Source organism: Lissotriton helveticus, chromosome 1_1, assembly GCF_964261635.1.
Source record: "Lissotriton helveticus chromosome 1_1, aLisHel1.1, whole genome shotgun sequence".
NCBI lineage: Eukaryota > Metazoa > Chordata > Amphibia > Caudata > Salamandridae > Lissotriton > Lissotriton helveticus.
This window is the reverse complement of record NC_136057.1, coordinates 247689471-247833649: the sequence shown is the minus strand read 5'-3', so window position 1 is coordinate 247833649 and position 144179 is coordinate 247689471. Positions and strand designations below refer to the sequence as shown.

Here is a 144179-nt window from a genome sequence, read left to right as displayed (position 1 = left end):
CGATGCTAAGCCCCCAACTTCGCCCCTTATCACCTCCCTGTGCCAGGTATAATCACTAACACATAAGCGGTGACGCGGGGGAAAACGGGGAACACAACAAGGAAAGGAGGGGAAGACACTGCAACCAGCAATCGTCTAACGGGACAGGTGTAGGCTTCACCAGGTTTGTATCTACAAGACAAAGCAGATGATTATTACAGTTCTGTTCCAGCTTTCCTGAATGTGTGTTCTTATAGCCCAGAATATATATATATACCTATGGAATGTTGTGTGCTTAGCTTTTTCCCCCCGTATAAAGTCTTTATTCTTATGTATGTATATGTTATCCTATAAACAAGAAAACATGAGATTAGGCTCTGACTCAAGGTTTCTAGACTTCTATACTGTTTCTCTGTACAGGCACTGTACCTCTTGACATCAGAGGATACACCTATAAGTGCTCCAAGCATCCAATCCCCTTGTTAACCGGCACAAGGTACGATAAAACAAAGTCCCAACAAAACTAGGGACTCGACTTGCAACACAACTCAGAGACAACACTTAGTAATCTGACTACCCTTGAGTCAGAACAATAATAATGCACCCGCTGTTACCACAGCGGAGTGAAATCCTTGAAAGCCAGCCGGCTCTAAACCAAAGGTAATAATAAGCAACAAACAATAAATCAAGGAGAAACGCTATCTCAGGAATCTTCCTGAACTCATGAATACCGCCGTAAACGCCGATGGTGGAGAGACGCCAACCGCTGACTCCTCGGACGGCTTCCCCCCGTGACCCGGAACGAACCAATGACACTAGCTAGACGCGAAGCGCTTCCGGAATGGAAAGGCGGTCCTAAATGCACCAGGAACTACCATGCGCATGCGCAATGCGCACGCAATCTTATGGTGAGCTTTTGCCAACCACTTCTTCTTTGCCAATCACGTCTCCAGTTACGAGCGCTGCGCCCGCTCCCTGCAAGCAGGCATGACAGAATACCCCTCCCACAGCACCTCCCACTGGTTTAGGCTTGTGAGGATAGCGCCTATGGAAGGCCCTGAGTAAACGAGGGGCATGCACCTGGCTAGCTGGTTCCCATGACCTCTCCTCGATTCCATAACCTTTCCAATGTACCAGATATTGGAGACGTCTCCGTACCTTTCTGGAATCGATTATAGCCCCTACCTCATATTCCTCGTTGTCGTCAATCAAAACAGGAACATTCAAAGCTGGAATACGCGTACCAGGCACAACAGGTTTTAAAAGGGACACATGAAAGACAGGATGCACTTTCATAGACAAGGGCAAACTCAGTTTTATGGCAAGAGGGTTTATGACCTTAGAAATCACGAAAGGACCTACATATTTTGGTTTGAATTTACAGGCACCTTTTAGATTCAAATGTCTGGTGGAAAGCCATACTTTTTCACCCGTTTGATACCCCGGTTCCACTTTCCTGCGAGCATCCGCCTTCTTCTTATACTCTGTTTTGGCCCTATCAAGATTATCTTGAATCTTGGAATGTACCGATTGAATATGATGGACCAGATCTGATACAGCAGGAGTAATACAGTGTTTGATGGGAGCAAAGGGCAAAATTCTAGGGTGAAAACCATGGGACCCATAGAAAGGTGTATACAAAGTAGAAAAGTGGTGACTGTTGTTATATGATAGTTCAGCAAGCCAAACTAACTCATCCCATTCTTTCTGATCTTGCAGGGACTGACATCTAATAAATTGCTCTAGACTTTGGTTCACCCCCTCAGTTTGCTCATCTGTCTGGGGGTGGTGACTGGATGAAAGGCGTATTTCTATGTGTAAGGCCTCACACAATGATTTCCAAAACTTCGATACGAATTGAGTCCCACTGTCTGTGATCAAAACTGCTGGTAAGCCATGCAACCGGACTATATTATGCAAAAAGACAGATGCCAGATTTTGTGACGTGGGTAATTTTTTCAGTGGGATGAAGTGAGCAAATTTAGTGAACAAGTCAACCACTACGAGAAGTGTGGTGTGGCCTCTCTTCGTGCATGGTAGTTCAACAATAAAATCCATAGACACGGTGTGCCAGGGTTCTGAAGAAGTAGGGATGGGATGGAGCAATCCTACTGACCCTTCATGAGATGTCTTCCCCTGGGCACACACATGACATGCACGAACATATTTCTGCACCTCCCCTGCCATATTAGGCCACCAACAATATCTCCTCACTAACTCCAGTGTCCTTTTATACCCTGGGTGTCCTGCTATTCCTGATGAATGACACAACTCAAGTATCTGCTGTTGCAAGGGGTATGTAGGTATCACTAGTCCACCCTGTACATAATGCAAACCGTCCTTGATAGTGGCGGTTTGATGAGCCAACAAAGGTAGGAAGGAAGGATCTTGTTGAGCACTACGTACTTGTTCTATCAAACGCTCTTCTGAAGTGAGCCCACCTATGATTTTACAAGGAGCAATGATGTTGGGAGGTTCCTCATCGTTAGGAACAGGAACAAACCCCATGAGTGATAAAGCATCAGCTTTTCCATTCTTTCTCCCTGGCCTGAAATGTATGACGAAGTCATACCCACTAAAGAACTGTGTCCACCTCATTTGCCTCATGGATAATGCTTGTGCTGTTTGTAAATACTGCAAGTTTCTATGGTCAGTTATTATTGTGACTGTGTGATGTGTGCCCAGAAGATATTGACACCACTCTTCTAGCACTTTCTTAATTGCAAGAAGCTCTTTCTCCCCCACGGCATAGTTGGATTCTGCAGGCGTGAGTTTGTGGGAGTAGTAGGCCACTGGATGTATTTCTCCCGTAGTAAGATCAGCTTGTGAAAGGACTCCCCCCACTGCTACCTGGGAGGCATCCACCTCCACAATGAATGGGCTATTGAGATCAGGATGTTTCAAAATGGGGGCCTGAGTAAAAGCAGACTTCAGTACCTGAAAGGCATTATCGGCCTCCTTAGACCACTCAAAAGACACCCCTTTACGCAACAACTTAGTAATAGGGGCCACGACGTCAGAAAAGTGATGGATAAAGCGCCTGTAGAAGTTGGCGAACCCTATGAACTGTTGCACTTCTTTGACAGTTCTAGGGGGAGGCCAATTCATCACAGCAGACACTTTATGCGGGTCCATTTGTAAACCGTGTTCCGAAATCAAAAAACCCAAAAAGGCTACTTGGTGTCTGTGAAAAAAGCATTTGTCTAATTTGCAAAACAACTGATTTGTTTGTAGTTTTTGGAGTTCCTCCTGTACATGTTGAATATGTTCACTGTAAGTCTTGGAATAAATTAGTATATCGTCGATGTAAGCTATTACACTGATATCAAGATGTTCTTTCAGTACTTCATTAATGAAGTACTGAAATGCAGAGGGAGCATTACAAAGCCCAAAGGGCATTACTAAATACTCATACAACCCATATTCAGTACAAAAGGCCGTTTTCCATTCATCTCAGTCCTGGACCCTGACGAGATGATATGCACCACGAAGATCTAATTTGGTAAACCATTTGGCGTCCTTTATTTGGTCCAGAAGAACAGATATGAGGGGAAGGGGATATTTATTCTTGATTGTAATAGAATTGAGAGAGCGATAATCAATGCAACAGCGCAATCCACCTTCCCTTTTAGGAATAAAAAAAGAGCTGAGGAAGCAGGGGACCTAGAGACTCGTATAAATCCCAACTCCAGCATATTATCAAGGTATTCTCTGAGGTATATATTCTCCTTTTCTGTGAGAGAATACACTCTACTTGTAGGTATTTTGGCTCCAGGTTGTAACTCTATTCGTTAATCATATACCCTATGCGGGGGCAGTATGGTGGCCTGTTTCTTATCAAACACTGATTGGTATTCTCCATATTCCGCAGGTAATTCTACATCAGATTGTTCCACCGTAAGGAGTGAGTCTGTGAAAGGTGTTATGGAATTGACTTTCTTTTCTGCTTCCTCTTCTTGTGGACTAGGATCTTCTGACCCTGTCCTATTCTCAAGTGTGATAGGAGCAATCTCAGCTTTTTTATGGGAGGTACATCTTAAACTAAAGGTAAGATCTGAATGTTCCCAATCTATCTGGGGATTATGTAAGCGTAGCCAGGGCAACCCCAATACCACTGGAAACTGGGGGGAATCTATCAAGTCAAAAGCAATTTCTTCCCAATGAGTGGAACTGATCGTGAGTTCAATCATAATGGAAGTATGGGTGATGGGTCCGGATTTCAAAGGACTGCCATCAATAGTATACACTTCTTCAATAAGGGTTTTCCTTATTTCTGGAACAGAATGCTCCATTGCCCATTGTGTATCCATAAAATTCCCTGAGGCTCCCGAATCTACCATAATAGGAACATCTAGTTTGTTTCCAATCCATGTAAGCTGAGCAGGGACATAAAAATGACCCTTGTTAACCATGACAGAGGAGACCATATGTTTCATAGGACCCGAGAGAGTAGTCTCGTTCGGTCTCGGGTCTGCTAGTTTTCCGCTCGGCGTGACTGTTTAGGTTTTACAGGACATTCTCTGAGGAAATGCCCCGCTTTACCACAATAGAGACATAATTTATTGTCTCTTCTCCTTTGTTTCTCGGTTTCTGTCAGGGGACCCTTAATGCTACCTATCTGCATAGGTTCTGGTTCTTCAATTTTGGATTCTATCTCTGGTTTCTTTTCCCTCATACATACTCGAGGATATTCATATCTACCCTTATCCTTTCTTCTTTCATTTAACCGATGATCAAGCTTCACAACCAAATCTATTAATTCAGGGCAAGAATCAGGGGGGTCCACAACATGAGATAGAGCGTCTTTTAACTCCTCCCTTAATCCTTTATAAAAAAGTGCACTGCGCTTTTCTGGGGGCCAATCAGCCTCTACAACCAATCTGTTGAATGTTGAGATATACGTTATAAGATCCTTGTTTCCCTGTTTAAGGTGCAAAAGTTCTGTATCTGCTGCATGAGTGAAGGTATGTTTATCAAACATCTTTCTTAATTCTCGTCTGAACAGATCGTAATCTAAGAGGAGGGGATCATCCTTTTCAATTAAAGGAATCGTCCAATTAGCAGCAGAACCTCCTGGATAAGAAAGGACGAATGCGACTTTAGCCTGGTCATTCGGGAAGCAAGCTGCCTTGCACAAAAAATGGAGTTGGCATTGAGTAAGGAACGCGGCACATTTATTAGGGTCTCCATAAAATCGCTCAGGCGGAGCCAAAGGTATGGTATGAGGAGTAACCACTTGTACTACAGGGGTGGAGGAGCTAGCTCTGGTCCCTCCTTCTCTATCTCGTTGTAAGGCTTCTACCTTACTTAAAAGGGCTTGGGTCTCCAACTGGAGATTGCCTATCATGTTGGCTACATCTGCAAGTGAGAGATCCATGGCACTCGGGAGACAAATAGACTATGGGCTTCGCGTTCTGTCGTGCTCGGTTCCAATTGTCGCAGGAGTGCCACGGAGCTCGATGCTAAGCCCCCAACTTCGCCCCTTATCACCTCCCTGTGCCAGGTATAATCACTAACACATAAGTGGTGACGCGGGGAAAAACGGGGGAACACAACAAGGAAAGGAGGGGAAGACACTGCAACCAGCAATCGTCTAACGGGACAGGTGTAGGCTTCACCAGGTTTGTATCTACAAGACAAAGCAGATGATTAATACAGTTCTGTTCCAGCTTTCCTGAATGTGTGTTCTTATAGCCCAGAATATATATATATATATATATATATATATACCTATGGAATGTTGTGTGCTTAACTTTTTTCCCCCGTATAAAGTCTTGATTCTTATGTATGTATATGTTATCCTATAAACAAGAAAACATGAGATTAGGCTCTGACTCAAGGTTTCTAGACTTCTATACTGTTTCTCTGTACAGGCACTGTACCTCTTGACATCAGAGGATACACCTATAAGTGCTCCAAGCATCCAATCCCCTTGTTAACCAGCACAAGGTACGATAAAACAAAGTCCCAACAAAACTAGGGACTCGACTTGCAACACAACTCAGAGACAACACTTAGTAATCTGGCTACCCTTGAGTCAGAACAATAATAATGCACCCGCTGTTACCACAGCGGAGTGAAATCCTTGAAAGCCAGGCGGCTCTAAACCAAAGGTAATAATAAGCAACAAACAATAAATCAAGGAGAAACGCTATCTCAGGAATCTTCCTGAACTCACGAATACCGCCGTAAACGCCGATGGTGGAGAGACGCCAACCGCTGACTCCTCGGACGGCTTCCCCCCGTGACCCGGAACGAACCAATGACACTAGCTAGACGCGAAGCGCTTCCGGAATGGAAAGGCGGTCCTAAATGCACCAGGAACTACCATGCGCATGCGCAATGCGCACGCAATCTTATGGTGAGCTTTTGCCAACCACTTCTTCTTTGCCAATCACGTCGCCAGTTACAAGCGCTGCGCCCGCTCCCTACAAGCAGGCATGACAATGGAGAGTTAAAATCCTTTGATTTGCTCCGTGAGGAGTTGGTTTCCCACTACACCAGACTTCATGACACTTGCAACTAAAGCACTGCTTGAGGCGCTCCACCCTGGGCATTAGATTCCTCGTCAATATTAGAATATCTCCTTACTTGGGGACGAAATAAAGGAGTGATGTCAGGTCTGTATGGTGTTCTAACTCATCACTTATATTCCCAACCACTTCTTAAAGCTCTTCAGGAGAAATGGCAGGAGCACTTACTCATTACCATTAAAGAAGATGTCTGGTCAGATGTACTGGAAGCTCTTGACAAGGGTACTCGAGAAGCACGTTTGAAATTTAGCCTTTTCAAAGCTTTGCATGATTGGTGTTGGACACCTTTGAAATTGCAAAAAGCAGGATGACTGCCACATTCTAAGTGTTGGAGGTGTTCTGGAGTCAATTGTGATCGTCCCCATACACTCTGCGAATGTCCTTCTATGCAATGTTTTAGGCTTATGTAGGGGACACTTTGAATGAAACAATGTCCCTTTGTCTCCACTCACCCCTTGCATCATCTTACTGCATGATTTTGGGAACTCACCTACCATTACCACTACCATAATGTCGCCTTTTGCATACTGCACTATCCACAACCAAAATGTGTATCTTAAGACATTGGCAATCGCCCAATCCCCCCTCGCAGAAAGAGTGGATGGTAGCAATGATTCAGACGGCATCCCATGAACATATAATATATTGATTACAAGATCAACAGGAAGTTTTCCAACAAGTTTGGGCTCCTTTTCTCTGAGACCCCTGAATGTTCCCTTCATCTTTCCCATACTTCATTCATCTTTTCTTCCTCTCCTCTTCTTCCTCCCCTTCTCCCTTGTCCCCTTCCTCTTTTCTTCCTTTTCTTTTCCCCATGTCATCCTCCATTCTTTCTATTCTTGTGTTGTCAACACATCTTTAACTGTTATACTCCCTTCCTTCTTCCATCTTTCCTCTTCCCCTTTTTCTCTAGCTTTTGCGCTTTTCTTGCCCGGGTAAGGAGTCTGCATTCATTCCTCTTCATACATTTATTCATTTATATATGTATTTATTTATTTATCTATTTATAATGATGATCCCTTAACATGATTTTCCATTATCTTCATGGTTCATCCCATTTTACACATTTAGGGGCCGATTATGATCACGGACGGACTTGAGTCATGGGCTGCGGCGTTCCCTCCTGTGCTATTAGGATGTGACCGCCACCCTGGCGGTCACATCCTCTATTTTTAACATTGCCGCGGGTGCAGCTTCAAGCTGCACCCGCAGCAATGTTAAAAATGCACGCATTGCATTTGTATGTAGAAAGTGGCAGGCACCGCGCGGTGCCTGCCGCTTTCTGCATACAAATACAGGGGGGTACCATAGGTACCCCCCATGTGCACCCCCCAACCCCCTTCACCTAGGGGGCCTGCAACGGGCCCCTGCAGTGAAGATGCTTTTCAACGGCGGTAAACCCGCCGCGGAAAAGCATATCTTGGCAGCAATCCTAATATGGCGGACGGTGTCTGAGAGACACCGCCACCATATTAGAGCTTTTCCGCCGCGGTTGTAAGCCAACCGCGGCGGAAAAGCGGTGGACGGAAACCAGGACCCACCAGCCATCCTAATGTGGCGGTGGGTCTTTGGTGGGTCCGCTGCGGTTTTTCCGCATCCTCCGGGCCGGCGGTGGATTCCGCCGGCCCGGAGGATGCGGGAATTCCGCAATCATAATAGGCCTTAGTGCTCCACAGACTCAATTCTGCTCCCCTATTCCTATTTATATTCATGTTTCATTTTCGCTCAATTTTTCTATGATTATGCTTAGAGTTATTGATTTACAAACATACCATATATTATATTCTTTTCCTCCATTATTCATTTCTTGTTTCTTATTCGATCCCCTTCTCTATTCCTACTTTTGTTTATTTTGTGTAATTTTTCCTCATTGAAATATAGTGATGTCTTTATTGACAATAACCTCTTGTGAGCCCATAAAGTTATGCAGCACTTTTATGTTTTAGGTATTTATATATCTTACATTTTTCAAAAAAGAATTATGAAGCAAAGAAATAGCATCTTAAAATGTAGGGGATACTTTTATTAATATCATAATGTGTACATGTTTGTTAAAGTTTTAGGTATAAATATACCTGTCATTGGCTTTAGAAGTATTTTCAATTTTTTCCTCATAATTTTTTATGGGTTGTGGGTTATTTGTACTGTTTTATGTTTAAATGTTTGTAATTAAATATATGTTTGGTTTATATTTGTAAATGCTTTTGTTCTAGATTGTTGAATAGTTAGTTGTTTTTTGTGCATCATTTTGTAATTGCTTTGTTTGTTTAATTGAGAATTCAATTATATTTGATTAGTTGAATAGTTTTGTTGGGGGGTTGGATGGGTTAGTGTTTTAATTTAAAATTATGTTGATCAATATAAAGTTAATAACTCTAAATGTTACTTAATGCATTTAATTTAAATTGATTAGTTAAATAAGACTAATTTGAAAATGTCACAATCTAATTTCAGGATTAATTATTTTCTTAAATACAATTTTTTAATTAAACAGTTTGTGGGTTGTATTGGGGGATTGAGTTGGTAGTGTTTTATAATTAGAACTATTACTTTAAACACATATCATGGGATTAGAGTTTTTTAAAGTTATTCTGCGATATTACTGTAAAATATATTTAAAATATAAGCTAAATTGAAAATAGGATTTCAGTATCTAACTTAATTTTTTAGATTTATGTTTTTTAAACACTTAATAAAATATACATTTATGTTTTTAACTAATTTGTTTTATATGTGTGTATAGATATATATTTTCATTGCTATATTATTAATTCTAAAATTATATATCAAGCCCACTTTTTCATATACAAAATTAAATACTGTTCTTACTTTAGATCATGTTTTATAACAAAATAAATAAAATATGTATTAAATTCTATTTCAAGAAAATGTCTACTTAGAATAGTTATTGTGGTCCCTCAAATATATCTACTTTTCCCACTGTTAGTTCCATTGCAAGCGTGGGAGCCATGCTTGAGAGGCTGAGGGTCTGTTGCTGAGCCAAAATATGCTTTCAACCATAAGCAACCCATATCAGTCATGCAAAATATGTCATCCAAAGCAATTCATTAACCTTTCCTATGTTTTTTTGCACCAGCTCTTCAAAGATGGCATATCCAATGCTTTAAGAAAGAACTGGCTGAAGAGGATACAGATGATTATCTTGAGCGGATGCCAAGCTCTCGATAAAGGAGTGCTGGGTCTGCTTGCATGACTTGCGGACTTATTAGGTCTATTTCTAAACTTGCTTTAGGAAGGCCATCCCATATAAAAAGAAATCAGGGGCATGTTGAGTAAAGTGTGAAAGATTTTTGCAGATCAACTGTAGAGCTCTGAGGTCCTCATTATGAGCCAGGGTCGGGTTTTCCAAACACCATTTTCCCGGGTGAAAGAGATCAAGACCTGATTTTACTGTGTGGTAATTTAGCATAGTAAAACTGCATAAGGGTTTGGTTACAGTGCAACAAAGCCTCTTCCCTTTTTTTCTGATGAAAGGAGCATACAGTGTTCCTCTCTGCCAAAACACTCCTCCCTCCCACTTATCTCCCTTAATCCACCCACCTCCTCCCTCACTCATCTCTTAAAGCATTCTGTGTGATTTTCTGACCGGAAAAATCAGTCTTACATGGTAATTCCCCATTCCATAAGGTTTAACTAGTAATTGAAGGTTATTGTGATGGATTTACCATATGGTAGCAGCAAAATAGCAAGTGATTTAACAATACTTCCAGTGCTGTAAATCTCGGAATGACAGCCAAAATATATTAGAGGCAATCTTTAATTAGACATAAAAGAAGTACACAATGATAAGATTGCAATTCTGATATTGAGAACTAATTTCTCAGAAATCCAGAATAGTCTGCTATTCTAGTATGGGTGCCTTGGTATTACAGCTGTCAAACTCTTCTGTGCTCACTAACTCTGTCAAGAACACATATATACAGCTGATCTTATTATATGGACTCACACTACTTTGAGGAAAAACAGGAATTGATGTAAGGCACCTATATTATTTTTTGTAGCCGGTGTTCATTCATGAAGACATTTATGAATTGTGTATTAATAAATTAATTATATTCAATACATTTTGGCAAGCATTAATGATTTGAAATCAATAAAATATACAATTTTGTTTTTCAAAAGACCAAAAGGCTTGCTGTAATTGATAAAAACTGCCTTACCCTCACTCCCTCATGCAAGAAACCCAATGGAGTACATCCACAATATGTGGTGTTATTTAACCATGACAGTAAGGTATGAGAGTATTCTTTTTCTCTTAGTTATTACACTAAAAATAACAATCATTATTGTCATTGTTGTCAAGTGAAATTCTCATTCTTAATAAAAATGTAAGCAATACAAATAATAATAATGCATACATCTAATGTTGGAACTATGTAAATATAGTAGAACAACACTAAAGAGGCATTCAGTAAAGTGTAGCTCACCTCAGAGTGATTCACAACTATGAAGGAATAACATAATAAAATAGAGAGAGCGTGTAACGCTTATAGAAAGCTGAGGTAATGGTAAGCTGGTTGCACAGGAGGTCGGATGAGAAGAGTTGGCTAAGGAGACAGCTCACAGATAGTCTGAGGTGCTTCTCTGATGCTTGCCACATCCTCTTACTCTACTGACGTGCTATGTGTGCCATATCTTGGGGTACATGTAAGTTTGAAGCAAAATTCAGAGCTTAAGCCCAGCACACAGTAAAGTGACATGATGTCAGGGGTGCTCCATGCCCGGTTGCGTGTGCGGCAGGGGCAGAGCAGTGCGAAGATAAAGCCAGCTGCCGAGGGCAAAAGAAGGTTGCTTTGCTTTCTAGTTGTCACGTGCATTCTTTCCACCCTCTTCCTCACTGACTGATGTGTCAGTCGTCCTCGTTAGGTGTGCGGTGGCTTAGCTTTTCTCTTCCCCTGCCTCACTCGTTCCGCAGTCGCTTGCAAACCTGAATGCTACAGGGAACTGTCTTGCAGTGTTTCCTCATACCAAGTGGAAATGTGCGGCTGCGCGGTTTATATATCTTTATTGTCTATACTGATTTGAATTATCTCCCCGCATGTTGGAGGGTCCATTTTAGGTCTCGCCTATGCAGATACGCTGCATAGTAAAAAGACCTTTAGCCATCGATTTTGTTTGGCTGCCAAAAACATGCATGCATTGCATTGCCTTCAATGGCAATGTGTGCACGTTTGGCGATTCCCTTGCGGGAGTGAGCTTTGACATGGTTCCTGCTCACTCCCACAAGGGAATCCGGCGCAGGCCACCTCCTCTCTTCCCCTCCGCCTGCTGCCTCCTCCTCTCCTCATCAGCGTGAGGCGCACACCTGTCTTTTTTTGGATCCTGTGCACAGGGAAGCAACTTAATGGAAGAAGGAAAGAGAGGTTGTGAACCGTTTCTTCAAGTCACGGTTTTCAATAAGTGGGGAGCAAGACAGAAAGAGAGGGAAAAATAGGAAGAAAGGGGTGGGTGCAGCTGCCAGCACAGAAAAGAAGAGGACATTGTCCGTGACTTCGCTGGGCAGTAAGGAAGAGACAGCGCCCTTTTCCTTCTCTGCCTGTCCCGAACGTCCACAATTTCAAGCAGAGTACTTTTGCTCTGGAAACTGTAGTCAGCAAACAGACTGCCTCCCTCCGCTGACTAACGATATGAAATACTCCTCTGGGCTGTAACTACTAAATTATCCAGAGAGAGAGAAGGTAAAATGCGCACCAACACCCTCAGAGCATGCCTGGTCAGAAGCCTGGTTTGATGTCTAAGTGCGAATTCATAGCAGCAGCAAAGGCATTTTGCCAGACCTCCAATACAGACACAGGCAAGGAAAACAGTAACAGCTGTGTTGTACCTAGGGTGACCAACCGTCCGTAAATTTCAAGGACGGGTCCGTAATTTGGACCTCTTGTCCGTTGTCCGTGAGGGTTTCTTCCATGGACGCCTTTTGTCCGTAATTTCAGACACTGGTGTGACTTTCCCCCTGCAAGCAGCCTGTAACTCTCACTGCAGGGGCCAGCTCACACTCCTGCTGTGATCTGTGGCCTGCAGCAGCCCCTCCCCGACCTGGCACAGACTGCTATCAAGCCCATTATCATTCTGTATGTTGGCCTAATTATCACATACAGAATGATAATGGGCCTCTCTGCCCAGTGACAGCATTTCGGATCGGTATGTTTTATTTCAGTGGGGGAGAGGGGGCACGTAAGATCTGAGAAGCCTTCAGCTTTGATCCTTTTCTTCACTTTCTTTTTTTGAATATGCAAACGCAAGGTGTGTTTCACTCGCATACACAACAGATGCAGTGGGTGCAAGGTTCTCTAAACCTAAAATAAACTTATTTTGACCTCTGCTTGTGTTGGTTGTCTATTTACTTATGCACTATTGCGCGACTTCCTCTGAAGTGTTTGCAGACGTACCTTTTGTTCCGAATTTTCATCCTGAATTCTGACCTTCTGTCCTGAATTTTTGTCCTGAATTTTGACCCTTTGTCCTGAATTTTTGCACTCCTGAATTTGCACCAATGCCAGTTGGTCACCCTAGTTGTACCACTTGTCAGGTCTCTAGATGTTGTGAGAGTTGTAAACTAGTATCAAACTCAATGGTCCTCATGCTGACCTCAGAAGGACGAAAAGGCTCACAGGGATTAGAACCTGTCACATTCAGGTGACACATAGATCTTTATGATGTCTTCATCAGTACACAAAGCTGTCGTGCCACCTTAAAGTTGAAAGTGTGCACGTTGACTTGTTTACTGTAATAAAACTGGCATGCAGGGCATGGAGGCAGGCTTTTCATCAATGAATGCTTTTTCTCTTTTTATTTTTGCAATGTGGGTGCCTTATGATTGACTTTATTGCCTATGGATGCGCAGGACACCCATGATTTAAAGCACATTGCAATTGATGGTGACATATGGGTGGAAAAGTATATTCTCATCCAATTGTTCCTGTGTTTTTGCAGCCTTATATCTATATTTAGAAACCTAAAATATTATTTCATGTTTAACATTTTATACATTTTATATTTGATCCTAGTCACAATAATTTACTAAGAAAACAAAAAGAACCATTTAGCGTTTTCGTACTACATCTATATGCAAGGAGTAAACTGAAGGCCAGGATCTGGTCACATGGGTGCACAAATACTTAACTGTATTTGATAACTTTTCACCAACTTTTTATTGAAACATTTGTTTTGATCTCTTTCCTAGTATCTTTGGTTCTTTCTGGGAATAGAGGTCACTTTGTTCTTTGCTCTTTACCAGGGGCACAGCTTGGTCAGTAAATGGGGGTGGGGGGCGTGAATTTCAAATTTACCAACAATCAGGCTGACATGTAATATGTAAAAACATGAAACAACGAGCAGGGTGCATGACAGGGATCTAATGGGCAGGGGAACGGGAGAGAAATAAGGATTGGTAGGAGTACTAAGAGAGACAACACAATATTTTGTAAAACAATATTGGTAAGGACTTTCAAAATGAAGAAGAGAGTGTGTGTGCTTTTTTTGTCTGTGTATATGGAAAAATGCCTGGTGAAATCCGACAGACATCTCACCATACCTGACTGAAAGCACCTTGTAGTATGCTGTTTTTATGATGTTCGTTTTAATTTTATGTTATGTCCAGTTTTGGTTCCTTCGCCACTCATCGCTCAGTTTTCGGTGTCCGTCGGTTTGCCCTGGAACATTGTTGCGGGCATGTTCTGAAAGGCAGCAGGTATTCCATGTTGCCAGCACACAGCAGACGTGCTTGTTTGTGGAGTGGGTTTTCTTCACCTAAATCACAGTACTTTACTGATGCTGCTTGGCTGTGGAATAGAGCTCAGCATTAACAATTTGCAGGTCCTGCAATGTCAAACGTCAAGCATCCCACCATTTTGGATTTTAGGAATTATTTTGCCAAAGTGTCAGAGCTGGAGTCTTTGGATCTATCACTTCATTAAGATATCCATTGTGTTCTGGGTCAGTATTTTGAAATTCTTTCATCTGGGGTGAAGGGGAAATTAGGATTCGGGACGTAATTATCAGAAAAATAGTCCTAATTGTTGGGTGAAGAACGAATGTGGTGTTTACAGTTTTTATAATGCTTGTTTTACTTTTATGTTATGTCCAGTTTTGGATCTTTTGACTAAATCATATCATTGGAATTCTGTGATGTGGTCATTCCTTGCCTTTCAGAGTGTTCACCTTCAGTTGCTAGGTGATCCAGCAGAAGCGGTGTACATTTTGTGGGAGCAATCATGAGTTACCCACCACACTGTAATCGCAATCCACAGCTACACAATTCATAACATAACAGAGTTTGGCCCATGGAAACTCTACAAACATTCCCAATCCATAAGGTCCTCTGAAAGATCTTTGTATGAGCTAAAAGGAACTCAGATAATTAGAGACGGAAAGCCACTCCTTCATGGGGATCCATAACAAAGAAGTGCCTGTCTAACAACAATATTAATACAATGTCACTGAAATCATCCATAAGTAAGACCAAACACATGAAATAGTTATACAAAAACTTTTATCTAAACTTCAAGGTGAATGATCAGACCACAAAAATACATTAGAATCATTTAATAACAGTTATTCATCTGTTAATAGGAAAAATCACAAAACATCACAGTTCAGAGCAAATACTTTACAAATTCAATACTGATGATAGGGTGAGAAGGAGAGAGAGAAGAAAATACACATTGTAATTACAGTATGCAATTTAGAATCATAAAACCAAATATTTGGTTGTAGATTTAACAGGACCAGGACACAAGATGGACCCAGTAGAACACCAGAGCACAGCTTGCGAACGTTAAGAGTCATCAACCCTTCAGTCAATAGGTTTTGGTCTGCTTGACTTTACCAGCCGGTAAAATGCAGAGGGAAACAGGAAAGTTCAATTCAGGGAAATCAGAGTACATGTGACAGTATGTCAGGCTCAGATTTTGCAAGGAAATAACTGCACATGTCCTTTTCCCACGGGGCAATTAACCCTATTCTATTTCTGTTATTTCTATTGGCTCGATCGTGGTGTGATCGTTCTCTATCCCAAAATTGTCAGGAACCCATACGTAATATCTTTTTGATCACTGTTCACTGTTTCTAAGAATGTGCAATATCATTCCCCCACTGAAATAGGAAAAATACACTTGTAAGTTATCATTTCCGCTCCACGGAGCTTGCAACAAGGTTATCACAATTTTATATCAACAGAGAGAATGTCCATTAATTAAAAAGTAGGAAAGAAACTCCAACACTAATACTAGTAGCTATAATGCAATCAGGTCAGCATTTTAAGTTTATTAAGAGGGAACGATGAAGGACAAAATACATTTCTGAGGCCTACAATGAAAAGCTAAATCACCATTTTCTTAAGGAAAACACCTATTTCTCAAATATTTAGAGAGAATAGAAATGCATAAGAAATTAATATTAGTACACAACTGCATTATACTTATAAGCATAGTCATTTTACGATTTCAATAATAATCAATTAGTCATTTTCTTTCAGTCTTATGTACTAGAAGAACATAAGGAGGTATAATTTTACTTGAGCATTTTCATAAACATATTTTGCTAAAAAGTATAGACTTCACTATTACATTTCTCAACTATATTATCTGTCTTTGCACATTTGTAGTTTGTCTCTCTCTACCATGAAAAACGTATTCTCAAACCAGTTTGGCGACCCTTCTGCATGCTTTAAGATGCAGTTTTAAACTCTCACGTGTTTCACGAGACTCCAACCGTTCTGTATGCTTTTACGATGCATTTTAAACTTTCACATGTTTCACTAGACACTCTGTTAGTCTTGTTTCTTAAGTATGTATTGGTATCACACCCAATGAGCAGGAATTGATCGAGCAAAAAACTCACTAAAATATTCACGCTCCATCAGGTGAGGGTCAGCTAGTTTCTCATCCAGACAAGCAGAGGTGGCCGTAGTTCTTTGTTGTATTTACTTACTTGAAAATAAACTTCTTGTTTCTTCAATCAAACCACCTGGAGACATCTAATTGTGGTTAACTGTAGTGTATGCCACACACATAATAGAGTTATAATGAAATATGCTTTATTTAAGATGCCAAGTACAAGGATGCATAATCCAGCACCGGCAACGTCCCCCTCGCATCTGTGTCCCAATATTCCATTACCATTATTACATTAACCCCAACACTACACACATGTACTCAACCAGTTATCGGAATATACATGTATTAGGGGAGTGTGACACCCCCCTGATGAAACGCCCCTGCTCTTTACACACTACTGAAGTTGAAATCTGGGTATAGGCGGGACGGACCATTAGAGCAGGCAAAATGTGTGTGCATCAGCATCACAACAAATATTGCCACTTTTATCAAAGGAAAATGCCAGCAATGTGTTTGTCTTTGAAGCACTAGTGACTGGTATCGGGGCACAGTGGTGGGGTGTGGGGAGGGGAGATGGAAAATGACAATACACAAAAAAAGAACTTATTTGCTGCGTGTTGCATCGCCAATCTTCTCACTTCTGCAGCACGGGCTCCCAGTCTCCCATGCGGCCAACGCAGACGCTGCTCTCATGCACAATAGCAGAGTCAGGATTAGCCTGAGCACTCTGGATTTGCACCTCCAGAGAGACTGGGCGCCGGTGCCTGCTGTCTCCAACCCGGGAACGCAGTTTAGGGTGGAAACAGCTCAGTGCGCATGTCGGTTTGGCCGTCCTGAGATGGCCGGCTAAACCGACATGTGCACTGATAGCAGTGCCCACCACTTCCTCTCGTGAATGTCCTCACAATGGCCCAGCACCCAAGACTTGCCCAGGCCCTTAGAACTTGAAAAATAAAACAATAATAAACCTGATGGCGAGGGGGGGCGATGCTCCTTTGCCATAGCGGAGGAGTTGCAGCTGCTTTTAATGTTCTGGGTTAAAATACGCACATGTATGCCAACATGCTTGATTCACTTAAGAGAATCCAGATTTTTAAAGGCAAAAATATCTTATTTTATCGTTCTTTCACCTAAAAGTGTCATCACTTCAAAGTAAGTGAATTGGAAATTTCAAAACCACTATATATTTTTATGAATCTCCTTCCTTCCAGCTACCAAATGTTGACATGTATGAAAACAGTTTCTGTAAAATCTCCTATATATTACAACTGGAAATTCAGCCTTTAAAAATACATTCAGGAATAGTTCAGACAACTCCAGAACACGTTTGTGTTTGTTGCTATTAGTTTATATTTTAAAGCATAAGAAATAGGGCATTGTGATCATTTTCCTGATTGTTTTACATGTGTTGGCATGAAAATACCAGTGAGGATGCAATTTTACCCAGTGAGGAGGGGTGCGTCCTTGATGGGTTTGGTGAGGCAGGGCATTGAGCCCATCACCAATTGGCCAGTCATGGACTGGTGAGCAGGCATTGCCTACAGCCCTGCTCTGTCGCTGTAGACCCCATTCCTCTCCTCACAAAAGCCAAGCGTTTGCAATGCAAGCGGTCTCGCATTTGTGAAAGTTAGACCTATTGACGTTGTAAATAATATTGGTTTTTACCAGAGGAGTTTAGAGGACTGAGAATGAGTTATTACCACTGGAAAGAGAGACACAGGTGCAGCAGCGCCCAGAGGACTTAGGTCCAGATGCATCAAAGGGTTTTGCCCATTCTGTGCCTATCGGAAAATGTGTTCATGCATATGGCCCTTAGAATGAGAAATTATCACTGGCACTAGAGAAGCAGCTATAGGACTGTCTAGCGGTTTTAGTATGAGGAATTACTGACTAGACCAGAGAAGTAGCTAGCAGCGTTGTGTAGAGAACTTAGAATGTTGAATTACTGACAGGACCAAAGAAGCAACTGCAGCACTGCCTAGAGGTCTTAAAATGTGGGCATTACTAATGGGACCAGAGAAGCAACTGCAGCACTGTGTAGAGGATGTTAAACGAGGTATTGCCAATGAGACCAGAGAAGCAGCTAGCAGCACTGAAGGAAGTGACCCGATTAAGGTCAACCGGGTCACTCGCGACCACCTCTCAGCCTTCCATACAGAATGAAGAGTCGTCAGATAGTAGAGAATACAAACCAGAGTTCTTTATTAGTCACACACTCAAGTGGAGTCCAGTCTGACCAGCCTCCTTAGAATGCTGTAGAGGGATTGACCCTCGTCAACATGGTAATACAAGTAATGCATTTCCAACACCTCTAAAGTCCCACCCAGACTGGAATTTTCTAGTCTGGGAGCTGATGAACAAAGGAGCTACAGAAGGACGAGCTACCATCCTGAGACCGGGTACATGCTATCTTAGTTTCAAGTTTACTCTGCCCCTGCCCGTCCCTCTAAGAGTGGGAGCAGGGCTACCTACTGGGAAAGGCATGCAAAGACAGAACGATCTATTCATTAGTGCAGTGAAGCTCAACCCTGAATAATAAAGAGAAACAATTGAGGCAGTGTTTTGTTGAGGCAGACAGTATGGTACAGAAGCTTACTTTCGATCATAGTACAAAATGGTGGCTGAATACAAAATAGTGCCGCAAATGCTAACTTAAATCGCACAATGCTAGAAGGAGTCAGCTAGACGCATTCTCAGTCCAACAGTACTGTTAGAGGACTCAGAATGAGGAATTACCAACAGGAATGCAACCTTAAGACATAAGTTAAACACAAAAGGGTGACAAAACTGATAAAGAATGGAAAGCAAACAAGAACTGGGAAAATAATGTGACCTGTATTTATTTTTGGGGGAAAGTGAACATGTAATCAAGTAAAATGGCCGTCATTCACAATGTGAGAAGTGTACTAGTAATGGGGGGTTGATCGTTTGCCCCGTGCTTCATGTGGTGGTGGGTGAAAGCAAAAAGTGAATGACAGGTATGTTGGCCAAAAGTTGAGAAGGGGTGAGCCAAAGTCTCTCTAAAAACGTTTGCATGCGCCAGCCAAACTTAGAGAGGCAGACGTGCAACTTGTTAACTCTGAAATGGCTTTGTAGAATTTACCAATCATAAATGTTGTTACTGACCTATCACTTATAATTAGCACTCATTTACTGCAAAGAAGGGAAATGTGGCACAGTAAGATGAAGTACATAATTGAGTCAAATTGACAATGCTTGATCTTATGTTGGCTACCAGGAATTGGATCAAAAGTTGGATATGAGCCTATTTACTGTAATATTTTGTAGAATGGAGTGAATGTGTAAAAGTATATTTGCCAAAGCAAGTCAGAAGATATTTCCTCGCAACCTAAAGTAAGAAAGAGGAATGTTACAGTAAGAGCAATGATATAATCTTAACTCTGCTAAAATCAGATTGCCGGCATATTCAGAGCCATTCTGTGATAAGGAAACTAACCTTAAACAGAGTACTTTGATAAACTGAGTCTCGGCACACACACAGAGTCTGGATTTTCTAATATCGAATATAAATATAACCCTGATGCGTCTGGAGTCCGAATGATGACACAATCAGCCTTGATGGAATTCAAACCCATCGCTTAATAGCGTACATCCCAACCCTCCCAATTCAGGCGAGAGTCTACCAATTTCAGGTACAGTTTCCTGCCTCCCGATTCCTGCATTCATAAACCCGATTCCTCGATAGGTGTCTGCCCAGCATTTTTGACATATGCTGTCTGTCTGCCATAGCGCTTTCTCCATGCTAATGACAGGTAGGTAAATATCGTTCACAACAAATTTTTTATAATGAGGACTTTGACCCCGCTTACCATTACTCCGCATAGTGCACCTACCCCGCATACCATTACTCTGCATATTTTTACAACGCTTGTGCATTTACCATGCATGCCTTTACAATGAATTTCATTGTATGTATGGTAAATGCACATGCCTTATAGAAAATAAATTGGCCTATCTATGTCGTTGTGAAGAAACAGAGGCTCTTCTGTTTCATCACAACGACGTGCACCGCCCTTCAGAAACAGACTACGTGAAGCAGGAACCAGGAGAGAGAGGAACCACGAGGGGAGAGAGGTAAGGGGGATTGGGCCTGGGGGTTAATTTTTTAGGGTTTAGGGTAGTCTCGGGGGTTCGTGCGGGGTAGTGTTTCAGTGTAGGGACCGGACTGGGGGTCAGGGGAGTCATGCTGGGGGTAATGTTTTAGGGTAGTGTTTGTGTAGTGCAGGGTAGTGTTTAGGGTAGTGTTTTGGTTTTTGTGTAGTGTAGGGTAGTGTTTTAGGGTTTAGGGTAGTGTCGGGGGTCGTGCAGGGTAGTGTTTGAGCATAGAGACAGGACTTGGGGTCGGGGGAGGGTCGTGCTGGAGGTAGTGTTTTAGGGTTTAGGGTAGGGTTGTGGTGTTTGTGTAGTGTAGGGCAGTGTGTTAGGGTTAATGGTAGTGTCAGGGGGTCGTGCAGGGTAGTATTGGGAGTGTAGGGACCGGAGAGGGGTTAGGGGGGCATGCTGGGGGTTGTGTCTTAGGGTTTATGTTATGTTATGTTATTATGTTATGTTATGTTATTAAATTATTTATTAAGCGCACTAACACGGATTAGTTTCTTGGCGCTAGGTTTGATAGTAACACAACAGAGGTAGGGAAAGTAGGTTTTAAAAAGCTTGTCTGAAAAGCCATGTCTTCAGTGCTTTCCGAAAAGGTAGAAGGTCTTGACAGAGCCGAATTTCCAGTGGCAAGGTATTCCATAAGCTGGGGGCAAGTGTAGCAAACCTACGTCCACCAGAACGTTTGAGCTTGAACGGGGGAATCTGAAGAAGGCCTAAGTGGAGTGAGCGAAGGTTGCGGGGGGGAACATATCTGGTAATTATTTGATTAATAAATTTGGGGCTTTTGCCATGCAGTGATTTAAAAATCATACAACCTGCCTTAAAGGCACAGCGTTGTGTGATCGGAAGCCAGTGCAGTTTAGTAAGAAGGGGGGTCGCTGCTTGCCACCTTGGTTGCTTCAATATCATCCTAGCAGCATAGTTCTGTACCATCTGGAGACGCTTGAGTAAAAAGACTGGGAGACCCAAATAGATGGAGTTCGCGTAATCCAGGTGGGACAGAACAGTGGCGATCACAACCTGGGTAGTGGCCTCTAGCGTTAGTAATCGCCGAACCTTCCTGATTTTTTTAGTTGAAAGAAACACTTAGAAACCACCTGGCCCACTTGTGCCTTTAACGAAAGGTTGCTATCCACAATGACTCCCAACGTTTTAGCCGATGGTGATGGTTGTGGAGCTTGACCCAGGTCTAAGGGCCAATAGTGAGGGCCCCAGTGTTTAGCGCTGTCCCCAGTCAATACCAGTTCTGTTTTCCCCGGGTTCAATTTCAATTGATTTTGATCCATCCAGGATTTAATAAACCTCATGGTTGACTGGAATTGACTGACGGATTCTTCAGAGTTATCAATGGTGAAAAGTAATTGCAGATCATCTGCGTAGTTAAAAACTCTCACCTGTTTGTCCCTCAAAGTTTGTATCAGGGGGAGTATATATATATTGAAGAGGTGAGGTGACAAGGAAGAACCCTGTGGCACTCCGCATGGGGTGAGCTGTTTAACACCAGTTAGGTCCCCCAGGTGCACCGCTTGTGAGCGGTCCTCCAAGAAGGATCTCAACCAGCAGGCCGCTGTGCCCTGTATGCCGACCTGTCCGACACGGTCGACCAAGATGTTGTGGTCGACCGTGTCGAACGCGGCCAACAGATCCAGGAGCACCAGTGCCTGGGGAGAGCGTCTGTCTGCGCAATCTCGGAGAGTGTCCAACACCGCAGTGACCACTGCCTCCGTGGAATGCGCAGGCGAAATCCAGTCTGATGGGGATCAAAGCAGGAGGACTCCTCCAGAAAGTTGGAGAGGATTTTCGCCACGTGTGCCTCTAAAATCTTTGCCAGGTAAGGCAACAACGAGATAGGCCTGTAGTTTGCCTTACATGCCGGGTCGGCCCCAGGTTTTTTCAATAAAGGTTTAAGGTAGTGTTGTGGTGTTTGTGTAGTGTAGGGTAGTGTTTTAGGGATTAGGGTAGTGTTGGTTGGTCGTGCAGGATAGTGTTTGAGTGTACGGACCGGACTGGGGGTAGGGGGGTCATGCTGGGGGTAGAGTTTTAGGGTTAAGGGTAGTATTGTAGTGTAGGGTAGTGTTTTAGGGTTTAAGGTAGTGTTGTGGTGTTTGTGTAGTGTAGGGTAGTGTTTTAGGGATTAGGGTAGTGTTGGTTGGTCGTGCAGGATAGTGTTTGAGGGTACGGACCGGACTGGGGGTAGGGGGGTCATGCTGGGGGTAGAGTTTTAGGGTTAAGGGTAGTGTTGTAGTGTAGGGTAGTGTTTTAGGGTTTAGGGTAGTGTTGGTTGGTTGTGCAGGGTAGTGTTTGAGTGTAGGGACCGGACTGGGGGCCGTGCTACGGTAGTGTTTTAGGGTTTCAGATAGTGTTGTGGTGTTTGTGTAGTGCAGAGGAGTGTGTGTAATAGACAGGAACGCAAGTAACTTCTTGTAAACAGGTAGAAGTTTATTCCAAGTTATTCACCCACAATACACAAGCGTCCTGACGGTCGGAGTTCACTCAGTAACTGAGAACACCAAGTGAAACGTGAGCCAGGAACACTAGAACCATTCAAAAGAGTACAGGCTATTAAAGCCACAAGGAAGGCAACACTAGAACATAAACATCAAAAACATTCTATTACATCACCTTCCCAATTACCTAAATAAAACAAAAAACCAAAAAACAACCCCCCCCCCCAAAAAAAACTACAAGAACATGTTACCCCTAATACCTAACAAAATCATCAAATCTAGCAGGAGCCTTTATCAGCCTTCCCTTCCTGGTGACAGAAGAAGAAGAAGAGGAAGGCTGACAGGAAGAAGAAGTCTCCATATTCAGCGAAATGGCAGGATGTTTTGAAGTAGCAACATTCGCCGAAGCATCATATTGATCTCTTACTCTTCCAGACACATCAGACGATAACCAATGAGCCCACCCACAATGATCCGTGGACCCTCTGCTTTTGGCCCTGTTAACCACCAGAGCTTAATCCTTAGACATCTTCACCAGCTGCCTCATGTTCCACCAACCTTTTTCCCCTAGGAAAATTGCTCCTTTACTAACTTTAACAACCTGCACAGGATTATAAAATACAGAACTCCCTGTTAAAACCCTGAAAGGTTTCTTAATCATCACCCAGTCTCCAACCCAGAAACCCTGGGAATCCGAACATTTCTTTCCATCAAAATTCTTTTTCATAGTTTCTTGGTTATTTCTGACCACCTCAGCCAAATTACCATCCTTATTTACCCTACTAGAATCTTGGCATTTCTTACCTAACCAAGCCGGGAATAGAACCGAATGCATTTTTCTACCTCTTAATAACTCAAATGGCGTAACTGCTGTAGTACAATGTGGAGACGTATTGTAATTCCAAACCTTTTCCTCAATAAAAGAACCAACCTCCATCCCCGAGGCTATAGCCATTTGAATACCCTCCTTTACAACTTTGTTGCCCTGCTCCACTAAACCATTAGAAGCCGGCAAATAGAGGGCCACTCTGAGATAGTTCACATCCTGAGCATTTAAGAACTTACAAATCTTTTCAGAGACAAAGTGCGTCCCGTTATCCGTCACCAAAAACATGGGCGCCCCTTCCAACATGAAAAGCTTTCCTAAGAATTTTATAGTGTTGTCCGAGTTAGGAGCATCCATGAACTTATAATATAACCACTTGGAAAAGTAGTCCACAGCCAAAATCAAAAATCTCATCCCTTCTGGTAAAATATTATAAGGGCCTGAGAAATCTAAACCTACTTTCTCCCAGGCTGAATCTGGAAAAACTGTAGGATGCAATGGTACAGCAGGTAACTTCCAGTGTTTATCCGAGAGTAAACACTCCTCACAATCATTTACCACAGATCTAACCTGCAAATCCAAACCAGGCCACCAGTAATGCTCCCTTATTCTCATGCGTCTTTGACACCCCTAAGTGCCCCTTATGAGCCAACCTAATAATTTCCTTCCGTAGCTCTGCAGGTGGAACCACCTTATCGCCCCGCAATAAGACATTGCCCTTAACCGACAACTCCTCAGACACCTGCGCCATGACTCTTAGATCGCCAGACAAATTCCTCACGTCCGGCCATTTCCCTGATGCAAATTCCATAGCCTTGAACAGAACTAAATCCTTCTCATTAGCTCTTATACAATCCTTTTCGGAAACAGGAAGATTAAAATCCTCAATGGCATCTACAAAAGTCACACATTCCACATCGTCATCCACTAAGTCATCCCCTTTCTCCTTGTCCAGCGACATCCTAGACAGACAATCAGCCCACAAGTTCCTACCCCCCGGAATATGCCTCAACTCAAAATTGTACTCCTGCAACTTCAAAACCAGTCTTGTCAACCTAGGAGATAAATTATTGTTTTCGGAAACTCTACTCAACATGAAAGAAAGCGGCTTGTGATCCGATAACATCAAAAATCTTCCCCCACAGACATACATTTTGAATTTCTGAGCTGCCCACACACAGGCCAAAGCTTCTCGCTCGATGGTGCTGTACCGCTTTTCATACTCCTTTAAGGACATAGAAGCAAAAACGACTGTTTTTTCCACAGCATCCACCTCCTGACTTAACACCGCACCTAAACCACTCATACTTGCATCCACAGCAATAGTAGAAACACAATTATCTCGAAACGGGTGGAGGGGATGAGCTGCCACAATCAACTCTTTCACCTTATCAAAGACAATTTCCAGGTCCTTTGACCACACAAATTGTTGACCTTTTTTTAACAACACTCTAAGAGGTTCCACTACCTGTGCATAATTACTCACAAATCTGGCATAATACTTTGCCAGCCCAAGAAACGAGCGCAGAGAATCCTTATCTGAGAGAGCTTTCGCCTCTTTCAAAGCTTTAATTACTGAGAATTTAGGTTGGATACCAGCCGCCGATATAGTGTGACCAAGATACTCCAGCTCTTGCACACCAAACTTACATTAATCTTCTCAAATGGTCATTCCCCGCTCTCCTAGAAAAGAGAGAACCTTCCTCAACAAAATATTGTGCTCATCCAGGCTATTTGCAAAAATAAGAATATCATCCAGACAAGCCTGGACCCCCTTCAAATTCTTAAATAGGGTATCCATCAACCTCTGGAATACACTGGCCGCTGACGCCAACCCGAAAGGGAGTCTCAAAAATTTAAACGCCCCAAATGGAGTGACGAAAGTGGTCAATTCCTGAGAATCCTTGGATAATGGCACCTGATGGTACGCGGATTTCAGATCGATTAATGAGAACCACTTTGCCACCCCCCAAATTTGCCAACAACTCCTGAACTTTTGGAATGGGATGGAAGTCCACCTTGATGTTTTTATTCAACCCCCTGAGATCCGCACACAATCTGATCTCGTTATTCTTTTTCCGAGCTACCACAATGGGGGCGACCCATTGTGACGACTTAGTGGGCTGAATAATCCCTTGATCACATAAACCCTCCAACATTTTTCTGCTCTTACACTTAAAGGAACATTGCGAACCTTGTGAGCAACCGGAGAAGCGTTAGGAAGAAGCCTGATCTTATGTTCCACTCCCTTCACCAGACCCACCTTGTTGTTAAAGACACCTTTGAACTCTTTTATCAGGTTACCCCGGTCAATCATCATATTCTCAATGCAACAAATAGGTAGCTCCCTTCCCCTAATGGGATTCTCATCACCCGGAACCAAATACAATCCCATTCTGGCAAGGTCCTTCCACCCCACAATGTTTTTGCCTGTTATCGCTACATAAATCTTTGTACATATAGATCTTTCCAAAATTTCTAAATTTCCCATGAAGAATCCCAGCATATCAATATCTTTTCCCCCGAAAGCTTTGGGATTAACATCAGTTTCCAAAAGGACAGTCTCTTTATCCCATTTCTCATAGAATGTAGAGTCCCGAAGAATCGTGATGGGTGACCCGAATCTGCCATCACCTGTAGTTGAATTCCATCAATAGTTGAAGAACACAAAGGACCTTTAATTTCCTCCTCCCCCACATCCAACATCAGAAGTAAATTGTCCATAGATTCACATTGTTAACTTTAACACTTTTTTTTCTGAAACCTGCACACTTTTTGAAAATGACCTACCCTTTTGCAAACTGAACAACGTTTGCCCAAAGCAGGACATCCCTTAAAGTTCCGAATGTGGAATTTCAAACCACATCTGAAACAAAACTTCTGACCTTTATTTAGAAAAGGCTTTGCTTTATCTTTATTACCCACAGCATATAAACCTTCTTCCTCCCCACTGTCTGAAACCAGGCTAATTTTAGCCGAAGAAATCTAACGGCATTGCTTTAGTCGATAACACTGATCTCTCAATCCTTAATGCCAGATCTATTACTTCTGAAAGAGAAGGGTTCTTACAGCTAGGGATTCTTTCTTTGATTTCGGCAGAGACACAATTAAATACTAACTGGTCCCTAATATAATTATTCAAAAGAGGGCCAAAATCACAAGAAATAGCCAAAACCCTTAATGCTGCCACATATTCCTATATTTTCTCATCCTCCTTTTGATTTCTTTTATAGAAATGATGCCGTTCTAACATGATATTAGGGGTCTCATCAAACTGCTTCTTCAATCTGGCCAGTGCTTCCAAGTAATCATTCCATTGTCTGTCCCCTGACTGACCAAACGGAGGAGGAATAGGTGTAAGACTATTAAAAATATGCTGAGCAGCAAAACCTAAACTACCAAATAACAGGGCAAATTCACGGGGTGGAGAATATTCAAGTGCGTCTATAGCTACAAGATGATTTTGAAACAAACCCCACCACTCTGGCCTTAAAAGAGTAGGTTTACCTGGTTTGTCGAGAAAGGGTGGAGTCTGGATAATATCTTTAATTGAAGATATAATCGCAAATACCCAGACCTGACAGAAAGTTAATTACATTAATCCCCCACCCAAACCGGAACCTGTCAAAAGATGAAAAAAAATAATAATAATAAAAAAAATATATATTACATAGGTCATGAAAGAGTCTCGAAGTCCCAACAAGAATATCGATGATGTGCAAAATCAGCCAAATCAGACGCTCTCAACAATAGCACCAGTTCAAAATCCTCGTACTTGTTGTCCCTCGAACTCAGTTCCTGAAAATGGAGTCACGTCGACAATGCTCAGCCAGGTGGCTCCCTGCGCGTAAATGCACCACAGAAGCTGATGAACGGCTTACGTCATACTCAGCACGCTGTAAGAACGTCACTTATGAGTTTCCAGGAATCGAGAATTCCAACCAGTGTCGATGTGAAGACAGAGAGCGAGGTAAGGCGAAAGACTTCAAAAGATGCACATTCGATCGATCACCGTTTAACCATCTGAAACTGCGCGGCTCTTATGATGGTCCTTCAAATCAGGATACCAAATCCAACAACCAGCCACAGTTCAGTCTCGTAACTTCTCACGGCATTTACTCACGAAGGCCACAGCAGTACAAACTCCAGTATAGGATAGGAAGATAAAGCCGCTAGTAGATAAAGCTGTCACACTCGCAAATAAAGGTGATTCTACCGTAATCCGACGTACCATAAAAGTTGAAGCGAATGATCGATACTGACGTAGGTCACAAACAACTCATTTCAACTTTCACCGAGTCCTCCAAGCCAAAGTAATTCCACAGAAACTTTAAAATTTGTCACGTGGGTTGGTGGGTGAATAAAAATGATCCCAATCGTCGCCAATTTGTAATAGACAGAAAAGCAAGTAACTTCTTGTAAACAGGTAGAAGTTTATTCCAAGTTATTCACCCACAATACACAAGCGTCCTGGCGGTCGGAGTTCACTCAGTAACTGAGAACACCAAGTAAACCGCGAGCCAGGAACACTAGAACCATTCAAAAGAATACAGGCTCTTAAAGGAAGGCAACACTAGAACATAAACATCAATAACACTCAATTACAGTGTGTTAGGTTTTAGGGTGGCACTAAGGAGTCGTGCAGGGTAGAGTTTGAATGTAAGGACTGGACTGCGGGTCAGGGGAGGGTCATGCTGGGGGTAGTGTTTTAATGTTTAGGGTAGTGTTGTGGTGTGTGTGTAGTGCAGAGTAGTGGTTTAGGGTAGTGTTGGGGGGTTGTGCGGGGTAGTGTAAATGTAGGGAGAGGACTGGGTGATGAGGGAGGGTCGTGCAGGGGTACTACATTAGGGTACAGGGTAGGGCAGGGTACTATCACTAACCTTTAAAACTTTTACTTTGAGTAGACCTTTGCCATGCATGCCTTTGCGTTGTAATGGCATGCGTGGTAAAGGCATAGTTGTGGTATAAGTTTGCCTTGTCATAACTTGTGGGGTCATTGAATTTGCGTCGTAAAGATTATTGTGTGATGGTGTTTGGAGTGCTTGTTAGCTGAGTAACATCATATATTCGACAGGTAAGGTGAAAAAAACATGTATCTGCATTTCTGATATCTGATCGTGCAGCAGCACACTTTCAAGTTTCACACATGGTACAGACCTGATTCAGGCCTCGATATAGTCACTTTCCTCGTCTAAAATGTTGGCATATATGTGATATAGGCCCTGGCACAATCAGAGAGGAGGCTATCAGACTTCTGATATAAATGAGCAATGTCATATTTTGTCACCTTATTGTATTGCACCAAATGGGATAAGTAGATTTCTGAGGCATTGTGTCGCTTGGCCAAACAGATTTTTAAATCAAAAACAGCAACAAAAAAGACCACGCCCTTCAGTAGTGCATTAAGTATAACCATCAGTAAGCATCTAAGTGGCTGAACAGGAATATGGAAGCAGAAGAGGCAAGGCAGGGGAAGGACAGGGCCACAGTATCATAAAAGGGAGTGAAAAAATGGCAATGGACAATAATGAGGTTAGAACAGTTTTAGTTAGGAGAGAGGTATGAGGGCGTTGGAAAGAGCAAAAGGTTGGGTGTCTCCAGTAGACCCCGTGACAGAGAAATTAAATATTTCAGGACTCACAGAACTCAACCTTCAAATATAGTAATATGTATCTTTGTACTGTACTTTGGTTATTTAACTGCCAATACAATTATTGAACACTAAATATAGTGATAAGGGTACTCTGTTACGCAGTGAACTCATAATCCTTAATTGGCCAAACTCTGCCCCATGGTGTCAAGAACAAGAACCCGTCTAAAACCCCATACTTCCCCCTTCACTTTGATGATCTTCCATACATCTCACTGTCAGTTTTTTCTGCTGCAGTGAACTGGAAATGTAGAACATTGCCTTTAAAGTTTCACCAATACAGTGTGTACAAATGTAAACTCATTCCAAAGTGTCTGTGACAGGGTATGTTTAGCACTTAGGAAACACGAACAGAATACATAAAAAGATAAATTGACAGCCCAACTCAAACTCTCACTGTGCGTGCAATGGCGCTGCCCACAGGGCTAAGCCTGGAAATGAGAAGTTTTAGTCTTACTCCAAAGTATGTAGACTTGAGGACACAGCATTGGATTTGATCAACATCTTGGTGAAACTCAAGCAGAAACTATTTCATACTCAGAAAAAATACAGGAGACATAGGTGTCGTAATTTAGCAGCGATTAGATTAAGCATTAGCAGAAGACATCCTGTATTTAGAGACTATCTTGTCTTTCTATGGAATCCATTTTGTATTTGGCAGCCATTTTAGATGGCCATGTGCTCACCATGTACTCAGTCCTATCTTGCTGTTCTCTGCTCGGTATATTTAGCCTCTTCCTCCTACTTTGCACATGCTCAGTTGTGCTTGCAGCTGCTAATATTCTGTAACTGTCAGGATGTGCTTGCTAGCATTGGCAAAACTGTTAGCTCCTCCTACTTGTCGACTGTGCATTTTCTGTATGACCATCTATGTGTGTAACTCTTCTTATGTGCACTTGTACTGCCCTTTTTTAGCCCCTGTGAGGGTATATAAGAGATACTGTGGCCTTCAGTCCTCAGACCATCTCATACAGAGTGCTGCGGCTTCTGTGTGACATGGCCTCACTTGTTGTAATTTAATAAATATGTTTCTCTTGATTACAGATTCTGTGCCAACTTTTTCATGCTGCTTTAAAGGATCAGGTGTTAGTGCAAACCCCTGAGATGGGATTTTTGATTTCCCTCATTTGGCGCGCCAACTTGGGGCTCATCAGAGCGGTGACTATCTGCAGGAGCGATTTTTGGTCAGGAGACAGACATTTACTGAGGAAGACAAGGCAGGATTCTACTAAAGGAGGTACCAATTCTGGGGGTTCTTAGTCTCTGTAGCCCAGTCTACTTCTGATCTTACTGATTTTTGATCCTCCACATGATGGCACCCCTGACTGAGAACATTTCTGGCGTGAATATTTTAAAAGAAAAGACTGTTAGGTCATTCAAAACTTGGCAGATAGAACCTGGACGCTCGTGCTTGGTAAGAACCATTGTATGGTAATTACTGTGAGCTTATGTTAGCCAGTGACTCGCAAGGCAGTTTTAGGATACGCTTGCTGTGGCTTATGGATATGGATATGGATATGGATATGTATGGATGATCGATCATATTTATGATATGGATTATGTGATATATGCGTTGCAACACATGTAGGCAGGTAATGTGGAGATGTTTCTCCATTTATGGTTATGAGCGGCGCAATGATTAAGTGCCATTTTAGATTATGATAATGCATATTTTGCATTATGTTTGTTTGCATGCCTGTTCCAAACTCACATGTAAAATGTGTAGTTTTATGAGAGGTACCATAGTGAGATATGAATTGAATTAGCCGGCTTCCCCTAGAGGGAAAACTTAAAATAGGTTTTAGGTATGAAAACATATTTCTTCCTTGGTGAAATTTTTCCCCAGGGAATTTAAATATGCCCATAATACACATGAGGATCCTTTGTTCTGTGCAATTTTATGTATGAAGATATGCAGAGCGGTTTTTGGTGTTCTGCCAGCCTGAATTAGTGAATTGAAAGTATTTCTACTTCAGTTTTTAGAATACTGTTGAGAATAGGGTTTCTCCTTGTAAATATGACTTACAACTGGAATTTACATAGGTGGTTTGGATGCAGTCTGCGGGCTGTCTTTTGTTTCTGGCTTTAGTGTTGACCCATGGTTTAAAAGGTGTGTTTAAATGTCTAGCTGGTTTGTGGGTTTTTTCCCATTCATGTAACTTTTGCTTGTACATTGCGTTGTCGCTATTTATGAAACATGGCTAAAGCGCGCTGTATTGTGTGTCTTTTGTGTTTTACCCCTTTCTGTTTATGTCTGTACTGAGCTCAAATGTATTTTTGTGGGTATTTTTGATGTTTTCAGTCTGTTAAACATAATGTTAGATTAATTAATATTAGGGAAAAATTCGATAGAAATTCAGGAATGACCTATGTGATGTGCTAAACATAACTATATGTTTCTCCTTAAAGTTATAGGGTAAGGAATAGCGCACATGTACAATTGTTAAATGTTTAAGGGATAAACTTAAAATTCTTATTCACTAGGAATATTAAAGGCCTACAGCAGAAAAATGAAATGGTGTGTTTTTGTAGACAACACACTCATAGCATGTTTACTTAATATACATTGCATTACGATGCTTACAGGCAAAACAGTTTAGCTGGAGTGAGTTTTTCTGAACTTAAAATGTGTATTCTTAAACACGCATTTCAAAGCTGGGAATGTCTGTTTTTAGTAAGGCTGCCACCAGGAAATTCAACACTGGGTAGGGCCTGCCGTCAAGGACACAGCTGTTGTTTTCGCAGGCCATGTTTATTTAGCCAGGACTTCTTCCTTAGTTTAACGTGCAACTTTGCATTTCAGAGTGTTATTTTGAAAGCAAGGTTTACAAAAATAAGGTTAATTATTTGTATCACAGTCAGACATTTTAATTGCGATTTCCCTTCTCTTTTAGCATGTATGGCTCTGTTCCTAAAATCATTGTCCTTTTCAAACAAAAGTGGCGCGAAGTTGACGTGTATTTAAAATTGCGATTATATCCTTAGGCGAATGACTGCTCTAAAAAGATAAGCAAGGGGCAGATTTATAATAGGGATGCAGCTTGGTTTTAAGATATAGGATTATTACAAAAACGAAATATGGAGAGTAATTTTTTAATTATGACATAAAAAAAATATTTTGAAAAAAAAAATAAGTGCTTTTTAAAATCGTTTTTTGATATTCATAAAGCTTAATACTCATACTGTGACCTCCTAGCATTATAATTTAATTTAAGTTGTGCAGTACTGCATAATGAGGACATTTATGTATGGGACCTTCACTTGGCGCAGGCGTAAGAAGTCATTTTTTTTAAAGATTTACATGAGATATGTCTAAGTCCGATTTCTGCAATCTCTAAAGAACATTTTGAGGATGATTAATATGTAACACAATTATAGGTTATTTATTTTTAAGTACCTCAAATTGCAAAAACGATATTGTGTTAAATAGACCATTTTAAAAGGCTTTCTTGCCATTTAAACTAGTTTTATAATGCCTTAGGCTTCAGTGAATGCATACATTCAAGTATAATACAAATGTGCACGTTTGCTTTTTCATAGCTTAGTGAGTTAATGTGCCCAGTGCAGAGGCTTATGTTTAATATCAGGGTTGAAAGTTTTGACTTCAGCGGGGCCTACTGAGCCATTTATTTATTTAAGGTTGATACAATATTGCATGGGATAGTGACACACATTTATTATGAAGCTGGTATGGTGTGTTGTTATGTTCCATGAATTATTCACAGTAAATGTGTTAATGCTCTGAGAATAAATAAATTGTAGTTCTCTAAAAGAAGTAATATATTTAAAATGTCTTTTTTTAAATAGGGTTGATTATTGCACAGACTTGCAGAGACTTATTGTCTTTGTCAGTTTCACAGTGAGGTTACAAGAAAGCTTGGTGCTCCAGCCAGATTTTGACCTTTAGGTCAGTGTGGTGGGGGCTTAGGAGTATGTGACAACAAATGGTGAAATGATTGCTTGGAAAAGCGTCACGCAAAGGAGCCATTCACGTCGACATTTGAAGAGTGCATTCCTGACACAGCTTTTTATAAACAGCAGGGCCTAACCTGGGGGGTTGGTGTAAGGGACACGCAGAGGCTGTGAAAGAGTTTTTGCTTAAGATATTTTGTACATTTACAAAAGCTGGGTGGTTCCACTTGAGATTTTGCGTGTTATGTGAAGTATTGGCTGTATGATGAAACAAAGATGTGTTTTTATGACTTCTTTGAAATGAATTATCTGTGCATTTTCATGTTTTTTGCATTTCTTCTATGAATTTTCCCTGCTTTTCCTGTGTGTCTGACGCGACACAGTAAGTTATATTTGACAGCTGATCTTCACTGACTGCTTGATCTGCTGTCAAAAGGGTGAGGATGGATTAAAAGAAGGTGTTATTTAGGTATAAGTCTGACAAAATTAAAATGGGCCCGAATGTTTTTTTTTAATGTTATTGGAGTGTTTATTGTGCAGAAAGTGCATGAAATGGTGTTGCATGCTATTGTGTTTTTTCTGTGCTAAGGTATACAGCAAAGTATATCTGATGGCTTGGCATGAAATGTCCTATATTATGTATGTTTGTGATCCATGTTGGTGCTTTTGTAAGTTTTGCTGTGTTGTGAAGGGATGACATGACTATGTATATCCTTTGAGCAACAGTGGTTAAAACTTGTTAAGTGGTAAAACTTGCTGATACTAAATTATGATATATGATATTGTTATATTGTGAGCAAGAACAGACAGCACTTCACCAAGTGCATGCCTATGTGGTTATAATATATACAGCAAAGTGTGTCACCTTTACTCACGTTACTGCTCTTTTCCCTTAAGGAAAAGGCAGCCTCACATTTATATTTCCTTGATTGGACCTAAGGAAGCAATTATAGATCTGTGACTCTTATGCAAGGTGACCTAATTTCTATATAGTATTAGTTAAATGATGTTCTGTCTTAAAAGGAAACCAGGTTTCATTTTCCCCGAGAAAGGAAGGAATGGGATCACTAGCTGAGATTACCGTAGATGGTGTAGTGGCCAGCGGTAGAGTTATAATATGTGTACTATTTTTGACTTTTTTGTATCACCCATGCTCTTGGCATTATGTCACAAACTTGATTATCACCCAAGTCATTTTTTGTCCTTCCTATGGATTTTTCTTTTGCTGCTTCTCCCCTGATTGATGTCACATTGTGCCTAGTTTTTGGGGATTTTAGCTGTGTTCTAGTCCTATTTTCTTTTTCGTTTTTCTTTCACCATTTAGAGGTTTACATTTCCAGACTACAGTGATGTATCAGGTTCCTCTATAATATGTGTAATTCCCTTTTGTATGACCAAACTGGTTTTCAAAATGTCTTCAGGCCTACTCTGATGTTTTCTAGTCTGACTGTTAGGGTAGTGGTAGATTATAGTAAGATAAGTTGTCCACCTCAATAGGAGATACTTTCACGAGTATTTAGTATGACAAATTCAAATGCCTATTCTAATTTGGTTTTTAGTTCTTTTTTCCCTGCTGCTTTAATTTTTGGTGGGATCAGATGTGTCCTAATCATGGAAATACCAGGACTCTAGTTCTTGTCTGTTGTTTCTACATTGCTATTAGCTTTTGTATTGTATAGTCCACCTGACGCACAATTAGTCTACATGTCCCTGATAATCTGTATTATGTGATTTCTCTTTTTGAGGTGTTCTAGATAAGGAATTTAGGAACACCTGCACTTAATAATTGAGGAAAGTGTGCTTACCCCCTTAGACAATGCCACTATGTGTGAAGACATCCATTATGTAGTTGTCTACCTTTAGATGGTAGAGGGTATGCTCTCACATGGAAACCCAATTGAAGAGGCTAGAGGTGCTGTTTTACCTACTACCTTTTGTCTTTGTACTCTATGACAATTCCAGTATTTTGTTTTAGATCACTATAGTCCCATGGTGTATGGCCACTCCTTTGAAGATTGCAGGCCACCTGCTTGCAAATCCCCTGCAATGAATTGTTTTTTGTATACTTGCCAATAGGTCCAGCCTGTGTTTTTCTTTACTCTCACATAGATAGATGGAAGTGGTTCTTGGGTGCCTTGCTAATATATGGGGCATCCCAAGACTAGGAAGTATTTTCTAACACTCTGTTGATAGACTGTTTCTGTGCCTTGTCTAAAGACAATTTGTTCTGTCCACCAATAGATATTTGCTGCTGTACAAACCACTACCAGAGGGGCCCGGACATCAGATTCAGCCTGGGGAGTCAGCGTCAGCACCAGTGCAGCTTGAAGCCAAAGTGAAGGTAACCAGCACAAGCATTGCTGGCAACTAGGACCTCAGTGAAGGCGGAAGCCCTGTGATTAAGTGTGTACCCCTGCCACTGTTTTGAGCAAAAGACGGGGTCACAAATCAGAAAGGAGAAATCGTGGATCATGCCTAGCTGAGAGTCACAGACCGACCAGAATGGCAAGGAGGTTTTGCTTGAGGTGACCCCTTCTGAAACAAGGGTTGCTTCAGAGATCCTAGAATCAGGCCTCTGATTTCTGGTCCTAAAGTGAATACAAGTTTGCACCTTTGTTTGTTGGTTAAGAGATACCTGGGTACACTGGATGCAAATGTGTAGCCCCAACGAATGAGCAGTGCGCCAGCAGAGCAATACAGGAGTTAGGGAAGGACTTGAGATTAGGGTTCAAGTGCTGTGTCTCTGGTGCCTGTTAGATTGAAGTGAAGAAAAGTGGTGCACTGTTTGAGACACTGGACAGGATCGCTAAGAGCATTTGCCTGTTGGGTGACTGCCCTATCCTGAAAGAAGAGACTTTTTTCCTTGAAACTGGACTGTGATTCTTGAGTTACGAGTTGTGCAGCTCCACCGTGGAAACAACAAGAGCCTGCCTGTGAGGCTCAAACGGACACAGGGAGAAGACTCCCCCTCTGGTTGGTTGAACAGCGGCTTCAATTTCCCCAAGGACTTCTTTTTGTCAATAATGTATCCCTTTAGTTGTCCCATTTTTGAAGAGCAGCCCTTTGCAGCTCTTGGCCCTAATTCCTATGGCCCTGTGTGGTCCTCCTGGTCCCAGATATGCTTGATGTTCTAGCCCTCATAAAAGGAAAATGTAACAGTCAATTGGAAAATGTTTTTATTAGATATGAGCTGTTAGCTATTCTGAAATTTAAAATGAATAGTCACTGAAATGCATAGGAGCCCTGAAAATGTCTACTAGATGATTTTAGGATTTGCTTTAGCTTAGGCCAAGAAAAATGATAATTCTGTTTATAATAGTGGCCATTGCTTTCTCCTACTGTCTGTATGTTTATTATGATCCAATACCCGTTTTTCTTGGATTCCTGCTGATACCCTTAGTGCAATGTTTAGACTGGAAAATGCTCCCCTAGCAATAAATTAGGATATTGATAAATTGTGAAAAATGAATGTACAAATATTTTCTATGTTCTTACTGGATCATGGGAATGTCTTCACCTAATGCTGAAAGGGTCGTCTGTCGTAATTTAGCAGCGATTAGATTAAGCATTAGCAGAAGACATCCTGTATTTAGAGACTATCTTGTCTTTCTATGGAATCCATTTTGTATTTGGCAGCCATTTTAGATGGCCATGTGCTCACCATGTACTCAGTCCTATCTTGCTGTTCTCTGCTCGGTATATTTAGCCTCTTCCTCCTACTTTGCACATGCTCAGTTGTGCTTGCAGCTGCTAATATTCTGTAACTGTCAGGATGTGCTTGCTAGCATTGGCAAAACTGTTAGCTCCTCCTACTTGTCGACTGTGCATTTTCTGTATGACCATCTATGTGTGTAACTCTTCTTATGTGCACTTGTACTGCCCTTTTTTAGCCCCTGTGAGGGTATATAAGAGATACTGTGGCCTTCAGTCCTCAGACCATCTCATACAGAGTGCTGCGGCTTCTGTGTGACATGGCCTCACTTGTTGTAATTTAATAAATATGTTTCTCTTGATTACAGATTCTGTGCCAACTTTTTCATGCTGCTTTAAAGGATCAGGTGTTAGTGCAAACCCCTGAGATGGGATTTTTGATTTCCCTCATAGGGGCTGATTCACAGAACTAACTTAAGACAGAATCCTAAACTTACTACTTTTGGTATTCACAGAAGTTAGGATTTTGTCTTAAGTTTGTCTTAAGACAGACTTAAGACAGACTTAAGACAGACTTAAGTTAGGATTTTGTCTTAAGCCTGTCTTAAGTCTGTCTTAAGACAAACTTAAGACAAAATCCTAACTTCTGTGAATACCAAAAGTAGTAAGTTTAGGATTTTGTCTTAAGTAAGTTCTGTGAATCGGGCCCAAAGTTACCAGCGAAACCTTTAAACAGGTAAATAACTTTTAGCCATGCCTGATTTTTAGAAACCAGCACTAAGCAGGCTGGGAGCTGTAGGACTATAGTTATACCAAGAAGAGCAAAACTACCACTAGCAGCTTGCTAGCTGTTTCTAATTTCTTTAAAAATACGACTATCATAGAGTCAATCTCGTGACATGAGGCCATAGTACAACTATGATTAAATGAGCGCCAACTTAGAGGGCTAATGTAAATCGCTTCCAAACAAGACTATTTCCGGGAACACCAGCATTGATTGTGTTTTATCCCGTACCTTTAGCTCCGACTATCCAAACAGGTCAGGGAGAGAGGTGGGGCAAGTGACAGTCCCATCAAACTGGGAAAAGTAGGAGAAGAACAGGTATGTTGCTAGCAGCGGATAGTGGGCCTTATACATGCCGATCCCAGCAACACAATACCAGCTATGAGTGGCCTGCGCTGAGATTCATAACCAGGCATGCTGTAAACAAAGAAAATGCACTGAATGTGTCGCCTTTCTACACGAAAGGTCCTGGTCCAGGTGCAGTCATGCAACAATGTGCTGGATAACCAATGACTTCCGCCCATTTACGTACCACCTTAAAAAATGAATATACTATAAAGGCACGCACATAGCCATAGAAAACATGATTGTAGGTGATCGGAAAGCCAACAAGAAACATAAAAAGTGGGCCCCATACTGAAACATTAAGCATGGCGCCCATGTACATAAAAGTTATGTGCACGTTGTGATGATTAAATAAACAGTGCATGGTACTAGGAACAGTAGCGGTCGGCAGTAGGTGTTTCTGTAGGGCGGTGACGTGGGCAGGAGGAGGGGCAGGGTGGGGGGAAATAATGTATGGATTACGGAGTTTTACAGGTAAGTAAACATTTAAATAAATAAAACGAATTTCGTTGCACAACGAAATTCGTTTTATTTATTTAAATGTTTACTTACCTGTAAAACTCCGTAATCCATACATTATTCCTCCCCCTGCCCACATCACCGCCCTATAGAAACACCTACTGCCGACCGCTACTGACTAGGAATAAGCACCCACAGTGTAACATCAGCAGAAAGTAAGAGAAATAGTCCCCAAAGTATCATATGAACCCCTACGGTGTAAGTAAACTTTAGTTGGGCAGTGCTTCTGACCGAAAAAACGGAAGTGATGTATCGGGAGCGCCACCCAATGAGGAGCCAGCAAACAGGTGCGAAGCAGGTGTGAACCAATGCCAAGCAGGAGACGGGATTACATTCCACAAAGTTATTACAGCAGGTCTTCCAGATACAGGCCCGGTTCCAGGAATTTTTATTTGGGTGGGCCAAGGTTGCATTGTGTTGGGCCACTGCGGGCTCGATTTGTCGCATATATGTCTAGGCAGGCCTATTTCAGGGCCCTCCTTTATCTCGTCTTAATCTTACAAGGCCCAGTAAAACGCACTCTTTCCCAAATCTCTTTCTAAATGTGATCACTCTCAAAAAGTGTTTTTTCCATGTAATGTCCCTTTGATGGGAAGAGGAGGTTTCTGAGGTGGAGGTATCAGGCAAGTGACACTTCTCGGGCTCCCTCTGTGCAAGCCATCAGGGAGAATCCCTCTTCATTACTACCTCTACCTGACCCCGGACTCTGCAGCATACTCCCTTACAGGCTTGATTACCCACTACACCTCTCCAGTGAACCTTATCTCACAGCTGACCTTGGGCCCCAGCCCCATGTCAGGCAACATCAGGCTCCACTTTCATTTTTCCCAGTAAAACATTAGTAAAATCACCTTCAAACTTAAAACATTGAACATAGCAGTAATAATTAGCACGCACTTTAAAGTATGTCCCACAGTAGCCCTTATGACCCGACTCCTAATTAAATAAACAAAAACAGAAAGGCCGGCTTCAGCGCTGATACGAAAGTCTTTTTTGGCACCGCACCAATAACCTCTTTCTCCGTAAATACCGTTACTCCCACCTTCCAACAGTGCCCCTCATCTCCCAATGGCCCCCTCTATTGACCTCCTCCTCAGATTCCCTCAAAGCCACACGCCACATGTGCCCCTCATCTCCCCGTAGCCCTCCCCCTATTGACCTCCTCCTCAGATTCCCTCAATGCCACCCTCCACCAGTGCCCCTCATCTCTCCCTGACTCCCCCCTCCACCCCATGACCTCTTCCTCAGATTTCCTCACTGCCACCCTCCACCAGTGCCCCTCATCGCTCCATAGCCCCTTCTACTACCTCCTCCTCGGATTACCTCACTGCCACCCTCCAACAGTGCCCCTTATCTTTACATAGCCCCTCCCTCATATGGATTTCATTTGTTGCATAATGCTACTCATATCAGTGTAGTATGTGTCAGTACTTTACTCAACGCACACATTATACAGAGACAATGAATCATACAAGTATGTAAATCAGTCTATAGGGAATGTCACACAAGCCAATGAGGATTACAAGGTATATGAATCACATGTCATCCATACTGGTAGGTGGGATATTTTAAGAGGGTTTGGTCTGGGGAAACACAACCGTAGGATTTAAAGAGTATTCCATGGGGGTCAGCTTTACTGATAAAAATGTATATCTGCCCAAACATACTCAATTTAGCAACATTAGAATAATGAAAGACTGGGAAAGTTCTAACTATATCACAAAACAAAAAAAGCTAAGTTCTAACTATACCATCCTTGTTTGTATGCAGCTCTTTGATGACAGTTCATTGGTTACTGTCCTATGTTAGGATTGTAACTTCTGAACTGCAAGTAACACAAGGATCTCTGTGACAAAGGCACTAACCCACTGAGCTATCCAGGGCTTTAAGTAGGCCGGGTCTCACTGGGTCTGAGCACCTGCAACTTTTTTAAGGGGGCCTCGAAACGGGTCTCTATCGGGCTCTGTTTTGTGCGCTGGTCACAGGTAGTCTGTTTTTTTCTGAACTGCAGTGACAGCAGTCTGCTGTCACTGCAGTCTGGAAAAAAGTGCCAGGGCACAAAACAGAGCCCGATAGAGACCCGTTTCGAGACAGCAGGCACATCGGTGTACCCTGCTCACACTACTCAGAAGTGGAAAGTTACGGCATGACGACATGCCAGGTGAGCGTTGTAGGGGGAAGGGAAATCCTTTAAAGAGAGTCATTTTGTCTCTGGATTTCCCTTCTCTTTTTGAATCTCAGGAACAGCAACACTATCGTGATGTCACCAGTGCTTTAAGTGGAAGCTTTTGCAATATCATATAGTTGCTGTTATTTATCAGATGCAACTAACAACCATTGACAAAGTCAATAGTCCTGACTTGTAGGTATGATGTTACTTGTTGTATCACATACCTGGATGCAATGACAGAAACAGCAAAATACAAGTCGGGCCGCACACTGCTTAACATAGATTTTTAACGTACTGTTTTTAAGCCACGTCCTCGATTACATTGGCTACGCCCCTTTGAGAGACCCCCCCAGTTTTTTCATCCAACTTAACGCCCTGAGCTATCCACATAAAATACCGTTCATCTGCATTTGAAAACTACTAACAGACAAATGATTGCTCTCCAGCAGGATTATTATAACCAGCGTTATCTGGGCATTTTGTATTCCTATTGTCGTCCCTTATCGGCCATGATAATGATAAATGCTGTTTAAATGAAGCACACACGAAGTATGTGTCGTGCTGGGCCTGTGCAGATTTTTAAAAGAAAAAAATATTGTAACACATTCTCTTACCTACTCCATTAGTCAAACTTTGTGTCACAGCCTTATGTGATAAGCCACTGCAGGGGTCAGGAAAGGTGCATAGGCATAAACAAACTTCTTTTCTTCTGTGGTGCTTAGAAAAATAAATATCAACGCAGCAGGACAGTAGGCAAAGTTTACCGTTGTCAAAGAAAGGATTTGTCGCCTTTCGACTTGCAGAGATGAAGGGGTGAAAAAATAAACCAAGCCTCATTAACATGTAAATGGTCTTGTAAAGACCTGTGAAGTACTCGGGTGCGGCCGCGATAATCTCTAAACTGTCTGTGTGTGTGTGTGAGCCCCTCAGCCCGGGCTGACACACACAGCGGGGGAGGGTTGAAGCACTCTGATCCCAAAGGCGTTGCGCGCCTGCCTTCAAGCCCTCACTGCGAGGGCCAAGGATCCTGTTTGGGTGGCCTAGGCTGATGTTTGGGTGGGCCTGGCCCACTCGGCCCACCCGCTAGAACCGGGCCTGTCCAGATAGCACTTTCACGCTGCTTAGGCTCGACCGAAAAATTACAAAAAAGTTTGAGGCTGCTGTCAAAGTCCTGGGGAGGTTGCAAAATCCCTGCTGAACATCGACTGCACGAGCCTCAACATAATGAGCTGTAAACCTGCTTTTTGCAGGGTTTCCTTCATGGATGTCATTTACGGGTTGCCTGGGACGGCTGTTTGCCTGGCTACCCCTTGCGATCCCTAGCACTTCCTATGCGAACCGTGGTTTCAGAGGCAAGATCAAGGAAAAGAACAGAGGGGCAGCTCTACATTCTTTATTCTTTGGCCGTTTTTTTCATTATAGTAATGCAGTAATAATTACAGTCATAGTGAATAATGGAATATTTATATTCTAGTAGTCACAACTACTATAGTAAAAAATGGAGCACTCATAGCTGGAACGGGACTGCGGCCGTGATAAGTAAAAATGGTTTAAATGTATGTTGTGTGTTCTTGCTGGGAGCAAGGATATCATGTTGTGATATTATGCCATCACTATACCCTATAAGTATGATATAGGGTTGGCATAAATTCAAAAAATTCTGGCATAGGCATATCTTATGTCATCTATACTACTATTATAAAGGAAGAACTTTGAACCTTTGAGGCGGGTAAACTCGGGAACCACAGCGGCAATCCACACACCCGATACATCGTTGTAATCGTCAGGGTGTGCAGATGGACATAGGCTATATAAAAGTAATAAATATACGTTATTTAAAAAATTTACCGAAAAAAAAGTAGTCCCTTGGAAGAAGTGAGGAGCGCGGGGAGTAGTGTATTAGGGTAGTGTTGTAGTGTTTGTGTAGTGTAGGGTCATGCTGGGGTGTAGTGTTTTAGGGTTTAGGGTAGTGTCGTAGTGTTTGTGTAGTGTAGGGTCATGCTGCGTGAAGTTTTTTAGGGTTTAGGGTAGTGTTGTATTGTTTGTGTAGGGAAGTAAAGTGCTTTATGGTAGTGTTGGGGGGTCGTGCTGGGTAGTGTAAATGTAGGAAAAGGACTGTGTGTCAAGGTTGGGTGGTGCAGGGGTACTACATTAGAGTGTAGGGTAGGGTAGGGTAGGCTAGGGTACTCTTACTTACCTTTACAACTTTTACAACGAGTATACCTTTAACATGCATGCCTTTGCGTTGTAAAGGCATGCGTGGTAAAGGCATATTCGTTGTAAAAGTTTTCGTTGTCCTAATTTGCGGAGTAATAGTACTTGCGGTATTTTTTTGCGGAGTTATGGTATGCGGGGTATTTGTGTGCGGAATAACGTCACGTAAGGGTCATGTGACATGGCTTCCCTGCAAAGTATATCAGGGTAAAGGGTCATAGGATGTCCCCACCTGTGATGTCATGAAGGTAATTTGGAATGTGATGTCACTTCCGCTACCCCTGGCATTTTGGTGAATTGATGCCCAGGGGTTTCATTCTCACTTTTTCGACACTGGGTTATATTGGCTCTTCAATGGGAGACTGTGTAAATATGTTGGTATATCATGTGACATATGGTGGTGCTGTGTGAGATAGAAGGTCTAAAGTATTGTAAAATAATGGTCTGGTGGCAAATCTAATACTGACTCAGAAGCGAGTACCATACATGCCAACTTTTTAGAACTGGAAGGTGGGGAAATTTAAAAAAACAATCGGGAGATTCTATTTACTGCATTGACTACTATTGAAGTTCAAGTACATTCAGGTAGGAGACAGCCAAAATATAGCCATTTTTTGCTTCAAATCAAGAATCTCTAGGCTGAATTGAATCTATTGGCATACATTTACTATTGATATCATTTATTATTAAAATAGCTTTCTAACACACCTCTTGCAAGGAATTAATACAATCCACGTCAATAGACCCGATACCGGCGGGATATTCCCGATTCTTTAAATTGCTTCCACTTCAATAGAGGTCAATGGGGAAAATCCATTATCCAGTTTTTTTAATTGTTTTTTCCCCAAAAATCCACCACTTTCTTGTTCTAAAATGTTGGTATTATGTAATTTAGCCCACATTAAAATACATATAGTATCTCAATTAATGATCATCCTTATTGTTCTTTGCATTGTCTCTATGTAAACAAAGTAGGAACTGCATTTGACTAGCTTTTGAACAAAGACCTAACGCTATGCTGAAGCAAGGACTACAATACCCAGCATGCTCTATTCTGGAAGAAGCTCTATGAGGGGGGAACGTCTCGGCGGCTTCGTCTCCGGATCTGTTTTCTCCGGCGTGTCCGGATGTACGCACAGGTCGCCAGTAGCAGAGACAGCACAAGCAGCTGACTGCTGTAGTTCTAGTGCGGCGCTCTCCTTGTACACAGAGGTTTTGCAGATGTAGGATTCCCGTTCGGGTCATCTGCTTGTGTCAGACAGGAGGTTTTGTAGATCTGTGTTCCTTGCAAGCTTTACTCATTTTGAACAGCAGGTGAGACAGCTTTTATCCCCGTTCTCAGATAAAATATATTCGAACCTATTTCTACTCTTTACAGCTACCTGTTTAAGCTTTGCTTACCACTCGTACAGTGTTCGTAGCCCCTTCTTAAACAGTCCATCCTGGTTCTTTTCTTTGCAGTCTTGAGTTATAGTTTTGGTTTTGTGGGATTATACCGGACTACACATCCGAGAAAGTACACGGACTAGATGAACTACTAGATGAATTTTACCCAAAAATCTTCCCAAACTGGATAAATATGATAAAAAAATTGTAAAACATTTCTGGGTTCAGTAATTTATACGATATTCTTTCTGTGCCCTTTTCTCGCTAAACACGGTTTTGAATACTGGAATGCCTGAGTTACTTCGTAGACCTTTTATTATCATGTAATTACAATTATGTGTGATCGACTATTAGTGGGGGCTACGTGAGTTCATGTAAATAACAGGTGGTATAAATGGACCAGATGAGACAAGGTATTGTTAGTATGCAGGTATATCTTTCAAAGAATGAGCTATTGTGGTCTAAATGTTATTTGCTCTGTATTAAAATTGCAACTAACTCTTTTACTTCAGCCTGTGGAGTGTTGTAGGGAAGACAATCAGCGGCCGGCCACTAAAACTTTATCAAAACATCAGTGCTCACTGTATTTGTCAAACAGTTATATGCATCATAATTAGGGCTCTCGGTTTTATGGTACTTATTTTTTTGACATTTCCTTAGGTATGTATCCATATTTATTTTTTGGGTTAATTTCATTTGTATTTATCCTTATTTATTTAGGTTTTTGTGGAAGATGAAGCTGAAAATTGTGTACTTCCACATTTATTTAACTGCTACATGTACACTCTTACTTGAATGTCTGACAGGTTTCAGTGATATAAAGACCCACTGATGATAAATCAATATACATATGAAGACATACATATTTTTATATTGACCGTTGTGCTCTTCTGCTCCTCTGCTCCAGGTACAGGCTCCCAGATTGCCTTGTGGCCAATCCTGAAGCTGATCTCATGCATGAGGGCAGCTTCAACAATGGCCTGGGCGCCCTCGATTTGTGCTTATGGACAGACTGGGTGTCTCTGCCTGCTCCCTTCAACCCAGCAACGGAACTGGGTTGGAGAGAGCTTTCACTGCCCATGACGGTTTGGAGCTGGCCAGCCATGCTTGTATGCACAGTGAAGGTAGTGCACCTACCACTCCCCTCAGTGCCTGTCGCCACCCAAGCCTCACCCCAAGACACGACCGCAGAGGAAAAATAAAAAAGTGTTTATTATCGTTTTATTTTTCCTTTACTGATGATTTTGCGGGGGGTTCGCTTCTCCGGCATAGCGGAGAAGCCGTCGCTGATCTTTTAACCCCTTCCCTGCAAGGGTAATTCCCCCACAGTGCAGGGGGGGGGCGAGCGTCGCGGGTCGTCGTGAGTCACGGGGGAGCTGTGATCATGACGGTCTTGTCTCGACCCCGCCCACTGATTAATTCGCCCACGCAGACGGGGAATTAACTGCGTGTCGGCGGAGCGGCGCCATTATGACGAGACCAGGTCATCATGAGCACAGCTCCACCGTGACTCATGACGAGCTGGTCTTGTCACGAGCACCGAAGGGGTTAATATATTTGTTATCGACACCCACCTTCAAAATATTCATTTTTATATCTAAGGAATCGAAAGCATGATAGGCTCAAGGATTCAAGGATGTCTGATTAGCTCTTCATTAGAGATTTAGTGTTTGTTCTGACAGATGCAACCTTTAACTAGTACGAAATAAGCAAGCATTGGCAAAGCCAATAGGTCTTGCCTTTTGATTTTGTCATTGGGTTTTGGATTCAGCAAAGAAAAGTGTTCCACTCCAGATGAGAAATAGCTTTGACAGAAAGAAAGAAAAGAGTAAAGCCAGCATAATGATTTAATTGTTGCACGCGTCATCATGTATGCATGTGTGCATCATGATGCTACATCTGTCCATTATGATGATGTGTATGTGTTGTGATGTGGCAGCCATTTTATTTAATCTCTCTTTCCAAGATGGTGGACACCCATTTTTAATAGGTAAATGAAAAACGTTCAAAAGTGTGTAAAAGCCCATACGTGTCTTTTATATGTTTTGCAAAACATTAGATTGCAGCTACCAGCCCCCTTCTAAAAAGAAAACATAACAAAATGCGACAGCTGGTAAAGTGTGCAAGAACAATAGATTAGAGGGTAGTGATGATAAATGAACACAGCTGAACGGTGTCAACAGTTGGCGGTGGGTGAGCATGGGAGGTGCAGGGACAGTCAATGCCACGCAGCAGAGCGGCTGGAGGAGAGGTGTAGAGAGCAATGTACAAATGTGGGGGATGGAAGGAGATTTGAAAATCAACTAAAGGTGGACGGAGATTGGTGGGAGAAGCAAAGAATGAGTTTGGGGGCACTCAAGGGAGAGGAAGAAAGCACATGCACTCCCATAGAGTGCTTCACGGAAAAGAAGCACGCAGTGAAGAGATAGGTGCAAGTGAGAAGAGAATAAGGACACAGAAGAAAAGTATGGCAAATAGGGAATGCATGGTGATGAGAAAGGAAGAGCTCTGAGGGAAAAAGAATGAGGAGAGTAGCAGGAAAGAGAATGGAAGAAATGAGAAAGCACTGATACAGGCAAAAACAGTAAATAAAAAGGTGCAGTGAAAAAACTGTTGGTGAAAGTAGGGCTAACTGTGAGGAGAGGTGCTAGAAGGATGGCACTGGGAAGTGAAGTCAATTTGGAACCAACAGTGTAATAGCAAAATAGGGCAAGACATTTTAGGGTGTGAGGAGAGAACAGGAAAATGAGACAAGGTGAAAATGACATGAAATGGACGATAGTGTGGGAGAGCAAGGAAAATGTATCGAGATAAATAAAAGTGTGAGTGAAAGAGAACAGAGTAGAGGGAAAGAACGAGTGACAAATCACAATGGTAGAGAGAAGGGGGTAGAGAATGAGTAGAGTGAATAGAAAGAGAGGAGATCATTTACAAGAGAGGGGGCATAAGAGGGAAATGCTGTGGACTGGTATGGAGATTAGGACACTAAGAAAGGAGAGGTCAAAAAGAAAGCCCTGTAAAGTGGAGAGCAAGGAAGAAAACAGAATTGAGGAGAAGAGAACAGGAACATAATGACTAGAAAAGAAGAGCATTTTGAGAACATTTAGTGTGTGAAGGGTGGCCAAAGTAGAGAAAGGAAAGAGAAAATGAACTAGAGCAGTGTTTCCAAAACCTTTTAGAACCACAACCCTCTTTTTAGCTGACAAACTTTTGCGACCCACCTAGTATTAACGAACTTGAATTAGGCTTTTTTTATTTAACTAAAGCATCGTGTTGTAGCGCACTGTCATTTACAGACAGCACATTTTCTTTTGGAGTGGCCACTAAATTTGCACAGACATACAGTTTTACAGATAATGATATATTAAACATAAATGTTAATTTGTGGAAATCGTGATTCATTGAATATCATTTGCATATCACTAAGAGAAAGTGTCTTGATTTGTTTTGATCCTATTAAAATTTTTGATTCCATCACATTTTAGAATTACATAAAACATTTCTTCATATTTGCTTTCCAAACAGTTACAGTTCTTTTACAAGTATTTACATTTTGTTGTTTGTTGTTGTATGCCATCCTAAAGCTTTTCCTTTCTCTGTACCCCAGCTAGATTGTCACCTTATTCACTTTACTTTTCTTTCTTGGACTGCAAACTGTTAGGGGTTTGTAAACATCAATTTTCATGTTAAAAAAAATAAGCAGCAATTTGTCAGAAGACGTAGCCTGAAATTTTGCCTTTGTCATTGAACTTCAACAAATGACACACGATAAATACAGAATTTAAAGGCACCTTTGTTTATTGCTTGACAACATGACAACATGACCGCCCTCAAGCACGCCACCCACAAGCACCACCAGCTGATCCGCACCACCAAGAAGACAGCATTCAAAGAACGACTGGACAACAACGCCCACGACAGCAAGGAACTCTTCAGCATCGTCAAAGAACTCTCCAACCCCAGCGCCGGAAACAACGACATCACTCCCTCGCAAGACCTCTGTGACTCTCTCGCCTTGTTCTTCTATCGCAAGATCGCCGACATACACAACAGCTTCGGCGCACCAACCACGCACCCAACCGCCGAACCAACGCCCCCCACCGCCACCCTCTGCAACTGGACCCCGGTCAGCACCGAAGACACCACCCGCACGATGAACACCATCCACTCCGGATCACCAACCGACCCCTACCCCCACCACATCTTCAACAAGGCCGACTCCATCATAGCACCCCAACTACGGGAGATCATCAACACATCCTTCCACACCACCATCTTCCAGGAGAGCTGGAAGCACACCGAGCTCAGCGCCCTCCTGAAGAAACCAACAGCGGACCCCACCGACCTCAAGCGGACCGACCGTCCCATCTCGCTCTTCCCTTTTCCTGGCAAAGTCATCGAGAAGACCGTCAACCGACAGCTCGCCGCCTTCCTCGAAACAAATGGATCCCTTGACCCCTCGCAGTCCGGTTTCCGAGCCAACCACAGCACCAAGACCGCCCTCATCGCAGCCACCGATGACATCAGATCCCTGCTCGACAACGGGGAAACAGCAGCCCTCATCCTCCTGGACCTCTCCGCAGCGTTCGACACTGTCTGCCACCGCACCCTAGTACAGCGCCTCAACAACATCGGAATCCAAGAGAAGGCACTGGAGTGGATCATCTCGTTCCTCGCCGGAAGAACCCAGAGAGTCCGCCTCCCCCCTTTCAAATCCGAGGCCACCGAAGTCATTTGCGGCGTACCACAAGGATCATCACTAAGGCCAACCCTCTTCAACGTCTACATGAGCCCCCTCGCAGCCATCGCACGCCAACACAACCTCAACATTATCTCCTACGCCGATGATACCCAGCTGATCCTCTCACTCACCAACGACCCCCGCCACCGCCAGAACCCGCCTACACGAAGGGATGAAAGACGTCGCCGAGTGGATAAAGAACAGCCGCCTGAAACTGAACTCAGACAAGACGGAAGTCCTCATCCTGGGATCACCGCCCTCCGCCTGGGATGACTCCTGGTGGCTCCCTGCCCTGGGCACCACTCCCAAGCCAACGGACCACGCACGCAACCTGGGCTTCATCCTGGACTCCTCCCTCTCGATGACCAGACAAGTCCACGCTGTCTCCTCATCGTGCTTCAACACCCTGGGTATGCTCCGTAAGATCTTCCGATGGATCCCCACCGAGACCAGGAAGACCGTCACCCAGGCACTCGTCACCAGCCGACTGGACTACGGGAACACCCTCTACACCGGAACCACAGCCAAACTTCCGAAAAGACTCCAACGCATCCAGAACGCCTCCGCACGACTCATCCTGGACATCCCCCGACACAGCCACATCTCTGGCCACCTGAGAGACCTGCACTGGCTCCCCGTCAGCAAGAGGATCACGTTCAGGCTCCTCACCCACGCACACAAGGCTCTCCACGACCTGGGCCCCAAGTACCTCAACGACCGCCTGTCCTTCTACACGCCCACCCGCCAGCTACGATCAACCAGCCTCGCCCTTGCCACCGTACCACGCATCCGCAGAACCTCCGCCGGAGGAAGATCCTTCTCCTACCTGGCAGCCAAGACATGGAACTCCCTCCCCATCCACCTTCGACTGACCCAGGACCATCTCTCCTTCAGGAAACAACTCAAGACCTGGCTGTTCGAGCAGTAACGTACCCCTCTCCCCCAGCGCCTTGAGACCTTTCCGGGTGAGTAGCGCGCTATACAAATGTCATTATTGATTGATTGATTGATTGATTGATTGCTTGCACTTTCACAACCCACCAAAAAGTGGCTTGCGACCCACAGTTGGGGAACCCCTAGGCTGCAGAAATTGAAATGCAAACACCACAAGCTTGGGAGGGGGTTTGGTTGTGGGATTTAAGAAAAAGAAACAATGAAAAAGGAGAGACTAGGGAGAACAAGTGAAGAAGGCTGGAATGACATGGAAAAGACAGGAGGCCGAAAAACTGTCATTGCATTTAACCCAAGGCTACCTGTTAATGACAAAGCACGTCTGTAGAGATCTGCATCTTGCTCTCTGTTTATATGTCAGAAAATGTCATTTATCCTTATTTCCGCTTTACTTGCTTACTAATTTTTCATCCTTGTTTGGATTAAAAGTGACCTATAGCTTTTGGACTTTGTTTAATCTAGTTACTTTTGTGCTAATAGATTCCAGGAAGCCCATGATCTTCTCTGTGCTCAGCCCTCACATCCATCTACCAGACCATGTAACATTGTGCTGGAAAACTTAAAGGCACACTGTACATATAACCATGATGCAAGACGGGGGGCGTGGCTTGCGCGCCGCTCTGAGATGGCAGATCGCGCTTGAGCTCCGGGACGTCAGCGCTGTTGGGACGAGTTTAGGATCCCTTTTGAAGACGCTGCAGCCTCCGCTCCTGGCATCTTGCTTCGGAATATGCCGTGACTGTGTTGAGGGGCGCTACTTGTACTGAAGTGGGCTCCATCGCTCTGATTTTGCGAGCGGCCGCCATTTTGTTTCCGTGGTGGCGTCGCTCGTATCTTTTACCCCCGAGTGCTGTGGCGGCTTCTGGACAATTCAACTGCCAAAATGAGGTGACTTTTTCTTTCCATCTAGCCCATGGTGCTCCCACGGTGGTATTACTTTGCTTGCAGCCATTTACATGATTTACTATGTACAACAGAGGTTTTTTTCTCTTCTTCTTTGCCCCTCAGCTGAGGCTTTTTGCGCTTTTCTGACCACCTTGGCATGCTGTGTTTCCCAACCTGATTTAGAGGTTTGCCGGTCAGCTTGAAGGCTCTGCTATTTTACCCTGTGGTGGAGGCTGTTATGTCACTTCTCTTTTCAGTTCCTCCTGTTCGCCATTTACTGCGGTGATTCTGTGGTCATACTCTCTGCTTGCTCTCCTCACGCTTTCTCCTGTCAGTGAGCCTTGGGGTGTTTGCCACTTTTTGGTCCTTTGTTGCGGGCTGGTCTCATGGCCGACAATATGGGTCCTCCTTCCACCACCAAGGATTCGAAGGGAGCTTTAAAAAGATCTAAGCAAACTTCTCCCATTCCAGAATCTTCTCAGAAAGACTCCAGTGCCACTTTGGATACTATCTTACTGCGTCTAAATGCAGTACATGATATCGCGCAATCTACAAAGACTAATACTGATTTGTTGCAAGTTGAGGTAGCAGCTATCAGAAATGATTTTAAAGCGTTATCTGTCAGAGTTGATGCCACAGAATCCCGCATTAGTGGTGTGGAAGATTCTACGCATCAACATTCAAGGAATCTTCAACAACTGGAACGCTCAATGGCGGCTTTGAGGAGAGACCTCACGGAGCAGGAGGATCGTAATCGAAGAAGCAACTTACGAATTTTTGGTTTGCCTAAGAAGACCAAGAAGTCTGCCTCATCCATGATTGACTTTCTATCCCAATGGCTTCCTTCGATTCTACAAATTCCATTTTTGAGAGACTTTGAGATTGAGAGAGCTCACCGTGTTCCTTCGTTCAGGTCTAAGTCCTCGACAACTCCTAGGGCTGTCATCTTCAAACCACTGCGTCATCAGCATTCGGAGCAGATTTTGGCCCACATCAGAAAGGTCAAGTTTGTGACTTGGGAGGGTCATCGAATTTCTATCTCACAAGATTTTGCCAGAGACACTGTCATTCGTAGAAAGGGGTTTCTTAATCTACCAGGGTTTGACAAATCCACACGCACGCTCGCATTTGCGAGGGAGAATGGATGAGGACGAGCTATTTTTAGGTCCTACTCGCCCTTTCTGGCGAGTAGGAAATCAAACTAACTTTTGTCCTCTGTCTTTAAAAACAGAGCAAAAGTGACAAGATAACACGATTTAAAGGCATTTTTATTGCTCACAAAGGAAATGAGCAATAAACATGCCTTTAATTCTTGTTATCTTGTCACTTTTGCTCCGTTTTCAGAGACGGAGGTCAAGTGGGTTGGAGTCAGGTCGAGGGGATTTTCCATGGTACTAGACCTGCATGACTAGTACCATTTTTCGGATTTGTCGAGCCCTGTCTACGGAAACGTCTTATAGACATGCACATCCCCTTTTCTTTTGCTGGTCCTTCCAAATTTCGCATCACACTCAATGGTCGTTCTAGAGTTTTTGATGAACCTTCCGAGCTTTCTTCTTTTCTAGATAACCAATCTCAGTCACAGATGGACTCTTTTTCTGCTCCTGGTTCTTCTGGAACATGATTCCTTTGTGTTTCTGTTCTTCTGTGGTTTCTTACATATTCTTGTATACAAGATGTCACTGTTTCAGTGCTGCATGTTGGTTGGGACTTGTCCCTCTTTTTCAGTTGTTGTGCAGTTGTCGTGCTTTTTGTAGCTCCAACATAACAGATGGTGTCTTCTCCTGCTTTTTGTCTTTCTGCGACGTGTTTCTTCTTTTAGCTGTACTTTTAGCTGTAATAGGTCACTGTTTTTCGGTGTTGTTGGAACTGGGGTAGCCTGGCCTAGGGCAAGACATATACTTCAGAGGCACAGTGTTAAGGTTGCAGACCACCCAAAAGTAAAACCACGCAATAGCACACAAAAGAAAACACTACACTACAAATTGTGGGAAAATACGTACTGTTTATAAAAATAATATTTTCTTTGTGGTCAAAATTTACAGTTTGACATTTCAGATTATTGATATTTCAGCAAATAAACCTCTTTAACTCTAGCAAATTATCATATAATTTTCCAATTACAGTTCGTACAGTTTTCTAGAGATCAGAAAAACCCACTCTTCAAATCACACTCAATACTTTTCCCGGTCAGAATATAAGAATCAAGGGTACATTTGTGATCAGTTGTTGTCCATGTTACAATACACTTCTCCACTATATGGTTACAGAAAGGAAGGTGCAGTCTACAGTTTCAATATGTCATTAAACAACTCATAGGCAAGTACATTACCCCACAGCTCTTAGGTATCTGCTCAACTCAACAGACCTCTACCGGATGTAGATCTTCTCAGCATAACCCACCAGTTATGTGGCTAAAAGGGAAGACACAGTAGAATTAGCAAGGCTCTCCCCCTGGTTAACTTACAGGCTACACCTTTCTGGTGGAGGATCTACTTTCTCAATTAATAATAAACTGTAAGAGTTTTTATTCGGGAACCCTGTTGTCCCCTGCACACCTTTCTCCTCTCTCCTCTGAGTCAATTAGCAGTTAGTTTCACGTGGGCTGGGCGGATCACTAGCCCAATTCCACGTGTTATGCTTTCTGGGACTTGTCAGTTAATCATTTGGGTCTTAGTCCCGCTGTTCCGGTGTTTCTAGACAACCGGTGCTGCCGCCTCCCGCTCCCTCTCTACCCGGCTTACTTTTTAGATAGAAGGTGAGTTAGCGGGTGTTGTCCCTCTTCGCGCGGTGTTGATGGAGTCTTGTAGCAGTCGGGGCGGGCGGGGGAAGACAGGAAAGGCTATCCCAGCCCAAGGCTCCCCACCAAAACGACCGTTGCGGCGCTTCTGCCTCCTTCGAGGGGTCTCCTGACTGGAGCTCCGTCGCGGCGCTCCTCCGGTGACGCGGCCGGCTCTTCTCCGGCGATACACTTCCCCACCGGGCATGCGCGGAAGCGCTCGCTCTTCTCCCGCCTCCTCTAGCGGCCGCTCACAGGAAGGACGCTGCTCACCTCGGAGTCGCTGCTCTTCTGGGCCTGCCCGAACCTAGGCCCCTCCTGCCTCAAGTAGTGATCTCGCTGGGGACATGCGCGGAAGCGCTTTCTTACTTCAATCAACGCGGCCGGTGCCCCGGGGTCCCACAGTCAGTCACTTCCCTCACCGGCTTCACAGGAAGGATGTGCGCAAGCAGCGCCTTCGCTCCTCAGGACACCTAAGGCTCCACAGTCCCACGCCTTCCCCCGGGCACGACAAGGAACTCCAGCTACGTCACGGGGTTCACAGCTGTTCTTTCACGCTGGTAGGTGCAGCGCTGGGCATGGGAAGTTAGGGAGATCTTCAGTAAGAGTGTCCTGTCAGCTTTCACAGGGGTGCAGACTTGAAAGGGTCTTCCTTCACACGCTGGTAGCTTTTCCTTTCAGCAATTGATGTATGGGGAGGGATTGGTCAAAGGCTGAAGGGGGAACGTCTCTCTGAAGTGACTGTCTGCCTTCAAGACAAACTAGCTGCTCTCAGTGCGTCCACCTCCTCTCACCACTGCCTCACTCCTCCACACTTGGGTCAGCACAAAATGGCCTCCTGACCCCTGCCCTTTTATAGACAATCCACCCAGGGTCTAGTAGGGTCCAGAACGTTCTGGAAAGCCTATTGTTATCCTATGGGGCAGTCTAGAATGTGGCAGTTGAAAACAGTTAGAGCCCTCCATTTTGTGATTTACAACAGTTTCCTGACAGAACAGGTCTCTGGGCCTGAGGTAAAAGATTATGGGGGGAAAAAGAACACCTATCCCCATGGCCAACACCTTTAAAAAGTAGCAGACACAAAAATACTAAGGGGATGAGGAGCAAAAAGGGGACAAAATAAAGGATAATGAGGAGGGACTGCGCAAAAAATCCAGACAGGTCTAACACGCGTCCCCCCCAGCTGAAAGTGGGGAGAGCTACCCAACCCCTTGGGAGTCCTCTTCACTAAGGCGGAAATACCTGGAGAGACCGTCTGCATTGGCGTGGTCCACTCCAGGCCGATGTTCCACCCGGAAGTCCATTCCCTGTAGGGAGATGGACCACCTCAACAGCTTGGGATTTTCCCCCTTCATTTGCATCAGCCAACGAAGGGGGCGGTGGTCAGTCTGAACCAGGAAGTGCGAGCCAAAGAGGTATGGCCGCAGCTTCTTCAGAGCCCACACCACCGCAAAAGCTTCCCTCTCAATTGCACTCCACTTCTGTTCCCGGGGAAGCAGTCTCCTGGATAGAAAGACTACAGGCTGATCCAGGCCCTCTTCATTTAGTTGCGATAACACTGCCCCAATGCCATGTTCGGATGCATCTGTTTGCGCAATGAACTCCTTGGAGAAATTGGGAGCCTTCAGGACCGGTGCTTCACACATTGCCTGCTTCAACTTTTCAAAGGCTTGCTGACAAGCCTTTGTCCAAACTACCCGTCGAGGTTGTTTCCTAGAGGTGAGCTCTGTGAGGGGCGCTACAATAGTGCCATACCCCTTCACAAAGCGACGGTAGTAACCTGTGAGGCCCAGGAAAGCTCGGACCTCAGTCTGTGTCTTGGGGGGTTCCCAGGCCATGATTGCCTCAATCTTCGCCTGCAGGGGCTGCACTGACCCCCTACCCACCAAGCGTCCAAGGTATACAACCGACCCCTGCCCAATCTGGCATTTGCTGGCTTTGATGGTCAATCCAGCTTGTTTCAGCGCCTGGAGAACTGCTTGCAAATGTTGCAAGTGGTCCTCCCAACTGCTACTGAAGACAGCAATGTCATCCAGGTAAGCAGCCGAGAAACCCTCCATTCCAGAGAGGACCTGGTTCACCAGTCGCTGAAATGTGGCAGGGGCGTTCTTGAGACCAAAGGGCATCACACAGAACTGGAAGTGTCCCTCGGGCGTGGAAAAGGCTGACCTTTCCCTTGCTCCATCTGTCAAGGAGATCTGCCAGTACCCTGAAGTGAGGTCAAAGGTACTGAGGTATTGAGCAGCTCCTAGTCGGTCAATTAATTCATCCGCCCTGGGGATGGGATGAGCATCAGTTTTGGTAACTGAGTTCAGTCCTCGGTAATCCACACAGAACCTCAGTTCGGGTGTGGTGCCCGGTGGGGCGGCTTTTGGGACTAGCACCACCGGACTGGACCAAGGGCTGCTGGACGGTTCTATCACTCCTAGCTCCAGCATCTTGGCAACTTCGCCATGGATGCTAGCCTTCACCTTGTCCGACAGCCTATAGGTCTTGGATTTCACTGGGGGGCTGTCTCCTGTGTCCACATCATGGGTACACAGGTGGGTTCTTCCTGGAACAAGGGAAAACAGTGAAGAGTACTGCCCCAACACCTGTCGGCAGTCCTCTCGTTGCTCAGGAGTGAGAGACGGGGAGAGAATCACTCCCTCCACCGACCCATCCTTCTCTTGACATGAAAAGAGGTCTGGGAGAGGCTCGCTTTCTGCTTCCTCAGCACCATCAGTCACCAACATGAGGATGACCTCTGGCCTCTCATGGTGGGGTTTGAGGCGATTGGCATGCAGCACCTGTAGGGGCTGCCTCGGGGTCTTAAGATCCACCAAGTAAGTGGCCTTACCCTTTTTCTCCAACACCTCAAAGGGGCCTGTCCAACGATCCTGAAGGGCACTTAGCTCTCCAGGTTCCATCACCCAGACTTTCTGGCCAGGCTCCAACTCCACCGGGTGAGCATTCTGATCATACCATTCCTTCATGACTGCCTGACTGGCCTCCAAGTTGTCAGCAGCCTGCTTCCACAACTTGGCCATCTGGCTTCTGAAGGCCAGCATGTAGCTCACCACATCCTGGGGAGGTTTTCTGGGAGACTTCTCCCATCCCTCCTTCACCAGGCTGAGAGGCCCACGAACCGGATGCCCATACAACAATTCGAACGGGCTGAAGCCCACTCCTTTCTGTGGCACCTCTCTGTAGGAAAACAGTAAGCAAGGTAGGAGGACGTCCCACTTCCTCCGTAAGCTCTCTGGCAGACTTCTTATCATGCCCTTCAGGGTCTTATTGAATCTCTCAACCAGTCCATTGGACTGGGGGTGATAAGGAGTGGTGAACCGGTAGGTCACCCCACACTCCTTCCACATGGTCCGCATGTAAGCAGACAGGAAGTTAGTCCCCCTGTCAGACACAACCTCCTTCGGGAATCCTACCCTAGTAAAGATTCCCATCAGGGCCCTAGCTACCACAGGTGCAGTAACAGTCCTCAGAGGGATGGCCTCTGGGTACCGTGTGGCATGATCCACCAGAACCAGGATGAACCTGTGACCAGCTGTTGTTGGTGGATCCAATGGCCCTACAATGTCGATGCCCACCCTTTCAAAGGGGGTGCTAACGACAGGAAGTGGTTCCAGGGGAGCCTTTAGCTTCACCCCTGTCTTCCCACTGGCCTGGCAGGATACACATGTCCTACAGTATGTGTTGGACGCCACTTTCATCTGAGGCCAGTAAAAGTGGAGGACAAGCCGTGCAAAGGTCTTGTCCTGGCCTAAGTGTCCTGCCAGTGGTATCGCATGAGCCAATTCCAGCAGAAAGGCTCGGTATTGCTGCGGGACCACCAAGGCCCTTGATGAGCCAGGTAGAGGTACCTTTGGTTCACTGTAGAGGAGGCCATCCTCCCAGTAAATATGGTAGTGCCCCGTAGCATCACCTACTGCCTGGGCTTCAGCCTGACGCCTCAGTCCCTCCAGGGTAGGGCACTCTCTCTGCCCCTTACAGAATTCCTCTCTGGTAGGACCTCCCTCCACATGCCATTCAGCAGGGATGGGTAAATCCTCCAGAGAGTCTACTCCCCCCTCCACGGACTCCTGGCCTACCACTGCAGGTGGCCGATCTGTCTCATGGGGCGTGGAAGCCGAAGCAGGCTGTCCCTGTCTCCGTTTCTGACCCTTTTTGGCAGCGGGTTGGGCCATTGTTCCAGGCTCCAACCCAGGCGAACTCCCTCTCCGGGCAGTCGCAGAGCGTGTGCTTACACAGGCCCAGTCAGGTGTACCCAGCATCGCAGAATGCGTCCGGTATTCCACCTCTCTCCAAGTGTTGTGCTCCATGTCATTCCCCAACAGACAATCAACTGGCACGGCAGGGCTTACGGCAACTCGCAGTGAACCTGCAACCCCTTCCCACTCAAAGGGAACCTCAGCCACTGGATAGTGGCCCATTCTGCCGTCAGCCATCGCGGCGGGGTGGAGTACATTAGGAACAACCTGCTCTGGAGACACCAGTTGACTTCTCACCATAGTCATACTGGCTCCTGTATCTCTCAGAGCCTCCCCTCTTTGGCCATTGATGGTAACCCATTGCCCATACTTGATAGTATTTGGGGGCACCTGGATCTTTGGCACCATCTCCCGCTCTCCCAGGGACACTAAGGTGACGCCCGCCCACTCACCCCCCTTATCTAAGGGCAACTCCTCCCCGAGCGCTACACTAGCTACTCCCGGTGACTTTCCTCCGGTGGGAGGGGGTGGTCTCTTTGGGCATTTGACATCTCCCTTATAATGTCCAACACCACCGCATTCAAAACAGTGGAGAACCCTTGGCTGCTGGCTTTGGCCAGGATTAGGGTTTCTGGGCGGGTTTGCCCTAGGGGTGAAACCTGCTCCCTTACCTTGGAAATTATTTTGGGGACCTTTGGAGAACTCCTTCTTTTTATCTCCTCCCTCTTTCTTCTGGGGGGCGCCCTGTCCGGCTTTTTGAGAATCCCCTCCAGTCCCCTTGGAGGACACCCGGGTACTTGCCCAAGTGTCTGCCTCCTCTGCAAGCTTCCGGGGATCGGTCAGCTTGCTGTCCACCAGGTGTTGGCGCAACTCGGGAAAACATTTCTCGAGGAGGTGTTCTTTTAAAAATAGATTGTACAGCCCCTCATAATCTTTTACCTCGCTGCCCTTGACCCAACCCTCTAAAGCTTTCTTGGCGTAGTCTAGAAAGTCTACCCAATTCTGGTTACTCATTTTGTGACTTCCCCTGAATTTTTGTCTGTACCTTTCAGGGGTAAGTCCAAACTTTTTCACCAGTGCCACCTTCATGGCAGGGTAGTGGGTTTGCTCATCCTGCTCCAGAGCCAGCAAAGTGTCTCTGCCAGCGGGTGGCATGTATTTGTACAGCCCACCTCCCCAGTGAGTTTCTAGGATCCCGTGAGCCCTTAAAGAAACTTCATAGGAGGCTAACCATTTGGCAATGTCATCACCTGAGGTGTAACTAGCGATGACATCTTTAGGTAAGTAGGGTCTGGATTCCCTGGTGTCTACTTTCTTTTCGCTGCCACCATTGTCTGGAGTGGGAGGCCTTCGTATTAGGACCTGTAGGTCCATCTCCTTGAGGGTTCGCTCATGAGCTAACCTCCTTTCCTCCCTTTGCATATCCATCCTAGCCAACTCCAGCCTCATTCTCCTCTCCTCCCTCCTATCTTCTAGCTCGGCTTCAGTTAAACCCTTCTCCGAGACGCTGCTGCCCGCCCTGGGAGGTGTCTTGGAACCTGTCAGTAGATTTCCCCCCTCCCCTTGGTACAGCATTGCAGTCTCAACGACAGTGTCCCTGTCACTCCCTTCTGACACTGGTACCTCCCCGGAATGAGCCTCCACCCATGCCCGTATGCTGGTCTGCAGCTCGCCTTTCTTGGCACCCTTGTTGAAAAACACACCTTGCTGCTGACACCAGTCCTTTAGTTGGGTCACAGTATAGTTATCCAGCTCTTCCACATTTATCTCCATTTTTGAGTATAAACTTTTCACACAGGAGGAAACCGGAAGTGTCCTAGGGTCAACCTCCACCCACCACCAGAAATAAATTTAGAAAAAACAAAAATGTAAATTAGGAGGGCCGCAAGGAGAAAACTCCTGGTGTAGGTTTAGTGTATTGCGTTGAATTACTAGTGAGTAGCTGCAACCAAGTCAGCAATCCCACCGCTAGGCACCAAATGTTGGAACTGGGGTAGCCTGGCCTAGGGCAAGACATATACTTCAGAGGCACAGTGTTAAGGTTGCAGACCACCCAAAAGTAAAACCACGCAATAGCACACAAAAGAAAACACTACACTACAAATTGTGGGAAAATACGTACTGTTTATAAAAATAATATTTTCTTTGTGGTCAAAATTTACAGTTTATGACATTTCAGATTATTGATATTTCAGCAAATAAACCTCTTTAACTCTAGCAAATTATCATATAATTTTCCAATTACAGTTCGTACAGTTTTCTAGAGATCAGAAAAACCCACTCTTCAAATCACACTCAATACTTTTCCCGGTCAGAATATAAGAATCAAGGGTACATTTGTGATCAGTTGTTGTCCATGTTACAATACACTTCTCCACTATATGGTTACAGAAAGGAAGGTGCAGTCTACAGTTTCAATATGTCATTAAACAACTCATAGGCAAGTACATTACCCCACAGCTCTTAGGTATCTGCTCAACTCAACAGACCTCTACCGGATGTAGATCTTCTCAGCATAACCCACCAGTTATGTGGCTAAAAGGGAAGACACAGTAGAATTAGCAAGGCTCTCCCCCTGGTTAACTTACAGGCTACACCTTTGGATCTACTTTCTCAATTAATAATAAACTGTAAGAGTTTTTATTCGGGAACCCTGTTGTCCCCTGCACACCTTTCTCCTCTCTCCTCTGAGTCAATTAGCAGTTAGTTTCACGTGGGCTGGGCGGATCACTAGCCCAATTCCACGTGTTATGCTTTCTGGGACTTGTCAGTTAATCATTTGGGTCTTAGTCCCGCTGTTCCGGTGTTTCTAGACAACCGGTGCTGCCGCCTCCCGCTCCCTCTCTACCCGGCTTACTTTTTAGATAGAAGGTGAGTTAGCGGGTGTTGTCCCTCTTTGCGTGGTGTTGATGGAGTCTTGTAGCAGTCGGGGCGGGCGGGGGAAGACAGGAAAGGCTATCCCAGCCCAAGGCTCCCCACCAAAACGACCGTTGCGGCGCTTCTGCCTCCTTCGAGGGGTCTGCTGACTGGAGCTCCGTCGCGGCGCTCCTCCGGTGACGCGGCCGGCTCTTCTCCGGCGATACACTTCCCCACCGGGCATGCGCGGAAGCGCTCGCTCTTCTCCCGCCTCCTCTAGCGGCCGCTCACAGGAAGGACGCTGCTCACCTCGGAGTCGCTGCTCTTCTGGGCCTGCCCGAACCTAGGCCCCTCCTGCCTCAAGTAGTGATCTCGCTGGGGACATGCGCGGAAGCGCTTTCTTACTTCAATCAACGCGGCCGGTGCCCCGGGGTCCCACAGTCAGTCACTTCCCTCACCGGCTTCACAGGAAGGATGTGCGCAAGCAGCGCCTTCGCTCCTCAGGACACCTAAGGCTCCACAGTCCCACGCCTTCCCCCGGGCACGACAAGGAACTCCAGCCACGTCACGGGGTTCACAGCTGTTCTTTCACGCTGGTAGGTGCAGCGCTGGGCATGGGAAGTTAGGGAGATCTTCAGTAAGAGTGTCCTGTCAGCTTTCACAGGGGTGCAGACTTGAAAGGGTCTTCCTTCACATGCTGGTAGCTTTTCCTTTCAGCAATTGATGTATGGGGAGGGATTGGTCAGAGGCTGAAGGGGGAACGTCTGAAGTGACTGTCTGCCTTCAAGACAAACTAGCTGCTCTCAGTGCGTCCACCTCCTCTCACCACTGCCTCACTCCTCCACACTTGGGTCAGCACAAAATGGCCTCCTGACCCCTGCCCTTTTATAGACAATCCACCCAGGGTCTAGTAGGGTCCAGAACGTTCTGGAAAGCCTATTGTTATCCTATGGGGCAGTCTAGAATGTGGCAGTTGAAAACAGTTAGAGCCCTCCATTTTGTGATTTACAACAGTTTCCTGACAGAACAGGCCTCTGGGCCTGAGGTAAAAGATTATGGGGGGAAAAAGAACACCTATCCCCATGGCCAACACCTATAAAAAGTAGCAGACACAAAAATACTAAGGGGATGAGGAGCAAAAAGGGGACAAAATAAAGGATAATGAGGAGGGACTGCGCAAAAAATCCAGACAGGTCTAACAGGTGTCATAAGCTGTTTGTGTCTCATTCCACCTGATTAGGTGCCTAGTTTCTTGTATTTCCATCTTTTTGGTTCCATGTGGTTTTTAAGCTTCCTATTAATTTCTTTGTTCTCTTTTTCGTTCCGCTTCATTCTGCTTTGTGTACCTCTCCGTATACGTGGATTGTTCTTTCGTGACTTATTTTCCTGGTACAATTGTCTTCTCATAGTCTTGACAGACTTATTTAGTATTTTCCCCTTCCCCTTGCGTAGTATTACCCCGCTTCGTGTTATCGTGTTGGTTTTTGCCTCTTCTTGCATTGTTTTTTCTTGTTATTGTAGTTCCATGCCCACTCTGTATTTTTTGTTTTATCGGTGGTCTTTTGTCTATTTGTATGCCTAGGCATTTTCATCACATTTTTATTTTCTTCTGTTTCCTCGTTTTAGGGCTGTTTTATACACCTTATTATTTTCATTTTTGTGTTAGTTATATAATCATAGGTATAGTGTATTGGTTTTGTAATATTACAACATTTACTCAATTTTCTTAAACCTATTTATTGTGTTTCATTACTGTATGCCTTAACTATGCATTTCATTCAACTGTTTCATTGTCTATTTCTTCATGATGTTTTCGGTTATTACAATATTTGATACATACTACGTTTGCATATTTGCTATGTTTAATTAATTTTTTGAGTGCTTATATCTTATGTACATAGTTCGTTATTTTCCTTCTATCCTCATGCATTACATTGTTAGTTTATAGATTACAGCTCTTAGTTTATTTATGATGTTGTTCTTATCGTATTTTCTGCACTCTACCTTTTTATATTTACTAAGTATGCTCCATATATAGTATATTCGCTTATTCTTCACAATTAATTGTTTGTTTTCTATTTAGTTTGCCTTACTTCTATTATTATTGCTTGTTCATGTATATTCGCGATGTCTTCATTTTGTTATTTATTGCGCCTTTATATTGCCGTCTTCCTTTCGCTTAGAGGCTTTTTACTATTTTTCTCTCTTTACTATATTCTATGCTGACATTACTTTACCTCTACTATTGTCTCTTCTGCCTATCATATACTTTTTCTTGTCTTCAATAGGTTTGTTACTTTTAATCTTGTTCTCTCCCCGACAGCTCTCTTGCTTCCCGCATCCATGTCTCCTCGAGTATGAGTTTGGTCCTTTATAGACCTCCCCTGGTGGGTCTTCTATCTTTACTATTTCTACTCTTTTCTGTAGCTTCTCTTTCTCTTTTTCTTTTCCTCTTCTCCTCCTTCCCTGTCTTTTTCTCTTTCCTCTTGGATCCTCGAGTTGTGCTTTCTTTTTGCGTAGAGAGTGGTTGGTCTTATGTGTGTGTGTTCTTTGTGAGTGTGTTATTAGGAATTTCATTTCTTTTATCATGTTTCTTGTCCGATTTTTATTTCCATGATAGCATATGTCTGGTTTGAATGTCGTGTCCCTTAATGTTAAGGGATTGAACCACCCGGTTAAGAGGGCTAAGGTACTTGATTATTGTAAGTCCCTGTCCTCGGACTTATTGTTTTTACAGGAAATGAAAATCTCCTATAAAGAAGCGTTGTCATTACGGAAAGAATGGGTTCTTGATTTGATGTGTTCGGATGCCCTTGGTGAAAAGAATGGGGTCATAACACTTATTTCTAAAAAATCTGGTTTGTCAGTCATTTCTGCTGAACATGATTCTGAGGGACGTTGGTTGCTGTCTAGATTGTCTAATGGTTCTAATGATCTCTATGTTTTAAATATTTATGCTCCAAATGCTGATGATCCTTTTTTCTGGCAACAGATTATAAAAAAATGAACTCTTACTCCGCATAATGGTAATTTGATTGTTGGCGGTGATTTTAACCTACCACTTGATCCAGTGCTGGACAGAAGTTCGGCTTCTTCTTTCCGCCCTCCTAGAGCTCATAAACAACTGCTAAACATGTGTTCCTCAGTAAATCTTCAAGATATTTGGCGTCTCCATAACCCTACCGGAAGTGACTTTTCCTTCTTCTCCTCTCCTCACTCTAGCTTCTCTCGTATTGATTATCTCCTCGTTCATTCATCTCTAGTGCAACATTCTTCCTCTCCGTACATTCACCCTATCCTTATCTCGGATCACGTGGCTGTTTCTTTTTCTCTCCTAAGTTTAGCTCCCAAGAGAAAGCCTTCCTCTTGTAGACTAAATACTGAAGTTCTTCATGATGATGCTCAAGTTCAGGATATACATGATGAGATTGAACATTTCTTTTCTAATAATGAGGGCTCACTTAGTTCTCCGGTGGTTTTGTGGGATGCTTTTAAAGCTACACTCCGGGGTCACATTATTAAAGTAATGGCGAAAAGGAATGCTGCTATCAAAAGGGAACTTGCGAAGTTAGCAGAAAGTATTAAACACCAGGAGTCTTCTTTCCGACGTACGAATGATAAACGTTTGTTGCAATCCATTAAAACTTTGAAATATTCCTACAACACTATCGTTACCAACAAGCTCATATTGGAGTTCATGCCCAGAAATCTAAACGATTACTCTTGAAGAATTGGGCTGGTAAGATTCTAGCTACGAGTTTTAAATCATCTCAAATCTCTTCTATTACTGATAGATCTGGTATCAAAAAGTTTCAGACTGCGGAGATTCTTGAGGTGTTTCGGGATTTTTATAGTTCTCTCTATACCCCCACGAACCAGTCGTCCTTTGAAGCTTGCCAAGAGTTTTTAAAAACTATTCCTCTTCAAACTGTATCTAATGCGGCTGGTGAGAAATTAGGAGGCCCAATTACATCTGATGAAATCATACAGGCTATCAAATCTACTCGGTCTGGTAAAGCTCCTGGACCGGATGGTTTTCCCATTATGTTTTACAAAACTTTTCTCTCGTCTATGGTTCCTCATCTTAAAGCTGTTTTTGATGTATTTATTCACAACGGCGCGGTTTCGGGCACTGCGGCAGATGCTACTATTGTAGTAATTCGAAAAGAAGGGAAAGATGTCTCAGATCCCAAAAACTGCGGCAGATGCTACTATTGTAGTAATTCGAAAAGAAGGGAAAGATGTCTCAGATCCCAAAAACTTTCGCCCTATTTCCCTTCTTAACATGGAGGCCAAAATCTTTGCCAAGATTCTTGCTAAACGGCTAGAATCCCATATTCCTTCTTTGGTTCATTCATCCCAAACGGGTTTCGTGAAGGGTAGGCTTGCTAGGGACAATATCCGTACTTTCTGTCATATTCTAGGTACAGCTACGCGTTCTACGCTTCCAGCTGCTGCCCTTGCCTTAGATGCCGAGAAGGCATTTGACAAGGTTTCTTGGCCCTTTCTCCATGCTTTTTTGTGCACATAATTTTGGTGATGCTTTTGTTAATATGATTATGTCCTTATATGCTCAGCCAAGAGCAAACATCCGTGTTAATGGGGCTACTTCTGATTTTTTCAATCTTCGTCAAGGTACCCGCCAAGCATGTCCCTTATCCCCACAATCTACATCCGGACATCAAAGGATTTGCGTTTGGTCAGCACTGTATAAAAACGGCTGCTTACGCGGATGATGTTCTTATTTTTTCTGATGATATTGTCTCAGCGATTCCTGCGCTTTAAGATATTATTGCTAGTTTCTCTAAGGTTTCTGGTTATACCCTTAACAAGGATAAAACCGGGATGTTCCCCCTAAATGCCTATTGGTTCCCAGCTCATGTGGGCCCCGCTGGCTTTAAATGGCAATCTAAACGTCTCAAATATCTTGGGATTTGGTTTTGTAGTACTCTCTATGATACGGTTGCGTATAATGAGGCGCAAACTCTACTCAAAGTTCGTCAACTTTTAGATACCTGGTCCCCTGAATATATTTCTTGGTGGGGTTGTATCCAAACTTTAAAAATGATGATTACTCCTATTATTAATTTTGTTTCTTCTATGCTTCCGGTGAAATTGTCCCCTTCCTTTTTTCGTGAGATTGACTCTGTTACTTCTACGTTTCTCTGGAGTGACAAGAGGGCTCGAATTGCATATAAGTTCTTGAGAAAACCTTATGAGATGGGTGGCTGTAATTTTCCTGATTGGGAAAAATACTAGGTAGCTTTTTTAGCTTCTCAAGGTGCTTTATGGTTTTCCTCTATCCCCGATCACAAGCCTTCCTGGCTGTTCATTGAGCAGTATCTTTCATCTCCTCTACCAACTTCTTCCTTCTTATCAACGTCCACTTTATCTATCCCTTTCTCCCGCTCGATTATCTTGGATACTATTGCAGCAGTTAGGGCGGTAGATAGAAAGGTTACAACCCCCATTCATAAATCAAGGTGGTCTTTGTGGTGTAATCCTAGAATAAAATTTGTTATTGATCCTGCGTTGATCCCTTACTGGACTTCTAAAGGAGTGTCGTTAGTTCATCATTTATATGATTCCAACAATGATCCTTTACCCTTCTCCTCCTTAGCCCAACAGTTCTCGCTCTCCAATTTAGATTTCTACACTTTTCTATAATTTAAAGTAGCTCTTTCTAAAGTAAGCCTGGAGCCAGATTCTCCCACTATGAGGTTATTTTCCTTGTGGTTAAGATCTGGTCATGTGGCTTCCAAAATTTATACATTTTTGTCTTCTACTTCGTCTAGCATACACACTGTTACTCAACAGAAGTGGTTACATCATTTTGATAAAGATCTTACTGAGCATATTTCGCCAGAAACATGGCAGTTGATTGGGAAACTTTCTCTACGAGATAAGATCGCTCCTTCTTTAGCCCAATCTAAATTTTTCTCTATTAATCTTCTCCATTGGACTCCGGTGCGTCTCCATTCACTAAAGTTGAAGGATGATGATCTCTGTTGGAGCTGTGGTCTGGCTACTGGCGATTATTTACACATGTTTTTTACATGTTCTCTCTTACAGCCGTTCTGGCATCTTATAAATAAACATCTTATTTTAATTTTTAAAACCGATTTTCAGCTCTCCTTTCCTATGGTCCTTTTGGGCCCATTGGCTTCTCGAATGCCTTTGCCTTTAGATACCTTAGATTTGCAACTATTAGATCTGTTATTGACAGTTGCTGTTAAGGTTATACTTATGGAATGAAAGTCTTTTCCTTCCGTGTCATATCATACGTGGTGGGCATGGGTTTCGTTTCTACGAAGTGCACACATTTCAGTTGATGTGGCTCGTCTTACTCCTACTATCTCTAGTAATGTCTGGAGAGCTCTTGACACTTACATGGATTGAGCCTCGAAGGGCTTGGTTGCCCAGTATCCTTTTGGATCATCAAACTGACTGCTGTTTGTTATTTGTGTGGTGTGTTTTTTGTAGTACGATAGTGGATCCTTCTCTCCCCTTTTTTCTCTCCTGCCTTTTTCTTTTCTTTCCCCCTTTGTATCCTCACTCTTTTTTCTCTTTTCTTCTTCTTGCTATCCTCCTTTCTACTTTTCTTTTTCTTTTCTCTTTTTTCTTTTTTTTTTCTTTCTTTTTTTTATCTCTTTCATTCTTAATAGTGATACCTTGTACGAAGATTGTGCTTCACTGACATTCCCCTCATGGATTTCTTCTATTTTTCACAATTATATTGCTTGCGGGAATTATTTGTTCTTCATTCGAATATGCCTTATGCACCAATGGATTTTGTTTGTATCACTCTATATTATATTTAATTATTTCTTTTCTTTCTTAAAATGTAATAAACTTATTGAACAAAAAAAAACCCAAAAAAAATAACCATGATGCCTCACCAATTTTGGTAGGGAGAAGTTGGATGTTTTTAAAGGCTTATCTCACACAATACTGTGCAAAATTACCACAGATGATAATATCCTCTGCTGACCAATAAATCATATAGAAAGCGGTTAGCTTGTTACAAGATGAAGAGAATGGCCTAAGGTGTCAGTTAGGGATATTTTAAAACCGGGCTCCAAGTTGTCCCATCCTTTATTTGAATGAGCAAAATGCTAACATCTGTATTGGAAATGCCATTGTCACATATAATGTTGCAGTTTACATACAGTCACTCTCTCACACACACACTTTAACTCTCACACACTCTCACTCACTCTCACACACCTTCAATCAGCTATTTAATAGTTTCACCATCATCAACAAATTGAGGCTCAAGGTACTCTTGCGATTGTGGCCTTTGTAGCTTATGTGTGTACAGTTTAAAACGGCCATTTCAACCTGTCAAAGTAAACCTTCTGCCAGGCCCAAGCCATCCTTTTTAACACATATGTCACCCTTAGGTTACGCCCTCGACAGCCCAAAGGTCAGGGTGTAAATGAATTAAAAACGTAGGACATGTACTCTTTACATGTCCTGGCAGTGAAAAATTCTTACATTTGTTTTTCACTACTGCAAGGCCTACCTCTGCCAAAAGATAAAATTGCAGTTACCTTATTATATGTAATAAGAGTAATTTTCTAATGTGAACAAGTAAGCAGTCATGTTTGGCGTTTTCCTGCCTTAGCCATTTGGTGCCTGCAGCCTTTCTCTGGGTGACATGACTGGGTGTAGTTGACAGGCTTTTTGTATTCCTCCAAGACAGCTAAACACAATGGGGAGCTTAGGTGTGACTAAATGGGCCATCACTGACACGACGGGTGGGAGAAACTGGGCCCAGCCCCACATACACTTGAGTAGACTGTGTCCTGTCTCCACACAAGGGGCTGCATATCCCCTGTAGTTAGTCTGGAGCCGGAGCCAGGAAGGCAGGACACTCATGAACTTCAAATGTCTTCCCCAGAAGCTTCTCCCCCACTTCAAAGGCACAACTGGGTATAATTACTAGACCTCAGTCACCAACTCTTCAGTACAATTCTGGACCTGTGGATACTGTGCCAGAAGCAGGACTGCTGTGCTGCTGAAAGGACTGCCACTCTGCTGAACTGCTGCTCTAAAGCACTATCACTGCCCTGCTTTGCTGACCTGCTGCCCTCTTGCTGGGGTGAGAAGGACTGGACTTGCACCTCTTGAACCCAGAACCGGGACTCCAAAGACTAGTTGGCTGGCCTCCTGATCTGAAGCCTCATTGACACAACAGGTTTCCAACAACCTTGCACCTGGTCTCAGCTATGTGTTAGTATACTCAGCCAAGTGGTGCCACACCTGTTCTGGCACTTGGAAGTGGAGGTAAGGAGCTATGTCAGCCTCTGTGGATCCAGCAGAACCGACGCACCTACTCTGCTACGCAGCAGAAACTCCAGCAGAACCGATGCATTGCTGCTGCTGCATGGATTGGACACGTAGCAAATAGCTGCATCGCAGCCCATTGTAACCGTCAATGTGCAAGCGTGCTCTGTGCAGGCCCTCGCATCCCTTGTCGATGGCAGGCTCCACAACACAGCCTTTCATCCCGACTGTGTGCTGCATCTCTGATGTCAGACTTTGCATTGTAGGCCCAGTCGATGGAATCCTCTGCGATGATGCTAGCCCTCTCATTGCAGCCTTGCCACACCTCGAAACCGACATATCACTTTGGCTGTGCAACGCATCTTTGACACAGATCCTTGCAACCCACCGCAAACAGGATTTAAGGTACCCTATTCAGCGGGCCTAACTGGGCCCCTGAAGCCAGTCCATGCTTCACTGTGGTCGGCCTGAAATTGTGACTTTGTCCCTGACCGGCGCGACCAGATATGCACAGTTTGCACTTTGTGCTTTTTTGGTGGTATTTTCACTAAAACCTTTAAAATTACATACTTCCAGTTCTGCTTATTGGATTTTTATTGTTTTGGTCTTGTTTATATTTATTAAAGACACTTTTATTATTCTAACTTGGTGTGGGATTAATTTTGTGTTGGGTTTCCACTTTATTATTGTCTGAACTGTTGCACAAATACTTTACACATTGCCTTTAAGTTAAGCCTGACTTCTCTGTGCAGAGCTACAAGAGGGTTAAGCACAGGTTAATTTAGTGTTTGCTTGTATCTTACCCTGACAAGGACTGTGGTTGCTGCTTGACCAGGGCTCACACGCCAGTCAACCAACAACTCAATTTCAGCAAAACTGCTGCAGAACCCACTTCTGAGGCTCACAACATGGAAGGGGCACGTCAGGCCAGGGTAGGATTCACAGAAGGCAGAGTCTAGCAGCACCAGCAGGATTGTAGGAAGTCTTTTGTGTCCCTGAGACTTAGGCAAGCCCTTGGAGATCACTTGGAGGGAAGGCAGAGTCCAGCTCCCCTTCAGCAGAGTTGGGAAGCAGCAGGCAGCAGGGCAACCAACATAAAAGCAGTCAGTCCTTCTAGAAAAGCAGTCCAGTTGAGTCATTTATGCAGCACAGCAGTCCTTCTGACAGAGGTTCAGTTTAAGATCCAGAAGTGTCAGGGGCCGAATACATATTCTCCAAAGTGCCTTTGAAGTGAAGGTGACATCAAAGGCTGGCCTCTGGAGTGCACCCAATCAGTAGCAGCCTTAGGATATTTGGGGCCCTGTGCAGAGTATACTGTACTGCCCCCCATGACATAAGTTAAATAGTTTTTCATTGCTAATCATTTTAATTTAATAGATTGTTAACAAATACAACATGTACAATTTAACTATACAAGTGCACCTGTAACAGAACAATGTAGAATGCTACTTCTTCACAAAAATTGAATTTTCCTTGTTTTCTGTCCTGCAAATGAATTTATTAATTCCCTGTAATCGAGTTCGTCCAGCTTCATGTTTAACTGATATCAGTGCCGAGCTGGTCCTGAGCCATTGAAGAGAGCAAGTCATTCTTTGAGAATTCAGGATCCGTTTTCAGTGTCACCCATCTTTTGTCCCTATTTTGACCACTAAGTGCTGGTTTTCTGACTCTGATTGTGCCCTGGGCTCTGCTAACCAGACCCATGGACTGTGCGATGATTAAAAGTACATGGCTATTAGGTATAATTACAATTGGCATTAACAGAACCTCGCAAGTGCCTTGTATATAACAAGGCAAGGGGGATTCAAACCTATAAGTCCCTAGTATATAATAGAGCAAGGAGGTTTAGAGGCCCAGTAGATTTCCTGCATTGGAGTGTGCACTGCTGTGTTGCCTGCTGTCATTTTCAAGGCAGCCCTGCTTTGCAGGCTGTCTTTAAAATTAAATTATATACTAATTCGTCTTTGGAATTAAAGGTACTACCAAAGTAGTAACCTACCTTAATTTTACATATGTCAGCCCTAAAATCTCACCTAGGTGCCCCAGGGGTCGGGTGCGATGTAACTATATAAGCAGAGACATTATATAAAAAGTTTATGATCCCGGATGAGGGACAAACTGGCAAATTTGTCTTCTCCATTGTAGATAACTAGCTCAATATGCTAAAATTGGAATAATTTATTTAAGTATAGATATTTACAGGAGTGAGGTAAAATGCAATTCAAGGACATAAAATGATAGTTATGATAAATTAACTTGCGCTGTTAGATTTCTAATAACTATCACAGAAAATAAGTTATTAAACTTTGTTTTCTGTAAGCCAGAATCCAGCCTTCCAGCTGCCCTCTCATGATTGGCTAGCTTCTGCCATGCTGAGCCAAGCTGTCCTAATAAGGTTCGAAGAGATCTGCTAGAGCACAGCTTTCCAAACTGTGTGGCGCGACACATTAGTGTGTCGCCCCCCAGCCGTTGGTATGTCGCGGGATGAGATGACTTCTGCCGGCAATCGGCGGAGTCGGGCTGCAGGTGCTCTTAGAAGGGCTGAAATAACAACAAAGCTCAATTAACATGCACACGGTCTTTAATGACCTGTAAAGTGCTCGGGTGCCGCTGTGAGCGGTCTCGGGATGCCACATACGATGGGGGGAGGGGGGGGGTTAGGATTGAGTGGGGGCTTATTTTTATTTAATGCATTTTTATATAGCGCAATCTTTACCCAGAGGTGTCAGAGCGCTTTACAATAGACCGAAATAAATTACATAAGGAATGAGAGTCGCATAGAAATAGGTAAAACTGTACGCGTGGTGAAAGTTACATTTTAACAAGTTACTGGTACATTCAAGATTATAAAATACGAAAAGGAGGCGTGATTTAGGTAATACGAGTACCAAATGGCTGCTTGTTTATCTCACGTAGACATAGGAAGTACAAATGTGTCATGGAGCAGACAGAGCTTCTCTCATTCAAGCAGAAAAGGTGTAGCACTGCACTTTCAACACACATAACAGTAACTCCTCTGCATCCTATAGCCTGGACTACCTCATGCGATAACATTATCTGCCGCACATAAAATAAGCATACATGAAACTGTCCGGATATAATATACACACCGTACTTCAGATAGCCCCCGGAAGCGAAAGTTCTGCTGCCTTTAAATGCTGAAGAATGCTAAACCATGCACCAATCTGGAACTCATCACTCGCTGATTCAAGTGTTTTGGTGAATGTGTCAGGCGCTGCGTGCTGCTAAAGAGCTTCTGGTTGAGAGGTGCCAATTAGGCGTGACTACTGCATGGGGTCATCAAAGAGCCTTTGGCAACACCACGCCCCATTCTGGAGTTTATCTTTTAAGAACACCGACATCAAACGCCTAAAATGGGCCCTCCCTATGCCAAATGTCAGCTTGCAGTTGCAGAGGTAGCATGCTGCCCCTGGCAGTTTGGAAGTCATCTGCATGTCAACCAAGGGCGGCTGAAGGCAGACAACTGAGCTGAAAACAGATAACAACCCATATAGAGTTTGTCCGTGGCCTCACTGAATACAGAGGTTTTAGAATGGACTCGCACCACCCGACTGCACCGTGTTTTGGTTCCACGTCTATTGCAGTTTTTAAGAAGCAGACAGAGTTCAGTTTATGACTACAAGCTGGACACTTTAATCATTGTCCTGCCATGGAAAACGGATGAGAAGTAAAGGAAGTAGGGCAGTGCTTAATTTGAGCAGGAGCTATTCTAAGAAAGCAACTAAGTTCATAAATAATGGTAGAAAACATCGTTTACGCTTTACCATGCAGCTTTTGCCAAACTTTTTTTGTTGAGCAAACTAGAGCCAAAGGTATCGGAGCGCCTTACATGAGCACCTGTTGTGTTACAGACAGACACTTGCATTTTTGTGTGTGGAGTTGTGTGGGTGTGTGTGGGGTTGTGTGTGTGGGGGGTTGTGTGGGGTGTGTGTTGTGTGTGTGTGGGGGGTATGGGGTGGTGTCTGGGGTGGTGTGTGTGGGGTGTGTGTGGGGTGGGGTGTGTGGGGGGTGTGTGTGGGTGGGGTGTGGAGGGGGTGTGGGGTGTGTGTGTGGGGTGTGTGTGAGTGGGTTTGTGTGGGGGGTGTGAGTGGGATTGTGTGGGGTGTGTGTGTGGGGTGGTGTGTCTGTGGGGTGGGGTGGGGTGGTGTGGGGTGTGTGTGGGGTGGGGTATGTGTGTGTGGGGCCTGAACCCACCATAGGTGGTTCGGGCTCGCTCGCTGCGCTTCCTAGCGTTACCGTGTCCCTGAATTTTTTTTCACAGAAAGGTGTGTCACCAACATGAAAAGTTTGGAAAGCTGTGTGCTAGAGAGCCAAAGGATTTCCTGTGGGTGGAGAACTGCAGCTGTAGAAGCAAAAGGCATGGTCAGGGAGGAGTGGCTAAAGTGATCTTCAAAGGGAGAATGATAATTTAGGACAGTACAGGCTCACTCCCACATTCGGCAACATCAGCCACACAGGAACCCCTGTAATTAGATTAGGGAGAGGGATGGAAGAAAGAGGAGTGTTAGGGAATCTTAGCCACACCAGTGGGTTGGCTTAGCGTGATCTAACCTCCAAGGAGAGAATTCATCCATATTGAATTGTGAAAGAATAGTGCTGTCTGGGACAAGATTATGCCACACGTTAAAGGAAGTGGTCATACATTTGGGTGGAACCCTGCTTCTCATTGGTCAGGGGTGCCCCCTGCTTGATGCCCATTAACACAGCATAAATATGGAACAGTTGCCAAGCAACTCAGATTTACTGCCTCAAAGTTCAAGAAGAAGGTCTGCCCTGCAGGAAACCTGTTCGGCACCCCAAAGGTCTGCACTTTGAAGGACTGCAACTGCTGCACATTCTAGCACAACAGCCCTAAGGACTTTGCCTTGCTTCAAGAAGGATTAAGAAGTGAGCCCACTTGCATCATCTCCACCAAGAAGTCCCTATCATCGAGTGTGTCCAGTGGACCTTTAAGGATTTGGCCAGGTGAATTGTAGTCCCAACATCCCAAGGACCATCTCCGAGCTTCAAGACACCTGAATTGGTGTTGTTGACACTTTGAACCCTCATGGAGACCTTCTGGAAGAAGATCTAGAGGTTTTGGAACTTTTTGATACAAAGCTCCTTAAGGTGACCAACTCGACATCGAGAGTCAAGCTTCAAATGTGATCTGGCCTGGATTTCGAGTTTGTCGCCCTGAAAGCTCCAGAGCTTCAGACTTTGAAGCGAATCCGGCCTAAATTGGAGCCTCACTTAACGTCAAGAGAAAAGATTCAGAAAAACCACTAAGTGCAACGGCAACATTTATGGCGGCCAAAAGCGGTACAAAGGGAGTACCGCTTTTGGCCACCATAAGTTTGGCAGGGTATACTCAGACGTGAGTCCCTTGCTCACTTTGCCACTGGATTCAAGCAAGCCGGGCTGAAGAAGGCTGTAATGCCAGAAACCGGTCCTCGGAAGCTTGTTTCCGGTCCAGGGAAGACATGGCTTGGCAGTTCGGGCTGGACTGTTCCCATGAGGCACAGGGTCAGACTGATTTGCATATAGCCATGTCTGAACTGGGGTGGCAGAGTGGGCTAAAGAACGGTGATGGATTAAACCCAGATCTTTTGACTGGGTGTGAGTGTTTGATTGGTTCAGATGCTCCGTCCATCACCACCCCCTTTTGTACCACCATTTATTCTGGGCATTCCTTGAGTTTGCTGATTGCCTGTTCAACAGTGACATTAAATATAACATTTTGAGTTTCTCCTTCATAATTAAAATATTGTTTCTTTCTTTTTGTCCTCTTCTCAATCTCAAAGGTGGTCTCCACTGGATCATCAAACCATGAGGCTATCTCAGAGGCAACTTCAGTAGCTTTATCAAATCCTGTGTCACAATACTTTCTCATGTAATCCCCAGAACTTTTCAGCAGAGCTATGGTAACATCTAACTGGATATCAATACTTTGTATTCATTTGTTAACTTTATTCATTTGGCTTAATGGTTCATGCCAGATAACAACGTTGACAAGAAATGGAAATTAGTAAACCTCATTGTAAACTCTGGGTCTCGTAGAATGTCTGTCTATCAGGATTAGGCACATTCAGAACTTTTTTTGCAATGCCAAACTCAGGGACATAGTTGAACAGAACTTTCACACCCTCCATTCTGACCTCCCATTGTGTGTAGGATGGCCTCATTACAACTGCCGTACTAACACAATAGGTATGTATGGCCCATCTTTTTGTTGATGCTGCAAACATGTGGTATATTTTCTATAAATACCCAAAGAAAGACAGTGCTGTAGTTGATGACTTTACTGCAACGCACAAGACTAGATTAAGAGAATGACAAGCATAATGAATGAAAATTTCTTTGGGGTCTTGACTAGCATTCTTTTCTGCACTCCGGGAATGTATTAACCCCTTTGCCATAACCTTGACCACGGCCAAACACAATGTATCACTTACACAGTTGCTTTTTTTCTGCTCTGCTCATTTGTAAACTCACAATGGCCAGTGTAGGGAACGCTGCAGCCTTTCCTGCGGTGCAGCAGATTACGACAATGACATTACATCCAGCACACGTTCTTACAGTAATCCATGGATCCACTGTGCCCTTACATTACCTGCTACTATTCTGCAATCTCGGAGCTAGCAGTGGCATATCCAGTGTTTACGGAAACCATGAAAAGCCTCCCGCTTTCTGTGAGACGTATCAGTTTACAGGGCTTCTGAGGGGCACACACTCCCTTCTGCCTCCTCGCCCCATTGTTCTTGTGTTGCCTCCACAGCTGACTGCGCCCAGCTCTTCTTCCACTTAGAGCACTGTGACGTTGATAGTACATTTCTATGAAATTTTCAGAGACATTTTCGGGTCCTCCTAAGTTGCGGGCCCTGTGCAACTGCACGGTTTGCTCACCCCTAAGGCTGGCACTGACACAATCCTGTCTGCTAGGCTAACCATGTGGGGTAAATCAGTGCTTGGTGTGTGGACAGGACACTACCTATTGAAGTGTAGTGCCAGCCTCTCCCATTCTTCCCTGCCCAGGAAGACCCATCAGAATGCAGAGGAGTGCTCAGAATGCAGATAAGTGCTCACGAGGCCTTGAAAAATCTACTCTCTCACTCGCAATTGCGAGTAAAAGAAACTCAGGTCGAGCTATTTTTAGCACCTACTAGTTACATCTTGGGAGTGAATTTAGGCTTGAAAGGAGCAGGTGTTCTGTTCATTCATAAAGTGAATGAACAATAAAGGTGCCATTAAATCTTGTTTTAATCTTGACACATTTGCTGTCTGTACAAGGAAAGAGGTCAAATGTCAGTTTGTCTTTTTACTAACTGCTGCTTGGAAAATGAAGTCTATTTTTCTCTCTCTTCTTGAGTTAGAGGTTTTTGTCAAGTGAGCTGTCTGAAGATGTCACTTATTTTTCTCTAACACATAACATTTAAGTAACTAGCCTGTTAAGTAATATTACAAATTATTTAAAAATATATCCGGAATTATGAAAGCATTTTTTTGTAATTAAGAAGTGTGATGCAAACAGAGAGATAAATAGGAGCAAAACAAACCAGAAAAGGCTATGCAACTGACGCATATTTGCAGAAACTCTAATTCCAAACATTATTGCTTGTACACTTTAGAGTTTTATCAATAAAACTGCATGTCAGTGGGAAAGTTTGTTGCCATTTCAATGTAAAATCTGCTGATTATAAATGACAGTGTGCTACCACTTCATGCTTTAATTATATATTTATTAAAAGTTAACGTTTTTAAACATGATTTGAGAAATATTCCTGCCCCCGCCCTGATAACACTGCTGTTAATGAACTAAGTGGCAAGTCAGGGGTCATGTATAACCTGTGACTATATTTTATTATATATGGGAAACAAGCTTAGTCTATTAAATCAAACAAAAGAGTTTTTTGTACAGCAGACATGCTGAACTCGCACATTTGAAGGTGCTCTCATATGTGATAATGAGGAAAACGTCAGCCCAATAAATTAAAGTAATTGCCCACGTTCACATAATTTAAAACCATTTTATGGGTCAAGAGCATTACAAATAGGTCGAGTAGATTATTTACATCACTAGACTTGCAGGTCTAGTAACATTCTTATGATTTTTCAAGCCCTGCTCACCTTCCTGTGTTTGTGGCTATCTTGAGGGAATGCAGAAAGTGTAGCTGTCACCCAACCCAGATGTGTATTGGAGAAAGGCTGTACGGTTCGAAACAGCTAAGAGCAGAGCAATGTCCACTTTCTAAAAGTGACAGTTCTAAAACAGTAATGTTAAATCCAACTTCACTAGTAAAGAGGAGTTATCAAGATCATTCCAAACATATGGAACCTGGAAAAGCTAAATTACAGCTTAAAAGTGTATTAAAGAATTTCCAATGCTAGCCTATGCGAGGAGTAGGCCTCACCATAGTGAAAAAGAAAACAGGCTGTTTGTCACTACCAGGACATGTAAAGCATAATAGTACATGTCCTACCTTTTACTTGCATAGCACCCTCCCCTTTGTATTGCCATGGGCCTTCCTTAGGGGTGACTAGTATGTAATAAAAGGGGAGTTTAAGGCTTGGTAGGTCGAAGTAAACTGCACACACTGGCCCTGCAATGGCAGGTCTGAGACAGTTTGAAAGGCTACTTGTGTGGGGGGCACAATTAGTGCTGCAGGCCTTATCGTGGCATTTAATGTACAGGCCCTAGGCATATTGCTTACCACTTTACAAGGGACTTCATGTGAATTAACTACACCAAGCAGGTGTAAGTCAATCATAGCATATGTAAGGGAGAGAACAAATGCACTTTAGCACTGGTTAGTAGTTGTGAGGTCCACGGAGAACAAGTAAAGATAAATGGGGGTTGACAGGCAAAAATTAGGGGAAAGACCATCCTAAGGCTATCAGGTCTAACAGAACCAATAAAACATACCCAAGGTTCTTGGCTGCACCAAGCGTACTTTGAAATGTGGGCCGATCGTATTCACCTTTAAGAAGTTAGTTTTGCCAGGCTGGGTGGTTTTCCTCACAGTAAGACTCATTCTCCTTGAGATATTATCGGTGCCCTAAAAAGATTGTTAGACCACTCCACGAAGAGGGATGAAAGACATGAATCATTGCCAGTAGATAATGATTACAGCAGCATCCATAGCCTCCAAAGTGGAGCTATGCTCAGAGCTCCATGCTGGAGTTCATCTAGTTTAGCACGATTTAACGAAATTTGAAAGCATGTTGGGATGAGAAAGACCTTGGAATCTGCGTTAGCCTCCCATAAATGTTCTTGCTATTGGTTTTGCCGCCTTTAGATTTACAGCTTCTTTTCTACTCTGTCATGTTACTTGTCCTACTCAAATGGCATCCTTTGAGTCCGGCCTCCACTATGCATTGCATTTAATACTTGCAGTTGGTTACTGGTCACCTTTGATTACTGTTTTACTCCTGCTTGCAAGCAGTCCTTGCCAAGTATACACTTCAAAATCTATTCTATATTCTCTTTTCAGGTAGAAGTTTCTTGAGATGAAGTATCTTGGTATGATACCAGCACGAAAATAAAAATGAAGGTAGTTCGCTTGTTGAACATCTGGTCATGCCAGAGATGGATACGAGCACAGCACAGCTCAGCACGTACATGCTCGTCTGTTTCGGATAGAGTACAAAGAAGAGCAGTGGTATGTCCACCTAGATTTTAATCATCCTTTGCCTTCTACAGAACCCTTCCTCTGCAACAGTGATAGAATCATCTTTGAATATTGGTCATTTTGTTTGCGGGAACTGTGGGTTCGTCAATGAATGGCATTCATATCAAAAGATAATATGCCCTTTAAAAAAATATGAATGACTTAAAATTAAATACACAATAAATATAATTAAATAAATATTAAATAAATATGCTTCAAATAAAATAATCGTTAAGACTTTCAATTCATGTTTGCTCGAGAAAATTAGACTTAACTGCATTTTCTAACTTTTAATAGGTTCACAAGCGTTATGGCAGTAAAGAATTTCTCTTCAAAGATAACACCTTTTCACTTTTAAAGGAGTTTTGATTTTTGGGAGTAACAAGGAGACATATTTTTGGGTGCCAAAGAGCAGAAGCATTGAAAAGTGACCTAGTTGTAGCTCTCTGTAATATATACTCTTGCTGCTCCTTCTTTCACAGTCTACACAGAGTGCTGAAGATTTGCTAAAGACAGATGTCCTAGAGCCAGAGGAACAAGATGTATTTTCAGTTGAAGAGGGAACTGATGTCAAAGAGGTCAAAGTGCCAAGAAGGAAGTATGCCCTCTTGATGGCATATAGTGGCAACGATTATTATGGGATGCAGGTAAAAGGATCTTATTGAGGGTCTACCGCTGTGTTACTTCATTTATTTTTCTGCTCATATTGTTGTTCTTTGTGTAAATGTATTACTTTCTTTATCAGTTATTGGCTGTGTATGATGAAGACATGTGTCAGACTTTCGCATAGTGACTGAGGACCCCTTTTATCCTGCTCCTGATTAGCCACAAAATTAACAGCAAATTGTGATCATAACTCATTGCTTCCTGGAAGCATCCAATGAGGCTTTCATATAAACTCTTCATCGTGATTATGTCAGCTCTTCCTACCAGCACCCAATAAGTTCCTTTCATAGACTTGCTTAGTGTGATTAACTTTCCGTCTAACCACTGGCAGTTATTATTAAACTCTTAAGATAATTTATGCAGTGCTTCAGAACTCAGTTCCCCCGAGCTTTTTGTTTCCCAAGGTCAACCTTTTATAATTGCTTTGTCTAAGCTCCTAAAAAAAAAAAAAATTATATATATATATATCCGGTGATGCCAGTTATTTACTTCATCCCTAAGGTTCATAAAGATTTGAAACAACCTCCTGGTAGGCCCATTATATCTGCTCGCAATAGTCTGTTGGAGAATATGAGTAGGTATATTGATTTTTTTCCTACAGGACTTTGTGAGAGGCCTACCTTCATTTATCTTGGATACCAGTGATCTGTTGAGGAAATTACAAGACTTTGTATGGAGCCCTAACTATGTTTTGGTATCCATGGATGTGACTTCATTGTACACCAGCATTGTTCATTTTGACGGCTTGAAGGCTACACAACACTTCCTTGACAAAAGAGACCCTGGTTTCCATGAACATTCTAAAATGATATTTGACATGATCACAATTTGCCTTGAGAACAATATTTTTCTGTTCGCCAACCAACTTTTTCTGCAGACTCGTGGAGTGGCTATGGGGGCCTGCTTTTCTCCCAGTTACGCCTGCCTCCATATGGGGTACTGGGAGGAGCAGGTCCTGTTGAAACAACATGCTTCCACTGTCAATGCTAAGGTTAAACTTTGGTTAAGGTATATAGATGACCTACTTATTGTATGGGATGGCACTGAAGTAGAGGTCGTTGAGTTCATTGATTTACTGAACACGAACAACTTTAACATCCACTTTACTAGTACCCATAGCAGATCATCTATTGTCTTCCTAGATGTGGAGTTATATGTACAGGCAGGAAAACTTCAGACTAGATTACATCGTAAACCTACAGCAGGGAATACATTGCTGCATGCAGAGAGCCAACATCCTGCGCATTTGATTCGCAGCATCCCTTATGGGGAGATGCTGCGGATTCGGAGAATCAGCAGCAATGAGTATGATTGCCGGACGGCACAATCCCTCTGTAAGGCACGCTTTTTGGAACGAGGCTACAAACCAGAAATTATAGATAATGCCATGGTTAGGGCCAACATGATTGATAGAACCATACTCCTGGGCGCAGGAAGTTCCCGATCAAAAACTATAACAAACAGGGCGGGCGAGGAGACTAGACTTATTATGACATACAACAGTCAACATAAAAGTATTCATAAAATAGTCAAGGACAATTGGTTCCTGGTCTCCAGTGACCCTATCATTGGTTCTTCAATGGGCCCACAACCTTGCATTACCTACCGTAAAGCCCGGGCTATGCAGGACAGCCTTGTGTCTAGCAGCCCTGAGGTAGTTCAAGCCTCATGGCTAAGTGGGAGTAAAGGTTTTTTGAGGTGCTCGAGTTGTAAAGCATGTAAACACGGCATTAGCAAAACAGAGGTAACTACTCCTCTTTCTCCCTTTCCCATCAAAATCAAACAGAAACTAAACTGTAAATCAGAGTTTGTTGTTTACGTCCTGGAATGCCCTTGTGGGTTAAGGTATGTGGGAAGTACTCGACCACAAGTTCACAAGCGGATATTACAACATCTGCGAGCAATCACCCACGCAGATGTGACTTACCCAGTAGCCAGGCACTTTGAAAGTAAACATGGAAAGGATGCTTCCCTTTTGAAATATTTTGTGATAGATTGTGTTCCTCCCCAACGGAGAGGTGGTGATAGGGAATCTCTTCTTCGCAAATTAGAGACCCGGTACATAATCCTATTAGATACCAAGGCACCACAGGGTCTTAACATTGGGGAGGACTGCCACACCTATCTCTAGACATTATTGTTCGCTTTTGCCCTGTTCACTATCTAGAGCATCTTTGCTTATGCCCACTTAGCGCGTGCAGTTTTATTCATATGAAGTTTTAATCTGTTGCAGTGTGACCTTCTGACACTTTATCTGATGATTATTAACCATTTCCCTGATGAATTCCATCTCCATGACCATTTTAATTTTCACCAATCACTTTATATCACTAATTGTGGGAGCACTTTATACCATCACAGCGCTTGTAGAAATTTGCGAATTTTGCACATGTATAGTACCTGTTATTGGTCTGCAAGATTACCAGCCCACTTGGGCACTATTACATTCAATTAGGAGTTCATGACAATTGGAACCTTAATTTATTTTAAGTTTTGTACAGAGTTTTGGTAATTTTTAATGGTTATATTTTAGATGTATATAACTATTTATCGGCTTTTAGCTTTTATATCATTTTAAAAGTTGGATTTAGCCGTTGCCATGTGGACTCTTGTAAATAGATGCCTATTGTATTATAATGGTTTTCTTGATGAATGACAATTATGTATATCACACATTTTTTATTGCTTGTGATGAGTTTCATGTATACATGTGCATTTCAGACATTTATGTCGCAATTTTTGGGTTTTAACAACTTGGAAACATTAATAGTATTTTTTCTGTTTCCTTTGCATGTGATGGCACGTTGCACTTTAAATAGGTGAACAGCCCTCTTGACGCTTGTCATGTGATCAAGGCTATCTCTAGCCGAAACGCGTCATGGCGGACTGGTGCTGGGCTAACATTTAATAAAACTTAACATTTGCACCATTTCTGGGTCTCGCTGCTCCTATTTTCCTGCTCGACAGTAACGGCTGTTACTGAACACTTCGACGTGGGAGCACTACGTACCTTATATATATATATATATATATATATATATATATATATATATATATATATACATATACACACACAATTTTAAGAACAAGAATTTAAGAATAAAAATGTTAAAATGTTAAGAACAAATCGTAGTGCCCTAAAGTAATTATAAACCCCTCTCCATGCACTGCTTGTACCCTCACATATTACTTCACTCATGACATATTGAATAACTGCATTGATAACATCTTTAATGACATCTGAAATGACATCTGTTAGAAATGGGGGTCTCTAGTTGGCAGAAGTAGGTACCTTTGTCCAAATAGGGACCCTTGCTTATAGTCAGGGTAAGGGGGATACACACTTTAGATAACCCCTGCTCACCCCCTTGGTAGCTTGGCATGAGCAGACAGGCTTATCCCAAAGGTGATGTGTAAAGTATTTGTACCAACACTCACAGTAACACAGTGAAAACACCACAAATGGACACCACACCAGTTTAGAAAAATAATGCTTCTGATGGAGGGACTGTCCACCGCACATCCAAGGGACAGTAATCCCTACAATAGGGCCGGTGCCTACTCAGGCACCGCTGTAGGGATGACAATGTCCCTTTCCGCCTGCCCTTTATTAGGCGTCTGGGGGGCACCTATCGTGCCCTGTACACAACCCTGCACCGTGTACCAGGCACCATAGGGTGCCTGTTACAGGGTGCAGGGATGTTTACAAACATGCTTCTTAGCAGTGAGGCTTGTGCTGCAGCCCTTTTACGTGCCACAGCACAAGCCTCAATGCTAAAAGGAATGTTTCTGACCACCTCACGGCAGCAGAATCGTAATTTGCCTGGCAGGACCGCCGACTCTCTGTCGGCCAGTCCTACAACGATATCGGTCCAACTGCCATCATAATCAGCCCATTAGACCCCTGTCTTGTACTTGTTAATATAACAAACATTTACAATGCAACGGTCTCGCCTTTGCAAAAGTTAGAGCTATTGGCATTGTAAATGACAATTTTTTTATTTATGTGTTGGTTTTGAAAACAGATAAATAAATGGCATTGTCATTTATAATGCCAATAGCTTAATCTCTTGCAAATGTGAGACCTATTGTATTTGCACACACACACACACACAGAGCCACACACACACACAGAGCCACACACACAGCCACACACACACACACACACACACAGAGCCACACACACACAGAGCCACACACACACAGAGCCACACACAGAGCCACACACACACACAGAGCCACACACACACACAGAGTCACACACACACAGAGCCACACATAGCCACCCACACAGCCACACATAGCCACCCACACACACACAGAGCCACACACACACTCAGCCACACACACACACACACACAGAGCCACACACACACACACACACACACAGCCACACACACAGCCACACACACAGCCACACACTGCAACACAGAAGCCTCATGCAAGAAACCGTGAGTTAACATCACTAAAGACTATAAAACACTGAAGAAATGAGTGTGCCTGCAACACAAGTAGTCCATGGTAAACAATGACTTTAAAATCACTACTACATACTTCTAGCATTTTTTAACCAATCTGTCTAAAACACTATAGTTGGCTCCTGAGTTTGCGCCACAGTTATTTTTCATACCACAGAAAAAGCACCTGGGAGTCTTTTGTCAGATATTTCCACTAATTCAGACACATTATTGAATTTCCTACAGAGCGGTTTCACCTCTTATTATCTGCTACAATTGCGTCTGGGTCAGAGGTGAGATCACTACACAAGTAATGACTGTGACTAGGGCATAACAAACTAAGGATAATGAAGATTACCTGTAAGTAACTGGGACATTATTGCACCCCAGGTAAGTACAGGTAACACATTTGGGAACTGCATATCCTAATATTGTACGGCATCATTGTGACTGTTTTAAAAAGTTGTTACCCTCAGGGAAAAATCTGGACTTGAGTATAGCATCACACGTGGACTGGGGAGCCTGGCAGCTATGCAAACCGATTCTTAAAACTCACTTGAGCAATACATCTAAACTAAGCTTTCTTAAAAGACCAGGGTCAGGCTGACTGCGGGGTTGTTTTTTAGAGAACAGGTACTTCAGAATTTAATTTCCTTTGTAAATAACGGCACCCCTGGACAAGTGACTAATACTGACCTCGTGCCCTTGGCTTTAGAGTCTGACAGCAGTCCCCCTGTGAAAAGTTTCAACGTCATGAGGCCAAATTCGTCCTCAGGGCACGAGCTGCCTGTCGATTCCTTACTGTACAGGCCTTAGGAAAATCGCAATATCGTGTAAAAAGGGGCAAGGACACAATCTTCATACAAGAAAATTAAAAAACGTCGGCGGTCTTCACAGGTAGTCAACCTCAAAAGACCCAAACAGCACTGGGGACTTGCAATGGCAGTTGTCTGGACGTCCTTAAATCTGATTGGCTGGGATGGATGTTCAACATTCCAAAGATTGGCTTCTAGAGAGAAGCTTGGATTCCGCTCACAGTATTTCTATGTGTGGGGTGTTCTTTCGTTTATCAAAAATTAGCGGTGTAAAATGAACTAACCCAGAGTTACTTCTTCATGCAGGTGAAAAAACTAGACTAACAAGTTAGTATTATAGATGCATTGTTTCTAAACCGAGGCATAACTATTTACTTAAAAAAATTTGGTGAGGTCACTATCGGCCTCAGTGGGATTAAACAATGAGCTATCTGCATTCAAACTTGTTATCTACAGGTCATGTCACACCTCAGTCTTGTTGAGGCGTGTTGACAGTTACACTCGAGCTATATAAACTTTTGAAATGGGTATCCTCCTGGGCAGTAGCATACCATTGATTGACTTCATACACAAATATATCCGCTCAAAGCACTGTGTTTTGCGGTTATGACTGACATTCGGTGTTCATTTAAAATGCATCACTGAACGCCAAGATATTTTTAATTCTCCCTCCTATCCGAAATTAATTCATAAAAGAAAATGAGTGACTGTCACGTTTTAGACATACAAATGGTTGCCATACAAAAACGAAAACAAACTACAGTTTTCCCTATAGACGGTGTGGAATAAACCTATAGTTTCTTGGATTTTTATTTATTTTATTTTATGCGTTTTTATATAGCGCGGACTTTACCTGAAGGTGTCAGAGCGCTTACCAATAGGAACAGAACTGATACATGAGGAGAACATTACAAGTGAACAAATTACAAAAGCAAACGGTAAGTTACATGAGTCAAAAAATGACAATTGTGGGCAAACAAAATACAATAGGTAGCAAACGGTGCGGTACACTGGGTGTGCCTGGTGGGGTTGGGGACAGACACTCTAAGGTCAGGGGGCACTCCAATGCAGGAAGTCAAGGGGGGCTATAGGTTGTGGTTTCATTTACAATCTGCCGATCTGGTGTAGCAGCTGCTCCCTGATGGAGGGCAGGGTTCTGAATCAGAAATTGCTCATACCAGTGCCCGGTATGCCCTCACTGGCAGGAAAGTCTAAGTAATAGGCTCTGGTGTTTGTCACAAGTAGTGGGGTGGGGGGTGGTAGCGTGCAGAAGCAAACAAACTACACTGAGAAAGCCATGCGCTTCATGACAGACGTAGATGGACTGGCAGTTCCCTTACATTCCAGTAACATCCTGCTCCTTAACCCTAAACAATTCTTAAAAGCTGACGGATCCCATCTGGGGCGCCCGCCTGCCAAGAAATTCTCATGGCTTCCAAGCCGACAGGTCATTTGTTATGGAGATAGCGCTGTAGGGGCCGTCGAGGCTCGGCTAATGTAAACCCACACCCCCAGACTCCCACAGCGAATGCACCGCATAGCAAAATTACCACAACACGATACACATTAAAGAGTGGACCTTTCCGAGAGAGATGCCCAGGAATGTCAAGAGCGCCACCTGTGCGGGTGTCAGGCATGGCGTCCACGAGAGAGCACTTACCTCTGATCCGGCCTGGCAGCGGCCTCCTGGCTCGGTGACCTGCGGGAAGGGCATGCCCTTGCTTTCGGCGCAACGAGACAAGACCTCGCTGCAGCTTGGCGCAGTGGTATCCGAGCACGACCGTTCCCAGCACGACGAGCCTCACAGGTGGACTGGGGCAGAGAGGCTCAGCCGGAGCCCGGCGCCCACAGCTGCGCCCTCGTTACTGCCTGATGTGCCCTCATTAGTGCCTGGTGCGAAGCGCGCGCTACCGACTCGAGCTCAGCAGTGAGCGGCCTCGCGGCCCCTCAGAGGCACGCGAACGTTCCATCGCGGGGTCCTCTTACTGGGCCCCGTCAAACAGCGCTGCAGCGAGCAACACAAACACTGCCAATTGCACACAGCGATGGCCGCTGCCACCCGCCCACCCTCCCGGCCAAACCACCACATTTAAAGGAGAAAACCAGTATCCGCTCCAAAATACGCTTGTTTATCTATCCAACTGCCCTTACCACGAAGTTATCCCCGCACACGACCACTGAGAAAGTGGTCCACAGAGCAGCGCACTCTGCAGGTTACAGGAAAACCAAGCCTGGGGCAAGCACTCAGTCCTCAACTAGCGGAATGACACCAGCGAACACACCCGTAGTACTGCAGTGTTCCTTCCCCTAGTTAACTAGATGAACAGTAATGAACAAAGCAGGATGGGGCAATTGTCCCACTATGTGGGAAACAGCCACAAAACAGGGGCACAAGTGCAGCTCCTACCTCAGCGCCGAGAGGCCAAGCCAGCTGTGCGGAAAGGACGGCCGGCGGCAAGGACAAGCACCCACCCATATCTGGGAAAGTGGCCACGCTGCCCCCATGCCAGGTGTAGGGGGTGAGCGAGCGCCCCTCGCCCGGACCTCAACCGCGCAAAGGTGGACGCTAGAAAGAACGGAGGCGGGGAGCGGCGAAGGGATCCAGGAGGAAAGAGGAAGCAAATCTGACCCGACGGTAAAACAATGGCAGACTAAGAGTGAGTAACAGCTCTTGCTCCCACTGGTCAAAACACGGAAGAGCTCATCAAGTTAAGTAAAATAGCGCCGCGATGGCCACAAAAGAGCTGAAACCAGAGGGTCACAAGAGATAGACCCGGCAGCTCACACAAGCACCCGAGGGCGCCTCACCTCCTCCTCGACGCTGCTCAGTTTCTCCCCATCCTGCTTGTGGCTGCTCATGGTACAGAGGTCGGCGGCTGCTCCCTCCAGAGTGCCCACGGTGCTTGGGTGCTTCTTTAGTTTCGGTGTGGTGGTCTCCCAACCCCTTGAGGCAACAGATGTGGAACTAGTGTCGGTTTCACGTTGAGAGGTGAGACGTGTGCATGATGATTGTGCGGTGCAGGACACTTAGTGTGCCCCGAGTGTTGCTCCAAGAGGTGGCCTGTTTTGTGGGGAGAGGGGAAAGAAAAAGTTATGTGTGTGCTTTTAGTGTGTCCTTTTGTCTCTAAGCCCTGCCCTTTTCATACTGGGCGCCCTGACTTTCTGCTGGAATAAAAGGTTTCTTATCTTCTTTATGGGGCCATCTGGACCGATAAAGAAGATAAGAAACCTTTTACTTCAGCAGTAAGTCAAGGAACCCAATCTGAAAAGGACATGGCTTCGAGAGAAAGAAGAAGGTCACTAGGACCTCTTCTTCAATGGCTGGCCACCGTTTAGTGCTGTGCACTATTCTAGTGGGCACCTTGTACCAGTTCAAACGACCCTTATTAATGGTAGGTTTGAAGACAATCTATATAGAAAGCTATCCTACTGGTAGCTGTGGAGAGCAGCCTTCAGGCTAAGTCTTGAAGGAATGTAAAGCAGCTTGTTATACCAGTTTATAATCTCACAAATTACTAAATGAAAGGAGAACCACACCAGGTAAATATATAAAATATATGTATTTATTCTAAACACATCCCTCTAGTCTCTTTTTGAGGCTAGAGGCAAAAGTACATTCAGTAAACTTATTTACCCCACAATAAATTAGCACAATATATGATTAGCCCTAGGGGCATCGCAAACCATATTCTAAGAAAGTGGTATAAGAGCCACGAAGGACATAGATACAAGGCCTAGAGCCTTCAGAACCTCTGGGGCCACCAGGAACCACCTAAGGTAGTGACACAGGGGACCCACGGGGGACACGTGCAGTGTCTAAACACAGCCGCGAATCACCAGGCAGTTCTAGAGTCAATACCCACGGGAGCACCGGAGTACTCGAGTTACCTCACCCAAGGAAGCCGGGTGCATAGGTGTCTTTTGGTGTTGGGTTTCGTCGTCATTTTCAATGGCGATCTGCTGCAAAGTGATGCTGGCGACCAAATCAAAACTGTCCAGGTGGTTGCAAGGGTGGATCGAGATCTGAAGAACCTGAAAGCAGAGGGGACAGTGTCTGGGTCACTAGCCAGTGACCACGAAGGCGATGAGAAGATGCCAACCAATGTCGGGCGATTTCAGGTGAAGAAGGTGAAGCTTGACTCTTAAGCCACGAGGACCAGGAGGCGTTGACGATGACCAGGAGCTGGATTTGAGCTGTCTCATGAAGGATGTCGAGTGCTGCGGGGTCGGTTTCCGGATTGGACCGAATAAGCCTTGGCAAAAGCAACCCCCGCAGAAAGCAAAGATTGGCTTCGGTGCAGACCAGCAAGGTCTGAGGGACTCGCCCTTTAGAGCAGAGTCAGGGCACGTCTGGAGCAACCAGGAAAGCCCAAGAAACAGAAGAGTTACATTCGTGGGGACCCACCAGTCGACGGACCAGGGATCGCGAAGGAGGCTTGAGCGGAAATGCTAGAAGTGGCCCCACAGAACACTCGTGGAGAGTAGGCCCACAATCTTCGGTGCAAATGGTGCTTGGGGCTTGGACTACAAGTAGCCCAATGCACAACTTCGGAAAAGCTTGGAAAGTCGATGCACTAGCAAATGTGCACGATGTCCAGGGGTTCTGGTTCCACGTCACTCGTGAAGGCCGCGGGTCTCAGCTTTGTCGGCCTAGAGAAGTCTGGAAGTCTGGGTCCTGTGTCGCAAATCCGTTGGCATCCGGCGGGAGCCTTGGAAATGCAGACTGGCAAGATGCTTCTTTGGTGCCTGTTTGAACAGGGGAGTCACTCCTTGACCCCAAGGGAGATTCTTCCATCTTCTAGTCGAAATAGAATGTCGAAGTTCCAGGATATATGTTGCAGAGTTTTGTCCAGGGCAATCTAAAGTTCTAAGGACTGGGTTCCTATACTTATACTAAGTTTAGGGGTTGTAGTTACTCTAGGGTCCCACCTATGGGAGGACCCAGGGTGGGGGTGGTTATACCCCTTTCCCTTTGTCCAGTTTCACGTCAGAGCAGGGGCTGAGTGCCCCTGCAACCGGTTTGAACTGGGCTATGCACAGGGACACCAAGTGTGCCCCATGCACTGTCTGAAAAGTATTCTCTGAATGCACCCACCCAGCCCCAATACACTAAAGCCTGTCTGGGAAGTGGTTACACCTCCCTGTGACAGGAAACCTATTGTCCAGGCCTCCCCTGCCGGAGTTTCGTCCAGCAGTAGGAGGTCAGACTTGTGTCTGTGGCTGCAGCATCCATTTTGTGATGCCAGGGCTCTTTTTTCAACTGTTACCGGTCAGAACTTGCGGGGGGGGGGGGAGTAGGATTCCAAAGTGTTTGACACCAACAACGACATGTTTCCATGCAGCCATTTCAAAGTTAGCATTAACCGCAAGGTTATAATGCACTTAAGAGTATATGGTCTGGCTACATCACAGAACAGCTACATAGAAGTGATTCCAAAAGCTACAGAGGGGTCCTGCCTATGCATGGGCACACTGTCAAACAAAACCAAGCACTCTGCCTTGAGGATTGATAAGGCCTGCCATAGGAGTGACTTATAGGTTTATATGTGTCAGTGATATACGGTAAATATAGGTAACCTATATCTCAGTAAGGGGTGCATGCACCACTTTTCACAGGCTGCAGCAGCAGACCTGTGGTGCCATTTTGAAAGGCTTACCAGGGGTGGCATAATACATGCTTCAGCCCATGGTAGGCCTCTGGGGTACCTATGCCCTTAGTACCTAAGGTACCATATACTAGGGACTCACAAGGGTTACCCAGTAACCAATCGGGAGTGTACCAAATGTACATGCAATCAATTTAGAGAGGAAGCAGCTAGGCTGGGGTCCTGGTTAGCAGGGCCCCAGCCAGACTTAAGTCGAAAAACAGTGAAACACCAGCAAATAGTGGGGGTAATCATAGTAAGCAGATCCTACTCTCCTACAACGTTAAATCAACTATTTCATTTGTCACTCAAAAAATAATTAATTAAGTGAACCCTTTGTTCCATGGCACACTTTGTTAGCACATGCACGTGAATTAGAAAACAGTTCACAACATGTCAAGTATTGATAACAGTTTCAAACCTAATGAACTCTATGATTGCCTTTTAGTGAGAGACAATATTATTTTGTTTTCTCCACACCTCCTTATAATTTGTCTTTGTGCTTCCTACAGATAAACCCTGGAGTACCTACTGTTGAGTCGGTGCTGATTTCTGCCCTCATAAATGCTCAGTGTGTCCATAAGGACTGTACCACCACTGAGCGTGCATGGCTTCATCTCCAGCGGTGTGCCAGGACAGACAAGGTGAGTGAGGAGGTATGGTTTATAGGATCGCTGGATGCTGGTATACCTAAATTTGCAGGAAGGTTGGTGGCTGGATCAGTTTGTTTTCAAACGGGTGATTACATTATGAAGAATTGTAGAAGGAAACATTGGTAGACGTGTGAAGTTTGAAAAACATTGTGTATTGTTGGTTGCTTGGTTTACTGTGATGGGTTTCTGAATAGACAGATGAAGGAAAATTGGTGGGTTGAGAGATGAAAAGCTTAATGTGTAAAGAAATGATTGGAAGATGCATTTATTGTCCAGGCGATTGATTGCAAGGCAAGAATATGTGTGGTTAGGTAGATAGAAGAACAGAGCAACAGGTACATTATTTTTTTTGCTTTTCCTTATTCCTGTTTTATATAATGTTTTTATTAATATATTTATAAATTAACTTAGGCATGAGTACAACTTCATATCAGTGATGAACATAAAAAAATGTCATAACATTGAGTATTGTTATCAGAGATAAAAAATAAAAAATCACTGGTCACCTTTAACTGGTTCCCTTATATAGTGAAACGATATCCAATAGAAAAACTCCACACTCTATTTATGTTTGTTGGTATTTGTATAATCATTTAATTTTAGAAAAAAACTTAGTTCCTGTCTCAAACTTGATGTTTGCTCAAAAAATGTATTCCCACTTGACTTGGTTTGTAGCTTTTGCTGCATCCAGTCAAAATGAGAATGTTTCGAATGGGTCAACTATCAGTGCCATAGTATATTTGAGAGCAGTTGTAGATGACATCTTGTTGTAGATGAACCCTGCTTTTGATTGGTGTATCATAAGATGATCTTTTTGAAACACTTCGCTAGTAGCTTTGCAAGGATCACGTAATTTGTGTTGAGAAGTGAAATTGATCGGCGTTTGCTTGTTTTAGGCATTCTCTGCCAGTCTGGTTTTTGAGTAATTGTGATCATGCCTTTATTAAACTCTCTGCAGAGATCTTCTGGGCTCTCTGCCGTCTTGAAAACATTGTTGAGGATCCTTGAGGTTAAAGATTTAGTGATTTTATAAAAGTTGCACAGTAGACCCTTGTCTCCCAGTGCTTAACTCTACGGTAGGTCGGTAATGACTTCATCAATTTTCTCAATAAAGATTTTTCCTTCGGTAAGTGCTCTCCCTTCCTCCAAAATGGTCATTAGATGTACCCAATGCATTAAATTGGATTTTGTCTGGATGGTACCCATAATGTCTTGTTTGCATAGTCTTTTTTAAAAGCTGGATAAGGCAGTGGTAATTTTTATTGGGTGTGTAACAATCGTATATGATACTGAAACGTGAGGCCAGAGAATCTCTGGTCTCATCCCTTAGTTGGCACACAAACTGTTGTCCCTCCTTGAAAACAAGAAAGTGACTTCCATTCAATGTTCATTATAGTTCATATTTATTCCATATTAAAGTTCTCTTCTTGTTTTTTTTCAAAACTCATTGATGGTTTTAAACAATCATTTGCAGCGTTAATCTTTTAAGCACTGTCTTTCAAGGCGTGTCCAATGCATTTCGGGCATTTTTGCTATGCCCTTCATCAGGGAATTGACAGTGCTTCTTGTAAGCAGTTATGTGAAAAATCTGAGCGGATACGTCAATGTGCTTAGGTCCGATGTTTGTTTCCTGCAAAACGCCGGCCCGAAATGCATTGGACACGCCTTGAAAGACAGTGCTTAAAAGATTAACGCTGCAAATGATTGTTTAAAACCATCAATGAGTTTGGGAAAAAAAAAAAAAAAAAAAAAAAAAAAACAAGAAGAGAACTTTAATATGGAATAAATATGAACTATAATGAACATTGAATGGAAGTCACTTTCTTGTTTTCAAGGAGGGACAACAGTTTGTGTGCCAACTAAGGGATGAGACCAGAGATTCTCTGGCCTCACGTTTCAGTATCTAGCCTGACGTCGTTGGGCCCTCGACGCCACCTTGGTGAGCACCTATAAAACTACAAGAGACTTTTGATCCTCATTTCAACTTTTTCAATTAAATAGCTGTGCATCTATCCGCTAAACAGTTACAATCGTATATGAGTCATTAGCCGGTCTAGTTTATTGAGAGTTTATGTGCTTCAGCTGGGCAGCTAGGAGTCTACCCACTTTTTCCCCCTGTACATAATGGCACTATTGTTGTTTGTGAAGGCATTTTATCCCATTCTATTGAATAATGCATTAACACCAAACAATCTTTTCCAATTGTTGTCTTATTCCAGTGTTGTTGTCTTTGGACATATAGTCTGTGAGGGTTTTGATTTCATTTTCTAATGCATTCTGAAGTTTTTTTGCCTACTTTGAGCCGAGTTCTCATCATATCCCTTTTAAAACTGCTTTTCTCACACTTCAGAAAGACTGTGGGAAAGTTAGAGTTTTTGTTAAATGTTAGGTAGTAGCAAAGCTTTTGGCTATTAATACCACATGTAGCATATATGGCGTGGCAGATATGTTATGTTATGTTAATGGGAGTTTTGTAAAGCGCTCAGCTACTCGGGCAGAGTGTCCCGGCGCTATCAGACCAGTGAGGCAGAAACCATAGAGCACAAAATGGATAGGAGAGGTATCTCTCCATTTATAATTTTGATTGTAGATAACAAGAGTGAAGTTGTAATGTTGACATATTCTCTTTGGGAACAGGTAATGTGTACACAAAAAATTTATGTGTATTCTTTGTCTCTGGGATGTATAATTCTCTCCAGTTCTATCAAGTTGCTGTCACTTACGATGAAATGAAAGAAAGTTCTATCTATCCCATTAGTTTATCTATGACTGTGTCCAACGCTAGATTCCAAACCCTACCCTTTATCACTCTTGAAGATCCAAAGTTTGTTAGTAGTCTGGATAAGGTGGTAGAAAAGGTTGCCCTCGAGCTATTTGGGACATATTTAGAACCCATTAGCTTGATTGATTGATCCCTGTGTATTGACTTTAGCCAATTCATACATATCCAGTGGGTCGATCAATATATTTAGCATCACGATCTGCATGTATTTACTGTTTGAGAATGGCTACCCCACAATTTTTTGATGTTGCAGGTAGTATGCCTTCCTTTTTGGGTTAATTTCAGCTTTGAATTCTATACTGCTGATGACTTTAGTTACCCAGTCTCTTTTTAATTAGTCAGATTCCTCAGATGCATTTCTTGTATGAGGGCGATGCTAGGTGTCTTAGTAGCTAAATAGATTAATACTTTCCTACGCTTGATATATTGTGAATAATACAATTTGCAATAAGAGATTAAATTGAACGTTTTTTTGCCATGCGTTGTCCTTGTGTTCGGCATGCTCTAGTTGTGTTTCCCCTTTTTATGTGTCTTATATGCGGACTAAGAAAGAACAGTGGCTCCCCCATCTAGCCCACCCAATAAGTATCAATTTTACTGACTGTTGTTTTTCCTTGTTCGGAAACACTGTTGAATGGAATAATGCTCTCTTTAGCTGAGGAGATGAGGGGTGGGTTGTCATGTATAAATCCATGCATAAATAAGGTCACGTCATACATGAAATCATCCAGACCTCAATATGGAGCAATCCTGTATTCTTGAGATCCTGGCTATAAGAGTACAAAACAAAAACAATGCAAGCGTATTCACAACACAATTTTCAACATTGACCCATTTTTTCAGGACAATCTGAGAAAATGACAATTAATGACAGTCTACATGTCATAGTGTGTATGTTCCGACCCCCATATCGTATCTTAAAGTAATCTTCATCAGTACTGATAGAGATCACCAAACAAAATATTTTAGGAAATCAACTGGCTGGAGGTAGTAGATCTGAAAGCCTTCAAAGAAATGAATCCTTCCATTGTGCAAAGTTGTTAGCCAAACTAAAATAAATCAGTAGGTCCCAGAAAAAAGTCACCATCTGACCGATCTGTGTGACATTTTGGTCTTTGCGCTGACTGACTATGTGAACTTCTCGATGGAACAACATGGGTGAATTTCATCATACAGAGCTCAAACCCTTATATTAGGGAATTATCAAGCAATGCAGAAATAGAGGAGCCACAAGGTCAGCATTAGTGTAAAGAAAGATCAGGAGCAGCAGGAGAACAAGATAACTATAAGTGAATAATATCTTTTTTAAATCCTTCAGGGAGTAATTAAAGAATAGTGGTGAATAAACATGGACATGTTTACTTGGTATAGGTGTGATTCGTAAATGCTTGCTTTGTGATTCTGACAGCATGCTAAAAGAATTATGGCTTTTCAGAGACAGAGTAGGTAGCTGGTAAGTGAGAATGCCTTCATGTCTGTTAAGCTTACAGTGTGAGCTATATGACGAGAGTAGGTGAATTTTAGGATCTGTGAATTGGGGCCTTCTCAAAATGCCTGTACTGCATCATTTAAATTCGGTAGGGCAGGACCGCTGCCATAAATTGGCAGTGCTCCTGCCCAGCCAAACTCAGATCAGCAGAAACAGGATCACTAAATAATCTATGTTGACTGGAAATTAAGAAACAATACGAACAACATGAACCAAACTCCTGGGGTGATGACTTGCGAATAGCCTTAGAAACCCTTAATATCGAGGAAATCTGGAACAGCCAACTGGAACAAGCGTCATTTAATAAAATTTGTAAATTGAATGCAAAGGCTCTATCCTTGGTAGAAGACAAAATGATCTTGGCCAAACGTCGACACGCATGGACCGTATTAAGTTCATACAAAAGATTAAAACCGCAACCTTACCTCATGGCACACTTCAGGCTATTTTTAAAAACGAAATTTATGGCATTTAGACTGGGCGACCATTGCTCTAAAGATTTGATACCATTGTGGAAAAATATACAACAAAAAACAAGATGTAGACTATGTGGGTACCACACGGAAACTCTATGCCATCTAATGTGTACGTGCGAGTCAATAAAAGATGAGAGAAGAATCCTGCTGAAATCAGTTCTAAATGCCCTTCAAATCCGCACTTGCAGGCAGGCTGTTACTAGCTGGATGGGTGCGGGCTCGAACATTTTGATATGCCGCGGTATAAAATTTATGATGAAAGTAGAGACTCTTCTTTCAAAGGTCGAACTAGTTTAAGACTGGGGACAGAAAAACAATGTGTTATATTTTTTTAGAACTAAAAATATTTTAAGAAAATGAATTTTAATCCTTTTTTTACTAGTTTGTAATTTGTATATGTATACTTTATGGTTGTGATAAACCAAATAAAGTTAATTTTTGACTGACTGACTGAACTCACGGTTACCCTTCCTCATTTACAGGTGGGGAATAGTTGGGTTTCCGAAATGGAACCTCAGCTGGCTCCACTATTAAAAATCTTTGATTTGGTGGCCAGTTCTTCACAGGGCAGCTAAGGCATAGAGGCAACAGCTTGACCCTATTTTTGATGGGGCTACGAATTATGTGAGGGCAACCCCCCCCCGCCCCCTCCTCGCTAGTATTTCCTTCCTGGGATGTTCCTACAAGGCGTGGAAAATAATGCCATAAAAATCCCATGATGCACGGGACGGAAACTTCCTGCATGCCAGAAACATTTGTCTTTTACTTTTTAACCCCAGGTCAATTTTTTAGGGTTTATTGCTGAAAAGCAAAAGAGAATGGCTGTCAGAAAAAAATATGGTGGAGGCAATCTATCTCTAGATGTCCCAGGCAGTGCTGTGCTTTGGGGCTGTCCTCAAATTATTACGGAGGCCCTAGTTCACAGACTTCACTGGGCTTCCATGCCACTTCTCCAACAGAACTAGTGGATTTAGTTCAAAGAGAACACAGGCGATTTAAATATTTCGCTTGACAGTATTTACTTGTCCTCCTCAATAACCTCGTGCTTTCTCAACAACATTGCTCGGGCTGTACCTGTGTGCTAGTGGGAAGACTATTAACGTAGGGCACCCTTTGGATCTGTGTCTTTATTTCATTCGAGCCTCTCTCCATATCTTTTTTTGATCCCTTTTAAATTAATGGATAATCATGCTGTCCAGTTTTCTTTTTGTAGTAAATATTACTTTACAAGGAATGGACTTCAGTCTGTCATAGTAACTTTAACACAGTTTACCTTCTGCACAACCTGAAACTTCTATGCCTCCTTCTACTGGTCTTGATACAAACCGCCCACGGATCTTAGCAATATGCGTCCCATTTCCTTGCTACCTGTTCTAAGTAAAATCATGGAACGGTTAGTACATGATGAGCTCAAAACATTTGTAGAGGTCCATAATATTCTGCACCCTCAGCAGTCGGGATTTCGTTCCGGCCATTCAACCGAAACAGCCTTGATCGAACTAGCTGACTCTGTCAGGTTTCTGCAGGATGAGGGAAGGCAGACAGTCCTCGTCCTGCTTGACTTGACAGCAGCATTCGACACCATCTCGCATGCCATCCTGATTAACAGAATGCGAGAGATTGGCGTGACAGACACAGCCTTGGCATGGGTAATTTCGTTTCTATCCAATAGGTCCCAGACTGTGTCCTTGGGTCCCTATCTATCCAGCGAAAAATATATTTCATCAGGAGTGCCACAGGGGTCCATATTAAGCCCTCTTTTTTTTAACATCTATATGGCCCCCCTTCTCGCTGTGATAGAATCTCATGGGATCCTTGTCACGTCTTATGCCGACGATACACAACTTGTCGTTACCATCGATAAAAAGTGGCCGGATGCAGACCTTCGTTTTAAAAACTGCCTCTCGGATGTTTTCCAATGGTTGAACAAAAACCATCTTAAATGCAACAGTGCGAAGACAGAAATTATACCGCTGGGTAAAGATCTATCTTTCTGTCCGAAAGACTGGTGGCCCTTGGGATCGGAGGCCCCCCCAGTGCAGTGGCATCAGCTCGGAATCTAGGTGTGCAATTTGATTCACTCCTTTCTTTCGATGACCACATCAGGATTACGGCTGGACGCTGTTTTGGTCTCATTAAATCACTGAAAAAATTCTTTGATTTCCTCCCCATTGCAGCTAGAAAATCAGTCGCGGTAGCTTTAATACTTTCCCGACTTGATTACTGCAACGGATTAATGGCTGGAGTGAAAAAGTCCACCCTTAAGAAGCTGCAGAGTATACAACATGCAGCGGCGAGACTGGTCCTACAACTTCCCAGAAGGTCATCAGCTTCAGCAGCATTAAGAGCTCTGCATTGGCTACCATTGCATAAAAGAATTCTTTTTAAATTGCTTCTCACCGTTTTTAAATCCATGCAAAACACAGGTCCCCGCTACCTTACAAATCGCTTTGTGCGTTATAATCCTCCGCGATGTCTGAGATCATCTGGGACAAACCTCATCTTGATTCCCAGATTTAAATACAAAACCAAGGGTGGGAAAACTTTCACTGTCTTGGCAGCCAAGGCATGGAATAACCTACCAGTCAACCTCAGACTGACTGAAAAGGAGGGTCTTTTCAGAAAACTCCTCAAGACATGGGTGTACCAACAATCAGATACCTCCGTACTGGCAGCCATTTAGTCTCATCGTTTCACCTGCTTCATTTTTCATCTACCTACTGTTCGCAAGCTCAGCGCCAAGATGCTCCCCTGGGAGCGAATGTTCGCGCTTTATAAAACCCCATAAATATCAAATATCAAAATATCAAATATCAAACAACATTTTTTAAGTTTCCCTCTTGTGTTAAATCCATTTTGAACAACATTACATCTGCCCCTTGATTTAACCAGTATCGTCTTTGTTATTGCCACAAAATGTGTGCATGTTGCATAAAAAAAGTACCTAAGTTAAAAATAAGCCCAGTTAAAGGGCAAAGTGAACATTTCTCCTTTGAAGTGTCAATAAAAATATATTACTCAAATTGGTCTATTATTTCGATTCTGATATTTTTGTTTCTGCAACTATCTTCTGCAAATTGAAGTATTCTCAGAAAGTTGCAGTAGGTTGTCAAAAATGTTCTTTTCACAGTATCCCTTTTCCTGCAATACATTTACTGTAATGCTTTTCTGTCTCTTGCTTAGGAGTTCGGGGCACGTCAAAATACACTTGTTTCACTTGGGCCTGTTTCTTTGGATGTGCCATTGATCCTCCTAAACCCTGTCAAATCCTGATCTTTTTTCTTAAGATTTTGTTTCAGATTGTAGGTGTTCTTGCGCCTCTAATTCTTTTATTGCCTATAGGGTCTGCTGAGCATTCTTAAGTCAGCTGAGGTTAGACCCTTTCTTACAAATAATTCTGTTTATCCACTGTTTGCGTCTGTATCTGACTGCCTTAAATTGGCATCACATGTTGGTCAATGTCTTTGTGCTCCTAACTGAAAGCTGATTTTCAGACAGTATCCCTTGTTGTCCTATTGAGTGTCCTTGAGAACCGATGGAAAGTTCATTCTTTGCCCCAATATTCTTCCTCTACCCTTTATTAAGAGTGATGTCCCTCAGGACTCCTTACTGTTCTTCTGTCCGTATTATCTATGTTCACGCTTTTGCTGCCCACCCACAGCCTCAGCTTCTCAACATATGCCTAAAATACTCAGATTATTTTGACTCTTGAAAGCCACAGGGTGGAAGTTGGCTCTCCTTTTTGGGTGTGCATTGTAACAGTTCGCAGGTGAATTACCATCTAATGGCTGACACTTTATTAGGATAATAGAGACATTACAGTGGCAGGGAATAGTGAGGGCTGCTGACCAGACACCTGTTACATACACTTCAAACAATATCACCATAATTTACCAATGTAGAATCTGACATTCTTGAGGGATTGTGTCTTCACAATTTAAGCCCCCCAGCTACTTGTATAGGCCATCTTTTGAACAATCATTATTTTGTGTCAGCAAATTTTAAAGTGCTTGTCCAGAATCATATGGGGGTGATTATAGAGACAAAATGCTCTTTCTCAAGGGTATATTCCTCAAGGGGAGTGGTAAAAAAGTACTATTTCTTGCAGGGCACTGTGTATGTTCATAATATCAACTCTCGGTCCATGAGATGGGTTTCTTAAGTATTCTTTGAATCATTAAGGTTTTATTTCAGTGAAAACTATTGGTGTCTGGAACATAAAAAGTGTGCCTTCTTTGTACACTGTAAATTACTGCACAGTAATTTCAGGCACTAGTCACATATACGTCCTAGCTACTTCTCCCTCAAGTGCATTAGACTCCACCAAGTCTATAGAGGCTCAAATGTGGATAAATATTCAGAACGATTAAAAAAAAAATTCTAAGGTACCCACGGCAATGATGAATCTCAAAATAGTTATAGTTCAGAAAACCACTTTATAAGTTGAGTTTTGTATTCTTGAAGTGTTGTGATTCATGGTCCATTTGATCTGGAGCTTCATTCATGTATATACTGCTAATTGATCAATCATCTCATTATACTAGCAGTCTGCGTTGGCTACTCACCTCAAAAGCATGCAAAACTATATGATTAATTCATCGCTTATGGCACAGCACTGCTCCCACCTGTCTTAATGATTGAGTGCAGAGCTATTTCCCTGCTCTTACTCTTTGCTTTCCTGAATATAATTTGCTGGTGGTTCTCCTGCTTGGAAGAAACATAAAGTTGGGTGGACATCCAAGTGTGGCCCAGCTCTCTATTTATAGTTTTTCTTATCTCAAAACGTTATGCAAGCGATATGTCAATATATATCGATAGGCGTTGGCTACAAATGAAAATAATGTTTGGAAATGTATTCATTGGTAAAGGATGACTCATTGATTCAGATTGCATATCATCATGATATTTCTGGAGATTGTATTGATTTTACATTTGAATAGGTAAGTACAACTTTAAATAGAATGCTGGGTCATACGTAGATGTCTCTAGAGGTTTACTCAATTAAGGGGAAGGCCTTCCTCGGACCACCTAATATGAGTTAAAATTGTATATTTTGGTGATAGTGCTATGAGCGGTGCTTTTTTCTGATAAGCCTCAGACATTTCTTGTAAATCTTTCATAAAGTTGAATGAAGTTTTTCTATTTTAGCTTCCACGTCATTGAATGCTGTGCTGTGGATTCCATGAGCAAGGAATCTATTCTCCTTTACTTTTGTAAGCTTTTTCAAACCTGTTTCTCAGCTCATTATTGTAATTAAGAGGAGTCAGCACTATGCACCACAGGATACATGTGTGCGATAATGTGCATTGAGTTGAGAGATTTGAACAATGACATATGGATTAGCAGACACCCTCTGCAAAACATCAATGAGAGGACTGCCACCACTGGAGAGAACTTTGAGGCCTCGTTGTTTCAGAGGTTAATGCAAACAATGCTTGGGGACAAGAAGGGAGTATGTTATTTTCAGGATGACATATTGATATGTGGGAAAGATGAGGACGAACCTGACAGTACACTAAAACATGTCTTGGAAAAGTTACAAAGTTTTGTTCTCAGGGTGAAAGCGAAAAAATGCAGAATTAAGGTCAATAGTGTGACTTATCTAGGACACGCTATTGATGTCAATGGAATAAGACCTTGTGAAAAACTGGTAGACAGTATTGTACCTAGCAACAAAGATGATGTGAAGTCATTTTTAGGTGTAATTGAATTTTACACCAAATTTTTACAAATAATGTCAAACAAGACCAAGTCAATTAGGAGTGGACTCAAGAAATATTCCAAATTTGAATGGTGTGAAGGCTGTAAAAAGGAATTTGACATCAGGTTGGAAATTACAAATACTCCTCATTTAGGTAGCTTTGATATGTCCTGCAAGATTTTGCTTTCCACTGATGCCAGTGCATATGGATTTGGAGCAGTTCTTACTCAAATTAAGGAAGGTGAAGAAATTGTAATTGCTTATGATTCTTGCACATGATGTGAAATGGGACAATGCTACTCAGTGATCAAAAGGGAAGCATTAGCTGTTTTTTGTGCAGCCAGACTTACTGAGCTTATATTGTGATGCAATGTGTTCCAGGCTTGAAAAATGTTTTAGCTGATGCTCTATCTAGGAACAAAGATGTGGTGAAGGCATGCAACTTTTCTGGGGACGAATTGCAGGAATTTGATTGGGTTGCAGACTTAGAATGTTTTGATGAAGAATCCATCAGAACAAAAGAATGAGACAGGAGGTCCCTGCATTAGCATTCCCTATGGGATGGGTGGTTGGGTGGCGGCCCTCTGGATATCATGTCTTTGCATTGCTAGATACATAGTAGATTCCTACACTATCCTACCCCCATGAAGCGTCTTTAGCTGAACAAGATTGGCCTCTTCCTGTGACAGGTGTCCCCTACATTAGACTGCGTACTCACTTCCAAAAAGAGAAGAGATTTCTGTTTTTTTCACATAGACATGAACCTTGCACTAGTCTGCCAAAGCACAGTTATATCCTAGACCCCTCCTTTATATGGACTCAAACTCTCTACACTCGCCTGTGGAAAGGTATTTATTTATTTTCTGATGGATTGATTAGATTTTTGCGCAACCACAATAGGCGCCAAGCACTCGGATGATTCAATTTCCTCAATTATCACTGCTTCAATCAATCTGTTTAATTCAGCTTTAACATCATCCCTGATGGTAAACTACGAACCTTATGAACTTTTGGATGACAACCTTGACGTAGTACAATTTGATGTTTAAAACCTTTTAACTTCCCTAATTTCTCAGAAAATACCTCTGGAAACATTTGTACTATACTTTCTTCTTATGTTATGTTATGTTATGTTAACTGTGTTTTTTATAGCGCTCGGCTACTCCAAGGAGTGTCCCGGCGCTTTTATTTATAACCTGTAACAGAGAACACAACGGGGCAAATAAAAAGAGACCAGAAATCAAAAGAAAAAGCAAATCTAGAGAACAAAAACCAAGTTTTAAGGCCCTTCCTAAATGCTAGTAGGTTGGAGGTGCTGCGCAGTGACACGGACAGAGTGTTCCACAACTGTGGAGCCAACAGCCTAAAAGACCGGCCCCTAATGCGTGCCCTTTTTACCCGAGGAACCACGGCCAAGAACAAAAACTCGGATCTCAGGGATCGGGCAGGATGGTAGAAAGCTAGCCTCTTTCGAAGATATTTCGCTCCAGAGGCATAGAGAGCCTTATGAGCCAACGTCAAGGCCTTAAAAACTATCCGCTTCCGGATAGGTAGCCAGTGGAGTGACTGCAGGAAGTCAGATGTTCTGGCTCGCCCGCGTAGGCCAAAGATGGCCCGCGGCGCCGAGTTCTGGACCACCAGCAGCCGTTGCAAGAGATACTCCGGCAGGCCGAGATAAAGGACGTTGGAATAGTCCAATCTCGAGCCAATTAAGGCCTGAACCGTGATCTTCCTATGCTCTGCCGGGAGCAGAGGAAGAAACTTGCGGAGCATCCTGAGGAGGCCAAAACATGTTCCCGTTAGGCCCAGAATCTGGGATCTTAACGTCAAGCCGTTCGATCTTCACCCCCAGATTCTTGGCTAGCTGGGAAGAGCCTGCTGGAGGGAACATGTTAACAGGCCACCATTCCTGCCAGTCTGGATCAGACCGACAACCGAAGAAGAGTACCTCAGATTTGTCTGAGTTGCACTTGAGGCTGTTTAGCTGGAGTAGCCCCCACCAGAACCACCTGCTCCTTGGCACCTGGGTGTAATTGCATGGCCATAGCAGCTTGGTGAATCAAACCAAATAAGGGTGCCCCGTTCTTTACAACATTCACTCTTCCTGAGATTTTTTTGTTCTTACACACAATTTCAGCACTAACAAATCGCAAATTTTCCAATCATTCACCACCATGTTTTTTAAGTTTTACATCTGGTTTGCAACATTGCTTGACTTTAAACATCTCACACTTCCTAAATTCTTCTTCTGAAATAATGGTATGACCATATGGAAAGGATTCCCAATAAGTTCAATAACACACTTAGGGTCCCTTACCCACGAGCGTCTCTCTTTATCATAATCGATGAGTGACCAAACAACTTTTTCATTGCATTCTTCCCCATGAAATCCAATAATGCACAAAATCTGATCATCATACCCATCTTCATTCTCTGAGTCATAACTTAAGTCACTCACAAATTTCTTGCATTTCAGGCATGAGACTTTGGGTGATAGACATGACTTGTCATTTGCCCAATGATACTGCCACACCTCATACATGATCGCAGTGTGTGCACTAATACTGTGCTTAATCTGTACACCATTAACTAGTATAGGAAGACTTGCGTTTCCTTTCACTTGTGCAAATCACTAAAAATGCCAGATTTCACAAGCTGCACCAGTAACTTGCGCTGTCCTTTTGTAAGTGTGGAGATTACTGACAGTGTAGGAGAATTCCAACCTATACTTGTGGCTTAAAGCTTGTCAATCGCTGTAATAATGATTTGCACCAAAGTTTAGGGTGACCAGACATCCCCGTTTTGCCAGGACGGTACCTGTTTTTAACCAGCTGTCCCAGCAAATTTCAAGAAATTTAGCTCATGTCCCCGTTTTCGGAGAGGGTCGCCTGATAACGGTGGGAGGGGTTTTTTATGTTTTACAAAGCAGGGATAGTTAGCAGTTGTTTCAAGAAAGCAATTTAATTAACAGGAAAGCTACTGGGCTTAAAAATTGCATTTTATGTATGTTCTTACTGCCTGTTCTGTAATTCTCTGCTGAGGAGCGCTCTCATCGCTTGAAGTAAAATTGTAGTCCTTCTTCTATTTTTGTGAAATGTCCCTGTTTTTGCCTTTAAAATTCTGGTCACCCTACCAAAGTTTTAATGTGTGCAAAATGCTACTATTTTGCATGTCAAGTTAACATACTCGTAAGCGTGTCAATTGCTGTAGACACTTATTTTATTTAGAAGAGAGCTTAACCAAGTTTAACCAGTAGATGGTGCCGTCTCCTCACAAAAGAAACCAAAATAGTCTATCACTCTCCAGAAACTTGCCGATGGATTGATCAGGTTTTCGCTCTATCACAATGGGCGTCAACCACTCGGACGATCCGGCTTTATTTCCATGCCTGACCTGAGCAGCTTGTCTCATTCCTGCTCCGATCCAACTTCCCCTTTCATAAAACAACATTTCCAGTGTTCTGCATGCACATTCTTTTACAGAACACTGCCTCAGCTCACATTACTACACGAGGCAACCTTGTAAATGTCTACAGACAATACAGAGGAAATAGAACAGGAACACAGAAACACTCATGAAGGGGTGGTATCTAACTCCAGATAAACTTTATAGGATGCTTCCCCACACTTTTGCAAACACTTGTTGCGATTATGGGCAGGTGGGCACACCCTTACATGTGTGATGGGAATTCTCCAAAATGCAAAGATTTCAGAAGAAAATCTTGGCAGCCTAAAAAGATCATTGAACTTCCTATACCAGCAGACGCAGATCTGATGTTTTTGGGCATGCGACCTTTGGCCAGAGATTAACTTTCCAATTACTACCCGTAGCACGAATGGTAATTGTTAACACTGGAAACAGAAAGTGAGTCCAAGATGGCGCCCAGAGAGACGTGGAGTGGAGTATTATCGATATGGGTGGTTGTGGGAAGGGGGCGAGGAGAATTGCCCACCTAGGTCACCAGCACTCCAAATGTTTGTTTGACGATGGTCTTGGTTGTTAGAAATGGGGTAGCATGGTGCAGAGCATAGTGCAGAGCATAAGCCATTAGCATAGACATCCTCGCAGTCACCTGCCCTCAACAACTACAGTTCTTGCCCCCTACACGGCAGATGAATTTCTGGCGCACTACGCAGTCGCAAAGGGGTCTCTAACCTCATGAAGGCCCCAAAGTTGCAGAGTAACCTCTGGCGCCACTGCGCCTGGGAAAATGTCCATTTCCCAGGCGCAGTGATGCCAGAGGTTACAGTTCCCAGGCGCAGTGGCGTGAGAGGTTAGTCTGCAACTTTGGGGCCTTCGTGAGGTTAGAGACCCTTTTGCGACTGCATAATGCGCCAGAAATGCATCTGCCGCGTAGGGGACAAGGACTGTAGGTGTTGAGGCCAGCTGACTGCGAGGATGTCTATGCTAATGGCTTATGCCCCCCTACCAATGTGATTTAAGCTAACGCAGGATGCCCCCATGTTGAATGCGGTCAGGCTAATGAAAGTTTTGGCCTAGAGTTCTCCAGCTTCAGAGGTTGCTGATGTTACGCATGATAAAACCTGATGCCTGTGCTAATGTGGTTAATAATGTATTCCTTTCAGGCTTGCGTATATTGTGTTCATGGGCTGGCCTGACATCTTATGTGAGGCTCATGGTTAATACCCTATACCCCGAGAAGTTATATGCCTAGGGGAGGCCAAATACCATACCAGGATGTGGTCTCTTTTTGTGGTGTGCTTTTAAATTGGTGGCAGCGGTGGGATCTGCGTGGTGGCTGCGTCACGGCTTCGCTGCGGCCCCTGCCCCCGCCTCAGGCGAAGTGCTGTAAGGCCTGAGCAGGTGGGCAGGGGAAGATCGGCCCTGCGGACTCGCCCGTGTAGAGTAACAGAAGTGCCGGACGGGGCGCAGAGGTATCGGGGAAAGGCCTAACTGAGGGTGGGGTTGAAGAAGCGGAGTCATTCAGGGAAAGGGGGAACTGCAATGGATGAGGCTGCCAAGAACTGAGCCCCTAAGTTGATCCTCTCTCCCTGGTAATAGCGTAACTGGCTCATATAAAGAGAGTGGGTACCAGACCCCCCCCCTGAAGTTAAGCATCTGTAAGCACTTTCTTGCGCAGAATCTGGGAGAAGACAGCGCAACTAGAATATAGAACCACTGATGTTCTGACCTTAATGTATTTACCTGCTTGATTTAAACTGATGCAAATACCTGCTAATTCAAAACTTAATGTATTTACCTGCTTGATTTAAACTGAAGCAAATACCTGCTAATTCAAAACTTAATGTATTTACCTGCTTGATCTAAACTGAATCATATACCTGCTAATTTAATATTTAATGTACTTACCTGCTTTGTTTTAGCTGTTGCATGTACCTGTTGATTTATGCGTAGTATAATTACCTGCTGATTGCCTAGTTAAATGTATTTAAATACCTGGTTCTTTGACTACTGTGAGGTAATGCATTGCAATGTACTGTTTAATTAATTCAGTTAATCCAAAAATGGAATGCCCAAAGTCCTAATTTATTAACTATTGGAAACGTCACCCCCCTTTTAATGCAAAAGGATAAAGCCTTTCTATTTTCTATTTAACTAAGACGCTGTGGTGTCATTTTTGGTGGGTTTGCGCCGGTGTGTTGTAGTGTGTGCTGCGCAAGTACGTCACAATTGCCTTCTGGATTTAGCCTTCCCACACTGTGCCATGCTACCCTAAGTGGGCCAGTGGGCCCGGTTCTAACATTGGTGACACTGCAATTCTGAGATAAGGAATGAGGGAGGATGTGGTACCAAGGAGGACGAAGAACTAAAAGAAATTATTTGTGATCATTCTGGGGGAACTAAGTGTCCATAGCATAGTGTTTTGGGAGTGGAAGGGCAGGGAATGCTTGTTATTATGTTGGATACATTTCGGTGTCACTGATGTACGTTTGGATCACTCATGAAAACTCTATAAAATGCATTAAAAAAAAAATATATATATATTTTCAAAGTCTGTGTTTTAACACCACTTTCGTAGCCCTTAAAGATGGGTTCGAAGTGATTAGGCAAACAAATTAAGCCATTGGCCACTGTATTGAAATAAAGCAAACATTAAATAGCAGACCGTGGTCCTTGAGCAGGCCTTTGGGAATCCCTTGGGTGGGTCTGGCCCACCTGCTGGATCAGACACTCATTTGCCCTGTGCGACTCCAACACCACATTCCCATGAATCATGGGGAGGAGGTGCAAGGGGCAACGTCACTGTACTGCTTCTGTGGGTGAATAGATTGGTGCAGGTGAGCAAGCATGGAAGTGGCACTGTTTAGTTGGAGTAAAGTTTGCATAAGATACTTGTTGATTGGATGGGATACATGAGGCTGGTTAAAGGATCTCAGAGTGGGTGGGGTACTGGAGGCTGGTGAAAGGATCTCAGATCGGTGGGGCACAGGAGGCTGGTGAAAGGATCTCAGAGTGGTGGGGTACAGGAGGCTGGTGAAAGGATCTCAGAGTGGTGGGGTACAGGAGGCTGGTGAAAGGATCTAAAAGTGAGTGGGGTACAGAAGGCTGGTTGAAGGATCTCAGAGTGGATGGGGTACAGGAGGCTGGTTAAAGGATCTCAGAGTGGATGGGGTGGACTAAGAGAACTGTTTGGTAAAATAGAGAACACAATTGGAGGGAATGGAGAGTGAAGGAGTGGGAAGCATGGCTATGGAGCAGAAGAAACTAACAAGTTTGTCTGTTGAGTTAGTTCCACCTGGAAGCCTGTTGCCTGATCCTTAATTTGACTCATTTCTCTCCAGGGCGTCTCTGCACTGGGGCAGCTGGTCTCTGTTCGGCTCTTCAAGTCCGATAACCTGATGGAGAGGATCAACGCCCACCTCCCTGCTGACATCCGCATACTAGGTATGAACCTGGGGGTCGTGTGTGGCTAGGGGACAGGAGCTGTCTCCGATGCATCCTGGATGAATCCATTTTACTTAGGGATTGATTGACGTTCTCTTGTAAACATTGTTGTCAGTAACACAGTAATAACGATCATTTGTGGAGCTGCATTCCTTAAGTCTGCTACTTCTAAGCACTGTAAATAACGCGTTTCTGTTACCCATTTTAAAGGTTATTAACTTATGGGCTTGTAACCTGGAAATCTAAGCAGGCTTGCTAGGTGTATGCATAGAAGTTTAGCTAGGCATGTACATACTGTCATATTCCTGCTACCCCTAGCCCACTGTGTACTTATTGTACATGGGACCTTCCGTGTGCCTTAATTCTCGCCCCCCTGCATTCAGCTTCAGAATGGTATCTTCCTTTCACAAATCGCATCAGCTCCTTTAACCGAGCAGTAGCGTTTATAAATCCAAATCAGGCCGCAGAATATCAACATCGCTCTGAACCCCTGGTCACCAGAACCAGATGATTTCGACCTGAGCTTCATGTGGCAAACTGTCATGTAATATTCCTGAAGTCACTCATTTGTAGATATTCTACAATCCTTTCTTTGCAACCCATTAGCAAAATGGTGGCTTGAGGACCTCGTCTGCCACCCCGTGTCTTTTTAAGAAGTATCTTTAAATGTGCTGCTCTTACCTGTTTTTCGCTGCGAACCCCTGCATCATTGATTGAAACTTAAATGGGATTGTCAGTTTCTCGCGCCATCTTGTGGTTGGAGGAGTGTACTGCATCCAAGAAAATGTGGATCTGTTGTCTCTATGGCGTGCGTTCCATATTCTTCCAAGGCCTGTTGCTCAAAAATAGCTAGAATTAATTCTCCTAGTTATCTTTCCCAATAGTTCTACTCACATTACGAAATCATCTGCTCTAGCATCGTTAGTGGTTAATTTCATTACCCCCTCTTTTTGTGCAACTCGCAGTGTTTTTGATGGTGTTTTTTGTGTTATGGCCTCTAGGTTGAGCGCCCAAACTTATTAACCAACCACATTAACTTCATATTATTAAATTAAAGGAAATGATATCTGAAGCACATACAGTATACAAATTATTGTGAGGATGACGCAACAAAATCATAAGTAGCATTGACAGGTGTCCTCCCCTGGACCGCACATCCACAATTTTTGATTGCTGAAAAAATAAAAGGACGTTCACAATGGAAAATATTGGCCTACAAGGACCACCGTGTGTGTGATTAATCTTAATAAAGTCGACTTCTCTAAAGGAAACAGGGCTGTTTTTATTTATATATATATTTTATAAACTTTAGTAAAGATTTGAGAGTGGTCCTCTGAACCACTGCCATTGAAACATTCACCCTAATTCTCAAAGGGGAAAAGGACCAGAGGGGATTCCCTCCCTTTTACAAATATGTTGCTATCCCAACTTGGGAGTCTGTAACTTTTTAGTGCTTTGCAACCAGAATTCAGGTAGCAAACCGTATATACCTATAGTATCGACTCTCAAATTAGAAGGGACGCCCCAACACACACTTTCTAAATTGCAAATAAGCAAACATTTGGTAAATCCATTTTAGAAATCTGTAAAAGATTACCTCATCCTAAAATGGGTTTCGTACAAAAGAAATATCTATTTTGTGATAGCGAACATTGTTTTTGAAAATCAGAGTCCGTAAACTAGCTTAATACAGCTGCACCTTGGACTTCTGTGATTGGCCTGGCATATGGCCATGTGTATGATAGAGCAGCTAGTTAAGTCCACATGGGAAAGCCATCTTTGTTTTATATTTTGCCTTTGATTTCAATTCTTGGACTCGGAAGTGTGAATTTATTGCAGAGGAGGCATATTTGGCATATATTGGAAGAGGTGTGGCGCCGCGGCCAGGGCGACTGACGCTGGAATCTGGGGACCACGGTTCGATCCCCGGCTCCGGCGGCAGGTTAGCCCAGCACCATGTGACTCTGGGCAATAGCTCGCTTAATCTTCCCGACGGCCCCCAGCGCCTAGAGACCCTTACGGGTGATTGTGCGCTTTACAAATGTGGACTTTTTTTATTTGGCTTGTGGAATTGCCCTTGGCATTTTTCACAATAACTTTTGAAATTCAAGATTACAGTTGCTAGAACTGATGCTGCAATGGTGCTGATGACTATCACTCATACCCACACACAGTGCAGGTGCTTCTGCAGCCTTCTGGCGCTTTGAACCCTCTTCTCATCCATTTTCACATGCCTTCGAGATCTCACATTTGTATGGACCTTTGCTTGTCCTCTGCCGCCCCCCTACCTGCCTATATCAGCATGATGGTGCCTGCTCCTCTGGCCTGATGTGCTCAGGTCACATTGCACAGCTGTTTGGTTTCAAAATAGAATGATGATCAGCAGCCAGGGCTCTGGGATGGGGTTTGCATTCACTTTTGGCCTCTTCTTCACTTTGTGGTGCAGGTCAAGGACCTCCCACCGCTACAGTTATTGAGCTGTGTCCTTCCCATCTTCATAATAGAATGTGCTGTGTGTGAGGCAGTTGTGGCCAGTTGTGTATATAGACAGAAGGTGGTCCCATGCACCACAGGGCCTAGATAGGCAGAACCCATGAATTCAAGCAGAGCGTGAGAGCCCCACGCAGAGTGCCAAGTGTCCGAAGGCTCGTATTACTTTCTCACCCCCACGTCTGCTACTTTGGGCTCTAATTCAACTGAAATAGGCCATAGAATTCTCAGATGTTTATAAACAGTCGATCAAAATTATGATAGGAATGTCCTGGTGACATAAAAAACAACCCTGACAAAGATCTTCTCCCCTACCTTCTTAACAAGTCACATTTTCCCCTTGGCATGGAGGCCAGACTGGTGTTTAAAATCAAAGCATCCAGTTTATCAGTGGAGGTATCCTAACATTAACAGCTCTTCCAATATACATTGCATTTAAAGAAACACAAGTGCCACACGAGTAATTCCATTTAGAAGGCAAGTAAGTCAAGGTTCATTACCTGTCAGCATGTATTCAGTAAATAGCAATAACTCCAAAGCTTTTGTAAATGACATGTGGTCCATCTCTCAGCCTAGGTAAAGAGGCAAGTCAGTGCTCTAATTAAATAATGATTGGACTTTCACTTCAATTTTAGTTCTATTAACATGTTGAGCATCTAATGAGCAGAGTGTTAAACCGTAAAAATGCATGCCAGTGCCACCCTACTATACCCTTGGCCCCCCTTGTATGTCTGTGACTTTTTAGAATGGGCTGCAACAAGGATACACATCAGTTTGCACCTGCTTCTGTAGTCTACCGACCTGGTGTACCTCCACGGCTGATGCAGCAGTATTTTCAGGGGTAGCATCCCCTTGTTCAGCCCTGCAAAGTACCAGTTGTCAGGGGTTAAACTAGCGCACATTATGGCTGGTGTCTGCTTCACTGCACTAAAATATATTGGTCACACATATTATAGCTCTTGGAAGGACCGACGAGGCACTGAATTTTATAAAAACAAAAGCAGCCACTGCCCGCGTGCTGCACTGCTTGTTGCCCAGTTCTGAAGTGCTGAGCTCACGGACTCAGCCGGGCTGGGAGGGATGAGTGTATGTATGGGTAAGAAGTGTCAAAAATTCCTAAGCACTAACTTCCCAGTCTTGAAAGACACATGTGCACCAGGAAGGAGTAGCCTCTCTCTGTGCCATGCGTGCATATTTTGCCAGAAAACAAACAGCCGGAATCCAGACCCAACTTTACTTTGATCCTCCCCCTTCTGTTGTTTTCAGACACCACGCAAGCAGGGAAATTGCCAAGTCTCTGTGCATGAGGGGTCTAAACCGAAGTTAAAAGAAGTGCACTGCACACCAGCAACCCAGCAGCCTCCGAGCTCAGTACTGCAAGCAGCAGCACAAAGAGCACCTTTTGTGGCATCCTGGACGGAGCGATGAACTGGTGCTGCTAAGGCCAGACTGGAACCTACCATCAGCAGTCTAGGATACCTCCTCCGACAAGAGCAGTCCCTATCTCAGGTATACTGGATGGTGTACCAAGGCGGGTGCCCGGCTGTGACAGCTGGAAAGAGAGCGGCAACACGTGCAGTTTGGTGAGACTCAGGCTGGCTGGCGGGACGTCTGAGTGATGAGTGGCCATCAGCAGCACTGGTCCTGCCTGACATGAACTTCTCTGGCTTCCCTGCTCTCCTGAGCCTCAGATAAAGAGCAGAGCAGACCATAACAGGCGGACCGACTGCAGGACTCAGACTAGCTGTCAGTGGGCACCTGCCACCGACTGGTCGGTCATAGCAACACTCCTGGGGAGCTGACACTTACTATTAGACCATCGACTCGAGGCGCGAGATCAGGATCTCGGAACGGCATAATGCCTGGGAGCCCTTGGGGCAGAATCATGAAGGCCTTGGCTCAAGCTTCCGTCTGCTTCTAGGCCTCAGCTGAGAGCAGTCAATGTCACCCAGTGTGTTGAGGCTGGCTGGAGCACTCTCCACTTGGCAGCCAGTGTCCGCAAATGGCTCAGTGAGTACAACACCGAGGTCAGTGGCCTTCTTTACAAGGCATTTTAAAGCAGTTTCAAGACCTCCTCATTGCCCAAAAGTGGCAACGTTCTGATATTTCTTTCTTTACATGGGCTTCACTTCTTGGTTTGCAGCATACGTAGAAACAACGAAGAGAAATAAAGATATGCTCCTCATTACTCCTCACCTGGGGAGGCGTAGCATTTTGAGCATTCCCAGGCCTAGCACTAAAGGTTAACATAGGGATGCGCCAAAATCCATAGGTGGAGCGTGGGTTCAACCACGCTCCACCCATGAAATGAAATTAATTTGTACTTGTATAGCGCACTTATACCCTGAGACGTCGTGGCGCTGTATGCATACCTCTGTGGAACCCTTCCTGGCGTTTCCCTGTGAAATGCCCACTCCTGGGCACCCCCAAGGTGAAGCCAGGCATCCCAGCGCTTTTGGGGCCGTTGTGGAGATTAAGCAAGCTATTGCCCAGAGTTGCAGAGTGGGACCCATGATTAGAATAGGCACCGAGGCGAGAATTATCAGGTCCGAGGAAATTGAGCCCAAGACCCACCGAGGCGGGAATTGAACCCCGGTCCCGGGCCAGACCTCTGCATCAGGGTCTGCCGCTCCAACCATTGAGCCACACTTCTCCACCCATGAAACGCCTCCCTGGGGCGATTTATGCTGCTTTGGTTTACTCTAGATTTATTAAGCTATGCAGGGCCACGCAATGTGGCCTTGCATAATTTGATAAATTTCACTTGGGTTTTGCGTCGCCCTTCTGCCCCCTTGCATGGCACAAGGGCGACGCAAAACCCTGATAAATCATTTCCTGCACAGATGTTGAGCACGATTCAGTTTCTCACAGATATTCATTGGGCTTGGGTGGAACGGGGCCCTTCTGAAGGGTTTGGAGGCCCCATGAAGAGTCACCCCCACGACCCTCCCCTCCGAATACCCTCCCCCCCCCCCCCCCACACGGTTTGGAGTGACCATTACAATAGAGTACATTTACCGAACAGATTTGCCATTTTTGTGGCGCTGATGCTTTCACTTAGATTTCGTTAACTCTGCTTCCATCTTGTGGTCGTTATGTGTATTACAGTTGAGTAAGTGTCATTTTGTAATTAAAAGAAGAAAATCGCTCCTGTGTCTAGATCAGAAGAATTAATTTAAATTGCTTAACAGTTGCCTTAAGGATACGGATGAAGATCCGATTATTAAAGTAAACTGTGTGCGGATGGAGGATTGAGACAAAGCCTGGATTACCTTAAGTGGCAAGTTCGGCATTTATAAAAATAAAATAAAATACAATTGTATATATCTGCACCAGAAACGATTTTTAGGACTTCTGCACTAAAAATAATTATCTGTTAGATCTGCAGTAATCAAGTGGGAGATTTTAGGCAAATGTTTTGAGGATCTGACCTCTTGTCTTATTTTTGGAAAGCCACTTTTGACATAGTAAGATTCTGCTGAAAATCGTACAGAGTTTTAATGATTTGACAGTGGTGGGAAATGGCAACACTTCAAGGAGGTTATTGTTATATGAAAAATTGCTTGGTTGAGTTCTTTAACAGTACCTCGGAAGCTGCCGCTTCAGTGCTGGAAAAGGCTATCTGCGCTGAAAGTTGACGCAAGACTGGAGGTCACAAGTGTAGGCACGCGTCTTCAGTCAGAAGATTGTTTAAATTGAGATACTGTGTTCATTTGAGGAAACATTGTCACTCTTTTAGAGTTTTAAAAATAATACTTTTGCTTAGAAATTGATTTATTAGTTTTATATCTTTAAAGAAAAATGTAGTTAAATAATCTGTAATATGGCTTTTAATATAAGAAGTTGTATCTGCTCTAAGAGTTTATGTAAAGGTGTCATTCAATATGTTAGTGGAAGGATGTTTTGTACAGCCCAGTTTTATGTTATTGTGTATATTTTCTATAAAACACATTGAGTATATGTTTTATGGCTCTTCTTAGTATCTCTAACTTACTAAATCCCAATAAATGGAACTCTCCATGCCATCCCACCTAGACCTTCACATCCTCGTCTCTACAACATTTAGCCATGATGTTCACAGCTTTGGGCTGAATATTCCTCATATGGGATGCATGGAGAAGTTTTGCAGCCTATCTTGTGGAATGTGCACTTTTTGCTGCATTTTACAGTCAATATTTCCTTCTTTTTTTGTTGACTTTAAGATTGCCGTTGGCCTTTGCCAGCACTACAGTTTGGGAGCAACCAATTATTTATCTGATTCTTACTTTAATTGCTTATTTCAGGTGTGAAGCAAGTCACTAAAGGTTTCAACTCGAAGAGTATGTGTGAGGCAAGAACCTATTCATACACACTGCCGACCTTCGCGCTCACCCATGGCACTGAACCAGACTCCAGCTTCCGCCTATCCCGAGAGGACTTTCATCGTTTCCACCACATTCTCACTTTCTATCAAGGCACACACCGATACCACAATTTCACCTCACACAAGACTGCTGAGGACCCCAGTGTGTGTCGCCACATTTTTAGGGCGACCTTACAGGAGCCGTATTTGGACAGGGGCCATGAGTTCACCACCATCGAGCTCACAGGGCAGAGCTTCCTGTTGCATCAGATCCGCAAGATGGTGGGTCTGGCACTAGCTGTGTCCCGGGGAGCTGTGCCTGAGGACATTCTACCTGCATCTGTGGCTGCAGAGAACAGGTTGAGGATCCGGACTGCCCCGGGGCTGGGGCTGGTATTAGAGCAGACCTATTTCAAGTGGTACAACCAGCGCTATGGTGGGGACGGTCTGCACGCTCCACTCACATGGGAGGATGCAGCGCCAGCGGCACAGGCCTTCCGCAAGGATCACATATTGCCTGCAATTGTGCAGGGGGAGCTGGAGGATCTGTCGATGACTCAATGGCTGACAACGCTCTCACATTGTGGCCTGGAAGAATTATGATTTGTAAAACTCTTGTTTAGTGTAATTTTTCATTGTCGTCTTGCTCTCCCCTAATTTATTTGTTGGTAGAGATTCTTGCAATGATTCCACATTCAACGCGAGTTCAGCATAAGGTGTCGACTCACTACAAAAGATGTTTGGGTTGTGTGATCCATAAATTGGGGAGCCTGCACCAAGGACTGTTGCCTTTAGTGGATTCCTGCTCTCATTTCAAGGAGTAAGTCCGTATGTGATCAGACGCATTGAAAACAGTGCACTTTTCAGTAAAATATACATCCAGTAATGGAGGGATGCTCTGGTTAGTTCATTTCGTTGAGTTGGTTGATTTGAAATAAGTAAAATGTATGCTATTTTGGCACAACCTAACAGCAAAAGAGCCTACTCTACATTTCTCTTTTCTAACAGTGATTGGATTCTCTGTTCACTTCTTTCCAAAATGGTAGTGAACATGTCTGGTACTCTTAAATGTACTCCATTTACTTTTTCACTTCAGTATTATCTACATCCTCTTGTATGGTAGCTATAGGTTCACGCCCACCACCACAGCCGGTCTTGTGCTTGGATTAGAGGATCACGCCGACTATTAATGTGAAGCACTCCTGGTTTTAGGGTTTCTTGGCTCCACATACACAGGCTAATCTCTTCTTTTGTGTCTAATGTGTTGACTCACAAGTTCCCTTCATACCCATCTCACTTCAGTCTTTCTTTTCGTCTGATTTTCTTAGTAAAGAGTTTAGTTCCTGGGTGTTGCTGTTTTTCCCAGGGTATTGATTGGGCAGACAGTTTTCTGTTGCAGGGATTCTGCTGGCTAGCAGAACTGTGCCTTCGGATGTCAGGACTTCAGAATGTAGGGACTGTCTCTCTCTACTATGTCAGTACCTGGCAGCCCACTTCTGGCTAGCTTACTGTGCCTCAGCCGAACTCCTAACCTTCCCAGAGTATCAGGCGATTTTGGCAAACCTAGAACATGAACCTCTCATCCCCAAGGAATGGTTAAAACAGATCATCACCTTTCGTATCTCACTCATGCATGCCCTTAGTGAAGGAAAGACACAATAAAAGTTTACAATACATTTAACAAATGTGCTATGATCACTAGACAAATACAACTAATGCAACTAAGCAAAGTAATCAACATTACTAGCAGACTATATACAATTAACAACCCAACCACAGCAAATTATCTATCTGTTAGGGCCTATTCTTGCTGTGTACGCAAAGGGATATATTAGTGATCTCTGGGATCAGCAAAGGACCACATACCTGGCGTGCGTTCCTTCCATGGCTGGTGTCTCTGCTAGAATTCTCCTCTCTGCCCACAAAGTGACAAGACACCGTTTAAAAGATAACACTGCTGTGGTGGAAGGCTGCAGCTATGCCAGCGTGTTATGTCAAAAACATTAGTAGCTGCTGCTGACAAGAAGAAAACAGTACACCATTGTGGTATGCATTCTAAATCCCTTGTACGCAATGTGCAGAAGGAATTCCAAGAAGAGTCATTGAATAACAAAACAACATGTTCAGCGTATTTCTAAAATAATGTCACAAAAACAAAAATGTTATCTGCGGCTGTGCAACAAGAAGCATCCTAAAACATCTAATACGCTATGCTAAGGGAGAGCCAAGGAGGGCCCAGAAGGGACTTAACTACAGCTTGTTTTCTGAGCCAGATTTACAACGGACTTTGCTATTAGTGCCATGAATCCTGGGTCACAGGACTAGGGTACAGGCACTTTACCAGTCCCTTTCATCTATCTGTTCATTTCTCTTTATTTTTGTTGCTTTCAAACCACAGGAGTTAAATGAATTGCTGCAGATGGGTATATAGCAGGGGACTTTGAAACAATGTTGATCTTTATAAGGCCCCTCACCACAACATCTTTTCAACTACTCTGACGAACTATACATTACAGTTGCCTCTACAGCCAGCTGCAGGCATCGCTCCCCACAGGCTCCTAAGTACCTTGCCAACCCCCATTACCGTTATCTTTCATTTACCTCCTGTGCTTTATGGCACCAAATACTAGTGTTATCCTGACCCACAGGTGGCATTGCAAGCAGGCATGATGGAACTGGACCTGACCTCTCCAGAACTCAAAATGCTTGTCTCACCTGTCGGTCTGGCACTGTACCAGTGTTTCAGAAGTCTGCCTTCCACATGTTTAACACCAAGTGACATCAACTCCTGGGTGAGACTAATACTTTCAACTCACATTGTGAACCCCACACACAAGGGCTGTAAGATGAGCCACAGGAAAAGAACCCAGCACTGTGTAGAGTGAGACAGACAGAATATCTTTATTCGACTTATTAAAAGTCATACAAAGAAGAGAAAAAAAGTTAAAAACATTTCATACAATTTTTCTTCGTTAAGAACAATAATATAAATAAACATTTTAAAAGGTGTTTACAAACAGTTAAAAAGTATTACATTCATAAAATGAGTATAAGTAGTAAAACATTTACTTTAAGGCGAAGTTTGGCAGACAGCTTTCACCCTTGAGGCGGCTACCAGAAAATTAGCTATGCAAAAAGTAATGTGGGGATTAGGCAATAATTGTAAAAAGAGCAGGGCCGGTCTCACTTGAGTAAAGCCAGCCTCTTTAAGAACAGGGTACAGATATTTTTTCCTCTGCTCTAAGTACAACCCGCAAAACATGACAAAATGCATTGTGTCTTGCGCAGAGAACTGGTCGCATCTACAGGGAGGAGTTAATTCCGGCTTCTGCCAATTTTTAAAAGAACCTAAATAAAAGTGTAACAAATTAAATCTAAACTTAGTTAAAAGAAACCTGTGAAAAGGGATTGTAACAAAACTAAGATAAGGTGCAAGCGAAGATGAGCTAACAAGTAGGCAATGTTCCCTTACTGATGGTTTCTCCAATTCGCGTTCTTCACGGCATGCTTCCCTCCTTCCCCTGAAAGATTTTTTTATAAAATCGATGTCATGCGTCTTAATATTCTCAGGGGAGGAGAAAAGCTCCGGTCTTCCCAGCTCTAAGAATGCTTCAGCCAAGTAGGCCAGCCATGGGATCTTGTTAGAATTGTCCAAAGACAGAACGTCAAACATAATTTTATGGTTTAGAGGAAGATCTTCGTTCAACCACATTTTCAGCCAAAAGATCAAAGGGGCCATGCTCAACGTGTCTGACAAAAAATGTAGGCCCACTTCTTTGTGAATTGAATAGGTTGGGGTTGACTGTGGTACAGAAAGCAGGGTTCTAATGAATCTATTCTCTGCTCTCTGAATTAGATCCAAATTTACATACCCCACAAAGCGGAACCATATAACGCAATGGCCACAGATTTGCTCTTATAGATTTTTAACAGAGCTTCCATAGGCCTAGCCCCTAACTTACCAGCAAAGCCCAAGAGTGCTGATGATGATCTAATTACAGCCAATCTCTTTGCTCTTATCTGTGGGCCCCAAGTCCCTTTCTGATCAAACAGTACGCCAAGGTAGGGGAATGTAGATACCTTAGAGACAATATCCCCCCTACAAAAAATGTTTTATGTCTCTTCTTACTGCACTCACGCCCCAACACTATTGTATGTGACTTGGTCACATTTACCTTAAGATCCAATCGCTCCTTAAATGAACCGAAGGCATCTAAAAGGTGCTGGAGGCCAACACCCGTGCGAGCGATTAGTACGGCGTCATCCGCATACAGAAGTGCCGGGATTTTATCAGCTCCTGCATGCGGGACGTCGGCTTCCTGCTCCCCTAGGTGTGCGCCCAGACCATTAATATAGATGGTGAAGAGCAAGGGGGCTAGTATACAGCCTTGCCGTACCCCCTTTAGGGATTTAAAAAGGGGAGTACGTCTACCATCATTCGTTACGCGTACAGCTGCAAAGAGCTCCTGGTGCAGAGTGGCCATAAACAAGACCAAAGCCTCATCAATGCCCATCTCCAATAAAATGGGCCACAGCTTTGACCTATTGACCAAGTCCATAAATGCAAGGAACACGGACCCCTCCTTGGCCACAGTATATTTGGAGATAAGCAAGTAAAGATTAACGCACTGTTCAATGGTCCCTTTTCTTTCTCTAAAACCATATTGTATTTCGGACAACCCGCCACAGCTCTCAACATTTTCCCTCAATCTAGATAAAAGGACTCTACCTAAGATTTTTACAGATGAGTCCAAGAGGGATATGGGCCTATAACAGGCAGGATCATCCCGCTGGCCTTTATTTTTAAAAATAGGGACGATAGTAGATGTACCCCATGAGGCAGGTACTGGGTTGCCATTAACTGCGTTAAACACGTTTGCCAATACCTCTGCCCACAGTTTTGGTGAGTATATAAAAAAGTCAGCGGGGACACCATCAGGGCCGGGTGCCTTATGCTTTGTGGTCGCCAGGATAGCTTTTTCCATTTCTTGGTGGTTAAAGAAAATGGGACGAGCAGCTACAGTAGCCGACGGGACACCTTTGGTTTCTTCATCATCATCTCCGTAAACTTTTTTAAAATGAGACAGCCATTTTTCATCGGAGATAACGCAGTCCATGGGTTCATTATTATCGTCTGAGAATAGTGGCTGTTTGATAATCTCCCAAAATTTTTTGCTGTCCTTCAACACTGCCGCTGAAAGGAGATTTTCCCACGTTTCGCGTTTAATGGTGTCCTTTCGTTTCTTTATGGATAGCTTGTAGATTTTCCTTAATCTGGTAATATCTTCTTTTACCCTAGGAGTGTTTTTTAGAGCTGCCAGCAGTGATCTGTGAGCATTAGAGCATGCTGAGTCAAACCAGCGCTTGTCTCCTGGGGTTCCTTTTTTTGACTTAACTAAGAGATCTTGTGACACCTGGCCACATATTACCTCGAATGCCTCTACGATTTCTTTGCCCGTCCCACAAGCATGTTTACAAATCTCAACCTTATCCTTGATCTTAGCAAAAAAAAATTCGTAAAACTTTTCAGGGATCACTTTAGCCCATTTCAGTCGCCTATCTTGGTCAGTAGACTTCAATGGGTGGGCGAGCTTTACTGTTGTTGGGGATGTTCCCATATGGGCTCCCCAAGCCACTTCGAGTACTACCGGGTTATGATCACTAAAGTGTGTTTGTACTGTGCGATAATCCGTGACCCAGTTTAAAATACCTTGTGAGACAAAGATGTAGTCTATTATTGTGCCTTGATGGGCACCAATAAAGGTTGGCAGTCTCGAGCCACCATCTGTTTCATGCAAGTCAAAGTTAGCAAGAAGTTCTTCTAGCTCCTCCCCCTCGGTAGAGTGTTCAAAGTGGGGTCCCTCTAGTCCTTCATCCCCATCATCACTACTTCCCCTACAGGCTAAATTACACGGGTGAATATTAAAATCGCCTAATAAAATATACTCTGAGTCGTACTTGATATTCTGGCTTACTAATTTTAAAATACTATCTAGGTTAGTGACATTACAACCTCTATGATCACTGTTCCCTGAATTATAAAAATTTATGTATATGATCCTGCTACTATTGTTAATCGCTCTTTCTACCATTAAGATGTTATGGGAATCGGTGCTAATCTGCCTACAGCTTCCCTTCAAATCTAAAGAAAACAAGAGTACAAGGCCTCCCTTGGCTCTCCCCATACGACTGGGAACTGCTGGTTTGGTAAAGCTAGTAAACCCATCCCACCAAAGGTTGGCGGATGTGTCCCAGGTTTCCTGGAGAGCAATAATATGGTGGCCTAAAACAAAGCTTGACCATGCCTTGTCCTGTCGTTTGGCATTTAAACCCGCTATGTTCCAGCTTATCATCTTGCAAGAATCTGTAGATTTCTTAGATTCTGGGTGCCGCACCAGTGCCCCTTCAACTACTCGTACCAATTGGGTCCCCTCAATAATTCCCACTTTCAGAGGGCTCTGTGAATTATCACTAACAAGGCTCTGGTTTGCACTGTGCTCAGGCAGATTTATTGTGGGAAGATGATCACAGTTGAATATAACTTGGCCTTCTTGCACTATCTGATAGCTGGGCTCGCTAAGGTCTAGACCATTAATATGTTGTCCACTCTTGGCTGATGGCGCATTCAAAACATCTTTTGCCAGCTCAGTGTCCTCCATAAGTCAGTCGCAGTCATTTAAATTCGATAGGACTTCATACCTATTCCCCATTCCCAATCCCCAGTCAAAAGGGGTAGCTACCTGGCCCCATCCACTGGCTGTCGTATTCCACATGGGTCGTGGGGTATTTGGGCGCATCAAAGGTTGTTCATTTCCCATCCGGGATATAAACCCATTTCCCTGCCCTCTATGGTCATAACCCGGGGTACCTAGTCCCCATCCATTTATAGTGGGCCCATTTAACATTGGTGTTCTGGCTGGTGGCTCAATCGAATAGTTATATTTTCCCATCCCGCGACTAATCATAGGATAATAACAATCGTTGTTATATCTGGGTCTGATTTCCCCTCCCCAGCTAGTGGCTTTTGTATATCTCCTAGGTTTAGGGATGTTGGGGAAGGTGGCAATCTGGATCTCACTATAGAAAAATTTCAGGGTGAGGGGGATTATAGAACCACTTCTTCGTTGAGGGGGAAAGATGTTAGACAAGATGTTTGGGAGTACATCTGCATTAGCGGAGTTTAATATCACACAATCCCCCTTAAACTTTTTTGGCTTGTTCCCAATCCATGGTACCCTCCTTGTCATAACAATCTCCCCTGCTAATTGATCAAACCCTTGGTATGCCATACGCATATTGTTAGTGAGCCAGTGTAAGGCTTTATCCTTTAGACCCTGGTTAGATTCTGTTTTATCATGTGATATAACAGGGACATTTGCCAGTACGAGTACTACTGGTGAGGCTTCCATGATAAATTGTGATGAGTCATCCCCTTGTTGTAATGGTGCTGACACGACAGATATTGCTGTGGGGGGATCTCTTACTGCTTCCTGATTGGGTACAGATGGTGGTGGTAACTGCCCTAACGGAATAGTCTGTGTTTGGTTATCCGCAGGGGTGATCTCCACATCTGTAGCCACCGGTTTTATAACAAGAGCAACTAGATTCTCCACCTCTTCAGTCAGCTTACATTGTGACCCACCCAACTTTTTAACCTCAGCAGTTAATTTGTCCAGTTTCCCAATCAATGGCTTAATGATAGTCCTGATTTTCGTGTCTATCATATCTTGAATCCTGTTAAATAGGTCGTCGTCAATGATGCGTCTAGACTCAGCGTCAACATCAAACTCCACGTTTTTTCCTTCGCGCCTAGGTGGTGTGGCCGGCTTTTTCCTTCCTTGCTGTTTCCCCCCACGTTTAGGCTGAGATTTTCTGCAATTTCTCACGGCCCGTACTACGGGCGGCGGGGGCGATAGAACTTCATTGACCGTATCTATCTGTTGATCAGAGTCAGACACTACATTTCCTGACAAATCCACTAGCTGGTCTAAGTCTTCATCCTCATTACCAATGTCTTGAATATTAGAGTCTAGGATATTTATAGAGGGGATTAGTGACGGTGTGTCTGGCATTAATGCACTTGAGGAAGGACTTGCTGGGAGCAAAGTTGGTGATTGGCTCAAGCCTAGGGATTGCCTTCTTTCGTTGTTGATCTTACTGACCACTTGTACTAAATAAGAATCTAAAGTGTTAAGTGGCTCAGTGACAGCAGGAACCAGTTTCTTAGGCATGTTTTACAGTTGGGTTTTAGAGAGCTATCAGGTGTCTGAGTGATACTCACAGAATTAGCTCCGAAGATGTTACACAGAGCTAGCAGGACAAGGGGATATGGCAACCATGCAGCAATAGACACTTTCTTGATCCACTCAACTACTAAGCCATACGTAAACGATGTCTAAGGTTCAGTTATGTGCAATCATACTATACAACACTGATACACGGTGAATTACTCCATCGGGTACAGTACCTTGGCTGATAGATGGTGGAAATATCAAGGGGGTGGCCTTGCCTGGCCTTTTCGTGCCTCAGAGGGCCACAGAGGGCCCGCCCTTTGCCCGGGCTTAGCCCCGGGCGTCCCGCTCGCGTCCCGCGAGGCGGGGGTGTCGGGGAATTTGTAGCGCCTCCTGGCGCTTGATCCCCGCATCTGACGTCACAGACTGCGCGCCGCCGCGAGGCCTGCCGGGTGCTGAAGTCCTCGGAGCGGCGGCGCGGTGATTGTAGGCTTCAAGACTCTTAGCGGTGGCGGCTGGAGCCTGTGGTAGCTTCGTGACTCTCGGCGGTAAGAACAACTCCCCCGCTCTGCCGGGGTGTCGGGGAATTTGTAGCGCCTCCTGGCGCTTGATCCCCGCGTCTGACGTCACAGACTGCGCGCCGCCGCGAGGCCTGCCGGGTGCTGAAGTCCCCGGAGCGGCGGCGCGGTGATTGTAGGCTTCAAGACTCTTGGCGGTGGCGGCTGGAGCCTGTGGTAGCTTTGTGACTCTCGGCGGTGGCGGCGGTAAGAACAACTCCACAGCACTGTGTAAGACCTGATAGCGTCCTCCTGAAAGAGTGTAGCATAACAGTCAATGTGGCAGCTCCTCCTGGACTTTGATAGAGGGAAATCAAGGGGTCACCAAACCAAGGGTGATGCTGCAAACATTTATATTTGGTTCCTTTGCCTTACTGACTCAATGAATGAGACTGTCATGTAATGTAGAATGTCTGAGCCATACGCCAAAGAAAGAACAGGGGCACCTGTTATTGGGACTTCCACAACAGCAGCTCCATAGCAGGACATGAGCAAGAACTTTCTCAGTCTTCCAGACAAATAACATATTTTGGTTGTCACTGACTGTGAATATTGAGTTCCATTCTTGGAGTTCCTGTTTAAATGGTGGCATGAAGTCTTGCCTCAAATACAATATTCCTTGTAATGTTTAGTTACTACTCAGATCATTGATCGATTGTTTCAAGGTTTAGCGGAATGGACATGAAATTTCTGAGGACATATTGAACAACACTAGATGTGCACTTCATGTGTGACCGAACAATTCTAAAGGTACATCACCTGTAGTATTGTTTACCAAAAATCACTGACCACCGAAAGAGGTGAGCAAAAATGTCATCAGTAAGGTGGCATCTGTTTGCTAGAAAGTTGTCAGTCTCAGGTCTTCATCTTGTAGGCCTGGTTCTTCACAACTCACACCCAGCGACTAAACCTCAGATGCTGATCAAGCCAAGATCATACATAGAAATATTTATTTGAAGTGCAAAACTTTATTAGAAAAAAATTAGGTGGCAGTTAATAAACCTAAAGAGATGTCTTACAACATACAGGCATGTACTAATACCAAATGAACCTTTCTTATCCAGTGGCCTTTAATAAAAAGTCTGAACTCAGACTTAAATCTAAACGACACCCAGTGAGTTATTAACATGCAGGCAACGTTAAGTGACTGAGGGAGAGGCAAAGAGAGTCCATTGCAATTTGCAACACATAAGCTGAGCACCAACTCCCTCAACCCAGGTTCTTTATTAACGATGTGGATGAGGTTACTATTGAAAGTGTCCTAAATAAAAGTAAAACCCACTGGCCAGGACTTCCTAGAGTGGTTGTCAAAAACATGACTTGTTTTATTAATTATTACACCATCTTTAACCCAGTTGATATATCACCCCTCCTCTTAGGAGAGCTTTCCATTAGTCTTAAAGAATCAGTCTGACCCCTCGCCCCCATATTAAAAGGCATCGCCAACCTACCTTGGCTATCAAACATTATATAAAAGGGAGTATTCTCGTCACTTAAAACAGTTTTAGACACCTAGTATAATATAAATACACATCAATATAGATTCAGGCCTTGTTGGACTTGGCAGTCTTCAGTGTTACCCCCAAATATTTCACCTTCACTCTTCTGTTTTGGCTGTCTTTCTTTTGTTAACCTTAGGACTCTGTGCACTTTACAATGGCTAACCAGTGCTAATGTGCTTGTGCTCTACCCTTAAAACATGGTAACATTGGCTTACACCCAACTGGCACTTTTAATTTAACTATAAGTCCCTAGTAGGGTGGTACTATTTATACCTAGGGTCTGTAAATTAAATGCTAGTAGTGGGTCTACAGAACTGATTTTTGAGCCCACTTAAGTAGCCTGTTAAACCTGTTTCAGGCCTGCCTTTGCATCCTGTATGTGCCGTTTTTAACTGCCTTTTAGACTTGGCAAAATATACCTTTTGCCAGGCCTAAACCTTCCTTTTTAATAAATATAATTCGTCCCTAGTGAGGGCCCTTAAACAGCCCATAGGGAACGATGCAGTGTATTGACAAGTTTTACATATCCTTGTTGTGAAAAACTCCTACATTCGTTTTTTCTCTACTTCAAGGCCTACATCTTCCATTGTAATAACATTGGCTTACAATATTTCATTTAATAAGTGCTAACTTTGATTGGGGGCAGGTAATAGTGATGTTTGGTGTCTCAGGAATAGTAATGTAGAGCCCCCTTTAATGATTAAGTCGGATTTTAAGTCACAATTCTCAAAATGCCACTGTTAGAAAGTTTACATTCTCTTTTCCTAACCATTTGTTGTCTGCCTCCTGTTCCATGGTCTCATGACGAGGTGCAGTTGGCAGTTGGCCTTTGTGTATTCCTCTAAGACAGCCCCACAATAAAGGGTCTGGTTGTTGGCAGAATAGGGAGGGAGGACATTCCAGATATCTCTATAGGGGGAAAACCCCATAAGCTTCTTTCCTTTCAAAGTGGGCTGCAGGGATACATATTGGACCTTCAGACCCAACTCTTCAGATCACTTCTGTACCTGTGGAAGATGCTGAGAAGGCATGCTCTGCTGCAAAAAAGACTGTTCTGCCACCCTGCTGCTCTGCTGTATGAACCTTGAACCCAGGACCACCAAAGTGACTCCAATATCTAGTTGGTTGGCCTCTTGTTTCGAGCTACTGGCACACAAAAAGCTAGTACACATTTGAGCCCTGGACCTGTACTCTGCCTTCTGTGAGTGCTGTAACCTCCAAATTGGTGTCTCTCCAGTCTTGGACCCTTGGAAGTGGGGAGAGAGGTGCTCTGCAAGCCCACTCCTTATCACCCCAGCAAGCGGTGAAGGGTCTTGTCGTTTACAGACCTCCAGGCCCTGTGGGATCATTTTTTGATGATCTCCAGCAGGCTTTGTCTGTCCTTGCTCTAAGATCTGAGCAGTGTCTATTGGCTGGAGATTTTAATTTCCACATGGATGATCCTCAAGACCAAGATGCTATCAAGCTGTTGGATATTACATCTACTCTGGGCCTGTTCCCCTATCTCTTCGGCCCGACCCATGAGAAAGGTCATACGCTTGACCAGGTCTTCTCCACTTCACCTATTATGGCTGTTACACTTTTGCCGGTATTATGGTCTGACCATTGTCTCGTCCATTTCGAAATATCTGCCACTGTGAAACCAACGGTCAGTGCTACAAGGCTACAGGGCAGCAGCCACAGGGCGTTCCATCGGGTGACACCAGATCTGCTAGCTCAGGCTCTGGTGGATCATCCCCTGTCCTACATGGGTGATCTGGATAATGACCTTGCGAGTCTGCAATCCTGGCTCCTAGCTAGATTAAATGAACTTGCCCCATTACAGCCACCTAGATCTGCTACCCAACGGATCTCGGCCCCTTGGTTTTTCGGAGGAATTGGCCCATTCCGGTAGACAATGTAAAGTCGCCGAACGGGCATGGAGAGCCCATTATGATACTGAGGCTAAACAGATCTATAAATCCATGATGAAATCCTATCATGATTTAATCCTTCAGGGCAAGAAATGCTACTTGGCCAAAAGAATTGAGGAAGCAGCAAACTCCTGCAAGGAGATCTTTGCAATTGTTCGAGAATTTACCACTCCACGCTTACCCTCAGCTCAGGATGCCCCGGCCGAGACCTGGGCTAACACCATTGCTAATTTTTTCACCACCAAAATTAGGCAAATCCAGGACTCCTTTCCTCCTAGACCAATAGACGATCCTCAGATTTTGCCGATCGAGACAGTTCCTTTGTCGACTTCGGGCCCAGTCCTGTTAGACTTCCCGCCCCTTACGGTATCCGCATCCCTAGCTTTGATGAGGAACCTTAAATCGGGCTCACCGCGTGATCCGTGCCCAGCAAAATTTCTAGCGAGAATGGCAGATGTGGTCAACCCCTTAGCCAATCCCATTCTTAACCTCTCCCTGAGTCAGGGAGCTTTGCCTCTTCCTTGGAAACAGGCTATGGTTATTCCTCTCATTAAGAAGCCCAACCTGGACCCAGAAGTGCCATCCAATTACAGGCCGATCTCGCTTCTTCCAGCACTTACCAAAATCTTAGAGAAACACGTTCACAGCGTGCTCTCCAACTTCTTGGAGTCGAACGAGCTGCTCCATGAGTCCCAATCGGGCTTTCGATCGAACCTAAGCACCGAGACGGCGCTCCTGGAAGTCTCTGAGATTGTGAAGGAGGTGCTGGACACCGGAGGCAGGGTGATGTTAGTCATGTTAGACCTGTCGGCGGCGTTTGACACCGTCCCCCATGGGGATCTCCTCACTAGGCTACATGACATCGGTCTAGGGGGGTCGGTGCTCAATTGGTTTCGCTCCTTTCTAGCCAACCGCCGACAGACGATCTGGGTCCCGTCTGGATCTGCCGAAATGCCGCCATTGGGAGTCGGAGTTCCTCAGGGCTCAGTATTGAGCCCTACTCTATTTAACATCCTCATGACCCCTCTGGCGACATTGGCGGAATCCTATGGGGCCCGGATCGTCTCTTATGCTGACGACACCCAGCTTCTGTTCACCTGCCGTAAGAGCCAAGATTTCGATGGGGAAAGTATCCGTGAGTGCCTTGGGGCTGTTTTTAATTGGTTCCAACTTAACAGCCTCAAGTGCAACTCAGATAAATCCGAGATACTTTTCTTCGGATGCCCATCGGAACCGGATTGGCATGGTTGGTGGCCCGCTGACATGTTCCCCCCAGCTCAGTCATCTAAATGGGCTAAGAACCTGGGAGTTAAAATTGACAATGAGCTTTCGCTCAAATCCCAGGTGGCTACTCTTACAGGAACATGCTTCGGGATCCTCAGGATGCTTCGAAAGTTCTTTCCCCTACTTTCCGAGGAACATCGCAGGATAACTGTTCAGGCACTTATTGGATCCAGATTGGATTATGCAAATGTTCTGTATCTGGGTCTGCCAGAATATTTGTTACAGCGCATGCAGGTGACCCAGAACGCTGCAGCACGAGCGATTTTTGGCCTGCATCGCCGTACTAGTGCCTCAAACCTACTTCTATCCCTCCATTGGCTTCCTATACGGAAGAGGATAATGTATAAGGCTATGACCTTAGCCCATAAAGCCCTGCATGCCAATGGTGCAAAATACCTCCAGAAGAGGCTGTACCTTTACCGGCCTGCACGATCCTTAAGATCGGAGTCATTGGCTCTGGCGGCGGTGCCACGTATAAAGAGGGCCCGACTGGGCGGTCGGTCCTTTAGATTCCTTGCCCCCCAGCTATGGAACTCCCTACCACTGTCTTTGCGGGCCACATCTAACTTGCTTGTCTTTAGGAAGGGTCTAAAGACCTGGCTGTTCTCTGGTTAGTGTGCCTCTCCCTTTCTGGTTTCTGTTTTTACTGTTATGTTCTCTAGTCTCTCTTAAGGTCTGGAGCATAAAGCGCCGGGACACTCCTTTGGAGTAGCCGTTGCGCTATAAAAGTCCCATATAACATAACATAACAACACTTGCAGTGACCATCAAAACTGTCGCAGCGTGATGCAACCAGATGCTGCCCTTGCAAATGGTCATTGGAACTGATGCAGCATGATGAAATCGATGTGCACCTCACCTCAAAGCCGTCGTTGCGTCTCATTGGAACCGACTCTTAGCAACGCAACTCGACTCGGACCTCGTCTCGCAGCCCATCATCTGAACCAACGCAGTGGGACACAACTTGATGTGGGAACCTGTACCGCTTGTCTATACCGACGTTGCACAATGCATCTTGGCACTGGACCCCTCCTGGCTCTTCGGAACTTCTGCTGTGCTACGCAACACCCATCGTCAAGGACATAAGGTAGAATTCTCAGCAGGCCGCATCTGGTCCCTGTATCTGGCCTGCGCTCCATCACGGTCGAACTAAACTTGTGACTTTGTCCTGGTCCAGTGCAACTAGGCCAATACAGCTGGCGCTTTGTGATTTTAGGCACTATTTTTACTTAAATCTTTAACATTGCATATTTTCAGCTCCACTGACTGTTTTTTGTCATATTGGTGTAAAATGATCTGTTCAATTTTACACTATTTTTCTAAATTGGTGTGGGAGTTTTCACTTTATTACTGTATGAGTACTGCATAAATACTTTACACATTGCCTCTAATTTGAGCCTGACTGATTTTGTGCCAAGCCACCAGAGGGTTAAGCCAGGCCTCGAAAATCTACTCACCTACTCGCTATGGCGAGTTGGATTTTGTCAGGCCAAGCTATTTTTAGGGCTATTGGTCCATTCTGATGAGGGAACTTAAGCTGGAAAGAAACAGGTGTTTGTTCATTCAGAAAGTGAATGTTCAATAAAGAAGCCTTTAAGTCTTGTTTTTATCATGACATGTTTACTGTCTGTTCAAGGACAGAAGTCAAATGTTAGTTTGCTTTTTACTAATCGCTGCTTTTCTTATCTTGCCAAATGGTTTTTGCTTTTCTTTCTCGTACTACAGAATTTTGTAAAGTGAGCTGTCACAATCATAAAACCAAAGGCTGTAGGATGTCTGTTTTTGTTCGAACACACAACATTTAAATAGCTTTTAAATGAATAGTACAAATATTTCAAAATGTATCAGGAATTACAAAAGGACAGTTTTTTTGTAATCCAGGAGTGTAATGCAAACAAAGATTTAAATTACAGCGAAACAAACCAGAACTCTTTACTTGGTGATGTGCAAATGTCAAGTATTTGCAGAAACGTTATTTTCAAACATTTCTTTTTGTACACTATATCGTTTTTATCAGTAAAACCACATATCAGTGGGTAATTTTGTAGGCATTTCAATAGAAAATGTGATGATTGCAAATGACGGTATGCTACCACTTCGTGCTTAATTTATATATTTAATAAAAATGAGAGTTTTTAAGCATGATTTGCGAATCATTCATAGCCCCGCCTTGATGACCATGCTGTTAATGAACTGAGAGGCAATGTCAGGGGTCATGTGCATCCTATATGTGGCCAGATTTGTATTATATATGGAGCAAAGTTTAGTCTATTAAATCAAACAACAGTGTTTTTGTACTGCAAACATGCTGAACTCACATATTTGAAGGTGCTCTCATATATGAAAATGAAGAAAGTGATGCGTCAGTGTATACAAATATTTGCCCAGGATCACATAATTTGAAACTAGTTTATGGGTCAAGAGCATTACAGTTAGGTTGAGTATATTATTTAAGTCACTAGTCCTATAGGTCGGGTAACATTATTTTGATTTTCTGAGGCCTGGTAAGCACAGGTTAATTTAGTGACATGTGTGGGTGTTGCTTGAGAAGGACTCACATCCCCTTTTCTATCAACCTAATTTCTCATGGGCCTCATCATAGCACGACCTTTTCTTATGTCACTACTTTAATGATGTGTTAGGCGTAGTAGAGGATGGTCCCCTCTATGTCCGACCTTGTTAGGATTTGCATTGAACATGGTGGCCTTCAAACTCCCGCTAAGTTGAGGTGTGAGGCTATTGTGTCTGAAAAGATCATCAGGGCCTGTATTGCAGATAGGGCACACTGTTCTATTTTTGCAGCATGGCGCACCATTTAATAGGTGTGGTGGGGCAAACTAGGACAGTGCACCCTACTACATTTAATGTGCTGCATTTAGGGCTGTCGCAAACCTGTGCCTGATCTGGATGCAGCACATTCAGTAAATTTTCAAGCTGCATTGTGTTAAATGGGAGTCCCCTTCTCAGCCTCCAGAGGGCGGCTTAAGGAGGCGCACTGAAAGTGTTTCACTTTTTTCTGGCACACTGCCAGTTCACCTTCTGAAGACCTGTTTGACTTTATGACTGTATCCATATTAGGGTGTGAGCACAGATGCAAAGGGATTCCCTCTTTGGCATGAGTCATGCCCACATGTTTATAAGGGAGTGCCTTCTGAAGAAAGCAATGGCGCTAAATGTATGCCAGCGCTATCAATATTACCGAAGGGTCTGCGTAAGCATTTGTGGCCCCTTTTATGATATCAAAGTGACCTGGGGTTGCAAAAAGCGCATGGTAACCCCTGTTGCACCCCCGCACTGTGTAAAGTGGCTTCTGGTTGTTGAGTTTGTTGTTGTCAAGCAGTCCACAAAGGATACAGATTGGCATTTTTTGATCATCCAAATTGGCAGTGGAGTATGGAGTGTTTCACAGGTCACCACTTTTGCTACTCCTATTGTAAATCAATATCACACCTCTTTTGTCATAATCAAAGACAAACAGCTGAATTCTAATCCTTTGTAGATAATAAACAAATCTATCCGAGGACAATTCGCTTTGAAGACAGGCTCAAATTTAACATAAGACATGCGAGTTGGGACACAGTGGATTATGCTAAATGGAGGAAAAAAGGATTTAATACTCTTTTTTAAAAATATCTTTTTAATGTGTAATTTGTTACATTTGTAACAGTACATAAACAACAATCACAGTCATTTAGAGCAGGCACCAGGATCTCGGCTGCCCAGTTTCACTCCTCCTCCTGTTCCTGCTATCAGCTGTACATCTTCTCATAGTTCTCTCGCCTGGTATATAGGTTCCTCTGCCCGTCTGCACCACTCCATATTGGAGCCTCATTCCTGCACTGTCAAGGGATTCTCCCTCACCCAGTGTCGCACAATATCATGTCTCGGCACTGCCAGGGGCTTTGCTGCAGAGAGACACCATATATTTCTAAAGGACCCCCCCCCCCCAAAAAAAAACCCAGGAATATCAGCCTGGTGGGGGTGAGAGGACATGTGCCTCCCACCGCCAGTGAGATCCTACTCTGTCTACCTTACCAAAACCTATTCACTCTTAGGCACTACCAGAGCTTGTGTAGCAGAGTGTCCCACTGCCACCCCCCCCCATTGGTAGTGATTGTTGTCAGTAGTTCCCATTACTTACAGCTGTGTACCTGTAAAGTAAGCCAGGTGAATTAGTTTCAGTTGGATTTGCTTGAATCTGGTCCGAATGACTACCTCCTCGGGATAGTGGGATACGACCCCCTCCCCATTCATCATCTATCCTGCCCAGATCTCTCTCCCATTTCTCAGTGACTGCAAGGATGGTTGACTATTTACAAGGATTGTAGAGTATATTTTGGATATAGCATAACTATGCAAGGGGCTCCCCCAGTGGGTTCTCTTCTTCCACCTCCTGTACCCAGTCAATCTGACGTAGAATCAACTGGGCCTGTAAATAGCTTAGGAACTTGCCCCTAGATAGGTCATACTGCATCTGTAGTTCCTCAATGATCAACCAATCCACCATCCTGCTTCGTTTCTCGAGTCTCCAAGTTTTTAGATTCCAAGCATGTCACTGCCTTGATATCCCACACAGTTTCGCCAACATACTGCAATCCCATGGTGGCGTCCCTAGATTAATTTTGTCCACCCAGACCATTTTGCGCAGTGTCTGTTTCAAGGACTGGAACACCAGAGCCGTGGGCTCCGGAAGTTTCAAAACCCTGTCCGATCCATATAGTTTCCCGATTTAGCCTTGTGGGTCCAGCACCCTTTGGTTCACAAATAGGCAGGGTTCCCTTTGATCTGCAAAGGACCAGTAATTTACCACTAGCTGCTAAGCTGCCCAGTAGGACAAGCTCAAGTCAGGAAATACAATTCCCCTGTCCATTGGTCATCTGGTCAAAGCATTGAGCGCTATCTGTGGGATGCCACAGTTTCAGAGACTTCTGCAGCGAGTAGAGGAATTTGGGCAGATCATTTTATATAGTGCAGCTCTACCCAGTAGCGACAGTGGAAGTTGGCACCAGTATTCCACATCTTAAAGGAAGTCGGTGAGTACGCAGCCCAGGTTTTCCTTGTGGAGCAACTTTTGGTAGGTGGTCACATAGATGCCTATGTAGGGGAATTTCATCCCTTACCAGCCCAGTGGACTAGATCACCCCACTCATGGGTATCATGGTGTGAGGGGATAGGTTATGGATTTCCCCCAATTAATAGGCCCTATGGAGTAGCCTGCGTTAACCAAGGTCTTATATTGGCCTCTTTCCAGAAACACTCAGCTATTGCCATTGCTATTGTGTCTCTTGTAGCAAGATGAGATGTGGAGAGTGATATGTCAAGTATTTCATCTCCCCCATCTTTTCAGTTTGCTGCCAAGACCATTAATGTTCCATGACGGAATCTTGAGGGAGGTGCCTTTCCATTAAAGTAGGTGGCTCAATCTGTAATATCTTTGGGGGTTCCGTCAGGCACCCCACATCCTATTGGCCAATATCAGTCCGCTTCGCCACAGCCTCCCGTGCCCCCATACCACCTTGTCCTCCCTATCACCATGTGCTGCGAGTTTTGAACTACCTGCCTCCTATGCTGGAGATGTCTGTCACCCACCCCAACATAGTACAAATATTACCAACTGCTTTAACTGTTCAACAATATGGTCCATCTGGGGCCATGCCCCGCTGACATAGTCTCAGGTTGCTCCTTGGCAGCCAGTCACAGGTTGTACCTCCCTCCCCTATCTCATCCCGACATCTGTGTCCATGCTCAAGGCCTGGTCATCACACAACCTAGTCTGTAGTCATAGGGGTGACCATCGGGAGGGTAAGTTCCTCTGCGTCTTGGTGACTGTGCCTTCATCCAATTGTCCAGATCTGTCCAGCGCCTCCCACCGGATCCATGAGCGTGCCAGGCAGCCCTGCTGCAGTTCTACTACCACATTACCCTTTTCTGTTTGCACCTCCGCCTTAGTAGGAGTTGTCCCAACTTAATGAGTGTTCCTTGTCCCATGCCTCTGACATTGGATGGCCTTGTCTTTCTAACCAGTTTTACACCTCTGCTGCTGTAGCAAACTAATGGGCCTCTGAACCAACCACGACATGGAGGCGCGCCAGGAATAGTAAAGCGTATTTGATGTTGACGTGTCGCATGTCCCCTTTCACTGTCAAGAACATTTCACGCTGGTGCTGCTCCACCGCGGTGTACACCGGGTAGATAGTGATTGGGCTCTCCTCAATTTGCCAGGGCTCATGAGAGTGTGCAAGCTGCAGAATGTTATCCCAGTCTCTAGAGTTCAGCAGGTCTGCCACTATTGGTCTGGGTGTAGCCCCTGTGTCAGGGGTCTGCGGGGCCTTTGTGCACCAGTTCCACTGTAAACTGGGTTGACATCTTCCCTCCCATCACCACCGACGACAGCCATTGCTCCACAAACAGTTCAGTACTGGGCCCCTCTGCCTTTTCACGACACTAGGCATCTTCCAGCCTTGCTGTTAGGAAATCCACTCCTCTTAAGTAGCTGGTGCAGTTTGTTAGCTTCACACATGTAAACTCTGTTGGTCGCTCTGTTTAATAATTGAGGTCTGCTTGCAAGAGGCCCACATCCACCACCAATACTTCTGTCTTTTTCTCCAAAGTCTTTGGTATCGCAGATTGCCACTGTTGGAAGTGGGGGTCCTTATCCCTCACCGACGCCACCCAATACTGGAGGCGGGAGTCCCTGTCCCACACCACAGTTGCCAGGTGCGAGATCTTGGCCCCTTGTTTCAACGTTAGGCTAAGTAAGGACACCCTCTGAGATAGCCCTGCTCACCCCCTTAGTAGCTTGGCACAAGCAGCCAGGCTGATCTCCAAGGCACGAGTGAACAGTATGTGCCACCACTCTCACAGCAACCCAATGATATCACCACAAATAGACTCCACACAAGTGTTTAGAAAACGAGTATAATCTTTATAAAAGAAGATATACTATATGACCACACAGTATAAAACCAACATATAATAATGGGTAGTATTCCTTCCGGTGGACTGGTATGTTCTAATCCCAGCCACCGCTTCTAACCAACAGTTAAGCTTACTTCTAACCGTTTCTACAAGGTTAGGCAAGCCGTACTGCTAGAATCACACACATTGCAAAAGAAAAGAAATACTGCATTGCGTAACGATATACTCCTGTACTGTGCAATAGAGAAACAATGCCATTCGTAGCGCCAGAGTCATGTACTTTACAATAGAAGAAATAATGCAATGCGCAGCATTCCCTATGCAAGGAAGAAACAGAGCAATGCGTCACGCTACAATCATGTACTGTGCAAGGAAGAAATCATGCAATGCACCATGTTATAATCAGGTCCTGTGTGATGAAGAAATAATGCAATGCGCCACGTTACAATCATGTACTCTGCAAGGGAAACATAACGCAGTGCGTAGCGCACCAAGCATGTAATTTGTCAGGCACAAATAAGGTCAGGCGTCATACGACAGTTTGATAGTTCATTAGCAGTAATAATGAAAAGTGTAATACGACAGTTTAGGTGCTTCATTAACAGTTGCTCCCAACCTGGATCAATGATGACACAAAAGTACTGGTTCTCACTCAGGCCCCAGCACTACCCCTCCTTGGGCGAGCACGGGCCTCAATCCAAGCCAAAGCAACAGGCTCATGCAGCTGACGGAAGCGAGAAGCCGAGAGAGTGTCCCTCCGGGCCCGCACCCTCCCCCAGGTGGTGAGCCACATTACCTGGTGGGGACGCGACCCCACTCTCCTCTCCTCCTTCAGCGACTTGGGACTTGAACCAGAACTCCATCAATGGGCATGGCGAGCTGGGGCCGGCGGCTCAGCTCCTCCGGGACTGCTGGTCCGGGCCGCTAATGGTTAACTCCGAGGGCACAATGGCCTGGCCCTCCTTCCGGCGGTCTCAGTGGACACCATGATCCGCACTCAGCACTATGGAGACTTACTTCGATTTCGGTGCACACTCTACCCAGGCACTCCTTACCAGCGCCTCTGGTTGCACCTCGACACTCACTCTGTGCATCCGAGACACCCCTCTTCTCTGGTGCACACGATGACCAGGCAGGCGCTCTTCACCAATGCCTCGGCTTGCTCCTCGACACGCACCCTGCGCGTCTGAGTCTCACTTCTTCGCTCGGTGCACACAACGACCAGGCGCTGCTCAACAACGCCTTGGCATGCACCGCGACATGCACCCTTCACGTCCGAGACTCACTTCTTCGCTCGGTGCACACAACGACCAGGCGCTGCTCAACAACGCCTTGGCATGCACCGCGACATGCACCCTTCATGTCCGAGACTCACTTCTTCGCTCGGTGCACACAACGACCAGGCACTCTTCACCAGCGCCTTGGCTTGCACCGCAACACGAACCCTGCGCGTCCAAGACTCACTTTTTCGCTCGGTGCACACAACGACCAGGCGCTCTTCACCAGCGCCTTGGCTTGCACCATGACACGCACACTGCACGTCCGAGTTTCCTCTCTTGTCCCGGTGCACACAACGACCAGGCGCTCCTCACCAACACCTTGGCTTGCACCACAACACGCACCCTGCGCGTCACAGACTCAGTTTACTCCGGTGTGCCCGCGATCACAAGGCACGACTTCTGAGGGTCTCAAGCTGCTAAAGCACATGCACACCGCGTTGCTTGGGACTTCTCCGGAAACATTTATGTTCTTGTGTTTCCAAACAGGGAGCCAGCTCACCTCGGGTTCTTGGGGTCCAGGACACAGCACAAAGCACAGTCCTGATCAAGAAGGGGCGGGGGTTACCCACTGCAATGTCCCTTCAGTCTCTTCCTTAGTAAAAGCTACAAACTGCAGGCCAACCCCAGATCACGAAGCAAGGGTCGGTCCTATCCAGCAGTCTCTTCAGCAACTTCTACATTGGTAGAGGTTCTTCTTGACCACAGAAGAGGTCAAAGCCTTTGCAGACTCGACCTGTCCATGTCGCCATTCAAAATTATACCAAATTCTAGGGGTTTCAGTTCTCTTAGTTATACCCCTTCATGTCTTTGAAGTTCTCTGTGCTCAGGGGTCCCTGGCCCCTCCCTAAATCAGTTCTGGGTGTCTCCCTCCCAGTGTCACCTTTCTCCCTTTGATACTAGGGGTCTGCATCGTTAATCACTCAGCAGGAGATCGGTCAGTTGGTTTATAGCACCAGCCCAGGTCTTTACTTTTTTTAACACAATTTTTATTAGAATGCCAGAGCAGCAATAAAGACATTACATCGACAGCTTAAGTTAAGATGTTCAAGAGATTACAACACTATCTTCACAATATTAATCAGCAGAGATCCGGCGCAGCACATACTAACAATTACAGAACTATCCAGGGATGGTCAAATTTATGTTCTCGGGTCAGGAGACTTCACCTATGTCCACTTAATTCTGATCGCCCACCCTATGTGCCGTGCTATCACCTACTTCTTGCAACACCAGGAGTCTTTCCCTTCTTAATTCAACTGTCGGAGAGATACATATCTCCCCCCTATATTTATTCCAGCGCCCCCACCAGTGGCGGCTGGTCCATTGGGGGCGTTGGGGCGTTGCCCCCCCCCGCCCGCACCCGCAGCTCCCTCGGCGTACTCTGAACTGAAGTAAACTCTCAGTTTACTTAAGTTCAAAACGCCGAGGGACAAATGCCTGTCAGTCAGCATGATGCAGGACCGCCCACCCCCTTCAGAGTCTGAAGGGGGTGGGCGGTCCTGTGTCATGTTGACTGACAGGCATAAGGCATTGACTGGTGCAGGCAGCAGCATGTGCGCATGAGTGGGGACAGAGGCACATTTTTCAGCATTGCCCACGCATGCGCACTTGTGCATGCGCATGCCCATTAGCAGAGCGAAACCTCGCTCTTCTAATGGGAAGGCGGGCAGAAAGCAACCATGCCCTGTGTCAATCCTGGAGCTGCTCCAGCGCCAGGATTGGCTGAGGAGGGTGGGGTTTCTGCTCCAGTGAAGGCGCCAAGGTCCCAGGATGCGGCGATGACGGACGGCGGTCAGGTAAATTAAAATTACCCTTTTTAATTCTCTGCTGTGAAGAAATGCTGCCGGCTTTTCCAAACAACCCAGAGCTACATAAGTGAGGTAGCAAGGCAGTCGACAGGCACAGGTGGTTAAGGGGTGCGAGCGTCCAGTCAGTATTATTGCCCCTGCATAGTGTGAACAGTTAAGTTAACCACTTTGAGTAACGGACCGATTTGTAAACCAGCAGCGGCGTTGGGAAAAATATTTAAATCAGCCCTCGATCTTTCCTTTCCTCGAACTACCTTTCTCTTTCCATCAATCCATTCTCCTTTTCCCATCCGACCTGAACTCTTGCCATTCTCCCTCCCTCTCTCTTTCTCGCAGTGGCAGTCATTGACCGGAGGACAGTGGCAGGATTATTGGCAGAACCAGTTTTATAAGGTTGCTTAACTTAAGGAAAGGCAGGGAGGGGCAGTCTAGCCCGGCTTCCACTATCATAGCAGCAGGGGTCAAGGTTCACCAAGCCAGTTGAGTAGCGATAGCCATATTTGTCTTACATCGTGGTCAATTAGAACTACAGCAGCGGTAAACTCATTGCTCGCTCGTGCCTTTATTTGTTATGTTATGTTATGTTAGCCGGATTTATAGAGCGCACAGATGCCCCAGCAAAGGGGCGTCCTGGCGCTAACAGCTGGCTCTAAACAACATGGTTCCCGGGACCCGTGCTGCAGTTGCTCTTCGCCACTCTGGCCCAGGAGATCAAGGTGCTGCAGGACTCCAAGTTGATGATATGCTTTCTTGGTGCACTGGGAGTTGGGGTCCTAGCTGCACTAAAATACACTTTCACGAGGAGAGGGAACACGCGTTCATTGCCGCACTCCCGCGCTACCCGAAGAAGTACTCCTCCAGGCCCCACATTTGACGGCTGTACATTTCATTTTCAAGCATGCTGGCACCTTTTATAGAGGTGGGGGGTTAGGGGCTAGAGCTGGGGACTTGGGGGAGAGGATGTGGCCTAACGGCCAAAGATGCCGACCCCATGGAGCTGGGGAACCATGTTCGAGCCTCGGCGTGTGCTCCTTTGACGCTGGGCACATCACTTAATTTCCCCGTGCCAACCCAAAAAAATAATGAATGTGTCCTTGTGTAACGTAACTGATGTAAGCACTTCAATACCTTTCGAGTCGAGTTCGCGCTATTATAAAACCACAAAAACCCCAAACTGCAGAACCACGCTCGAATCCTCGTCAGTATCAGCATGAAGACATTTGAAATGAACAAGGTAACATGGCGGCTCGCTTGTTAATCTGCATAGTGCTAACAAGACGATCCAAGCGCAGCGCATCAGGGAAGCCCCAGGAAGTAGTAAGGAGAAATGAAGAAACAACTGCAGGGTGCATATGAACAGCGGCAAAGCATTTAATTACAGCCAATGCCTTGATGGATACTATTTAATGACTCTCTCATTCACTCATAGGGCTCTTGGTGTCCGGTTATCCATCCCCGATAACCAGCTATTGTGCCTTATAAATGTTTTGTTTCGTGACTTTCATGCTTATTTTGGTACTGCCTACATCTAACATACATATTTATCAAGAGAATGTATCAGTGAAATGTGTTTCAGTCTGGAAAGATATTTATTATTAAGGTGGTGTAATTCCTCCCCCAAAATGAATATTGAAAATTCCCACACTTATGCAAACACGTTTTTTTTTGTTAAATTTCATTTGTGAGGCATGCATACCCCTGCATACTGCATAGCCTGGCACTAAGAGATATACTGACAAGAGCCGGGACGAGTTATGTCACGATACAGAAGCAGTTGCGGCTGGTGACATTTGAAAGTGGTGAGCCGGGAAATTATTGCCGGCCCGCATGGTGGCAAGTGAGCGTGGCCAGTGAGCCCGTACAACCTCCAGGGCCCCGGGAACCGGGGAATTAGAATAAAGATGCACAATGCTGCGCATAGAAGATTCGAGCTCGTGATGGCATGAGGCGCGTAGAACAGCGTTCATGCTCTACATGGAGCCAGGCTCACTGCTCGTTGGGATAAAACTCCGAGGCTGCCTGTCAGAGCATGACTTGGAGTCTACAGGCTTGGGATATGATGTGTGGCATGGAGAGCAGTTGTGTATGTGGTTCACATGTTGAACGTGCTTGAACCGAGAGCCCATGGCACACTAGGATATAACACCATGCCTTTGTTCCGATAGGCACCTCGTGCATTGCTTTCTTCAACATGGCACTTTGCAGCTGTGTTGCATTCTGTGTTTGAGAATCACAGTTGCTTTTGTTGTCAGGAGGTGGTCTGTACAGAGTAGGGTGCCAACGCCGTGACCTCTTGGCGCCAGTGCAGTTCGAAGGGTAACTTTTGATGGTGCTGATTTCAAATTGCAACCTGATGGGCATGAGATGGTGCGTAAAAGCACGCGGTGCCAGGGAGCGCGCGCTGAGTAGATTATTTGTTGAGTGTACTCAAGCCTAGATGCTGCTCTGGAGGATTGATAACGCCTTACTGGCTAATTGGATTAGTCATCTCTGTGTGTAAGTTGTTGTACAACAACAGGAAGAAAGTGGGTGCAAGACACACAACGAGTCCTGTCCAAACTAGTAAAAAGACCACAGATGAACATATCAATAATAAAAGAACTGGGATTACTAAACTCGACATACATGTTCAAAATGTTATCATACAAAACAGCCCCTTCGAAACACGACATTCGAACAGGCTCTACAGCAGGTAACCACCCAGCAATCCAATAAGCATAAGACATTCTGGGACACAAACATTCGATAACCTTAATTGGAATTCATTTCTGAGCACATTCGGGACACTGAAAGTACGAAATGTAATGTAAAGCACCTGAATGCTGATATAATTCAACACACAGCAATTCAGCACAACTCTTACCCGGTAAAATTTAGCACACGACACGTTCAACCCACAGCAAAACATGAAAACCATGATCAGCTAAATGTAACCGCAAACTCTCACTCCTGTTGAGGCCCTTCAATAATAAACTAAGCCATCAACGGTACCCCACTCTTTGCTACTCCTCGATCGCTGAAATTAAATTAACCCCATAAACCACCACAAAGAGCTCAGTCTCAGTGCATAAAATTCCTGCCATTTACAGTGTGCCAACAGTGCCAGAAGGAGGTAGTAGAACAATTTAATTCTGGCTTTCGCTTTTTCACTTCAGGTGCTTTCTGGAGGTCGCCTAGCAATAACTGTCTCTCTCTAACAATAAGAGTAAATAATTGACTTCTGTATCGTGACATAACTCGTCCCGGCTCTTGTCAATATATCTCTTAGTGCCAGACTATGCAGTATGCAGGGGTATGCATGCCTCACAAATGAAATTTAACAAAAAAAAATGTGTTTGTATCAGTGTGGGAGTTTTCAATATTCATTTTGGGGGAGGAATTACACCACCTTAATAATAAATATCTTTCCAGACTGAAACACAATTCACTGATACATTCTCTTGATAAATATGTATGTTAGATGTAGGCAGTACCAAAATAAGCATGAAAGTCACGAAACAAAACATTTATAAGGCACAATAGCTGGTTATCGGGGATGGATAACCAGACACCAAGAGCCCTATGAGTGAATGAGAGAGTCATTAAATAGTATCCATCAAGGCATTGGCTGTAATTAAATGCTTTGCCGCTGTTCATATGCACCCTGCAGTTGTTTCTTCGTTTCTCCTTACTACTTCCTGGGGCTTCCCTGATGCGCTGCGCTTGGATCGTATTGTTAGCACTATGCAGATTAACAAGCGAGCCGCCATGTTACCTTGTTCATTTCAAATGTCTTCATGCTGATACTGACGAGGATTCGAGCCTGGTTCTGCAGTTTGGGTTTTTTGTGGTTTTATAATAGCGCGAACTCGACTCGAAGGTATTGAAGCGCTTACATCAGTTACGTTACACAAGGACACATTCATTATTTTTTTGGGTTGGCACGGGGAAATTAAGTGATGTGCCCAGCATCAAAGGAGCAAACGCCGAGGCTCGAACATGGTTCCCCAGCTCCATGGGGTCGGCATCTTTGGCCGTTAGGCCACATCCTCTCCCCCAAGTCCCCAGCTCTAGCCCCTAACCCCCACCTCTATAAAAGGTGCCAGCATGCTTGAAAATGAAATGTACAGCCGTCAAATGTGGGGCCTGGAGGAGTACTTCTTGGGGTAGCGCGGGAGAGCGCCAATGAACGCGTGTTCCCTCTCCTCGGTGTAAGTGTATTTTAGTGCAGCTATGACCCCAACTCCCAGTGCACCAAGAAAGCATATCATCAACTTGGTGTCCTGCAGCACCTTGATCTCCTGGGCCAGAGTGGCGAAGAGCAACTGTAGCACGGGTCCCGGGAACCATGTTGTTTAGAGCAAATAAAGGCACGAGCGAGCAATGAGTTTACCGCTGCTGTAGTTCTAATTGACCGCGATGTAAGACAAATATGGCTGTCGCTACTCAACTGGCTTGGTGAACCTTGACCCCTGCTGCTATGATAGTGGAAGCCGGGCTAGACTGCCCCTCCCTACCTTTCCTTAAGTTAAGCAACCTTATAAATCTGGTTCTGCCAACAATCCTGCCACTGTCCTCCGGTCAATGACTGCCACTGCGAGAAAGAGAGAGGGAGGGAGAATGGCAAGAGTTCAGGTCGGATGGGAAAAGGAGAATGGATTGATGGAAAGAGAAAGGTAGTTCGAGGAAAGGAAAGATCGAGGGCTGATTTAAATATTTTTCCCAACGCTGCTGGTTTACAAATCGGTCCGTTACTCAAAGTGGTTAACTTAACTGTTCACACTATGCAGGGGCAATAATACTGACTGAACGCACGCACCCCTTAACCACCTGTGCCTGTCGACTGCCTTGCTACCTCACTTATGTAGCTCTGGGTTGTTTGGAAAATCCGGCTGCATTTCTTCACAGCAGAGAATTAAAAAGGGAAATTTTAATTTACCTGACCGCCGTCCGTCATCGCTGCATCCTGGGACCTTGGCGCCTTCACTGGAGCGGAAACCCCACCCTCCTCAGCCAATCCTGGCGCTGGAGCAGCGCCAGGATTGACACAGGGCATGGTTGCTTTCTGCCCGCCGGCCCGTTAGGAGAGCGAGGTTTCGCTCTTCTAATGGGCATGCGCATGCACAAGTGCGCATGCGTGGGCAAGGCTGAAAAATGTGCCTTCGTCCCCACTCATGCGCACATGCTGCTGCCTGCACCAGACAATGCCTTAAGCCTGTCAGTCAACATGACACGGGACCGCCCACCCCCTTCAGACTCTGAAGGGGGTGGGCGGTCCTGCATCATGCTGACTGACAGGCATTTGTCCCTCGGCGTTTTGAACTTAAGTAAACTGAGAGTTTACTTCAGTTCAGAGTACGCCGAGGGAGCTGCGGGTGCGGGCGGGGGGGGCAAGCCCCAACGCCCCCAATGGACCAGCCGCCACTGTACAGAAGTCATTAATTTACTCTTATTGTTAGAGGGAGACAGTTATTGCTAGGCGACCTCCAGAAAGCACATGAAGTGAAAAAGCGAAAGCCAGAATTAAATTGTTCTACTACCTCCTTCTGGCACTGTTG

The 144179-nt window shown here is 44.1% G+C and overlaps 1 protein-coding gene across 1 annotated transcript; it reads left to right on the top strand.

Moving 5' to 3' along the window:
- Positions 1 to 44195: 44195 nt before the first annotated feature.
- LOC144768978 (pseudouridylate synthase 1 homolog) lies at positions 44196 to 116035 on the top strand. The gene is made up of 6 exons (XM_078652972.1): positions 44196 to 44320; positions 78590 to 78757; positions 79249 to 79413; positions 90862 to 90993; positions 108215 to 108317; positions 115091 to 116035. The coding sequence occupies exons 2-6, from the start codon at positions 78644 to 78646 to the stop codon at positions 115750 to 115752; spliced, it is 1176 nt and encodes a 391-aa protein (XP_078509098.1). The 5' UTR covers positions 44196 to 44320; positions 78590 to 78643; the 3' UTR covers positions 115753 to 116035.
- Positions 116036 to 144179: the final 28144 nt, after the last annotated feature.

Coding starts and splice junctions, on each gene's coding strand:
- LOC144768978 (XM_078652972.1), top strand. CDS start 78,644: ATGAAGGTAGTTCGCTTGTTGAACATCTGGTCATGCCAGAGATGGATA. Junction 78,758..79,248: donor GAGTACAAAGAAGAGCAGTG/GTATGTCCACCT, acceptor CTTCTTTCACAG/TCTACACAGAGTGCTGAAGA. Junction 79,414..90,861: donor ACGATTATTATGGGATGCAG/GTAAAAGGATCT, acceptor TGCTTCCTACAG/ATAAACCCTGGAGTACCTAC.